This window comes from Aplidium turbinatum, chromosome 3 (assembly GCF_918807975.1).
Source record: "Aplidium turbinatum chromosome 3, kaAplTurb1.1, whole genome shotgun sequence".
In the NCBI taxonomy this organism is placed as follows: domain Eukaryota; kingdom Metazoa; phylum Chordata; class Ascidiacea; order Aplousobranchia; family Polyclinidae; genus Aplidium; species Aplidium turbinatum.
The window spans coordinates 27,392,366-27,536,544 of record NC_137474.1 but is presented as its reverse complement, the minus strand read 5'-3'; the positions used below and the strand labels follow the sequence as shown (position 1 = coordinate 27,536,544).

The following is a 144,179-nucleotide window of genomic DNA, read 5'->3' as shown; positions in this document are numbered from 1 at the left end:
ACAACCCCCCCCCCTTTGGCACGCGTATGACGTCACGATATTGAGAATAATGCTTTCAGTCTAAAAAAAAATTGCCTAATTTTAAACAAAATTGCATTAAAAGAGCGAGTTTTGCCAATACCAAACATCTCAGCCAGGAATTAGCAACAAGAAAACATAGAGACTAAGCTTTATTTCCGAAAAATGCCGAAGAAAACTTGATCTTATCCTTTTGCTATGCTACCGGACAGCACCATTTTACAGGAATATTCGTACCCACCTTTTTGTTGAAAATGCTCTCAGAATGCACCAAATTCAAAGTAAATTTTCCAAATTTTCTGGGGGAGGCCCCCCAGACCCCCCGCCGCTGGGTGGTCAAAACCCCCCCTTTCAAAATTCCTGGCTACGCTACTGAGACCAACCAAACTTTCAGCTAGTCCAGTATTACAAAAAGTATTTTATGTGTCTTGTTTAGTTATTGGCAGACTTCAAAATCAATCGTACCTCACTCTTAAACTTTATGCTAAAGAGAAGGTAACCTACAAAACATGAACGCTTTCACCTTACCCGGTATGCTAAAGAAAGGTTTCAGTCTATGCTTTTGCAAAATTTAGACAAGGCATTGCAATTAAGTTATGCAAATGTCTTATATAATTTGCCCATTTATGACAATCATTTTAAAATGAGCTGTCTACTTCGTGGTTTAACAGTAGCTTACAAAGTATGGTGATCCTACCAGTGTATAAAGTGGTTTCAGTTCAACAGTTGCCAATTCCAAAGTTCTACCACAAAATACGAAAAAAAAAAAACCAAAATAATTACAACACATTTATTTTAAACACACCTTTGTGGGAATTGGGCCCGTCTTGACTTCAAGTATTGAATTGCAACCAACCTGTTTTATTTCAAATACAGGTAATTTTACTAATGTCGTATTTTAACTTTTCTTTAAGGTAATGTGGTGTTTTAGGGATGTTTTGGTATAAGGGCCCAGCATCTCATTGGTACCGGGCCTAAATTATCTTCTTAATGGACAAGTAGGCTACACGCAGTAAACTTTAACAACTAAAAAACACATTGTTACTGAAACGCAAAAGTCTATTACCTGTGGGCCCCCTGAAATTCCATCACAAAATAACTACAACACATTTATTTTAAACACACCTTTGTGGGAATTGGGCCCTTCTTGATTTCAAGTATTCAATTGCAACCAACCTGTTTTGTTTCAAATACAAATGATTTTACTAAAGTTGTCGCAGCCTATTTTAACTTTGATTCAAAATAATACGGTGATTTTTGAGATATTTTGGTATAAGGGCCCAGGCCCGGCATCTCATTGGTACCGGACCTAAATTATCTTCTCAATGGAAGTACATGCAGTAAACTTTAGCAGCTAAAAAACATGCCACTGACGCGCAAAAGTCTATTACTTGTGGGCCCCTGAGATGGTGGGCCCGGTGGCCCTCCCTGCCCCCCCCCCTTGACACAGCACTGGGTGGCCGTGCTTAACTATATTTATTGATATATACCGCAATATTAGATCCTTTCATGCACGTCTTAAACCATTAAGGTTTTGCCACCTTTTCCTTTTGTTACTTTTGTTACTGTATTTCTTTTTCACAATATCATTTCTTTTGCATTCTGACAAAGAAAAATAAATTGAATTGAATTGAACTGAATACTCAACCTGATACTCAACAAACAAAAGGGCTCAAAATCCGCCACTCTGGTCAAACATACAATAGTAGCCTACGTCGCTTGAGTGAAGTTTCTTCGTTCGTAAAGTCAGTCGCTCAACCAATATGAGCTATCGGAGCGGGCCAATAGTGCTGTTCTAAAATTACTGCGACCATTGCAAATTTTAAACTGATTATCCTATTCTGGTTTTAAGCACATTGTTGTCCGCCCCGTAGCTCGCAGTAGTTACTGTACGTGCCCGGCTAAAATCATGTGGCGCAAGTTCGACTCTCGGAGTGTGCGCTTAATGAACAACGCATTTTCAGGACTGCTCTCCATTCAGCGGCACTTAGTGAATGGAATGATTGCCCCGCAACAACACTTCAACAATCGCAAAACTGCACTCTGACAATCTCGTTAATCGGCCCAATGTCAAGAGCCTTGTACAGACTTGTGATAAATATTGAGTGTATTCAACTTTGTGCAAATGTTTTCCTCCTATTATATTTGCGTTTCTGAAAAACCTCACGTGTTGTGAACAAAAATTATTGATAAATTGTTTTCCACTCCAATATACCTCAACCACAGCCTTTACCAGGATTCTGTTCAATAGCGATTGATCGCTTTCAATTTTCTCCGTTTAAGCAAAACGTTGCATTATGACATCAAATTATGTCATTTCATCAACAATAGCTTTTAAGAAATAGCGTTAGTTTCAAGCTGCGGTGAAATGACAACTGTAGGCTATTCAATATCTCCGCAGTTCACCTCTACGACGAAATCTTAACATGAGTTCATCTTTGATGTTCAACCAGAGCCACTATATGGTACGCTATATAGTGGCTCTGGTTCTACATTCTACAATCGCAAACATAGCCTATTGTTGGAATTTGCCAATTTTAAATTACGTAATCATTTGCTTTTCTATTATTTTGAAAGTACTTTATACCTCCGCTCCGCATAAACAAGTTTTATGCATTAAATTATTTTCATTTCCAAGTTCAAGATTTATCCATTCTTAAAAATGCTAGTTTAAAAATTGGTGTTCTGAATTCTGCAATTCTAACTCACGAATAAAATAATAAGTCCGCCTCGATAGCTCAGTTGGTTAGCGCGTGACTTCTGGAACGAAGACGCTTCAAGATCAAGCGGCGCTGGTTCGACTCTCGGGGTGTGCGCTTGAGCAACGCACGTTAAGGACTGCTCTCCATTGAGTGGCATTTAGGCCTAATGAATGGAATAGTTCCCCGGCAACAAGACCTCTACAATCGGAAACTTCCCTCTGTCAATGTCGGTGACCGGGCCTCCGTCAGTGATTCAAAGCCTCTACAAGTATGCGAAACTACCAGGATTAAGCTCTGTAAGAAGCTTTCCCAGTTCGAGGATAAAAGTTAAATCAATCACTACCTTGAGACTCACTGCGTTAGCTCTGTGTCATCGAAGTTTAGTTACGCCAGCCGCGTTTCTGCGGTTATCACAGGTTATAAACATATAAAGTAAGTAAAACATAAAACCCCTGCAGCCTCTACAACTAGGCTATGCGAAACTAGCACGAATAATTAATCAATCAAGACTTTGTCAGTCCGAAGATAAAGATTCGCAACCAACCAACAACGTTTTAACTTTTGATGCTCTGTTTAGAAAAAGATGGTATGCATTTGTAGAACGCTGCAAATGATCTTTTAAGCTACGTTTGCGCAATGTTATGTCTTCTGGTTACCGTACTATTTCAATTCTACATTCTATATGCACTAGTCCATAGCCGTAGGAGAGTAAAACATTTTGGGGGGGCGAACAAAATTTGCCCAAATTTTTCAAAGTTTGCCCAAATTTTATCTTTGCGTATGTGTTTCAAAAGCACAAAATTACTCACAATCTCTGAGGTAGTGCATTTAATAACTCTACAGGCATCAACTTGGCCGTGTACGAAAACACAGGCAACATAACATAGGCTACAACAGCAAAACAAGGCTAACTTAACTTTAACGTGCATTCATAGACCTGTCTGTGTCCCAATTAAATAAACGATCAAATTGAAGCACTCTTATGTGGCACACAAATATATATTAAGCCTACCGGGATTCTACAACAATTTAAACTGACTTACAGCAATAACCGGGTAACAATTGATGAATATCCTTGTCGTCAGATTATTTGAAAATCTCCAGCCTAACTTCACTAAAAGGCCAGACAAAAAGTAGCTCAATCTCTTCAATATAAAGATAGTCCAAAGACTCAGTATTTGTAAATTTGCATTGAAAAAAATCTAGAATGACAACCTATTTACTTATCAAACCAGTAACATTCCTTAATCCATGCTACTTCAAACACTATAGCTTAAAAAGAATTTGACAGTTTATGATGCTATGCACAATTGCACATCAAACTTGCACCTTTGAACAAAACTACTTTTAATAACACAAATATTGATATCATATTACAGTGAAATCATACTCAATGGTCTTACAGAACATCATTAGAATGATATTCTGATATTCTGACTTCATAATGAAGCAGCTACTCAAATTGCAAGCACTGAAGAAAAGCAACGTGTTTATATTTTTGGTTGTTGTTGCTCTAATACTGATCATAGATAGTAGGCTAAATAGCTGAGCGTATCAACCCCAGGACTAGCAAAGACAAACAGCAGTTTAAACAAAAAACTTCTTTACACAATAGAAAACAGGTAAACCGTAGCCAACAAATTACATGAAACTAAATGCTGGAAAATTTACAAATTATATTCATTTAATATACTTTTTCACTTTGTGCAGGCCTATGCGGTAGTTAGTTGCCGAGATCAAATGCCCACAAAAGTGGTGTATACTGTATATGTGGCCTCACAACTGTTGATTTTTAGAGTTTATAACAAATGCTTAACTTGTTTCGCCATATCTAAAAATAATGAGCTATCTTTGTAGTATTTAAGTTAAGTTTTGTGAGCATAGCATAACTCATGATAAGATTAATTTATCCAATAACTAGATAATTTTGCTCATACAACTACATTAGTACAAGAATCCAGTAGGGTTTCAAAATTCTACCAATAAAGAAATGTAAGCTAGTGTGTATACATACTTGTTACAGACGGTTGTTCGCCTGGTCAAACGTCATGTAGAAACCGTTCGGGTCTACTGAATATTACGTCATGGAAATTCCTAAAACATGAGCCAAAATTGCACCATCGTCCGTAAGACTCGTGTCAGACCGGTTTAAACCTGTTTCAGTTTGAGACCTGTTTGGACATGAAATATTGCGTCACGAACTGCTCTCGTGCCTTTGAGTTATCACAAATTTTTCTGATTCATTCTCGAAGTTGTTTGTTGGAAGTCGGTCGCACATTTAACTGGTTTATTTGGTGCTTGCTAGCTGGACAAATTCTCCGTCTTTTATCCAAGTAATCTGTATCGTAGTGACAGTTTTTAGAGGTGCAAGGCGTCGCATCTCGATTTCGATAGCCGCGGGCTAATTTTACTGGAATACACCTTTGAATAGACGTTTCGAAAGTGTGTTTATTTTTCGGTCATTACGTACAGACGAACGGATTCGGGAATCTTATGTTACAATTTTCCCACGAAGAGATTATGGTTTACCGCTGTGACCATAAAAAATAAAAGACGAGTTCTTGTCAGTTGGTAGGTCAAGAAGAAATTAAAGCATAAAAAATAAAAGACGAGTTCTTGTCAGTTGGTAGGTCAAGAAGAAATTAAAGCAAGAAAAATAAAAAACGAATTTGTTAGCTGGTAGGCCAAGAAGCACTTGAAGGCATAAAAATAAACGACGTGTTTGTTGTCAGCTAGTGCAGAAGAACTACTTAGAAGTACAAGAAATAATAAAAGAAGATTTGTTGGTTGGTAGTCTACACTCTTACAGAAGCAAAGAAAAGTAAAGACAATTCTTCTCAGTTTGGTACAGAAGAAAAATAACTTTGACATTCATTGGCAAGAAAGAAGATTAAAAGACAATCCATCTGTGCTTGTAGATTCAAGTGGAAGAATCCAAGCAAGTTTTGTGGACTTTAGGACTTCATACCCGTACAGCTACGGTATCGTGCATTTAAATTCTTTTTTGTATTTTTACTGTCTTGGCAGTTAAGTTTTTTATAACTACTGTAGCCTAATAATTTTGTGTGTTTGTGTAACTTAATTTTTTTAATTGTTAATTTAGCCCCAACATTTAATATGTCTACACTCGGTGGCGACAAGGACTCGACCGCCGTAGACTCGACTGAGTTTAAGCCTGATGATGTTCTTTGCGGTCGGGCAGGCCATTCTGGGGAGGGACCCAATAACGATGAGGCTAAGTCAGTTCGAGAGGCCCGGCATCTTAGACGGGATATTTTGACTCAAATTGGGGAACTTTCTGTAGCCCTAGGTTCATCATAATCATCATAATCCATCGTCGGTTTGTTCCCCACTAGTGGGGGTGGCCGATTGTTTCCTCGCAGCAATTGTTTTAATCCCTTTTCTCCATTTCACCCTGTCCCTTGCATCTTCCTCCTTCAGTCCGACTTTTTTAAATTCATCCTTCACTTGTTGTTTCCACGTTCTTCTTGGACGACCGCGTTTCCTCTTCCCATCCACCTTTAGATCTAGTGCCTTTCTAAGAAAACTTCCTTCCTCCCTCCTTATCACATGTCCATACCATCTTACTCCATTTGCCCTTGCCAGTTGGTCTATGGTCTCTCTCATCTCTAGCATATCCAACAATTCTTCAGTCCTTTTTTCCCTTCTCGTTTTCACCCCACACATTGCTCTCACCATTGACCTTTCCGTTCTTCTCAGGATTGCCAGTTCACTCTCTCTCAATATCCATGTCTCGCTACCATATAGCATTGCAGGCCGCACACAGCTCCGATATACTTTCCCTTTCATCCTTAGTGAGAATTTTCTGCCATACAACATTTCCCCACATTCCCTGAACTTTGCCCAGCCCAATCTTGCCCTTGTTGTCACCGCTGCTTCACATCCACCACTTCCATTTATCCGATCACCCAGATAACAGAAGTCTGTCACTGTTTCGATGCCATGGCAGAACTCATCATCATGGCCTTCCACTTCATTCCTTCCTTTACTGCATTTCCCACAAACAAAACACTTCGCCAATCTTGTTGCGGCTCTCTTGACATTAGCACATCTTGCATGTACCCACTTTCCACATTCCTTGCATTGCATTGAATTTCTCATCACTCTCTTGCCACATATTCCACAGGGATCTACTTTGCTCTCAACAACTGTTCCTTCTGCTCCACTCACCATCACTTTTGTTTTTTCAAGATTCACCTTCATACCCTTGGTTTCAAATGCTTCTTTCCATTTCTCAAACTTTCTCTCCAGTCCCTCCATACTATTACTTGTCAAGACCAGGTCGTCTGCATACAAAATTTCACTCAATAAGCCCTCCCTCACTCCTTCAGTTACAACGTCAACCACAATAGCAAATATCAGAGGTGACAAAACTGATCCTTGGTGTACACCAACCTTCACAAAAAACTCGTTTGAATAATTTGATCCAACTCTCACTTTTGTTCTTGCATCCTCATACATAGACATCACAGCTCTCACTAATACCTCCGGTATACCTCTTTTCCTCATTGCCCACTCCATCACTTTTCTTGGTACTCTGTCAAATGCCTTTTCTAAGTCGACGAAACACATATATAGTTTTCTCTGCTTCTCTCGGTATTCCTCCTGCATTCTTCTCAATATAAACAGAGCATCCACCCTAGGTTCTTTGAGTGATAAGCAGGAACTGTTAATTTTTCGATCTAAGTTATCTATTTTAGAAGAGGAATTGCTGCATTTCCATGCTCTTTTGACTAAAATCTTTAACTCTGCAATCTTGGCAGAACTTCATGATAGGGTAGATCCCGAATTTAACTCGTTAAAAAATAACTTTGAACAAAAAGAAAGTGAGTTCTCAGATATGTTGGATGCTGACATACATCCTGAGGATAGCGCCTCAAACGTAAGCACTAGGATGTCTGAGAGCTCGTCACGGATAGTTACACAAATTAACCTACAGTTAAAACGAGAGGAGCTCCAGATACAAGCTGAGGCCGAAGCGAGAGCTGAGGCCATACGAGCTGAGGCTGCTGCGAGAGCTGCAGAGGCCGCCGCGAGAGCAGCTGAGGCCGCCGCGAAAGCCGAAGCGAGAGCTGCTGAGTTCGCACTCAAAGACGCTCAGTTGAGGGCTGAACAACGAAAAGAGGTAGTTTTAGCTGAATATCGATCAGAGGCGGGCTCCCGGCGTAGCTCTAGGAAGAGCTCTTCTAGGCATTCCAGAAATGAACATCAATCGCAGTTTAATTTACATAACCTTTTCCAAACGCCCGTTCAACCTGTGAGTGGATCAGGGCAATCCACACGTTTTCCAGCTGTTTCAGGAGGTCTCGGGGCCGCGGCTAAGGGTCTTCCGAATGCTGTAGAGCCAAGGTCTGCGAATTACAACCGAACTCCTCCCCCAGAGCGTACAGGTCACGGGGCCGCCATTAGCAGTAATGCTTTGCCCCCTTCAAAGTTTTCTGCGCCGCTAGTTGTGGATCGCCCAGCTACACGTAATTTGGGTGGTTGTGAGAGGCGTATCGCGTCTCCTGATTTTAACGTGTGTGAGGATCGTGATCGGGCTGTGCATGTGACTGAGCCCACTCAGCCCCTTAAGGGATATAGCTTGTCTTCTCCCGCTAAATCGAGTTCTCAACAGCAGGATTGCTTTTTTGAATACCAAAATAGTAGGACGTTTTTCGATAAGGCGGCCTTGATTGGTTACGATGGTAATAATATGCCATTTATCTTCTTTAAAAATCGTGTTACGGCCTTAATGGCAGCTTCGCCCTTTAAGGGGACTCGTTTGACTTTGTTACAAGCAGCTTGTGTTAGGACAGCTGCGCAAACGATTGCTAATTTGGTTTCTGACACCCCTGGCTTGTCAGAGGAAGACAGGATAGAAATGTCGTTAGCTCGCTTGTCCCAGCGTTTTGGGGTTCGTGGAGGTCTTTTTGCAGAACCGGAAATTAGAAAGTATCGCTATGGTAGCAAATTGACTTTAACCTCTTCCAGTGATCTGAAAGAGTTTAAAGATGAATTGTCGCAGTGTTTGCTTTACGCGCAAGCTTATGGTCAGCGTGATAAATTAGAAGGACGTTTTGTTTTGAATTTGGCTAAGCGACTCCCGTTTGACGCTAAGCAGCGTTATCTTGACTTTTTAGGTGATCAGTATGGTGGCACTGATGAGCCTACCTTTCAGAGTTTGTTTGAATTTGTAGTACGGGAGGAAACGCGTAAGTCGACTGATTTTAGCATTATGCTAATGGGCGATTCTGGTGAGTCGCAGCAATTTAAAAAGTTTGGCAAAGGAAATTTGCCTTCATGTCCGGTTAGGCAGACGTCCGTAAAACCCCATGATGATGTGATGTCAGGGAGTTCGCAGTACTCGACTGTTGTTGGTGCACCGCGCGGTGGTGAAGCCAGACGTAAAAACCTACCGGCATGCATTTGTTGTTCGTCACGTGGTCAAGTTGAATATCATTTTTTGTCTAATTGTAAAGAATTTTTGCGCTTGACACCTAAAGATCGGAGAGATGTCATTGTGAAAGCTGGCAAATGCTTGAATTGTTTGCGCCAGCATATGGTTAGGGATTGCGTTCATGCAAATAACTGTCGTAAGTGTGGGCCTAACAACGATAGGAAACACTATTTTCTTCTGCATGATTTTTATGTGACGTCACGTGATTCTCTGGATTCGGTTGGGAAAGATGATGCTCGTGCCAGAGTTCCTGTGCGTAATGTTAAGATTGGAAATGTTAAAGCAGCTTTTAACCGCGTTACTGCTGCTCGTGTTTTGAATCCAATGACTGGCAAATCGAAGTTGGTGTATTGTCAGCATGATCCTGGTTCGCAGTTGACGTTTGTTTCGAGTGATTTGGTGTGTGAACTTGATCTTAAACCGTACGATAAAGCGTCGTTTAAAATGGATACCCTGGCTGGTCAGAAAGCTACTTGTGCTGACCTTGTCAAACTCAACATCCAGTCGTTAGAGACAGATGAACTGTTTTGTGATATAACCTCGGTGGTTAACCCAGCTTGGGCTGATGATGTTAAAACTTTACCGCATAAACAAGATTTAAATGGTTTCCGTCATTTTCATGACGTGAATATGTTTCATTTGAATGATTGTAGTACTGTAGATGTACTGATTGGCAACGACAACGCTTATTTGATGTGTGCAAAAAAAGAGCGTGTTGGTGAAAATCGTAGTGAACCACATGCTTTGCTCACTCCTCTCGGCTGGTTGGCTTGTGGTGGTAAGTCACCCTTAGATGAAAGCGTTGCTAAAGTGTGCAGAGTGCAGACGTCTTCAGAGTCGGATGTCATCTCTGGCTTTCAGCGTAAAATTGAGTCTCGTGATATGGAAATAGCAGACCTGAATAAAGTCATTCAGGATTTGACGTTGCAAAATGAAACCTGTGAATTGTCTCGCAATGATAAGTTGGCTAGAGAACTTGTTGAACCGAATATTGAGTTGAAAGATGGTCGATTTGAAATACCTGTTCCGTTGAAGGAAGATATTGATCTACCTAACAAATTTGTGTTGGCGTCAGATAGAGCTGCTGCTTTAAGAAAGAAAGCTTTAAAACAACCTGAACTTCGTGATTTCCTTACTGACACCATGAAAGATCTTAAATCAAATGGCTATATTGAGCGTACTGGTGAAGCAGGAAATGTCAAGGGATTTGAATGGTATTTACCATACTTTGTTACGTCACAATTAAAAAAGCGCATTGTTTACGATGGCAAGTCTGAATTTCGAGGAACTTGTGTTAATGATGTAATGTTTTCGGGTCCTGACTTGTTAAACCCTCTGGTAGATGTCTTGGCTAGATTTCGGCTTGGTAGATTTGGTCTCATGGCTGATGTGACTAGATGCTTCTTTCAAATAAAGTTACCCGAGTTGATAGAATCAGCTGAATTTCACAACGCCCTGAGACAGAGAGAGATAAACTGGGAATTTATACCTCCGTATGCTCCGGCGCAAGGTGGCGCCTGGGAGGCAATGGTTAAACAATTTAAAATCGCATTTTTTCACATTTTGGACTCTTCAATTCGTAAGCCCAAATTTATTGAACTGCTTACGTACACAGGCAGTGCCGTTCGGATCGTGAACGAACGCCCTTTGGTACCTTTGAGTGACGACCCTAGGGATTTTACTGTCATCACCCCTGCCTCACTTTTGACCCCATACTTAGACCCATACTGTGCTGTTGGGCAACCACATGATCGTGACCAACTAAGAAGGGATTATCGGTTCAATTTGTCACTTTCTCATCAGTTTTGGAGTAAATGGATCGATTTTTACTTGCCAGGTCTTCAGGGCCGGAAAAATGGCTAAAAATGGCCGAGAATTTGGAGCCTGGTCAACTTGTAGTGGTAGGTTCTCTCCAGGACATTGGTAAACGTGGGAAGTATCAACTTGGGAGGGTGCATGAGGTAGTTCCACAAATTAGGAAAGGGAAGCCTGTGGTTCGTAGAGCTAAAGTTGCCGTCTGCAACTATGATGAGAGTACGGGGAAAGTGAAAGTAGACTATGTGTTGAGGGATATTTCGTGCCTCGCCCCCGTAAAGAACACGTAAGTGTTAGGGTTTGAGCCTGGTTTCCCAGCCAGCAAGCCCATATGGGCCCCATATACTATTTTAATGGGCTTGTGGGCATGTGGGTTTTATGTGGTTTTTTTTGTTTTTGCCATATGCGCCCAATATGGGCTTTCTTGCAGAATGTGTTGCTAAATGACAAGGTGGAATATAAAACTTCCAATCTTCAAATGCGTGATCATATAAATGCATTTTAAGAAATTTAGCCACATAAAATTATTGATCATGGGCTAAGCATGAAATATTGATGGGCTTCCCACTTTGTTTATGGGCAGACCATGGGCTGCCCACTTTGTTTATGGGCAGACCATGGGCTGCCCACATTTTTTATGGGCAGAACATGGGCAGCCCACATTTTTTATGGGCAGATCATGGGCTACCCACATTTTTCATGGGCAGGCCATGGACTGCCCACATTTTTTATGGGCAGACCATGGGCTACCCACATTTTTCATGGGCAGGCCATGGGCTGCCCACATTTTTTATGCGCAGACCATGGACTGCCCACATTTTTTATGGGCAGACCATGGGCTACCCACACAGTGATTCAAAGGTTTGTGGGCAACCCATACTAATATGATATACACCTCGATCAGCATTTGTCTAGACTTTGAGATTTTTTAGTTGTCTCAAACGACTTTTGTTGATCTTTTAAACAAACACAAAATGAAATTGAACAAGCAAAATTACTGGAGGCACCTTGCTATGCATTGCGCAAAGCTCACTGCTTGCAGTTGGAGCACTTTGGCAAGGTAAGCAGTAGTACTATTTTTTGTGCTTACGTACCACAAATAGGAAAATGTCACATGGAGCTATATACCTACTCGTGCATTGTTGATCAAAATAAATCATCGTGTGCACTGTCTGCAGTTGACGCTCTTGGCTTACGCCGATTGAGCACTTTACTGGGGGCACCTTGCTATGCATTGCGCAAAGTTCACTGCTTGCAGTTTGGCGCTTTGGCATCTGTCTGCACTCTGCAGTTATATACCTGATATATACATATGGGCAGCCCATATTAGATTTGTGGGTTGAGTGTGAGCAACCCAGATGAAACCCATAAATGAATATGGGCAGCCTATATGGGGGCAATGTGATGCCCGCGGACACAATGTGTATGGGCCCCATATGGGCATCTCACATGGGGCCCGTACATCAGCCCATATGGGTCCCCATGTGGGGCCCATATAGGCTTGCTGGCTGGGTTTGTCTGCGGTGGCCGACACTTGTCTGAGCCCAGAACAGTCGGTTATTATCGCAACCATGGTATATAGCGTCATTTTTTGCGTGTACCTAATACCTATGGTACCAATTTCATGTATCGTCGTGTTTATTCTTATTGCTGTTCATTCTTTGCATGCCCTTTGTATTTGCGTATTAACTTAAACGTGAGTGATTCAAACAATTTGTGTATCATGTGTTTTTATTCATTGGCTCACAATTGTCGTCAATTCTTTTTTAGTTATGCCATGTCAGACTGTCATAACTAGGGGCCGCTATGTTACAGACGGTTGTTCGCCTGGTCAAACGTCATGTAGAAACCGTTCGGGTCTACTGAATATTACGTCATGGAAATTCCTAAAACATGAGCCAAAATTGCACCATCGTCCGTAAGACTCGTGTCAGACCGGTTTAAACCTGTTTCAGTTTGAGACCTGTTTGGACATGAAATATTGCGTCACGAACTGCTCTCGTGCCTTTGAGTTATCACAAATTTTTCTGATTCATTCTCGAAGTTGTTTGTTGGAAGTCGGTCGCACATTTAACTGGTTTATTTGGTGCTTGCTAGCTGGACAAATTCTCCGTCTTTTATCCAAGTAATCTGTATCGTAGTGACAGTTTTTAGAGGTGCAAGGCGTCGCATCTCGATTTCGATAGCCGCGGGCTAATTTTACTGGAATACACCTTTGAATAGACGTTTCGAAAGTGTGTTTATTTTTCGGTCATTACGTACAGACGAACGGATTCGGGAATCTTATGTTACAATTTTCTCACGAAGAGATTATGGTTTACCGCTGTGACCAATACTGTATAATATATATCCTAATGAATATCTGTAATAAGCTTACCTCGGCTCGCCAAATGCATTATTTTACATTTACTTTCTTTAGATAGTGAATCGAAAGTTACATTCTGCCCAAATTTCTATACCATATACAAAAGTTTTCAAAATTGTCGATGCTACATTTACATTCAAAGAAAAATGTTAATGTATTTCATACAAAATGCAACACTATAAAGTTACTAAACTGGTAAAATGTTGAAAACTCATGGTAAGAATTAACGAAGTGGCTATTTTTACACACTTGTTGCCATGCTTGCTTGTGAAAGGTGTTGCCAGAGTTAGGATTAACTTTTCTCAAATTAGGGCAGAATTCCTTATCTGGCAATGCTATTACGGCTATATTTACACTATTATAGTGTAAATATAACCACAGCCATGAATTAATTGATTCAATTAACTAGATATTTTTGCCCAAATGATTTTTACAAACAACTACATCACAGTAGTAGAATATTAAGGAAAAAACCCAAAAAACTCTCAAAAAGTTACCAGTACCCAGCAAGCCTTTAAATCTTATATATCTAATGCAGCCTATGTTTTAGTGAAAATCAGTGATAAACTTACATTTGTTTGCCGACTGTGCTCTTTTACAGTTACTTTTTGTAGTTTTAGAATCGAAACTTATCATTTAAATGCCGAGATTGCAATTGTTTCCAAAATCGATAATAATGCATTTTACATTCATTGAAAAATATCAATGCATCTCATAAATTATAATAATTATATAAAGTCTATAAACTGGTGAGACTTCGAAACATCATGGTAAGATTGATTTGCCCAAATAACTTGACATTTTTGCCCAAATTCGCGACATTTTTTTTTCAACGGGGGAGCGACCGCCCCCCCTGCCCCCCCATCTCCTACGGCTATGTGCACTACAACAATATTTTGTATGTTGTTTGATGTAGCCTGCATGGTGTTGGGTTAGTCTCATATTTGTGTGATGATTGTTAAAAAATTGAGATTTGACTTTGTGTCTGATGTAAATAAATAGGCTTACTTACTAACGTTCGCGTTTTTTCGCTTCTACCTTTTTCTGGTTATCTGCTGGCAAATGTTGTGTTTTGCTGTGATGGCTGTTTTTTGTTGAGAAACAAAAATAACACAGGTTAACAAAATTTGAAAAAAATGTTTAATCGAGAATGGGAGTAACTTTTCTTAGACCACAATTTGCTGCTGATTTCAAATCTGGCGCTAGTTTTGCTCTAGCACATCAGGTTTTAAAGTTATTGGTCTGAAAAATTTTGACCAGAAACGTCAATATTGCGTTCAAATACCGATTTTGTCGCTACAATTTTCAAATTTAGATTAGCTTCAGAGAGCAGAGTGTTTCAAATTTGTGCATTGCTTTCACAGATTCAACACTATTTAGTTGCATATGTATGCATAATAGACACTAGAGTGCAAAAAATGCCTCTTAAACCTTGTCTGAGGTACTAAATACTTGAGCTATCACAATACTGAAGTGTCAGGTTTTTAAGCACCCTGTATTATATTTCAAACAGTCATGGTTGACGCTGAATGTGCGCTTCAAACAAGCTACACAAGATCAGCTGCAACACCTTGCATACATCAAATAACCAACAAACAAAAACACAAGAAAAACGCTCAGCATGATACTAAAGATAGTGTTTAGAATGTTGCAATGACACTTAGACATTGCTGCATTAAAATCGCTGGGCATATGATTTTCGTTTAGGTGTACATGTTGGATCATCGCGATGCAGCATCCAGCAGTAATCACCCATCATCCTTTCGTTCCAGAACCCTTGATAGCGTGCTTCCATGCTTTGGATATCTTGGTGAAACCTTTCACCTTGTTCATCACTCACTGCACCGAGGTTGTCAGGGAAAAAGTCCAAGTGGGAATGAAGAAAATGAATCTTGAGGGACATGCGGCAGCCCATGTCATTGTAAGTTGAAAGCAACCTTTCAACATCTTCTCTGAAGAAAGCAGCCTTGAAATTTCCCAAAAAGTTAGAGCATAACCATTTAAAGGATTGCCATGCTCGACATTCTGATGTAGTGAGTGATTTTTCAAAGTCAGTATCTTTTAAAACTTCTCGAATCTGTGGACCAACAAATATTCCTTCTTTAAGCTTTGCATGACTTAGTTTTGGAAATTTCTTACAGAGGTACAGAAAACCGTTTGAGTTTGATTTTCCCATTGCTTTCACAAAATTCTTCATCAAGCCGAGTTTGATATGTAACGGCGGCAAAAGAATTTTGTCAGGATTAACTAGCGGGACATTTTGGACACTTTCTCTTCCAGGATTGTAGGAGCTTCTTGTTGGCCAATCCTTTTTCTGGTAATGCTCAGTAGTAGCGCGACTATCCCACAGACACAAGAAACAACAGTACTTTGTAAATCCCCCTTGCATCCCCATTAAGATTCCAATCATTTTCAGATCTCCACAAATACTCCACTCATAATCCCTGTAATTAATTGCATTCAGAAGAATTTCGATGTTTTCATAAGATTCCTTTAGGTGCACCGAGTGTGCTATGGGAATGGATGGCTTTTCATTTCCGTTATGTAAAAGAACAGCTTTCAGGCTTCTTTTCGAGGAATCGATGAAAAATCGCCACTCATGAGGATTGTGAACTTCTCCCAATTTGTGAAAAAGTTCTTCAATATCATGACAAAAGCACAGGGGGCCATCAACTTTAAACAAAGCAGCGAGGTCTTTGTTTCGTTTTCTGTAATGGCTCACTGCAACACCTTCCTCAACCAGATTTCGCTCTTTTAATCTTGACGCAAGGATTTCTGACTTTTGCTTTGAAAGGCCAAGGTCTCTAATCAAATCATTTAGGTGCTTCTGGGAAAATAACTGTGGCCTGCCTTCTTCTTCTTCATGATACTCAGAACTTGTTGATGAGAGTTCGCTTAATGAAGCGACGTCATCACCATCATTTTCAATGGAATCTAGGCCTCCCTGTGGAGGTAAAGGTGGCGACATGGTTTCATCATGAGGAACCGGCCGGCGAGCAGATTCCAAGTTTGGATAAGTTATTTTGTCCCTTTGCTTGAAAGAAAATCCTTTTACTTTTGTGATGCAAAAATAGCAATCTAGATAGTGGTCTTTTGGTTCTCGCCAAATCATTGGAACTGCAAATGGCATAGACAATGATCGTTTGTTCAACCAGTTATGCAAGCCATGGGCACAAGTAACGCATATTTTATGAGGAGCCCAGGTCTTGTCTAGATCACCAAGTGGACAGCCAAAATATGCCATGTATATTTTCTTGATATCTTGAGTTATATTTCTTTGCTGGTTTTTGCTAGTAAATCTACCACAAATATAGCAAAAAAGATCTGGATGATTTGTGCACTTTCGTCTTGACATAGCTATTTTGAAAACAGTGCACGGTATTCTAAAATGCTGCAAACAAATGTTATTTTAGTAGGCTAGCCTGGGCTACATTGAACTCAAACTTATAAATTGATGTAAGTTGTCGTAGTGTCAATGTTCGTGGACACTAGGGTTCAGTTTCTAGTGTAGATGATAAACGCAAGTTTTCTAACTTGTTGATCATCTTTCGTCTCAATCTCTCACGATCATTCGTTCGATCGTTAGCTTCTATTACTTGATCGATTCATGGCCGTACAATTGTACGGCTCCAGCTCATCAATTGTACGGCTTATCATTGTTTTATTATGACGTCACAGTTAATTTGCGAATAAAAAACTGCTTTACTTGCCTGTTAATGTGGCATGTCTTCAAAAGTTTAAAATTGGAATATCTAGAAAACTTGATGTGCTAGGAAAAAAATAAAGACATTTTTGAAATCAGCGCACAAAATGCTTCTAGAATCAATCAATCACGAGCTCGATTAAAATTTGCTGTTGACCAGTGTAATCGGAATCAAAAATCTTGCGATTTCTAAGCTCCAGTTAGAAGGCGTGAGAAAATTGGTAGATCCAGGAAGTGAAAGATGCTAAAATTTTCAAAATTTTCGATTTACACAAACACAACGCAACAGTGTTCTCGTTTTTAGGGAATTTGTCCCTTGATTGGAATTTTTTTCCGATTTAGGGAAATGAGCAATTTAAGGAAATTTTTTACCTCGGTTTTGCTGCACTGATAGAATGTAGTTTAGTTTGTGGTGAAATCTGCTCAAATGCGCTGAATTAAATTGTGAATCTTTTTAAACTGATCAATCCACCTCAACCTCCCATGTCACTTTTACACAACAATGTTATGTGGACTGTTATGCAATAAAGTCGGAACTACAGTGTAGTAACAGTCGAGATTGCAACTCGAGCATTCCTAGTTATCCTTAAGTAGTGAGTATTATATAATTATATGTGATGTGATTAAGCATTTAAATCAATATTGCTCAAACATTACACTAAGTTCTTTTCGTTTTTTCAGATTTAGAGAATTTTGAACGTAGATTTTAGGAATTTTACGTTTGTATTTGTGAGAACACTGTTGCACAAGCTTGTGATAAGAAAAGAAACTGTGGTGTATGAAAGCTTGTTTGATAAACTGCATTAAGAAAGCTTTGCCAGTTTAAATAGTTATGGTACCGGTAGCAAGTTACACAGACTATATTCCCTTCCATGTTTCAATATAAGACCTACTATTACAGTTTTGCCACCTTTTACTTTTGTTGGTTTTGTTGCCGTATTCTTTTTTATAATATCGTTTTAGAGTTTTAAAGCAGTTGTATTTTCAACTGTAAAGTTTTTACAAAAATCTTTGAACTCATTGTCAATCATTGTCATTGCCCAGGAGAAAAATGATGCAATATGGTGCAATAAATTTGCTTTATGATGTAGTAGATGAGTTTAACAAAAACGCTACTTTTATACATGGTGGTTCAGTTTATTTGCTTTGTTGGCAAAAATACAAAAATTATACGAAACACAAATAATTCGCACCACATGGATGGCATTGAACGACTAAAAGGTCATCAAAGTCAGACATTTAAACAAGCAACATCAAGAATTAGGTACAATAATTTAATACAGATAATGCATAATACTATAACACTACAGTGAAAACAAAACAAGGCCACAAATAACATAAAGACTATGATGGATGGATGGATGGATGGTCATTTATTTTGTTTGGATGCAAAACAAAAATATACTGTGTGCATTCAACGAGAGAGTGCAAAAGACCATAGCCCTATAAAGGCATGGGAGGTGGAAAATATCTGTAAAGAAATAAGCAAATGGCTTGTTTCAAAGGTAATTATTGTATATACAAATTTATTTTAAATCATTTATGGGTATTTAAGATTAAAAGCATTGTAACATGTATCTTTTATTTCTTTTAGTGTTTGATTCCATAGTATCACTCTAATGAAACATAAAATTTTCTTTTCAGATAGTCTATCTATCTATGATAAATCATTCTTTTTGTTTTGATGGGTGCAACAATGGAAAATTTGTTTGGTCTTAAACTTTTTTACCATGACTGTATGGGTTAGTGATAAAATTGACTAAATTTCAACCTTCTCAGAAAAATCTCTCATCAGCACATTACTTATAAATATCTAATGTAAACTTGACATATTGTAGCCAATTCTATCAGTTGCAATGTTTTTTCTGTTTTTTTCTTTGACTTCAGGAGGGTCCTGCCATGTCTAGCACTCATTATATCTAATCATCTTGACAACGTCTTGCCATAAATTTTATGCAACTTGAGACAAGAAACTAAGGTTGGAAAAATGGAATCCTTTGCTCACTTAAAACGAAATCATGCACAAGGCTACATTGCATATATATCTAATGTTTTTGTATTAGTTTCAAGGTTATGTGAATGTTGTATTGTTAGCATGCAATGTCTTGCTCTATCAATGTGATTTAACTACCACAATGCCTAGCGCTCATGGCCCAATCAATAATATGGATCTAAAATGATAGCACAAGTGTGACTGAGGATGCTTATCAATATAGGGCGGGTTGTTATTGATTTTTATATTTGCAGAAATTCTATAAAGTACAACTATCACTATATAAGGAGCAAGAGACGTTAAATCATATTGATAGATATATCTGATCAAGTTAACATACATTAACTGCAAGTAATTATTTCCATAATGCAATTATGATGAATAAACATCAAGATCGTGTTGTGGAGAAACTTGTACAACTTGTCACCCACCAGACTCACTACATTGATCAGCTGAAGAAAGAGAAAGATGGCTTATTGGTTAGTTTAATGTATTAATTAATACACGTAGGTTAACTACTTGTAATCTTTGTGACATTACAGTAGAATTCACCTAATAGTGACACTTGAAGAGATTTTCCAAAAAGTGTCACCGTGAAGAAATGTCACTAAGTGCCAAATTTACTATCTGATATTTTGCTGTAGAAAAACAGGACTTTGCAATACATACCACCATACCGAAATGCAGAGGTGGGCAGTAGATCGCTACTTTTTGGTAGAAGTAACGGTAGCATCACTACATTTTTCTTTGAATAGCAGTGCTACTTTATTTTTCAATATGACGGTAGCGGCCGTACTCCCGCTAGCTGATAATTTCCTATTTAAAGTGAAAAAATGACTTGTTTCTGGAGATTACCCCCAGTACCCCTGCAATTAATACTGTGACATCCACTGACAAGATGTACTTTTGCTCTTGCTGTTTTAATACAGTTATTCAAACGAAGTCAAACCAGTCCAGCAGACAACGATTTTCATATTGATTTCCCTGATGCAAACAAAATTTACCATCACATGAAGCCTCTTCAAATAAATACTTCTAACTAAAACTTTGTAAAGTCAAACACTTAGCATTATAAATTTTCCTGACGATGCCATAAACTTACAAACTGTGAAGAATCACTGCAAATCCGTCAGTTTTTTTGTTTTTGCATTTGATGGCATTTGATTCATTCATTGATTCAACATCTGCGGATGTAAAAATGATAGATTTGCTGTCTGAGTGGTTTTACTTATTGTTGCTTTACAATAGCTAAAGTTTTTTAGCGACAGAGCTCATTTTTAATTTTATATCAGGTTTAGGATGTTATCACATCATTACCTGACTTATTTTCACTGCGTTACACAAAAAAGAACACAATCAACGCCATTTTTAAAGTCTTTGTTTGACCCAACCTGGAATAAATCTCAGATCTACCTGAGCCAAAGGCAAAATCACTCGGCCACTCAGCTGGTTCAGTCCATCAGTGATGATGATTATGTGCCTGATCTGATACAGACGTTGGCGATCATGGTCTTCCAAATTTCTCTGTCATTTGACATCCGTATAAAATCAGTGATAAATAACGTAATTATGTGACGTGCAAATAATGAGATAGTTACCGTATACACGGAATCCTATTTTTGAATTCAGATCATTGAAATAGTTTAAGATTCGAATCAATTGAACCTACTTTTCTAAATTGCTCATTCCTAGTCAAACACCATTGTGAACTGTGGAGCCCTTTTTTCAGACACAAATTCTTGAGCTTTCCCAGTGGCAGTGTCGATTTAAAAACATTTCTTCATTAAATGCAACTCCCCATTCCTTCCAGTGCTGCGGTGGAGAGACATTTCTCTGTTTGAAAAAAAATGCTGAAACTCAAGCGGAAGGACTCAGCAACTCTTTTTTCTAAATGCTTATGTGCTTTTGAAAGATGCAATGAATTTCACCTAGAACGTGTTTTCTATAACGATGTTAAAATGGCAGTGTAAACGAATGATATCATTTGTTTTCAGGCCAGGTCATTTTAACGTCATAATATAGTACTTTTTGTGTCTGTTTAAGACAAAAATAGTGGAAGCACGCGCTACTTTAGCCTAAGTAGCAGTAGAACACGTTTCTTTAGCCAGCATAGTGAGTAACGCGCTTCTTTTAAAGTAGTGGATGCCCATTGCCCACTTCTGCCGAAATGTCATAATAATAGCCAAATTCTACTGTATTTTGCACTATTTCACATGGCCACCTGGAGATGCGGCCTGATTTGTCACATTTTGCAGATTTTGATTACAGCTACTGCCAGTGCTTGACTGACATTTTTTTAGATGCTTTTACTTTTTGCGGTTTCCTAATGACTTAAAACTCTTTTGTTGCCTTGGGGAAGCAGTAGCAAATGAGAAAAAGTAAGTTGAAAAACGCTAAATCAGACTGTTATTGAAAAATTAACAGTCTGACTAATATCTTCGAAATCAAATTTTCTTTGTTTTTCAACATCTTAGGATGTTAAAACCTATTGTGTCATGTGAGGAATAGAATAAAGAAAGCGTAAAAATTTAATTTAAAAAAAAATTTATTTAAACGTTTGCCCAAAGTTAGAAAAACCTAGAAAGTTCTGCAAAATGTGACAAATCAGGCCATATCTTTAGGTGGCCATGATTTCACTTGTTTTTTCATAGCAATAATTTTATAGTCTGAAAATTAGTGTACAAGGTATAACTCACTTTTTCATGACAAGCTGACAAAACCTTTCTTCTTTGTTGTGTGACCTCTGGGGCTGACGTTCTATCCTTTTACCAGCCCAGATAGATTTACGAGGTTCCCAGACTATACTGGAAAGCTACCGTACTAAAGAGCAGCTAGTTTTTGGTTTCAGCATCCTAGACATGCAACCCTTCCACTCAAAAACTTTGCTTGGTACGTCTATAACAGATCAGAATTTGCCGAATGTACAGCACCAATTATTTTATCTCTGCTCCACCAAACTGCGCTCAAACCGGGAGCGAGATTTTCCATGTGAGCTACAGTGCTGAATAAAAGACCACAGCCAATGGCATCATCCTCTCCATAGATAAATCAAGCGGAAGGTCTGTATTTCCTGGATGATAAAACTAAAGACTGACTGCTCTTTTGTGCCTTTAAAGGGTAGTGTGGAGAACATCACTAATCTGTCTGGAATGGAAGATTTTCTACCCTAGATGCCCAAATGAAGAATGTATTGATATATTTTTGAGAAAAGGTATCACTTTGAAATATGTGATGTTAAAGCTTTATGCTTTACATTAATTCATCTCTGCCATTTCTACCCAACATTTGGTTTGGTTTTGAATTTTTACATTCATTTTGAAAATCAAACAAGATTAGTTTCTTAAGCTTACATTAATGACGTGCTGCAATTTGCATCTTTAAAGTTTGTCATTTCGTTTCTCTTTATTTTGAATTTTTGTGGTCATTCTATCATGCGATTATCAACACAGAAACAATTCTTTGGTTTAAAACTAAACATTTTGCTTTTAGGGAGAACTCCACGTTTTTAAGCAGCGATTGGTGGAAGTAGTTGATGAGAACCAATCAATGCATGATGACATGCAGGCCAAGGTGGTGTCGCGAACGCTTGATTGCTCCCACGCCATGATGGAAGGAATCATAAAACCCATTCAAGATTCCTTGTCCCCACCAGATCTACCTCCCCCTCCTAACCTGTCACAGTCAAAGTACTTAATAATTTACCGATGTAAATTTACATTGCTTGCACTTGATGAGTCAACACTTATACTGTTGCAAATTGGATGTAGAGCTAATTGCTAAAAATTTAGAGGACTTCTTATCTGCGTGTATGATATGATGTGGAAATAAAATAATGATATATCCGCTTGTGTCAGATAGTTTTATTCTCTATGCCTCTATGTCTCTATGCTATTTTAATTGCCAGCACGTCAACTGGGGATACCGCATCACCAGTCCTTCTGGTGCATGTTCTGTTCATCACCAGTTCATGTTCATCACCAGTCCTTCTGGCGATGGGGCACTGGAACAAACCCAGACATGGCCTTTGCTAGCATTGGCAACGACAATCAGCTTCAGGACAGACGTGTGCTACAGAAGTTCTCTCAGTCCCAACACCGACCTTCTCTCATTACCGCAATACCGCTCAAGATACCAATTCCGAGTGAATCAGTCAAGCGGTGGAACTTCCGTAAAGCCGACTGGAATCGCTTTATAGCCTCCTTACCAACAAGTTCACAAATGAGCTAGACCAAGTCACACTACTAACTCAGGATATTGAGGAGAGTTTCTTGGCAAAAAAGAAAGCCGGGGCTGTTTTTATCAACCTAACAGCAGCCTATGACAATGTTTGGCACCGTGGTCTAGTCTACAAGCTACTCTGCCTACTCCCTGACAGGCACATGGTCAAAATGATCATGGAACTCATCCATAACAGGAGTTTTATCCTTACCACCGAAAGCGGAAGACCAAGTAGACTGCGGCAACTCAAAAACGGTGTTCCACAGGGATCAGTCTTGGCTCCCCTCGACATGCGGATCAGTCTTCGCTCCTCTTGCCAAGACATGACGACCATATCTGGATACCTTCATCAATGGAAACTGAAGCTCAGCGAAAGTAAAACTGTGACGGCAGCCTTCCATCTCAACAACAGGGAGGCAAAACGTGACCTGAAAGTGACCGTTAACGGCAAAATTCTGCCGCCCTGCCCAGAACCAACATACCTTGGGGTTACACTTGACAGGTCACTCACATACTGTCACCATTTACAGTCACTACGCAAAAACCTGCTGAGCTCCGCCGAAAGGGAGCCATCATACACCTGGCTCGCCGGTCGAGGGATCTTAACCACTTGCTTCATGCAAAACTCAACGTCCCACCTCAGGAATCGCCCCAGCAACTAAAGTCAAGACACCCCTTTGTGCCAGCTACTGTTGAATTACTACATCCATTCAGCGATCATGCCATCAGCGCAGCACACTTCATGGAAGATACTTGGAATGCAGCGTGGTGCGCCACCGACACCAAACTACATGGTTTTATACCTCACCCGGTGGCGCGCCCCCCCTGGTATGGGCCTGCCTCGGCCGACTTGGGTCAAGCTCAACAGAATCCGAACCAGAGTCGGTCGCTTCCATTCCAACATGCACAAGTGGGGTCTGGCTCTCTCATCGGCCTGCGAATGCGGCGCGGAGGAACAAACTGCTGACCATGTCGTTCTCGAATGTCCCATTTACAAGGCACCAAATGGAACGCATGGTATAGCAACGCTGGACGAAGCTGCACTCACCTGGCTCTCCTCCACCACCACCTGCCCTGAAATTTGATCTAGTCTCAAACGAAAAAAGAAGAAGATAGTTTTATATGTTACTGGTATAATAAAGTGAACCCTCTAGCAAAGCTCTGAATCAATGTTTGTTCCACTCGTAAGGAATATAAAGGTAAAGGTCCCATACTCAGGTACTGAGCTTTCGAGAATGAGAAGATAGGGTTCTCATTATACTAAGCCTTCGGCACCAAGGAGTGTAGGGTGGCCAGTTCCTTTCTCTCGGCCGCCTTTACTTCAGCAACTACGCCCACCCAATTTATTACACCCTGGGTAGAGGTGAGCGGTGTTTTTCAACAACCAGCTGAAGCCAGGAGTCGAACCAGGTTCGCATAATTGGAAAGCCAACGCCTCATCCGTTGCGCCATCCCACCGCTTTATAGTGTGCTTGTTTAGTTTGTTTCTTCGCTGAGTTAATAAAGCATTGTGATTAGTATTTCTATTTCAACAATTTAGTATTAGTCTTGATAGTAATTTGCACCCAGCAGCCACTAACCTGGATTGGCAACTGGACCAACAGTTTCAACACAGATCGGTCACAAGGTGGGTTGAAAGTAATTGCAAACATTTGTCTTCAGATCAAAGCAACCGACGGGGAATTCCAGCATGTGGAAGCAAGAGTTGGTATGAATCTATACAGATCTTGGTTGTGTAATGAACATGAATTGTTTGTTTAATTATTTTAGAGTTGAATGAACTTTTTATTACCGGTATTGAAATTTGATAATCCCAAGGAAATCACAGATACGAAAGTTGTGAAATTAAGTAATAAGCCGTCTAGAGCTTAAAGTTAGTCCTGTAACATAAACACATCAAGTCTAAATCGACAATGCTACTCAATTATGTTTCTTTAAGCTTATTTGTGTAACCCGGTGGGATGTAGAACACACAGACTACTAGTTCGATAAGTGATCCAGTGTTTAAGCTGAATAATTATTTCAGCTTGAGCTGAAATCTTTTTATGAAAGCAAACAAGCTGGATTGGAGACTCAGATCAATGTCACAAAGCAGAACCTTCAGAAAGCGTTGGATGAGAACGAAGAGCTCAGGTCAAAGTTGCGTCAACAGGTAAGATTCGAATGTGACATTGATCTTTATAACTGTGTGGTGATCGGTGGTTAACATTCTGTTAATTTTGAAGTCTTTGCAAATATCATTCCTTGACTTGCCCGATTGGAAGAGCTCCACAATAGCTGTTCTTTTATTCAAATTTTCATTCATGGCCTATAAAATTTAGGCCTAAAAAATATAAAATCGAGAAATATTTAATTTATTAACATTGTAACGCTAAATATTGATGTTAAATACAGTTGTTTGAAATTGTAACGTTAATTATTGATGACCCTGTATTTCATGGCATCTAGTGGATGGTATAATTTACACACATTTCAACAAACAAAAACATGAAAAACATCCTGTCAATCTTGTTGACCGTGCCTGCGACAATGGTTCAAAGCCTTTACTACACATGTGTCATACTTCCGACTCGCGATGCAACATTTCGTCCCACAGGATCGTATTAAATTAAATTCCTTTTAATCTGCGTTACCAAGCTGCTAAGGAAACTTCGGAGGAGGCTTTTTCTTGCTTTGCATGTTTGTTTAGTTCGGTTTTAGTTCGAATATATTTTCTTTCGTTATTCTAAAAAGGTTGTGGTGGAAATCATAACCAAGGAATACAACTGGTATTTCTTAGGTTAGTTTCTGATTTGATAAATAATGAAAGTTTTTTTAAAATAAATTTTGCAATACGTATTGAACCATTCCAGTCTCGCCGCGAGTAGTCCCAATTTTTATATTTTAGCCTGAAGTGCAATTAAATTTGACAACCCTGGTCTACCAGTATGCGAATTGCGAAGCTACCAAAATGAGCATCCAAAACAGCTTTCTCGATTTGAGTGAAAAGATTCTCACAATCGTTTATGACAACAATATTCGTCTCATCTCGGCAGATGATTCAGGCATCGAAGCCAACATCACGATCAATACGGAAATGAAGAGCTGTAGAATAGGGTGGATCAAAAAAAACGAATTTTTAGGTTCAGCTTAGTGCATCTGCCAAAAGATGCAGTTGGGGCTATCTTTTACATTGGTACATAAAAAAACATTTTTTGACCCCGTTTGACCCCTATCCAAGAGCTCTCTAGTGACCGCCGAGGCAAAATTCCTTAAATTGACTATAATTTTTTTTCTAGTGGGTGCAGGCTAGTGGTTTTGGTGTCTATCCCCACTAAATCAAGTCTTGGGAAGTCATTTCTGCAGTTTAAAATCATCTATGGGCTAGCAAAATGACATCAGAGCCTTTATTCAGCAAAAATGCTTGAAAAAGTTGGAAATTTATTGTTTTTTCAAAAAAAAGGGTAAAGAAAAACAAATTCATAATGCTTCTAAAGGTACTGCTGTTAATACACTGAAGCAAACATATAAAAGCAAACAATTACGGTATGAAGTTAATTGCAAAAATGTTGCCTTTAATTTGTGCATCCAATTATCCACAGCATTACAGTAATGGACAAAATGCATGACAACGGGTTCAGGCGAAATCAGTATGTTAGTGTTTTGTTGAGGAGCTTATATCAAATCCTGCAGACATATCTTTCTTAAAAGGAATGATGACAGACAGGACAGCCACAATAGCCGGATTTGACTCTATTTTATTCGCACGAGTCAGAAAGAAAGAAAGTAGGATTCTTAGTGCAGAAAAACGACAAAAACACTCTAAAAAGGAAACGCAAAAACTGCTTCTACTGTAGCTCTTAAGATAAGGAATTTCTCTGGTCAGGTTGTTTACATCACATCGGTGAAATCGTTGTGTCATGCATTTTTGAAGATTTGAAGCTAGAGGCTTCAAAATAACCAGAAATGAGCATCTTCGTGAGACTCCACAATAACTGGGATTCTATTCCACAGTGGCCAACTGCTAAGTACACTGGATATCAACAGCTTTCCAGTAACAACACACGATCTCATTCAGAACCTCAAAGATGACGTTGTTCAACTTGCACAAAGCAAATACAAGTTCATTTGAGGCGACTATAAATAACTTATGAACTTGTGCATTGCGTATATCAGTCCTGGTCTACAAAATGTGAAATTCTACCGTTTTGGGGCCACACACAAGGCCAGATGGATGGCCAAATTGATTCATTCCTATTAATTGGTGCTACTGGAAAATCAAATAGCAAAGTTACCTAAGGGAACTATCACATCAGTTTCACAAGTGGCTAAATTGAAAGATCTCATGAATTTTATTTCACTCGTCTACTGTATATATTGGTTTCGGTGTAGTGTTGCTGTAGATGCTCCTTGGAACCGTTTGACTATGTACAAGAACATTCTCAGATATGGAGCAGTGCATAAGTTGATATCAGATGCTGCTGAACGTAGCTTCCAACGTCAATTTTGGTACCTCTCTGCTGAGATGGTACCACTGGACTGGCACTGTTCAGCTCTGAAGTTTAAGAAGAGGAAAACATCAGATGGCTGATGAACTCATACATGTAAAACCTACAGATCCTGTTTTTACACCAGCAGATCGGTTTGGCACTGCCTAGCTACAGACCACGTTTTCCATCAGAAATCAATCTGGAATCAAAACTGACAGATTTTATCACAAAAGACTCTCGGTTCTTTTTCTCTGTTTTAGAGATAAATGATGATTTTTTTCCTTTATCAGTATAAAAATGGTCTCAAAAAATGGAATCAGAGTCGTACCAGAAAACTGTTTACAATGTGGCTGAACATGGAGTTAAACTGAGCACCAATTACCTAATACCTACATTGTGCCAGAAACGAGGAACACTATCAAAACACTTTACAAATAGTGGAAGCTAACAGAAAAGACGCACCTAATTTAAGAAAGAGAAGAAACTAATATCCTCTTGCACAGATTAGACTAGTCGATTACATTGCCTTCTGTGACAAAATGTGTTAGTAAAAGTTTACAGTTACTGTATACATACAGATTCAATACGAGGCTTTCATGTAGCAAACTTATTAGCCTATTGGTAACTTTCTATGTGTATTTGATCTATTTCCAGTGCGAAATTAGAATCTTAGACCACTTCCGCTCACTGGAGTTGTATTTTTAGCTATTCCAACGCGTAAAAAATGTGAATTCACAGACAACTCGTATAGACAAGCATATTCTTTTAATTCCCTGTACGATAGATAGTCGAACAGGCAAAAGTTTTATGCATATTATTTTGTTGAAACATACAAATTCTGTTGAGAAGCGTGAAAATACCGGTAATTCAATATTTACTTAATGGCAAACCTGAAAATTTGAATGGGATGGTGGCCCACATAAACGTGCCCCAATTCTACTGATTTTTGGACCAGCAAAGATTCTTGGCTAGTGGAACAATTTCACAAATCTACAAGTCAATAAGTGCAAAAAAAAGTAAAAAACAACCTTGGGGGTTGTGTGCACACTATTCAGGATGTGTTCAATGGGATGCTTATTCAGAAGCCAAATGCAAGTTTTGCCTCTATTAAACATCATACAAACTCAATTAAGTTAAGTGTGATCAGATATTTACAAACATTGAAATAAACAATATCTAAAGCTGTAATAAATGCAATAGTTAAGTTTACACTATCAAATAAATATAAATGCGGCATGCAGCTGCACTATCGTATGCTTCTGTAGTCTATTGGACCTCATATCACCTCACCACCTCATTGGACTAGAGGCCAGTTTGCACACAAATGGTCACACCCTAGTGTGTTTTACCTAGGTTACACTTTTTTTAGTATTTCATCCATAAAACTGCCCAAAATATCTAAAAATGCCATTTTTTTCCCATAAAATGCCTTTTTAGAGCAAAAATGTCATTATGCAATTTTGGCTGCCCGTGCATCATTTTAGACTGCAGAAGTGACTTCCTAAGACTTGATTTAGTGGGGTTAGACACCAAAATCATTAGCCTACACCCACTAGAAAAGGTATTATGGCTAATTTAAGGAATTTTGGCTCAGCGGCCACTAGAGCGCTCTTGGATAGGGGTCAAACGGGGTCAAAAAATGTTTTTTCAAGTACTAATGTAAAAGATAGCCCAAACTGCATCTTTTGGCAAATGCACTAAGCTGAACTCAAAAATTCGATTTTTTTGATCCACCCTACTGTAGAAGCTCCAACGAGTGAATGGTTTGAACTTGCAACGAAAATTTTTATAAGTTCTAACTATTGATTGATTCTTTGGAAGAACCTTATTAGCTGTTTAGCTTTGATAAAAGATTATGTTCTTTCTTTCCAACTAAACGTGTCTGGTTGCCTCTCTCATGGCCGGTTGTGGTAAGCGAGGTGATATTAATTATATCGTGACGATGTAAATTGTAAAAGCTTCCTCAAGGTTTTTTTTTCAGAACCCCCCTCCACTAGGAGGCTCCTTGAAGGGTGATCTTCCCCCATCCAACAACATTAGGGTCATTGAAAGACTGACCAGGTTCGGTTGATATTTTGTAAATATTGTTTGAATAAGAAAATGTACTTTTTTGTCGTAACCCGGTGGTTGAAGATTTAGATGTAAATGGACGGGAAGGCAAGGAAGCCAAGCTTCGTGTCCACCTTCAGGCATGCCTTTAAGTGTCCTGCCACAGACACAGCTGCATGTTCTTGAGCGGTGTCAAACCGGCGCCCTTTCGATTGCCGTTCCAGGGCTCTGACCACTTGGCTATGCAGTTGACAGAAAGTGTACTGATGAAGTCGCATATGAGTGGTGAAAGCTCAGAACAAAATTTAATTCCTTTAGCATGCTGCTTTTGGTTATTATTACGTCTGCTATTGTGCGAAAAAAAAGAGAATTTGCAACAAAAAACAAAATTCCTGCCAAAAATGCTGCTAGGAATACAGGTAATGTATAGTACTAGCCTTTTTTGTCTATTTTTGAATGTAAATCTTTATATTTCGCATTCCTACTTAGGATTGGAAAGGGCGTGTGTGGCGTGTGTTATGACCACACAAGCTGTGAGCGAAAGATATAACTTCTCCCTGCCAAGTTAATGTCACCAAGTGAGGGCTAAGGATAAGGAGGCGTTGAGCTAAATGTGAAGAGTGAGTTATCAAACCAAGTGAGAGTATCTCCAAGAATCATCAACGTGATTCCGGTCTTCGACCAAGAGATTTTCTTCGTGTTTTTGGTGTATTGTCCACAAGGTGGCAGAAGTGATGCCGAGAAAACTGCTTTCTATGATAAATTGAATGCTAAAGTATTGGCCAAACATAGGAAGTGCGTCATTATGGGTGACATTAATGGCCAATTGGCCATGTTGGAAGATTAACCAATGGATTGACTGGTGTTCATGGTGGTTATGGATGGGATGAAAGAAATCGTGATGGAGAAAGATTGCTTGACTTTGCTGACAGCATTGGTACGGCTGTAGGAAACACATTTTTTAAGAAGAATTGATCTCCTACAAGTCGAGCGCACACACCACAGTGGTTGACCATGTGCTTGTGGAAACAAAGGATCTGAGATGTGATAGTAATATCTGGTGAAGAAAGTTTCACACAGCACATACTGACTACTGTTGATTATGCATATGAATTGGAAGAAAGTCAAAATTGGATGGATAGAGAATCAAGTGAGTAGAAAGATTAAACTGTGAAGGCTAAAAGAAGAAACGAAAACAGAAAAGGTGGAAGAAGAATTAGCTAAAGCAACTTGTTGAGAATTGGAATGAATGGAGTCAAGCTATAATGGGTACTGCGCTGAAAATCTGTGGTATAACAAACAAACATCCAAAGAGAAAATCATACCGAAATACGACCTGCAAGTCAAAATTCCTGTTTAACCTGACAGCATTCTAGAGCCGAATTTTTGTTGCAATAGTTTTAAAAGATATATAAATAAGAAACGTATTTTTCTGTCTTGTTTCTAAGGTGTCATAAAACAATACACTACACAAGTCGTCAACCTTATATTTATTGTTTGTAATAACACAAGCAAAGAAATTGTATGGCAAGGTACACAGCAATTAATTTTTTTTGTTGTTGATCCAAGTGTTGAATTCAGGTGTAGAACTTAACCATTTCACTTATACTTGTTTATTCCTTTCTTGTTTTTGTTCTCCAACAATAACTTCAATCAAGTATTCATAATTTTTTAGTGATCTTTTGTAGTTCTTGAGCGTAAAAACAACTTCTAGTTCTTCGTTGTTGTGGTCTTTTAATTTGAAAAAGTAGGGTTTCCAATCAAAATTTAGAAACAGTAAACAATTTTCTGTGAAATTTGGTATGTAATCTTTTTCAAATAGTTGCTTCCTTTACCTGATGCGAACTTTGTCACCAACTTGAAGTTCGAGATCTTTCAGGGGTCGTTGCTTCTCATACAAAGTTTACTAAACTTCTTTCTGATTTCCCTTATTGACTGAGGCAGGAGTGTGTTTGATTGAGCGATGATAACTAGGATTGTAGCTCCACAATAAATCATTTAAGACCTCAACAAATTTGGTTAAAGTGTTTGTGTTTGCGGTGTAGCGGTCAGGTTTCATAGCGAGTAAATATTTTTCGTTGATTAGATCACCAATGATTTCATTTGTTTATGCTTCCCTTGCTTTACTTTTAGGAAAATAGCTTTAGTCAAGTATCCATTATTATCATTCTATTGTGTTATTAAAAAATTAATCAATGCTTTTTGTCATCAAACAATTATTTTTGCATCAAAACTTGCATTTTTTTTTCAAAACTAGAAATAAAACCAAACCATTTCAGATATTTAGTAACATTTTATTACAAACTAGTAAAAAATTGCTAAAACGAGTAATGAAAATTTTTTATTAGGAGGCAAAGTTTTCAGAATTTTTGTAATGTTTTCTTGAAGTTTTATAGCTGTACAATTTGAATTAAATATTAACTTTTCCTCTTTTTTATTATAACGATGATTTTTGTGCATTATGTACTCGTCCTGGGTATGACGTTAAACTGCATCCTCAATATCAGGAGGAGAGGTAGCACCTTACTCCAGGTCTGGGCCCGTTGGCACCGGAACACGTCCCGCTGGTAGTTCTGGACCTCACTTCTGACATTGATGCCCGTGCCAGGCAGGTTGGCGGCGTAGGCGGATGATAGCTACATGCTACAACGGCTACAATGGCAACATCTTTCAAGAAGGAAAACTTAAGTCAAACCCGGGTTGGCCGAACTCGTTAGTTGTCGTGCAGAGGCATCCGGTCATCAAGACCACTCCGGTCTTTAAATGGAGGTTGGGGGTAAGCAAGGGCATGCTCCCTGTAGAAAAACATGCACCAAAAAATCCTAATGATGAGTGTCAAAAATAGAATGGCCCCCAGTCCCCGGCAGCCCTTAAATGGGCAGGGGGTGCGAAGAATCTCCGGGTTGTCTGACGTTTCTGTTAAAAATTCAGGGATACGACTGGGAAGTCTAAATGTTGGAAGTTTGCGTTGTAGAGGTACTGAGGTGAGTGAAGAGCTGAGAATGAGGAAGGTAGATGTTTGCTGTTTACAGGAAGTCCGATGGAGGAACAAAGGAGCCAGGTTTTTGGGTGTCAAAGGACGGAGATACAAGCTGTGGTGGTCGGGCAATGATATTGGGACCGGAGGAGTTGGGATTTTGGTAAAGGAAGAGCTATATGAAAATGTTGTTGAGGTTCGTAGACAGAGTGACAGAGTAATGGCGATAGTGATGGTGGTCGAGAATGTAGTGATGAGAATAATTTGTGCTTATGCACCACAAAGTGGAAGATCCGATGCAGAAAAAGAAAGGTTTTATGATGAAATGGCCTATGAATGGAGCACAAGAAGTGATCAGGAAATTGTATTGGGTCTTGGGGACTTTAATGGCCACGTTGGCCAACAAATTGATGGGTTTGAAGGTGTTCATGGAGGGTTTGGCGTGGGAGAAAGAAATCGCGATGGAAGGCGACTACTTGAGTTTTGTGATGAAAAGGACCTGTGTGTTGCAAATACCTGGTTTAAGAAAGAGGAAGGAAGAAACGTGACTTTCAGTGCAGGTGGAAATGAAACCGAAATTGACTTTGGGTTGGTATGCAGGAAAAACAGAAAACTGATCAAAGATGTGAAAGCGATACCATGCGAACTTCAGCATAGGTTGGTGGTTATCGATTTGGACAAGAAAGGTCTGAAGAAAACTGTAAATAAAAAAAGGGTGATCAAAAGAAAAGTTTGGAAGTTAGAAGATGCCGACACAAGAGAAAGGTTTAAAAAGAGAGTTGAAAGTCTTGTTCACAACGATGTGAATGATGTATGGGGATCCTTCAAGAATGGAGTTTTGCAAGCTTGCGATGAAGTTTGTGGGAAAACAAAAGGCAGGATGGATCGAGGAGATACGTGGTGGTGGAATGAAGATGTGAGGGAAGTGATTGGGGAGAAAAAAGTCGCATACAAGGCTTGGTGCAGAAATAGATCAGAAGAAACTAAGCTCAAGTACAAGCAATTGAAAAATCGGGCAAAGAGAATAGTTGCAAAAGCTATGAAGAAAGAAGCTGAGCAGGAATTGACCAAATTAAAAAACAGTCCTAACGAAGTATATAAGTTTATGAAGGTTATGAAGCGGGATGGGAAAGATGTAGATGGTGGACGATGTATTAAAGGAAGGGATGGAAAACTTGGTTTCAGTGAGAAAGATCGTGGAAGAATTTGGAAAGAACATATGGAGATGATAATGAACGAGGAAAACGATTGGGATCAAAATGTGGAAGCCGACGTGGTAGCAGGTCCATTAAAGAGAGTTACTCGAGAGGAGGTAACGCAAGCAATGAAGAAAATGAAATCGGGGAAGGCTCCTGGACTATCTGAAGTCACTGTGGAAATGATACGCGCAAGTGGAGAGACAGGACTGAAAGCAATGCAGGAAATCAGTCAACGTGTGTTAGATGGAAAAGGAATGCCAAATGAATGGAAGATGAGTGTGGTGATACCCATCTTCAAGGGAAAGGGTGATGTAATGGATTGTGGGTCATATAGGGGAATAAAACTGTTGGAGCATGCAATGAAGGTAGTGGAAAGGGTGTTGGAGAATAGAATAAGATCTGTGGTGAAGCTGGACGAGATGCAGTGTGGATTTATGCCTGGGAAGGGAACGACAGATGCTATTTTTATTTTGAGAAGGTTGCAAGAGGAATATCGAGACAAGGGTAAAAACTTGTACATGTGTTTCGTGGACATGGAAAAGGCGTTTGATAGAGTTCCAAGAAGAGTGATGGAATGGGCAATGAGAAAAAAAGTAATGCCAGAAGCTCTCGTGCAAGCCGTAATGGGTCTTTACGACGGTGCAAGGACGAGAGTTCGCGTTGGATCTGCCCTCTCAGACGAGTTTTCGGTGAAGGTTGGTGTACACCAGGGTTCTGTCCTCTCTCCTCTAATCTTTGCCATTGTGATTGATGTGATTACCGAATGTGTAAGAGAAGATTCATTAATGGAGATACTGTACGCCGATGATTTGGTTTTGTTGAGTGACACAATGGAAGATCTGAGAGGGAAATTTGAGAAGTGGAAGGAGTCGTTTGAATGTAAAGGTATGCGTGTGAACATCAAAAAGACAAAGGTCGTAATAAGCGGAACGGAAGGGGAAATCACAATGAGCAAAATTGACCCATGTGGCGTCTGCGGAAGAAGAGTGATGGCAAATTCTGTTACATGTACGAAATGCAAGAAATGGGTGCATGGAAGATGTGCAAAGATGAAGAGAGTGACATGCAGATCTGGAGATGGTTTTGAATGTGAAAGATGCAAGAAGATTGAGGAAGGAATGATTGGTCCTGTTGAAAAGCTGAATGACGAAGTTGAATCAGTAAATGCCTTTTGCTATCTAGGAGATAGATTGAATGCCAGTGGTGGTTGTGAAGCGGCAGTGACTGCAAGAGGAAGGTTTGGTTGGGTGAAATTCAGAGAGTGTCGAGAGTTGTTATGTGGTAGAAGATTTCCGTTGAAAATGAGAGGAAGAATTTATATTAGTTGTGTGAGATCTGCAATGCTGTACGGAAGTGAGACATGGTGCTTACGGGAAAACGAATTGGCGATTTTAAGAAGAACTGAGAGAGCGATGGTGAGAGCAATGTGTGGTGTAAAGCTGATGGACAAAAGGAATACCGAAGAACTTATGAGCTTGCTTGGGTTGAATGAGAGTGTTGATAAGTTGGCAAAAGCGAATGGAGTGAGGTGGTATGGGCATGTTTTGAGAAGGGATGAAGATGATGTTTTGAGAAGAGCGCTGGAGTTGCGAGTGGAGGGTCATAGAAAACAAGGAAGACCAAAGAAAACATGGAAAAAGCAAGTTGAGGAAGAAAGCAGCAAGGTGGGCTTGACAAGAGAGGACGCGCTAGACAGATCGATGTGGAGGCAGGGTGTGAAGACGATTGCGGCACTTGGAGGTGAATCCGGCCACCCTCGGTAACGGGGACATCACCGGATTAAAACTGGACTACTACTACTACTACATGTAATTTAAAAGTAAATTGTAACTTTTAAGATAATTTCTTGCATTACTAGTTGCAAACCTGTAAACAGATTGTAAAACTATTTCACACATGGAAGTGGAAGAGCGATATGCGAAATTGAAGGATGCCTTAAAATCTAAAGGCTTAAAGATAAATGTGAGCAAAACAAAAGCCTTCCATACTGGTGAAAAGACCGTCAATCCAGCTAAGGTTGATCCTTGCTCAGTATGCGGGAAAGGAGTTGGCAGCAACTCCATAATATGCAATGAATGGGTTCACAAAAGATTCACAAGAATTAGCCTGGTAAGAATAAAAGACTGAATGCAAACGTTGTCAAGGGCAGGTAAACGAAAGACATGAAGAGACAGTTACTCTAGATGGGGATAAACTGGAAGTGGTTGAAACGTTCTGCTACCTAGAAGATGTCCTGAGTATGGATGGAAGAATTCAAGACTCTATAATATCAAGCATAAGAGCTGATTGGAAAAAAATTCAAGAAAGTATCGAGGTTTCTGTGTGGAAGAATGCTTTCCCAGAAAATGAAGGCATTGTTTATAAAGCATGCACGAGTACAATGTGCTACGGAGTTGAAGGATGAGCCACGATGATTGAAGATTCAAACAGGTTGGAAACAACAGTAATGAGAATGCTTCGAATAATGTGTACAAAAAGCCTTGAAGGATCGAATTAGAAATAAAAGTATTCAAGAGATGACAGAAGTAGAAAGCATCAGTGAGTTTCTTAGAAGCCACCATTTGCGATGGTATGGGCAAGTGGAACGTATGTCTGATGACAAGGCGCCAGTGGTGGCAAAGAAGATGTCTGTCGAGGGAAAGAAAGTGGGAAGACCAAAAAAAGATAGGTAGAGTTGGTGAGAGACGACATCAGGGCAAGAAACCTGGACAGAATCAACCCTAACAACAGGGAAGCATGGAATAAAGGGCTGCAAAATCTGTCTGACCCCTGCTAGCGGGGATAACCGCCAGGTCTCATCTACTGAAGAAGGGACAAACAGATGATGATGATTCCTGCTTAGTCTAAAAGAATTTTTATGGATATGCCTGTCAATACAAGCAAGACCGCCTATCAAGTTATAGCTTTTAGACTAGGATAATTTGTTGCGTGGATGACTTGAAAGTTGAAATGTTGGCTTGTAGGCTACATATATTATGCATAAATTAAGGAAAACCACCCGAAAAGCAATTGGTATAAGCTAGACAAGATAAGAAACTGCACATTAACTATAAGCTCATCCTTTTTGGCTGTTGAGTGTAGAACTCGTGGACTTCCGAACTGTTACGGCCTAAAATCAAGTTATTTAAATAAATTGTTAGCAATAAATTGACTTTGCATTTGTGTGCTTTATAGCTTCCTCATAAGTTTGGAAAGCCTACAGCCTACATTTGTATGTTCAATATTTTGAAAGTTTTGTCGAAAAATAACCCATTTTTTTGGTCAATAGCATCTCTATTGTGTGAGAGGAAATTTAGAAAGAAATTAGTTTCCGAAATGAAGGAATAGTTACATGATAATGAGGAAATATATAAAAGATAAAATTGTGGAAGCTCTGAGTGCCGGTAACTTAGAAAGGGCGGAAAGTTTCGGAAGTTTTGTCCTCAAACCATCGGTAGCCAAGTGGACGTCTTGAAGAGGCGATCGACTGATGGTGGGCGCTCGGGGGCGACACGTTCACATTTCAACCCATCGCAACGACATATCTTTAAATTAAGTCCCGCAAAGTTTGAATTTTGTCGTAACATTGTTCTTGTCACACTTATACAGCGAACGAGATGACCTCATGAAGTCAGTGACGTCATTGCGTGCGTTATTAAGCCAAGCGCAGCACGTAGAGACTGAGTTACGTCAAGAGGTTCAAAAGAGTCTGGCAGCCCTTGAAGACATCCAGCTTGACAAAACGAAAGTGCTGGTAGGTTACTGCTGTGCTTCCAATATAGTTAGAAAAACTTTTAATTCTTTAACTCTTGTTGCAAAATTGACTGACCAGGTTATTTAAAATGCATTACATAACGCAACAACAAATAATAATTAACTCTTCAATTGGTGATCATGTCATGAAAGATCTTGTCTTTTACCTTGATATTTGTTTTCAGCTAATAATAGTAAAAAATAATAATAATTGTAAAGTCACTTTATTGATTTGTTTTCAGGTTGAGAAAGAGCAGTTGAATGATTCTTTGCAAAAAATCCGGAAAAAACTTGAATTTGAAATTGACAACGGCCACAAAAGGGCCCTAGATGCTGTCACCCGTCAGAGGGCGCTATGTACTGAAGAAATTAGTGATCTACAACGAAAGGTGACCATTTATTGACGTCATTGTTAATTAGTTACTGACCTAATGCTTGAAAACGATTTTAAAGTCAGGGAAATCAAATTTAAGATGCCGATTTGCCGATGGTATCGAATGGTTTGCTGGTGGTTTGGGTTAGAGGGGACTGTTGTCACCTGTAGCTTTATAACCCACTTCAATGCAATCACTGAGTATAAACTTTGAAATGACAGTTTATTTCATTATTTTCTGTATAATCATTAGTCATAATCACCATCTCTTCCCAGGTTGGTGAACTGATGGCTTCTTGCTCTCACTACGAGGAGAGCCTATCAAATTGCGCCAAAGAGAAGTCCGCATTTCTCATCCAGTTGGAGGAGTGCAGAGCGCAGCTCCTCCAGAGTGAACGAGATAACGCGACAATTAGGATGGAAGTCCAACATGAAGTCAAGTCCGCCCTCAAAGGTTCCCTTGTCCTCATAATTTTGCATATCTGTTATCTATATTTTGGATTTGGTTTTAAATTATTTGAAAAGAATAAAATTTTAGGTGTCAATTAAGCAGTTATGTTTGTTACAATTGTTACCCTTGATCTTACTCCATTTGCACCTGCCTTTCCAGCACATAGCCACCATTGCAACTTGTCCATTGCAACCAAATGTTTAGAAGCGTTATAGTTTTGAACAAATTTTACGTGACCGACTAACATGTCAGCATAAAAGAGCCACGGAATCCACACTGGAAGTTTTGATACTGTTGAGTTCAATTACGGTACTTTGAAGCTTCCTCAACACGCAAGGTCATTTTCCATGTTCAAATGTCCGTGTATGAAATCTGTTTTGGTCTTTATTTTTGGTTTTTGTTAATTAAAATCTCTAAAAAAGGATTATTTTTAATGAAATTATCGGCGAAACATCCCAGACTACGGTATTTGTTAACGTCATTCGCTTCTAATGACGCTGCGTGACGCACTTTCTATTTGTTTACATTTCACCGCTTGCAGGCTACAATGGCGCTGAGCTGGAACTGCGCGACGCTAAAGCCAAACTCGAGTCGGAACTCTTGAAAGCCAAACAGGTGAGTTTGTTGTTTTTTGTCTATGTCAGTACTAAGTTGTGTTGCTCACTTTAAGGAAGCAATCCTCATGCGAGTTACTCTCATCGTATCCTCTTTCTCCCAGGAGCGCTCAAGGTATGAACAAGAATCCATAGAGCTTTATCACCGCTTGGAGGCGTCAGAGAACCATGGCTTAAAAACGCAAGAACTCAACGTCGTATTGACGTCACAATTGAATGACGCCCTGGGAAAGGTATGGCTTTGCAAACACAAAGGGTTATGACATCATAATCGTATTGTTCGGTAGTTGAGTGATGGATCCAATACGCATGTTGTCCTAAGCTTACCTTACACCGTTGCCGCCTCTGCATTGTGGCCATCTTTACTCAGATGGAACGGATCAAACAAGAATATTTTCAACTGAAGAAGTATACCAAGAAGGAGATGGAACGTGTCAAGATGACGTCCTCAGATAATGTGGAGCATCTTACCAAAGCAATGGAGCAGGGAGAGGTTGAATACGGTTGGTAAGGTTGGCTGTGGTAATCAATCATCCATGTATCGCGCCTACTTCTCAATTTGTATTGGCTTGTTCATCCATGACTATGTTTCATATTCTGTGGGCAATTTTACCACCTTTCACATCCGTCATCATTGCTTAACCTCCTTATTCCGACCGCCATGTGCTGGACGCAACAAGCAATCGTCACTTACCATAGTATTCCTGTTCGCAGAACAGAGACTTTCCGATGTGGAGGGAATCTGTGGGAAACAGCACGAGATTATTAAAAAGCTTAGGGATGAGTGCAGCGCCCTGGAAGACGCCCTTACCCATCTTGGGGGGAAGCACCGAGTGGAAGTGGGTGAACTAACCCAAAAAATGGAGCATATGAAAGTCCGCTTGACACGGTGAGTGTAGAGGGTTTGATTGGTAAAACAAGTACTAACACCGCTTGAAGACGCTGTTTACTTCGAAGACTCTATTTAAACAGCGCATTTTCAACGCAGTTTAGTCAGTCTATTATAGTTAGTGTATTATATGTCTTTCGACGTCGTTGAATCAATGTAAAAGACGATTGATTTGCTGTCTGGTTATAAGAGGGTTAACCTTGTCTATTGATTTCAACGCAGCCTCACGTCAAAAAACAAGGACCTGTCGAAGCAGTGCGTTCAGCATGGCGTCACGCATCGTCAGATGCAGAAGAGGTTGCTCGCGGTCAACAACAGAGCCAGCGCTTCCACTTCCCAAATTCTACAATTGCTGGACCGGCAAGAACAGGCTGCGAAAGAAAAGAAAGTTCTAAATGACGAAGTTGAATTCCTCCAAGCACAGGTGGGCGACTTTGGAGGATTGTGCAGTTGATCTTGTGCATCACGTTTGCATGGTTTCATTGAATCTTTGAAGTTGGCTCCAGGGTGACAGCGGGTGATTTTTTTTTGTCGTATTCAGGCTTGTGCCCGGTGGTTGAAGATTAAGCGAATTGGAAGGCAAGGAAGCCAATCTTCGTGTGCAACTTCAGGCATGCCTTTAAATGTCTTGCCAAATACACAACCAGTGTCCTTTGAGTGCCATGCCAGGGCTCTCACCACTCGGCTCCGCAGCCGACAGCGATCGATCATACAGCACCTGACACAATGGTGTATTGCAAAATTGGCTGATTATAACACACGCCCGCATGCGAAATTTTGTTTTAGGATGTTGGGCGCTCCACTGCGATGCGATCATTTTTCATTCCCATTTTAACTTTATGCGTATTTTCCTCTTTAACTTTCCATCTTCTGATTATGATGTCACTGTAACCGATTCGAAACCCACGTGGCTCTCTTGCCACACCAAACATTGGTTAGTAATCAATTAACTTACTATCATACAACGCCTGGTGGCAGTAGAGGTTAAGGAACTGGTTCTGCTTTGCGGAACTTGAAATATTTGTTTTTTTAGATATTAGACTAAAAAAGCAATTCCAAGAGAACGACTTGATGACGGTTTGTGGCCGTCAAAGCTGTGGATGCCTGTCCACAAGGCGCTCAATCTTTACCAATGCGAGAACATTACTCTTCTTCGACAGTGCAGCTTCTAATCTTGAAGAGTGCTTTAGTGCTTGGACTTCGCGAAAAAGTTGTTCCTTAACAACGGATTACTACATTTTAATTCGACCTTTTTGTTCGCAATGTAAGATGATGTGGCAATTATCGCCTGTTTGTTCATTTAGCGCGACAGGAAGGTAACAATATGTGACATGCTTAGCTTGCTTCAGTTATTGTGAGCAGATATGGGCAAGATCACCAGTTTTGGTGATCTTGAAGATCAAGATCACTTTTTTATTTGAAAAAAATGAAGTTTTTGATCTATGAGGTTGCATAACCAGCAAATGTTTCTCGCAAGCAACCCGGTTAAAGAAAGTTGGTAGGCTATAGCTAATTTTGCTTTAGTGCTCGAACGCTGGCGTAACAATTGTAGTAGCCTAAGTGATATGTTGCTATTATTAGGCTATCAATCGTTGTCGTAATTAGATTAGGATCGCAAAGTCACACCCAAGGCCGACGGCTATTTTTACCGCCTCGTTTGTGGCCAGGGCCTCCGAGAAAAATCAGGACTGGACGGGGAAACTATACGAAAAATTGGCCTCAACAAAACAATTTTCAGCAAAACTAACAGCAAAGAATTTGTGTCATGGGTTGCATCACATGTCTTAGCTGAACTTGGCATAAGATGGCGAAAGCGAATGAGGTGGTATGGACATGTTTTAAGAAGGGATAAAGATGATGTTTTGAGAAGAGCGCTGGAGTTACAAGTAGAGGGTCAATGGGTCATAGAAAACAAGGAAGACCCAAGAAAACGTGGAAAGGGCAAGTTGAGGAGGAAAGCAGCAAGGTGGGCTTGACAAGAGAGAGCGTGTTTGACAGATCGATGTGGAGGCAGGGTGTGAACTTGAAGGCGATTCCGGCACTTGGTGAATCCGGCCACCCTCGGTAACGGGGACATCACCGGATTAAAACTGGACTAGCCTACTACACTTGCAGCAAAATTTCCATTGTTGCTCATTATTTTGTCTAGAAAAAAATAGAATAGAGTCGTATAGTGTGCACATCTCATATGCAGTGCCTTTAGCACTTCAACCAGCGTTTAAAAATGTTGCCACCCCACATGCATGTAGGCAATGAACAAAACATAGCTCAACAAAGCATCCATTCCAGACCTTTTGCTATGCAAAGTTACGGATCACCGCATCAAATAATAAAGATTTTGAAACGTCTGATTTGATGCACAACATGCATTGCACAGGCTGTACCAAATTTTGGTGACTATCAGATTTCTTACGAACTTTGCCAAAAGTTGTGATTGTTTGTACATTACAACCGTATCAAAATGCGACAATTTTTTTTGTTATGGTCTTACGCTTCCTAAACCTCGTTTCCATGACGACGCGGCTAAAATCGAAAAAAAAAACGTCATAACTCCTCATTCCTCAACCACCTGAGCTAGATCACAATCTTTTTTTCAAAAGATGCAGAATATCCAAGTTCCTATATGTTGTCAAAACATTATAGGCTATATGTCTAACTTTTCAAGTAAAATCAAAAATTGCAAATTTTACCTATTTTTGCAACACCTGTAACAAAACAAAAACTATAGATCTGGTAGAGAGGTTCCTTTTTTTAAACCATAGCAGAAAATTCCTAACAACAGCAGCCTAATCTAAAATAGGCCTAGCCTATGCGGATAGGATGGCGCAGCAGGTAAGGCGCTCGCTTTCCAATCATGCAATCCTGGTTCGACTCCCGGCTTAAGCTGGTTGTTGAAAAACACCGCTCACCCCTACCCAGGGTGTAGGCTAATAAATTGGATGGGCGTAGTTGCTGAAGGAAAGGCGGCCGAGAGAAAGGAACTGGCCACCCCACTCTCGTTAGTGCCAAAGGCTTAGTAGGCTATAGGCCTAATGAGAACCTTATCTTAACCCCCGATGCTTGGATCAAGTATGGGACTCATTCAGGGCCGGATTAGGGGTTTATGGGGCCCTGGGCTTAGCTGAAGATGGGGGCCCTTATCAAGTGACATTTATCGATCAATGACTCTATAAAAGCATTTCTCATCAGCTGGGAGTTCCGCCTCCAAACCCCGAGTTGCTGTAGCGCACCCAGTATGGAGCTAAGGGGGCTCAAGCCCCCCCCCCCCCAAACCCGACACTAAAATCAAAGTTTTTGTATTCTCCTCATTTATACATTTTGCTTACAGGTGTTACGGCCAATCTCTGTACAAATCAAACGTCATATAAAAACCGTTCAAGTCTACTGAATATTACGTCATGGAAATTCCTAAAACATGAGCCAAAATTGCACCAGCGTTAATAAGACTTGTGTCAGACCTGTTTAAATCTGTTTGGACCTGTTTGGGCCTGTTTAAACATGAATGCATTGGTTCACTAGCTCGAACACCTGTTGAATGACTTCATAATTGTCTTTCATTTATTGCGTCACAGTTACTTTCTACGTGAATTTGAGATATTGATATCTATTCTGGTCATTCGTAAAATGATTGTTTGAAAGTTGGCCGCACATTTAACTGTTGGCTTAGTGCTTGCTAGCTGGACAAAAGTTCCGTCTTTTATCCAATTAATCTGTATTGTAGTGACAGTTTTTTTAGAGGTGTAGGCGTTACACCTATTTTCGATAGCCTCGGGCTAATTTTACTGGAATACACTGTTTGAATAGACGTTTCGAAAGTGTGTTTATTTTTGGGTCATTGCATGCAGACGAACGGATTTGGGAATCTTACGTTACAATTTTCCCACGAAGAGATTATGGTTTACCGCTGTGACCATAAAAAAATAAAAGACGATTTTGTTAGCTGGTAGGCCAAGAAGCACTTGAAGGCATAAAAAATAAAAGACGAAGTTAGTTAGTTGGTAGGCCAAGAAGCACTTAGAAGCAAAGAAATAATAAAAGAAGATCTTATTGGTTGGTAGTCTAAAGAAGCAAAGAAAATTAAAAACATTTCTTCTCGGTAGGCAACTGAAGAACTTTAAGCTAAAAAGTAAAGACATTTCTTCTCAGTTTGGTACAGAAGAAAAAATAACTTTGACATTCATTGGCAAGAAAGAAGATTAAAGGCAATCCATCTGTGCTTGAAGATTCAAGTGGAAGAATCCAAGCAAGTTTTGTGGACGTTTGGACTTCACATACTCGTACAGCTACGGTATCGTGCATTTAAATTCTTTTTGTATTTTTACGGTCTTTGCAGTTAAGTTTTTTATAACTACTGTAATTTTGTGTGTTTGTGTAACTTAATTTTTTAATTGTTAAATTTAGCCCTAACATTTAATATGTCTACACTCGGTGGTGACAAGGACTCGACCGCCGTAGACTCGACTGAGTTTAAGCCTGATGATGTTCTTTGCGGTCGGGCAGGACATTCTGGGGAGGGGCCCATTAACGATGAGGCTAAATCAGTTCGAGAAGCCCGGCATCTTAGACGGGATATTTTGACTCAAATTGGGAAACTTTCTGTAGCCCTAGGTTCTTTGAGTGATAAGCAGGAACTGTTAATTTTTAGATCTAAGTTATCTACTTTAGAAGAGGAATTACGGCATTTCCATGCTCTCTTGAGTAAAATTTTTAACTCTGCAATCTTAGCAGAACTTCATGATAGGGTAGATCCCGAATTTAACTCGTTAAAAAATAACTTCGAACAAAAAGAAAGTGAGTTCTCAGATAGGTTGGATGCTGACATACATCCTGAGGATAGCGCCTCAAATGTAAGCACTAGGATGTCTGAGAGCTCGTCACGGATAGTTGCACAAATTAACCTACAGCTAAGACGAGAGGAGCTCCAGATACAAGCCGAGGCCGAAGCAAGAGCTGCTGAGGCCGCCGTGAGAGCTGAGGCCGAAGCGAGAGCTGCTGAGGCCGCCGCGAGAACTGAAGCCATACGAGTTGAGGCCGCCGCGAGAGCTGAGGCCGTACGAGCTGAGGCTGCCGCGAGAGCTCAGGCCGAAGCCAGAGCTGCTGAGTTCGCACTCAAAGACGCTCAGTTGAGGGCTGAACAACGTAAAGAGGTAGTTTTAGCTGAATATCGTTCTGAGTTGGGCTCCCGGCGTAGCTCTAGGAAGGGCTCTTCTAGGCATTCCAGAAGTGAACATCAATCGCAGTTTAATTTACCTAACCTTTTCCAGACGTCTGTTCAATCTGTAAGTGGACCAGTACAATCCACATCTTTTCAAGATGTTTCAGGAGGTCTCGGGGCCGCGGCTAAGGGTCTTCCGAAGGCTGTAGAGCCAAGGTCTGTGAATTATAACCGATCTCCTCCCCCAGAGCGTACAGGTCACGGGGCCGCCATTAGCAGTAATGCTTGGCCCCCTTCAAAGTTTTCTGCGCCGCTAGTTACTGATCGCCCAGCTACACGTAATTTGGGTGGTTGTGAGAGGCGTATCGTGTCTCCTGATTTTAACGTGTTTGAGGATCGTGATCGGGCTGTGCATGTGACTCAGCCCACTCAGCCCCTTAAGGGATATAGCTTGTCTTCTCCCGCTAAATCGAGTTCTCAACAACAGGATTGCTTTTTTGAATACCAAAATAGTAGGACGTTCTTCGATAAGGCGGCCTTGATTGGTTACGATGGTAATAATATGCCATTTGTCTTCTTTAAAAATCGTGTTATGGCCTTGATGGCAGCTTCGCCCTTTAAGGGAACTCGTTTGACTTTGTTGCAAGCAGCTTGTGTTAGAACAGCTGCACAAACGATTGCTAATTTGGTTTCTGACACCCCTGGCTTGTCAGAGGAAGACAGGATAGAAATGTCGTTAGCTCGCTTGTCCCAGCGTTTTGGGGTTCGTGGAGGTCTTTTTGCAGAACCAGAAATTAGAAAGTATCGCTATGGTAGCAAATTGACTTCGACCTCTTCCAGTGATCTGAAAGAGTTTAAAGATGAATTATCGCAATGTTTGCTTTACGCGCAAGCTTATGGTCAGCGTGACAAATTGGAAGGACGTTTTGTTTTGGATTTGGCTAAGCGACTCCCGTTTGACGCTAAGCAGCGTTATCTTGACTTTTTAGGTGATCAGTATGGTGGCACTGATGAGCCTACTTTTCAGAGTTTGTTTGAATTTGTAGTACGGGAGGAAACGCGTAAGTCGACTGATTTTAGCATTATGCTAATGGGCGATTCTGGTGAGTCGCAGCAATTTAAAAAGTTTGGCAAAGGAAAATTGCCTTCATGTCCGGTTAGGCAGACGTCCGTAAAACCCCATGATGATGTGATGTCAGGGAGTTCGCAGTACTCGACTGTTGTTGGCGCACCGCGCGGTGGTGAAGCCAGACGTAAAAACCTACCGGCATGTTTTTGTTGTTCGTCACGTGGTCAAGTTGAATATCATTTTTTGTCTAATTGTAAAGAATTTTTGCGCTTGACACCTAAAGGTCGGAGAGATGTCATTGTGAAAGCTGGAAAATGCTTGAACTGTTTGCGCCAGCATATGGTTAAGGACTGTAATCATGCAAACAACTGTCGTCAGTGTGGGCCTAACAACGATAGGAAACACTATTTTCTTCTGCATGATTTTTATGTGACGTCACGTGATTCTCTGGATTCTGTCGGTAAAGATGATGCTGGTGCCAGAGTTCCTGTGCGTAATGTTAAGATTGGAAATGTTAAAGCAGCCTTTAACCGCGTTACTGCTGCTCGTGTTTTGAATCCAATGACTGGCAAATCGAAGTTGGTGTATTGTCAGCATGATCCTGGTTCGCAGTTGACCTTTGTTTCGAGTGACTTGGTGTGCGAACTTGGTCTTAAACCGTATGATAAAGCGTCGTTTAAAATAGATACTCTGGCTGGTCAGAAACCTACTTGTGCTGACCTTGTTAAACTCAACATCCAGTCGTTAGAGGCTGATGAACTGTTTTGTGATATAACCTCGGTGGTTAACCCAGCTTGGGCTGACGATGTTAAAACTTTACCTCATAAACAAGATTTAAGTGGTTTCCGTCATTTTCATGACGTGAATATGTTTCATTTGAATGATTGTAGTACTGTAGATGTACTGATTGGCAATGACAACGCTTATTTGATGTGGGCAAAAGAAGAACGTGTTGGTGAAAATCGCAGTGAACCGCATGCTTTACTCACTCCTCTCGGTTGGTTGGCTTGTGGTGGTAAGTCACCCTTAGTTGAAAGCGTTGCTAAAGTGTGCAGAGTGCAGACGTCTTCAGAGTCGGATGTCATCTCTGGCTTTCAGCGTAAAATTGAGTCTCGTGATATGGAAATAGCAGACCTGAATAAAGTCATTCAGGATTTGACTTTGCAAAATGAAACCTGTGAATTGTCTCGCAATGATATTTTGGCTAGAGAACTTGTCGAACCGAATATTGAGTTGAAAGATGGTCGATTTGAGATACCTGTTCCGTTGAAGGAAGTTATTGATTTACCTAACAATTTTGTGTTGGCGTCAGATAGAGCTGCTGATTTAAAGAAGAAGGCTTTAAAACAATCTGAATTCCGAGGAACTTGTGTAAATGATGTAATGTCTTCTTGTCCTGAATTGTCTGACTTGTTAAACCCTCTGGCAGATGTCTTGGCTAGATTTCGGCTTGAAAGATTTGGTTTCATGGCTGATGTGACCAAATACTTTTTTCACATTTTGGACTCTTCAATTCGTAAGCCCAATTTTATTGAACTGCTTACGTACACAGGCAGTGCCGTTCGGATCGTGAACGAACGCCCTTTGGTACCTTTGAGTGACGACCCTAGGGATTTTACTGTCATCACCCCTGCCTCACTTTTGACCCCATACTTAGACCCATACTGTGCTGTTGGGCAACCACATGATCGTGACCAATTAAGAAGGGATTATCGGTTCAATTTGTCACTTTCTCAGCAGTTTTGGAATAAATGGATCGATTTTTACTTGCCAGGTCTTCAGGGCCGGAAAAAATGGCTAAAAATGGCCGAGAATTTGGAGCCTGGTCAACTTGTAGTGGTAGGTTCTCTCCAAGACATTGGTAAACGTGGGAAGTATCAACTTGGGAGGGTGCATGAGGTAGTTCCACAAATTAGGAAAGGGAAGCCTGTGGTTCGTAGAGCCAAAGTTGCCGTCTGCAACTATGATGAGAGTACGGGGAAAGTGAAAGTAGACTACGTGTTGAGGGATATTTCGTGCCTCGCCCCCGTAAAGAACACCTAAGTGTTAGGGTTTGAGCCTGGTTTTGTCTGCGGTGGCCGATACTTGTCTGAGCCCGGAACAGTCGGTTATTATCGCAACTATTGTATATAGCGTCATTTAGCGTGTACCTATGGTACCAATTTCATGTATCGTCGTGTTTATTCTTATTGCTGTTCATTCTTTGCATGCCCTTTGTATTTGCGTATTAACTTAAACGTGAGTGATTCAAAAAATTTGTGTATCGTGTGTTTTATTCATTGGCTCACGATTGTCCTTCAATTCTTTTTTAGTTATGCCATGTTAGACTGTCATAACTAGGGGCCGCTATGTTACGGCCAATCTCTGTACAAATCAAACGTCATATAAAAACCGTTCAAGTCTACTGAATATTACGTCATGGAAATTCCTAAAACATGAGCCAAAATTGCACCAGCGTTAATAAGACTTGTGTCAGACCTGTTTAAATCTGTTTGGACCTGTTTGGGCCTGTTTAAACATGAATGCATTGGTTCACTAGCTCGAACACCTGTTGAATGACTTCATAATTGTCTTTCATTTATTGCGTCACAGTTACTTTCTACGTGAATTTGAGATATTGATATCTATTCTGGTCATTCGTAAAATGATTGTTTGAAAGTTGGCCGCACATTTAACTGTTGGCTTAGTGCTTGCTAGCTGGACAAAAGTTCCGTCTTTTATCCAATTAATCTGTATTGTAGTGACAGTTTTTTTAGAGGTGTAGGCGTTACACCTATTTTCGATAGCCTCGGGCTAATTTTACTGGAATACACTGTTTGAATAGACGTTTCGAAAGTGTGTTTATTTTTGGGTCATTGCATGCAGACGAACGGATTTGGGAATCTTACGTTACAATTTTCCCACGAAGAGATTATGGTTTACCGCTGTGACCAACAGGTTAGGTATGAATAAGACACAACAGGGCTAAGCATTATAACAATATATTTTACATATTAAACTTACAAATACTTTTAACAGTTGAACGTTTTCGGTTTGACTTAAGCCCTCATCAGGAATCTGAAAATATTTATAAAAATGCAATAAATTTTAACTTCTTGAAGGTAAAATTACATTAGGAAAAGGCAAGTACGGTACATAAATAACTACGAAAAAATTTGCTCCACAGGGAAGGTGGTAATACATCAACTAAATGTTGAAGAGAATGGACTCACTTCCTGCAAATAATTGTTTGTTTAAGTTTGAGTTATAGCGTTTGCTTAACAGTGCTTCCTAAATTTTGGTGTCAAATTGGGATTTGTCTTTGCGTAAAATTTTAAATGAGTCGGCAGAGAATTTTCGATCAGAGCAAAAGGAACACTCCATGATATCTTTAATGGCACTTTTCTTTAACTTTTTAAAGTTCAGATGCTCCTGTACTCTCGTGGTCAAATGTCTGGTGGACATACGTACCAATGTACCGTACGTTAATGCCGAATCACATGGACATGTAAAACTGTATAGGCTACGACGTTTGAGCAAAGAAACGAAGGCGTCTGGGACTGTAGTTGAAGATACGAACTAAATTAGAATGTTTTTGTTATGTATTTTAGTTTATTTGCATTGAAACGATGTACTTTGTTTTCGTTTCCCTCAGGTCTTCTCTTTTGCTTAATATTCATCCGCCTGCTTTTGTTAATTGGCACTTCTCGTTTTGGGCTTACTTTGCAGGTTTCACACTATATCTTGGTTGTGCAATTTTATAATAAAACAGAATTCCAGTATGACTCTGATTGAATGAGCTAAGAACACAACAGAGTCATTTGGCGACGAGGATGGGATGCTGAACGTCTGAACGAGAAACTTACAGTGGTACGCAGAAGTGTTCAGTTTTAGTCCCTACGAGTTTTACTTTCTACAAGTTTTAGTTTTTTTTAAATTATTTACAATATGTGGAAAAGGTGGTGGAATTAATGCAGTCGCAGCTAGAACATATGCGACAACAAATGCAGCAACAAGAAGAACAGGCACGACAACAAATGCAACAGCAAGAACGTCATCATGAAGAACAACTGAAGGAGTTAATTTCAGCGCTCAAAATTCCATGCGAATCAGAAAACCAAAATCGATTATCTCAAGCCATTCCTAAATTTTGTGAGTTTGATTCAACTTTAGAACTTTGGACTGATTATTGGTCACGTTTTTGCACATTTGTAAAAGCACAATCCGTTCCTGATGATAAGAAGGCTCAAGTTTTCCTCACTTACCAGTCAGCCAGCATCTACAAGATGATCCTCAATCTGGCCGCACAAGAGTCTACAGCAAAGCCAATCAATGAACTTACAATGGAGGAAATTTCGAATTACATGAAGGCACAGTTCGACCCTAAGCGCTTCGTTATTCGTGAACGATTTCGCTTCTGGAGCAACTTGAAGCGGAAACCAGGTGAGACTGTTCCAGAATTGGGTGCACGAATAAGGCAAGCCGCTGCCACGTGCGACTTTTCTTCTATTACTAATCCTTTAGATGAAGCTTTGCGTACTTGTTTTATGTGCTCGGTAGGAAACGAAGCAGTTCTTAAAGCTCTCTTTAAAATTAAACCTGACGATCTTACTTTTTCACGTGCTCTTGAAATAGCCATAGAAACTGAAGACGCTGCAAAAGTGGCTAAGGAGACGGTGTTTGGCACTGAACCGTCGGTGGTACATAAAGTTAAAGGAACCGATAGACGATATTCTTTCAAGAAAGCTACAGTGCTAATGCGAACAAGCAAAGTAAGTGCTATCGATGTGGTAACTCTAATCACCTTGCTAACAACTGCAGATTTAAAAATGCGGTCTGTCATTTCTGTAAACTTACAGGGCATGTACAATCCGCATGCCGTAAAAAAAGCCGCACAAGTTCATTCTTCTAAGGTCAACTGCATGCAGGAGGTCAATACTGTTCATAATTCGTCGAGTAAAGTTCCTAAACTCGAGGTTCAAATTTTTATTAAGTCTTTTCCCGTCTTAATGGAACTTGATACAGCTACAGGGGGAATTTCATCTCTTCTGAAGTTTGGTCGCAGCTAGGCAACCCTATCTTGCAGACTCCGCAGCTACGTTTTCAGTCGGCAAGTAAGCACTCGATGCCTATTATTGGATCTTTCACTGCCGAAGCGAGCTGCAACAAATCGGGAAAGACGACCACAGTTCAATTTATGGTATGTGAAATCCCTAACCTTAACTTATTAGGGCGTGATGCTATTCAAGCACTAGATATTTCGGTAGATAAGTTCTTTTCTTCATCTTTACATGCTATTCATCGTCACAACGACATAGATTTTAACTTGCAAAAATCATGTTCCGAGTTATGTGACCAATACGAAGACTTATTTAAACCTGAGTTAGGTTGTCTTTAGGATTACGAATTAGAGATTGAGTTTAACTCTGATTGTAAACCAGTGTTTTCAAAGCCCAGACCAGTGTCTTTCGCCATTCAAGAAGACTTAGCTCTTGCCTATGACGCCGGCATAGAAAAAGGTATCTGGATACCTGTACAATTTTGCGACTGGGAAACTCCTGTAGTACCAGTTCGCAAGGCTTCTACCGAAGGTAAGAAATCCAAATTAAGGGTTTGTAGTGACTATTCTTCGACGGTTAATCCACAACTTAAAACTCACAGGCACCCTTGCCTCTTCCAGAGGATTTAATGCGTAAACTAGGGGGTGGCCACGGATTCACTAAGATTGACCTGGCAGATGCTTATAACCAGATTAGGTTAGGTCCAAAAAGTCGAAAAATATTGGCATTAAGTACGCATAGAGGGGTTTTATTGCAAAATGTTATGCCGTTTGGCATCTCATCTGCCCCAGGCCATTTCCAAAAGATAATAGATGATTTAACTAGTGACCTTCCAGGTGTAGCAGTGTACCTGGATGACATTTTGATAAGTGGAGCTACAGCGGAAGAGCATTTCCAGAACCTTAAACGACTACTCGATCGTTTATCTTCGAAAGGTCTTAGATGTAGGAAGGAAAAATGTAGATTTGCCCAGGCAAATGTCGAGTACTTAGGTCATGTTCTTTCTAAACAGGGGATTTCAAAGGGTCCTAAAGTCGATGCTGTGCTGAACATGCCTGCTCCTTCCAATGCTGGTACCTTACGTTCTTTTCTGGGGTCGGTTCAATTTTATTCTAAGTTTATGCCCCCAGATTTTTCTACGGTAGCGCAACCGTTATATCATTTAACCAAGAGTGGTGTTCCTTGGAGATGGGAACACAAAGAAAAATGCGTTTTTGCAAAATTAAAAACGTTTCTTTCCGCAGACGATGTTCTTGTACACTTTAACCCGTTGCTTCCTTTAGGAATTGCATGCGACGCTTCAAGCGTGGGCATTGGCGCCACACTGTTTCACCGCTCCCCGGACGGAAGCGAGAGGCCAATAGCCAATGTGTCGAAAATCTTGACAAAGTCTCAAAGAAACTACAGCCAAATCCAAAAGGAGGCTTTATCCATCATCTTCGCTTTGAAGAAATTTTACCAATACCTCTACGGTAGGAATTTTATTTTGTTAACAGATCATAAGCCTTTACTTTCACTTTTTGGTCCAGATAAGCCTACCCCTTCGCTGGCGGCTAACCGGTTAGCACGCTGAGCGTTGTTTTTGAGTCAATTTAGTTATACTATAGAGTATCGCAAAACAACGCATCACCAAAATGCTGACGCCTTGAGCCGTCTTCCATCCAACGATGACACAATTTTTGATGGGGAGGAAAGTGCAGATGATGTTGATATTGTCTGCGCAATTGATACGTTGGATTCGCAGGTTAGTCATTCCGATTCTTCTACTTTGCGCAAGGAAACTTCCAAGGATCCAGTCTTGTCTAAAATCATTCGCTTTACACAAGAAGGATGGCCTGCGAAATCAAACTCTAACGATCCAATCGAACAGTTTAGAAGAGTTGCTGATTCTCTAACAACATGTTATGGTTGTTTATTATATGGTTCTAGAGTAGTTATTCCTTTTAAACTCCGCAATGATATTCTTTCTCTTTTACACGAAGGTCATTTCGGCATGCAGCGAATGAAACAGCTGGCCAGGACAGCAGTGTGCTGGCCCAATATCGATGCGGACATTGTCGACCTCTGCCGAACATGTACTACATGTGGTGAGCATCAAGCTGCACCAAGCAAGGCTCCTATCCACCCATGGATAGCTCCAGAGAAGCCTTGGAGTCGAATTCATGTCGATCACGGCATCCAGGCCGGATAGCGACTGTCAAAACAGCGACTGTCATAATGGCGACTTCATAATAGCGACGTAATGAAGTGAGCGACATTCCAAACAGCGATTGTATAAATGCCGACTGCATTAAAACAGCGACTGTTATGATAGCGACTTAACACTTTAAGTGCCATAAAAATGCCCCATCTGGCACCTATGTGGCATATTTTTGAATTTTATTTATTGTAGGCGCCAAATTTGAACACAACTAGTTTTCAATTTAGCTTATTCATCATCCATCCATCTTTCCATTCATCGAAGCTTTAAGACGGGAGGAAGCCCTTCAACGGGCAAACCGAACCCAGCTACTACAAGGCAGAGACCTGACTCAGCGAATGAAAAGATACGTGACAATGAACACACGAATCACTGTTGTACAGCAAAATCGAGGCCAGTATGATCTGCGGCAGTTCCTTCGAGCCCTTGCTCACAATTTAGAAATAAACGTGGCTTGATTTTTATTGCAAGACTTTTGGTTGTTTTAAAGTCCCTTTTGGTTTCAATCTTTTTCTAGACCCTGAATTTTATTGCAAGGCTTGACGACTTTCTGTTGTTTGGCTTGACTAGCCTATTTCTTTTTAAATCATGTGACTTCTATGGATAGTCCAAATAAAATGTTGTTTTAAAGTCCCTTTTGGTTTCAATCTTTCACTACGCAGTGTTTGCCTATTTGTGCGTGCATACGTGTGTAGAGAGGTGTGGGGGATGGAAGGTATGTGTGGAGGGGGTGAAAGAGTGCATGTGCGCGTAAGCCTTGGATTTAATAAAAGAAGTGAGGTCGCTGTTGTGGCAGTCGCTGTTTTTGATGAATCGCTGTCGTGTAGTCGCTCTATTGACAGTCGCTGTTTTAAATGAATCGCTGTCGTGTGGTCGCTCTATTGACAGTCGCTATTTGGAACCCGAGCCGTCGATCACGCTATTAACTTTTTAGGTTCTAATTGGCTTATTGTTACCGATGCTTATAGTAAGTTATCCTTCTATTCACCCAACTTCTTCCGTATCGACGTCTGCTACTATTGATCTTTTAGAGCAGGATTTTGCCCATTTTGGATACCCCCACTCCATTGTCTCAGACAATGCGACTACGTTATCTTCAGAAGACTTCAAGAATTATTGTAAAGCTAGGGGTATAGTCCACATCACTGGAGCACCATACCATCCAGCTACGAATGGTGCTGCCGAGCGTTTGGTGCGCACTTTCAAGCAGGCGTTGAGAAAATCGTCGTTACCGCCTAAAAGTGCCACCACTCAATTCTTGATGCAGTTTCGCCGTACGCCTAATGCCAGTGGTTACTCTCCTAGTGAGTTATTAAACCACCGACAACTACGTACTAAATTAGATATTTTACTTCCTTCCTCAGCTCAGATCACGAAACCATCGACGAGTCCTTCGCCTCGGAAACAAAACCGGAAAACAATTAACTTCGATGTTGGTGATCCTTGTTATGCTTTATACTTTGGTTCCAGGCAAAGCCGAAGCCCTCGGTGGGTTCCTGCCGTCGTGGTGAAGCGATACGGAAGTCGTAGTTTGCAGGTTCGAGTGGACCCTCGAGGTCCAATATGGAGACGCCATATCAACCAGCTACGTCCGCGTTACATCTCGCCGGAAAACGGGGACCCAGGGGAGACTACTTTCACGTCGTCATCGACAGCTGACGAGTTTCCGGTTCCATCGACGCCGATTGCGACCGAGGATTCATCGACGCCGACAGCGACCGAGGATTCATCGACGCCGATTGCGACCGAGGATTCATCGACGCCGATTGCGACCGAGGATTCATCGACGCCGATAGCGACCGAGGACTCATCGACGCCGATAGCGACCGACGATCCATCGTCATCGCATCAAGAACAAACATTAAGGCGATCAAAGAGAAAACGCCAACCACCTCTTCGTTATGGGTGGTCATAAATTTTATTGGGGAGGTGTTATGTATTTTAGTTTATTTGCATTGAAACGATGTACTTTGTTTTCGTTTCCCTCAGGTCTTCTCTTTTGCTTAATATTCATCCGCCTGCTTTTGTTAATTGGCACTTCTCGTTTTGGGCTTACTTTGCAGGTTTCACACTATATCTTGGTTATGCAATTTTATAATAAAACAGAATTCCAGTATGACTCTGATTGAATGAGCTAAGAACACAACAGTTTTGTAAGTAGAAAAAACGTCCACATCAAATTTATTGTTTACAAAATTAGTGTTTTGTTTCCAACTGTTTTCGTGCTATTTGTTGTTTTCGCACTTATTTATGTCAGCAAACGGAAAGCTAATTCTACTTTGTCATACGTGACCAAAAAGTCGAGATCTACAGAAGATTGCAAGAGTGGACGTAGGGATGAGGAAGCTGATAGTGCCAGTATCATGGAGTTCACCTTCTAATCTGATTGAAAGAACGAATCCCGATGTATCGGCAACCGGTGGATTGTGGGCTGTGAGCAGTGGCGTAGTCAAGAGGGTGGGGTTGGGGGTTTCAACACCCCCCTTTGGTACGCGTGTTACGTCACGATATTGAAAATAATGCTTTCATTCTTCTAAGGCAGACATGGGCAAACTACGGCCCGCGGGCCAAATCCGGCCCGCCGGCTCTTGTATTCTGGCCCGCCGGATGTTATCGACATGTTGCAAGTTTTATTATTGTGAAGTTTCAATAGGAGGATTAGATACCTCTTGTCTCTAAATAGCGATACAATGTAGAATGTAATCGGGAAAGAATGTAATCGGGAAAGCTGATGAATTTCCTGAGCTGGAGGACAGAGATTGGCTCTGTGATTTTGCTTTTTCTGTCGATATATTAACACATATGAATGAGCTGAATGCAAAGCTGCAAGGGAAAGAACTCTTCGCTCACGATATGTACACAAGCGTTACGGCTTTCAAATCAAAATTGGCTTTATTCTCAGCACAAATGTCCAACAATTCTTTTGTTCATTTCCCCACATTACTGACGATGAAAGAAGCCCCTAAACATGCAAATAAATACAGCAAATCACTAAATGATTTGCACCACGAATTTTGCCGTAGATTTCTTGATTTCGAAAAACTCCAAAAACCATTTCAGATTATTTCGGCTCCACTTTCACAAGTCGCTGCAACAGCACCACAAGAACTGCAGTTGGAATTGATCGATCTTCAGAGTGACTACGTTTTAAAGGAGAAATTCGAAGCCCTGAAGCTAAATGAGTTTTACGCATCGCTAAGCAACACCAGATTTCCAGAAATTCGAAAGGTGGCACAAAAAATGCTGGTATTGTTTGGTTCCACATATATTTGTGAACAGACGTTCAGCTTGATGAATTTTAACAAATCTAGCCACAGGTCTCAGCTGAGTGATGCGCACCTCAAATCTATCCTGACTATCGCCACAACCAAAATGATGCCAAATTTCGATGCTTTGGCAAAAAATAAAGCTTGACAATCCTGTCAGACGTCGTATTTAAATTCGATTTTGTTTTTTGGTTGTATTTTTCAGTTATTTGTTAATTTAATCTTCCGTTTTTTTTGTCCCTTTGTTATTCGTGTGACAAACTATATGTAAGTGGCGGCTCGATCACTTGGCCCGCCAGTCTAAGAACAAAATAATTTTGGCCCCTAATTCAAAAAGTGTGCCCACCCCTGTTCTAAGGTCAACTGCATGCAGGAGGTCAATACTGTTCATAATTCGTCGAGTAAAGTTCCTAAACTCGAGGTTCAAATTTTTATTAAGTCTTTTCCCGTCTTAATGGAACTTGATACAGCTACAGGGGGAATTTCATCTCTTCTGAAGTTTGGTCGCAGCTAGGCAACCCTATCTTGCAGAAAATAAAATCTTTATATCTGTATAACAAAGTTTGCCTAATTTTATGCGAAACTGCATTGAAAGAACGAGTTTTGCCAATACCAAACATTAAAATAGGCTACAGTAGAACTCGGTTAATCCGGATTCGGTTAATCCGGATCTTCGCCTAATCCGGATGAAACTGGAAGTACAAATGAGTCAGGTTTGATAGAACCGTCATCGGTTAATCCGGATCTTCGCCTAATCCGGATGGAATCGCCGGTCAAATCGAATCCGGATTAACCGAGTTCTACTGGCAGCCGCGGATTTATGGGGGGGGCCCGGGCCCCCCCCGAAATGTTGTGAGAAATTATTGTTGAAACTCTATGTATCCGCATCAAATCGTTTCATATGCGTCTTAACAGCTGATATTGCAATGCATGACGGACTTAACTTATCCGGGAGGGGGGGGGGGGGAGGGGAGGGGATAATTTTTTGTTATTATTATGGTTGAAATCATCCATCGATCAGACTCCGTTATTTTCTTTCATACAACTCCAAATGCATTTTAATAGCAACATTTGTTGGAGCTGACTCAGCTGAAACCAACGCTGAACCAAATGACGTCAGTTGAAACGATCTGAAACCTTGAATGGCTGTTTTATAGTTTTTAGCCTTCATTATAATTTCAATCAATTGCCGTATATGCCCATACAAACATCCAATTGGTCATGGACACTGCGTAGCCTACAGGGTTTTAAACCAGATTTCAAGTTTACTTTGCATGCTTAGCAATTTTTATTCAAGCAAAATGTATTTTTAAACATTCACAATTGATGAAAATTGCTGTTTCTTTTAATGTCTATTTTATGGCATATCGTATATGTGGTAGTATAGTGGCGTAGCCAAGGGGGTTGGGGGTTACACCCCCCTCCCTTTGGCATGCGTGTGACATCACGATATTGAGACTGATGCTTTCAGTCTCTATGTCTCTAAAACAAAGTTTGCCTAATTTTAAACGAAACTGCATTAAAAGAGCGAGTTTTGCCAATACTAAACATTCAAATATCTCAGCCAGGAATTAGCAACAAGAAAACATAGAGACTTAGCTTTAGCCTATTACCAAAAAATGCCGAAGAAAACATGATCTTATCCTTTTGCTATGCCACCAGACAGCACCATTTTACAGGAATATATATACCCACACTTTGGTTGAAAATGCTCTCAGAATGCACCAACTTCAAAGTAATTTTTCAAAATTTTCTGGAGGGTGCCCCCCAGACCCACCGCCGCTGGGTGTCGTCTTTGGCGAAGACGCCGTCGGGCTTCGCCCACCGGCCGTCAAAACCCCCCTTTCAAAGTTGCTGGCTACGATACTGCCGTAGTATCATTGTTCATATCTGTTTTATCTTTTTCTTTCTTTTTAATTGATTTTCAAATTTTCTGGCCCCCCCCGAAAAAAACTCCTAGATCCGCGCCTGTCTACTGGTATCTCATCCAGGAATTAGCAACAAGATAACATGGAGACTTAGCTTTATTTCGGAAAAATGTCGCAGAAAACATGATCTTATTCTTGTGCTATGCCACCAAACAGCACCACGTTACAGGAATATTCATACCCACATTTTTGTTGAAAATGCTCTCAGAATGCACCAAATTTAAAATAATTTTTCAAAAATTTCTGGGGGAGACCCCCAGACCCCCGCCGCTGGGTGTCGTCTTAGGCGAACACACCATCAGCCTTCGCCCGCCGGCTGTCAAACCCTCCCCCCCTTGCAAAATTCCTGGCTACGCCACTGGCTGTGAGTGCCTTTTATTGTCCCTGTCACTATTGTGGCAAATCACTCGGCCGACATTTCTGAATTAGCCCCCCTCTAACTTTTTTTCTGGGTGCGCTACTGCCGAGTTGTGTGTATTGTGTAGTTGGTACCACTGTGCTTTTGCTGCGATTGGGATCGAAAAAAGCGATTAATAGTTCAGGCCCTTAGGGGAATCTTTAGGCTAAACGTGTTACACGTTGTTTTTTTGCATATTTTTGTAGTTGATCAACCCAACTTTGATTTTAGTGGATGCCGCAACTTTTTGGGTCACGTGATCACCCTCAAATCGGGGATTTCCCCAGAAATCACGTTTCAGCTCTTTTTACGTCATTTTTGTGCAATTACATACTTGATTTTTGTATATTTTAACTTAAAAAGCACATATACAAATAAGTGAGACAAAATAAACACAAAATAATTTGATTGATGACGTCATTGTGACGTCATCACATATATTTTTTTGCTTTTTTAACCTATTTTGGTCGTTTGCTGTTGGTTTTAGTTGGAGTACCGGTTACTAAAACCATTTTACAATTCCTAAAAGTAGTTTCGTCATGATTGCATCTTTTATGACGTCATCATTACATTATTAAAACTAGACAACTTCAAATTCAGGAACCAAAGGTAAGTTTATTCCGAAAAAAGCGATCAAATACTCTCATTATAAGTTTTGCATATGCTTAAAATTTTACAATTGCAAGCAATAACAATAATTCCAGTAGCCTACAGTATGACGCAATAACGACGTCATCAAGGGAATAACCAGAAGAGCAGCTACCAGGGGTGAATTTCCCTTTTGGTCATGCCACTTTAAAATATAAAATAATATGTAGACCTAATTATGATCTACAAATCAAATTAATACACGACCCCAGATGATGCAATGTCAGAGTCTTAACACTGTTAATTCAAGATGAAAAAACTAGCGGTTTTCGATGTTAAATTCCTACCATACGTAATTTGATGTTAAAAAAATTCGTGTAGGCTACGACAAGTTTTTTCAAGTTACAAGATAGAGTTTAGAAGGTCAAAAGCATTTCTAGAATAATCAGTGTGGATTGGAGATGAAACGTCAATGTGGATTGAAAATGAAACATCAGAGAGGATTGGATATTTTGTGGTCGAATTGCATGTTTCATACTCGCATGAACAAAGACTTGTGCATTTTATGGATTTTTTTTACAGCAACATCGAGAGCCACAAGTAGACTGACAAAACGGAACAAGCTGATTTGCATCATTATGTTTCCAACCCCAAGCTAAAGGAGAAGGTAGTTGCTGAACATTTACGAGGCTTGATTTCCGTATTTCAGCTCCTGACGTTGGTGGCAGCTTTTCAATAGTGCAACCATTGGTAAACATCATACAACGGCATTCGTCTACATCCGTGATAGTAGGACCATTGCCATAAAGAGCTATGACATACTTTTGTATGTCATTTATAGAACTAGGTGAGCTTGAGAAATTCAGAGAGTTAAATAAGCCACGCATTGCGGTAAGATTAAGCATCCAACAATCCCAAGCCTTTTTTTCCAAAGACGAAACAGTATCACAGATTGTGGTAGCATAAAAACAAGGTAAAGAAGCGCAAATCATCGGAGATTGAGGTGAAGATGAAACAATATCATGGATTGGAATGAAGCGAGTTTTTTCTCCAACTCCAAATTCAACCCATAGTTTACAGATTTCTAACTTGTCAAAACACGAAATTGCAATAATTACCACATCAGTAGCCTATCTATTGTTTTGACTATGGCATCGGATTTTCCATGTTTCACATGGAGAAACATACCGGTGTCTGCCTCTTCGTGATCACATGGGGAAACCTCAGACATGTCCAATGTTTGATTGTTAAGAGCTGTAGCCTATCTAACGATGTTACAACAATCGTAAACAAGTTTGGATCGACTGAAGTTATCACAGCTTGTTGAACCAGTTGATATAACGCAGTTTTGTTGCTGTCATTTCCCAAAAACTCAGACCAGTTGAGAGGAAGACGAGTATTACTTGTGACAGCCACGTAACATCCAGACCCTGTTTCTTGCAGAAGATAAGCCTCAAATAGCTACTGCCATCACAGAACATGCCATCAGTGTGATGTCAGCCGATTATGAAGTAGTGAAAGAATCTGCCTCGAAAACCGATCACTACGTCCTTGATGGAGGGTTCTTGTTGCATCGAGTGCCATGGAAACTGGAGACAGTTATGGGTCTATTGCACAGTCGTGTGCAGATTTTACCACTCGTCATTATCGCTTAGCAACGGTGGTCTTTGATGGATATGGTGGTACGTCTATCAAAGACAATACCCATCAAAGACTCGGCACGAACGTCCACCCGGTTGTTCACTTTACTGTAGACACCCAGTTCATTGGAAAGAAGGAGCAGTTCTTGCCTCGAGCTTCCAACAAGGAAGGATTAATTTCTGCTCAACTGAGGAATAGAAGCTGCAATGTGATGAACGCTCCAGGTGATGCAGATGTTGACATCATCAAGACGGCAGATGGACAGCCCTCATCGACATAGTACGACTTTAATTGGTGAAGACACGGACCTTTTAATATTGATACTACGCTATGCTGACACTGACCCAGACATTAAAGACCTCTACTTCCGCTCCGAAAAGGCTTACGCAACCAAGATGCACGACATCAACAAACTTAAAGCAATCATGGGACCAGACATAATTATGCTTACAGCTCCTCTTCATTCACCGGTTGTGATTCAACGTCAAGGATATTTGGTATCGGGAAGAAGACGCTTTCAAGAAACTAGTGAAAAGTCAACCAATAATCAAAGAATGTGCAAATTGCTTTATTCTCCCAAATCAGACAGACCACATCATTAAGGATCTTGGAAACAAAGCTATGACCGTTATGTTTGGCAACGATGGCAGTAGTAACCTAGAAACACAGCGATACAATACATTGGTCAAGAAAATTAAAACAGCCAAATCCTTTGTTCACCCTGAACGTTTGCCACCTACATCATCCTTTACCAAATTCCACTGCCTCAGAGTTTACTACCAGATTATGGTCAGGATGGGTAGGCTACTGACGATGGACGATGGTATGGATGCTCTAGACTGGGGATGGAAAGTAGACAATAATCAGATGGTTCCAATCATGGCAGACATGAAAGCTGCCCCGGACAGCTTACTGAAAATGATCACTGCAATTGCGAATCGTGTTCATCTCACTGTAGTTGGCGGAGATATGTGCTACCATACCATGCTGGATGTGGACCATGCCAAACTGATTCATGTGTCCATACAGCAATCACATAATTACAGACGATGACATCGAGAGTGACAGCGATGAGCATTAGTAATACTTGATCCATTTGCTTTCTTTACGCTGATTATGTCAAGAGTCTACATAACCACATCGTATGAACTCTTTATGCCTGCTCAGTTAACCCAAATATATATAGAAATTTACCGGGTTTATTAAAAAACAATACATTGTTATTGTACATTTTTAATTGTTTTGGCAGCCATCTTGGATTGCTATATTGAATTTATAGGCTATCAGATAATTTAACAATTCTGAGAATGGTCTCATTGACTTCACAAGGTATAAAAACCTAGATATAGACACCAAAACTACACGTTTTGGTCATATGATAACCTAGTTATGGTCAATTTACTGTTATTTTAATGGTTTGGCGGCCATCTTGGTTTGCCATATTGAATTTATAGGCTGTCAGATAATTCAACAATTCTGAGAATAGTCTCATTGACTTCACAGGGTATAAAAACCTAGATATAGACACCAAAACTACATGTTTTGGTCCTGGTTTTGGTCATAGGATGACCGAGTTATGGTCAAATTACTGTTATTTTAATGGTTTGGCGGCCATCTTGGATGGCCATATTGAATTTATAGGCTATCAGATAATTCAACAATTCTGAGAGTAGTCTCATTGACTTCACAGGGTATAAAAACCTAGATATAGACACCAAAACTACATGTTTTGGTCATATGATGACCGAGTTATGGTCAATTTACTGTTTTGTTCAATGGTTTGGCGGCCATCTTGGAAGCTATCTTGAAAATAACCACTTTCCGGAAGTTAGATTCCTTAAGATTTTGAATATGTTAGTACTGACACTCAATACTAATCAAATCAGTTGAAAAACCATTGGTAACTTATTGTAACCAAAAAAGTAACACCAACAACAAACAAGCGACTACAATAAGAAAAAAACAAGCAAAAAATTAATACATGACGTCACATCAACAGTATCATAGCCGATGCGGCCTTTGATGAACTAGATGCTCAGTTCGTAAATTTTTCCAGTGTTCTCTTTGTCGCGCAGTGTCCCAAAGTGTTCTTGGTTGGCTGATTGATGTATTGAAATTGGATAAAATGTTGTTCTTTGTCTGCCACGAGCACGTTTCCCGAGAAGGCGGCCGCTTAGACAGAGATTTTCGAAATCTTCTTTTCTGATAATGTGACCGAGAAATTTGAGTTGCCTTTGAGTTATGTTGTTCAATAGTTCCTTATCTTGATGTACTTGGTTCAAAACTTTTGCATTTGTGATGTGATCAGTATATGAAATCCTGAGCATTCTTCTGTAAAACCACACTTCAGCTGCTTCAATGTTACGCCTAGTTTCTGTGTTGAAGGTCCATGTTTCACAACCATACTGGAGAACAGACCACACTAACACTTTGAGAAGTCGCACCTTCAGAAGAATAGAAAGCTTGCGATCCAATAAAATAGGTCGTAGTCTATTAAAAGCGTCTTTAGCTAGGCCTATTCTTCTTCGTATCTCTTTCTTACATCGTGCGTCCACTGTTAAGAGAGAACCAAGATAGTTGAAAGAAGACACTCGTTCAAATGTGTTGCCTCCCTGGTGAAGTACAAAGTGGGGTTCAGGACTTTGTTTGGAGATAGTCATGCATTTTGTTTTTTTGTCATTAATTTCAATTCCATATTTTGCACTGATGTCTGAAGTTTTGTTTATTAGTGTTTGTAAACCATCCGGGGATGTCGCTATGAGCACAGCGTCATCAGCATAGCGAATATTGTTTAATGAGATGCCGTTCACTAAAACTCCCTCATCAATACCTTCTATTTCTCTGAGAATCATTTCACTATACAAGTTAAACAGATCTGGTGACATCACACAGCCTTGTCTGACCCCACGTTGAATTTCAAAATATCTAGACAGACCTTCAGGTAGGCGAACTGCAGCTTGTTGTTGGTAATACACATTCTTAATTATGCGCAGGTCCTTGTGGTCAACGTTAGTGTTGTTCAGCATCTCAAAAAGCTGTTCGTGACGAACTTTATCGAAGGCTTTTTTAAAATCTACAAATGCTAGATATAGGTCTTGCTGGACTTCGATTGCTCTTTCACCAAGCATTCTCATCATGAAGATTGCGTTGGTTGTTCCTCTGTCTTTCATGAAGCCAAATTGATTGCCCCCAATTTCTGGAAGCAATTGCCTTCTTAAGCGTTGGAGGATGATCTTTAGCAGCAATTTCACAGTGTGTGAGATCAGACTAATAGTGCGATGTTTGTCGCAATCAAGTGTTCCTGGAACTTTAGGTAGTGCAATGAATACTGATTTCAACATGTCCTCAGGAATCACACCACTTTCATATATTCTGTCTAAGAGCTTCCATATGATGTCTATTCCTTCTTCGTCTAGGGCTTTAAGCATTTCCACACAGATTTCATCTGGCCCAGCTGCTTTTCCTGTCGTCACAATGACGTCATTAATAACATAATTTTGTGTGATTTTTATCTCGTGTATTTTGTAGTGGCAGTCAGTCCAAATGTAAAAAAATAACGTATCTAATTGCATAAAAATGCCGTGAAAAGAGCTCAAAATTGACTTGGGGGGAATCCCCGATTTGGGGGTGATCACGTGACCCAAAAAGTTGCGGCACCCACTAAAATTGAAGTTAGATTGATCAACTACAAAAAAATGCAAAAAAACAACGTGTAACACGTTTAGCCTAAAGATGCTCATTTTTGCCCCTAAGGGCCTGAACTATAAACAGGAAGATTATTTTTAGAACAACAAAATGACATAATTCGTTTAATGCTGACTTTATTAGAGGGGTGCAAACTCTCAAACTTACCCGAGCGACGCCACTATTCTCTAGGTAGGCTACGCTAGGTAGATCAACAAACGCATCCGTTTGTGAGATAGGCTATCACTGTTCAAAGTGAACTTGATCATTTCTCCACAATTTTTAGTGGCAACACTTTCAATACGAATTGCTTTCAGGCGATTATTGATATACTGTACGATAACATGCTCATTTTGTGCAATACTGTACTGTTCAAAAAAAAACAATTTTGCCCTAAGAAAATTGTGAGGAAAAACCTGGTTAATTTTCAACAGAATTTCTTTGGAAAAGACTCGTTTTCTGGTTGAAAAGAAAATTTAGCAATGATAATAAACTTTTAGTGCTTGGTGTGAATGGTGTCGAATAGGCTACTTTACCACAAAACTGTTGAGATACAGAGCGATCAAAGTAAGCTTAATCGCTTCACAAAAAAACTAAACGTTTGTTTTTGGCAGAAACTTTATGTATGAACTGTGAATTGTTTGTCAGCTTCACACGATGAAAACAGAGTCATATTCATAGGAGTAAGGCAAACCGGGGCGTGTTGTCACAGGTTTGGGGTTTTTCGATTTGTGCTTTTGCTAAGTTAGGGGAGACCGTGGAGGGTTATTACAAGGGAGGGTTGTTACAGTCCTTTTAACTTTTAAATTAGTTTAGGCTCCTACATCAACCGCTGGAATTAAGTTTTTTTTCTTTCAGGTTTTAAGTTTTCATGTGCAAACGAAGCTTCAGCCACTTTGTAGGCGGCAGTAGAATAATATTGATGAAAAACAGTTTTAGGGTATGAAAAGTAAATTTTTGCTTTGTCAATGAAAATGTTATTGCTACAAAACTATGAGTGATATTTAAATGGCTTCAAAGTTAAATCAGACTTGAAGTGCAATTTACCTTTGATTCATTATAAATATTTTAAAGCTGTATGTCACATGTTTGACATATGTTGATCTTATTCAGCCAGCTACTATTGGGGTGAGTTGTTACACAGTGTAATGCTGTTCATCCCAACTGGAAAAAAGTACTTAATTTGGTACTCAGATAACAAATTTTGTATTATTTAGCATAGTTGATTAGCCTACATTTTTAAGTTCTACTAATGTCTGTTGTTGCTGTATCTGTGCCTAAACATGCCAAAAACTAATAAAGGGTGCCATATCGAGGCCAAATACCATGAATGGTTGGATGGAGATCATGTGTTTGCAATCCTGGTGACAATGCATTGTCAATAATGATGTTATTTGCTTGTTCATGATTTTTTTCTATTGAAGTTGAATGTTCAATAAATTCAAAAATGCTGTGTCAACGTATTCCATCAGTTTTAGGTATTTCAGTAAGAAAAATCGGTTAATAGAACATCCTATTTGAAATTGTAACATTTCACCCCATTGTAACAAGTCACCCCGATACTGGGATGACTTGTTACAACTGACTCATTGATATATTAATGTAAATATTTTCCTGTAAACATAACTTTTTTTAATTTTGAAGTTGTATTTATAACAACTGGTCATGTGGCAAAATTACATAAAATTTTCAGCAACTTTGTGCAAATTAGGGATTGTAGATCATAGGGATGCGAAACTTCATCCGCTTTTGGCTTATCCGCAACACTAGAAGAGTTACGTTTTTTTGTAATTTACAAAATATTTTACTTTTTATGGGTTATATAAGAAGAGTGAAGTTGGTTTTAAAGTAATTTAAGGTTTTTAGTTGAAAGCAAGCCAGCAATAAAGCGTAAAAAAAATGTCAAATTGGCAATTGACCCTTCTAATGTTGAAGGAACAACGGAGTTGCGCGTCCCGCAATGTACCGTGCATTACGGGTGCAAATATTGAAAGAGAAATCTTAGATTTACGGAAAATTGTAACAACCCTCCCCGGTCTCCCTTATATACAATGCAAGTGATTTGGTTATATCATTCGTACGCTGTCCACTTACACTTCCTTTTGCCACTGGTTAAACTTTTTAACCGCAAAAGGATTTCAAAAAAATCAAATTTTTGTAAAAGAAAAAAATTGTGACAATCGTGATTTGGTTATATCATTCGTACGCTGTCCACTTACACTTCCTTTTGCCACTGGTTAAACTTTTTAACCGCAAAAGGATTTCAAAAAAATCAAATTTTTGTAAAAGAAAAAAATTGTGACAACACGCCCCAGCACGGGCGTCAAGCCAGCAGTAAAGCGTAAAAAAATGTCAAATTGGCAATTGACCCTTCTAATGTTGAAGGAACAACGAAGTTGCGCGTCCCGCAATGTACCGTGCATTACGGGTGCAAATATTGAAAGAGAAATCTTAGATTTACGGAAAATTGTAACAACCCTCCCCGGTCTCCCTTATATACAATGCAAGTGATTTGGTTATATCATTCGTACGCTGTCCACTTACACTTCCTTTTGCCACTGGTTAAACTTTTTAACCGCAAAAGGATTTCAAAAAAATCAAATTTTTGTAAAAGAAAAAATTGTGACAACACGCCCCAGCACGGGCGTGTTGTCACAATTTTGCATTGTATAAAGCAAAAGCACAAATCGAAAAACCCCAAACCTGTGACAACATGCCCCGGTTTTCCTTACTGAACAAATTTTATTACGTGGAATTACACATTTATAAAAAAGTTGAAATTAATTCAACAAGTGCTTTGGGTCTTGTTTCCTTGCCTTCAAATATCGACCAAGGGTTCGGTAGTTTATGCCAAAGTTTGCTTCTGCTTCTCTTAAGCTGTTACAGCTGTGACAACTCGCCCCGACGTACGCAGGCTGACAAAAGTTTCAATGGCGGCTAGAAAAGGCACGCTATTAACTTCTAAAGTCTCAGTTAAACTCCTAATAAGCTATAAAACTGATTTCATATTTGCGGTCAGACTGCTCTTACGAAAGCGTCACACAATTTTGAAAAGTTAGTGAAATTTACATCGATGACCAAATTTTTGATAATAATTTAATTTAAACTAAACCTGCTGTCTTTTCTTAACTTTCCCAACCTCAAAACGAAGATGACTCTTAACGAAGCACGTGCTACAAATATAGACTCGAAGCAGTCAGTGCAAGTACAAAAAAAAAATGCTGTGACAAAACGCCCTTTGTGACAACACCCTCCGGTTTGCCTTATAGGCCTAGGCCATAAATCAAAAATGAAACTGCAATCTGGTAGGCGGTACCGGTAGCCATTTTGTTTTCTGCCCTAGAAAATTGTTGATATCAACTCAAAATGGACGCTTTCTTGCTTTTCTCCTGGCAAAATTGCTGATCAATTCTTCAAAATTCAATGTATCCAAAATATCGTGTTCAATGCTTAGAAGCGAAAGATTCGAAACTCGCTCTTGCCGCGAAGAATTTCGAACTTCGTTTTTGATTCTCTTTCATTTTGAAAAAGATCTTTCTCCACTGCAGTTGGAGACCATCATACACAAATACATTCGCAGAGCAACGAAGACATTGGGAAAGGTTTCAACCCGCCGGTTTTCCCTTAGAACAGTGGTTCCCAACCTTTTTGTAGCCACGGACCCCTTTAGACAAATTATTAATTCTGTGGACCCCTACCTACATTTTTTAATTCTGATTGGTTGGCGGTTGCATTGTAGTCAGGGGCGCCGGAAGCGGGGGGGCAGGGGGGGCGAATGCCCCCCCTGCCCTCAAATTTTCTGCAGATGGAGGGGCAGGGGGGCAATGGTGCCCTTTTAAAGTCATGTAAGCTACTACACATTTTTGCAATATAACAATTTCTGCTATTCGCTTTTAGCCTAATTATAATTTTCATTTTTGCCTCAAAATGATATTTACGGCACAAAATTTTGCAACACAGTACAGGCCTTGAAACTCGTTTTTTTTTCGGTAGCCATCGTGGCCTACCGGGAGCTCCCTCTCGGCGGCCAAATCTGCGTGCTTGGAGGCCAAAATACAAAATAACGATAGCACAAGTAAATAGAATTAAACTTGCAACAATGCTAAAATGATCACTAAGCGTTGTTGAAGTCTGGGCCTGGGTGACGTCCTACAATAGAATCGTTGCACCACGCAATAACTGCTTTATTGGGATTGTAATCCAGTACTATTCAAACGACACTCGCACGAGTGTCTCCAATGTGGCTGATTTTATAGAAGTTCGCCACTCCTATAGAATTCTTTTTAGCAACGAAAAACAACGTTCGACATGTGTTGACGATAACGGCAAGGTAATAAAATAAGTATTTCAATGATTAAAACAATACTTGTAGGCTTTACCTGCCCTTTGTCAGAACTGACGATGAGTTTTAGCTATTTCAATGATGTACATTACTAAAAGACATTAGGCTACTAAAAGAAGCATAATTTTTGCAAAATATGATCAAAAAATGTTTTCCTCATTGATGTCAACTAACTTAGTTCTCCTTTTTAACAACGGTTCAATGTCCGACAACATCGAATCGACATAAAAACTACAATATTGCCAGCCGATGTAAATTAGCACTTCGGATTAAGACTTTGTTAAAATAAACGTCGAGAATTACAAACAAGACTTACAGCGCTGGCGATCGCAGATGGATATATTCCATCAATAACAAATATTCCCGTAGACCTGCACAATGCAACAGTGGCGATTATGACGCGCTGACCTAATTTTGCGTCACTCTTTGATACTACATATTTTCGACAGTTAATCCACGATCATTCTATTGCGAAATTAAATAATTGGCTAGAAGAGACCGGCGGCCAAACTTGGCCGATTGAGGAGGTAGCACCGGCGGTTCATTCAAGCACTACTTAGCGGCCATAGCCGCAGGCTGCTTTAAGGCTTGACAGTAAGTTACATCATTATAACATAACATAACCCTTCTTTGTATACTGGACTATCATTATCGCTATATTTTATCTTAAAACTTGAAAAAAAAATTGGTCTTTTAGAAAACAAAAGTGCCCTTTTTTCCCCCCCAGTCAAAAATCGTTCCGGCGCCCCTGATTGTAGTTATTCGCAGTGGCAGAATTTCGACTTGTTAAAGTGGCTACCTATTTGCAAACGTTTACGACAGAGTTTCTCAACCTTTTACACGCCAGGGAGCACCTGCAGACCTTTGAATACGAGTCAGCGCACTAGGCGAGCGCGAAATGTTTTTATAACATTTTTTTGTTAAATGTTGTGGTGTTTCTTAGCTATGTCCGTTTATGGTTGAAAAAGTACTGTAACCTCTGCACCCGAACTGTTTTATATAAGTATTCACCAGATTTATATAAATTCATATTTTGCAGTTGCCCAAATCAAGATGATGCATTTATGGATATTATGAAAATAATGAAAGACTTTGAAAATAATTAAAGACAGTTGCCGAGGCAACTGCATCATGCCAATTTGGGCAGTTTTATAAATAGACTATGATCAGATAATTTCATACTTTTTTGTTGCCAAAATCTAACCGATACAGTTATGTAGGCCTAAATGGGAAAAATTAATGAATTTGTTCATTTTGAGGAAACTGCCTCATGCTAATTTGGGCAGTTGCATAAACAGACTAATCAGTTTCATCAGATAATTTCATGTTTTTCAGCTGCCCAAATCAACACGATGCATTTGTGAAAATTAAAAATATTAGCTATAGGCTAGGCTATAGCAAATTTTGCGTTTTGATTTGGGCAGTTTCACAAAAGTTTTAGAGACATATTTCGGTGGCTGCCCAAATTGGCATGATGCAGTTGGTTAAATGCATTTCGTACTACAGTTTGATCACCATGCAATACTATGCATCAATAGCCTACGGGTGTGCCAAATGAAAATTTTGTGGTACATTTCTTATGCAAATAAGAGGCTGTAGCCTACTTAGTTTGATAAGAAAAACTATAAATTAATATCTTTTACCTAATTCATGCAATTTTGTAGCTTTTCATATAGAAATTTTTGCCCTAATAATTGTAAGATTTTGCCCGAATTCGCGACGTTTTGAAACAGCAGGGGGGCGGCTGCCTCCCCTGGCTCGTACGACTATGCCTACCGGTACAATTTAAATGAATGCCTAATAAATATTTTACAATCTTGAAGGCTAAAAGAGTCGTAAACAAAAATGTAATCAACAGAAGAACCACAGATACAATCTAGACTTCTAGAGTCTCATGTTGCCCTAATGCACTGTCCAGTGGCGGCTCGTGTAATGGTGCTGTGGCGCTGCAGCTCCACCAATTTTTTGGGCTCATTCTGCCCGTAAAACACGTCGTGATTTTTCATTATTTTTATTGAATTTGTTTAGGTTTGCACTTTGCAGACCTTTCCCTTTGTTGACTGGAAACGTGAGAGGAAAAGAAAAAAAGTTTCTCTCAATGAGGGAAACTACCTCGTTGTCACATGACTTCCACTCAAGCTTGACCGCTATGATTTCACTCTGTCAGGCGCTGCGATTTTCTGTGCACCGAAGCGCAAGCGTCATAAAAGCAAACAAACCAAGTCGAAGTCACGTGACAATGACGTAGTTTATTAGTCTGGCGGTTTAGTTTAATTAATTGTGTTTGGCGATTCCCCAACCTATATTAACTTACTTGCAAAACAATACATTGCAAAAGGGAACGTTCAAATATTACGTAACGCCTTTTTTCCGAATTTTTGACCCCCTCCCCCCCATGTAACGCCAACGTAACACTTTTTTCAATCCCCCCCTCCCCCATGTAACGCTTTTTCACTACGAATTCAGTACAAAAAACTACCATTCCGTACTCGAAAGCGTTACGTAACGTTTTGCTTGAACCCCCTCCCCCCCGATGTGACGCTAACGTAACGCTTTGCATAAACCCCCCTCCCCTTCGAAGGCGTTACGTAATATTTGAACGTTCCCAAAGTGTTTAGCAACGCTTTCTGTCACAATAATGGCTGTAGCCAATCCACCAATTCAATTTATTTTTGCTTGTCTTAATACAAAAGAAACGATATAGCGGAAATAAAACACAGCACCGAAACCAACAAAAGGAAAAAGTTCAAACCGCAAAAGTTTTATCTTAACTTTTCATTACAATTTAGAACTGAAGATGCGCACAGAATGCACCAAATTAAGTGTCATTTTTCAAATTTTTCTGGGGGAGGCCCCCCAGACCCCCCGTCGTTTTACTCGCCTTCGGCCGGGCTGCGCTCGTCCGCAGCACCACCACTTTCACACCTCACGAGCCGCCACTGGCACTGTTCCACTTTGCCCCATAGTATAACCTTTAGAAAATAACATCTCTGCTGAAACCTGTAAAGTTTTAGGTAAAAGTTGCTTTTGTTACCAACAAATACTGTCTGAATGTCTAAGATAAAAACAAAGCTACCAACAAATTCGCTTAGCGTTGTGCTCTGCCAGTCGCCATTTTCCCACAGCAAATACAGTTTATAGTTGCCTAACTAGTGCTTCCGGTTAGAGGGAGCCAAAGAGTAGGCTACAAAACGTAAGAAACCGCGATGTCCCGCTTTGCCCCGTCTTCCCCTATCACTGTTAGTTCGCAGCTCAATTCATTGGAGTTAATGTGCTTGTTTGATTACACTAATGTTTTAGTAATTGCGAGTACCGTAAAAAGGTTGTTCATTCCTCGAAGTGGCTTTTCGTCTGACTCTCATCAGGAGCTATGGTCAGATGATGTCGTCGTTTTATGTATTGTCGCTCTACAACTTATCAGGTTTACGATGTCATCACATTATTTTCCGACTGATTCTCATTGCGTTATGCAAGAACACAGTCACTACCGGTACTTTTTTAAACTCTTCGGTTTGACCGAACATGGAAATGAATCGAATTAAATTGTAGGCTATTTTTGTCATTAACGCGTCAGGAACGATAAAGATACTAGCCTACTAGGTTACCGTAGTCCGTAGCTACTTTCGTTGACATACCAGCACGTCAATGAACAGAAAAATCAGAAATATAACAAGATCACCAGCAGTGGCGTAGCCAGTAATTTTGAAGGGGGGGGGGGGGTTTGACGGCGTGTTTCGCTTATGGCGACACCCAGCAGCGGGGGATCGGGGGGCCTCCCCCAGAAAATTTTGAAAAATTACTTTGAATTTGGTGCATTCTGAGAGTATTTTCAACAAAAATGTGGTTATGAATATTTCTGTAAAATGGTGCTGTCCGGTGGCATAGCAAAAGGATAAGATCATGTTTTCTTCGGCATTTTTCGGAAATAAAGCTACAATTCTCTAGGCCTATGTCATAAAAGACTCAGAAAAATAAACATTGCAGAAAACCGGCTCAGGGTGACCATGCGGATTCAGAAAAAATACATAACAATAGAGAAATTATAATTAAATGTAATAAAACACAGACATACTACTTCTGTAACTGTTCAAATATAGTTAGGCTAGGTAATTTGATGACAAAAATAACTAATGTATTCTAAGTTTGCATACAGACGGTGACGTAGGATTCAAAGAACCCAATTAGCCTAACAGTACGTATTTACATTGATTCAATGTCTGAATATTGAATAATATTCAATCATCGGATTTGCAGAAGGCGTCGTTGGATTTTCAAAAAATCGCCGAATAGTAGCAGAACCTTTTATAAAAGAAACCAAACAAAGCTAAGCAAAACCTTAACATTACTTTTAACAGGTATAACATGTTTTTGTTAAATGTTGTGGTGTTGCCTAGCTATGTCCGTTTATGGTTGAAAAAGTACTGTGACCTCTTCACCCGAATTGTTTTATAAAAGTAGGCTATTCACCAGATTTATATAAATTTATATTTTGTAGTTGCCAAAATAGAGATGTAAAAAAACGTTTTTTTTGTTTTAAAAAAAAAACGAGCTCGTTTTTTTTGTTTTTTATCGTTTTTTTTTTTAATTCGTTTTTTTTTTTACATATTTTAACATTAAATGTCACAATATGCAGCAATCAAGGTAAACTCATTGCAATAGCGTCTCTTCCAACAAACAAACAGTCTCATAACTCGTATAACTTATTTCAAATCAGACAATATGTCTGGTATATTTTTCCATTGCAATTTTGTAGATCTCAACACACGAGCCATAAAGGTTTTTCATCGTCTCAAATAGTAGTAACAGTGTCCTATAGGTTGGCACATCTCAAGTATTGTCTGTAATTTGGTCCAGCCAGTTGTTAAATGCAGTACCATACTCGTGTACAGTTTCGAAGCCAGCTGGGATTTTGGTTAATGGGCATGTCAGGACCAGGTGGTCAGTGTCCTGTTTCTCTGCTTCACCAAGCCACTTTGACCAGCACTCCACACCTTTTCCAGTACAACGTCAAGAGGTTGTTCCAGTTGATGTGCATTTGGTGCAAGCTTGATGAAAATCAGACAAGCGGTTCTCGGGTAATAAGTGAAATAAACTTAGCCACTAGGTGGCTTCATAGATAAGGAGCAATAGAAAAACGGCAATATCTCAAGAACCGCTCAACATATTTGGATAATTTTTAGCTCTACTTCGGGGTGGGCTATCTGTTTATGAACATTAAAACAAGTTTTGGCTACTACTTTTTGAGATAAAAAGAAATTAACCTCTTGTAAGAGGCTGTACTTAGTTTGATAGGTAAAAGATATTAATTTATAGTTTTTCTTAATTCATGCAATTTTGTAGCTTTTTATTATAGCAATTTTTGCCCTAACAATTTCAAGATTTTGCCCGAATTCGCGACGTTTTGAAACAACAGGGGGGGGGGGGCGGCTGCCAATTTTCTTGGCGCCTAAGGGTGTTTAAATAGCACATGACATCTCTTCCTTTTCCCACCCAGCCTGAGATGTCGTGATACTTGTAGGTACTTCAGTAACAATTACATGTGATTGATCTTTGAGATAAATTGCTGGGGACCGAAAACAAAAAAGTGTTCTGACCGTCTGCGAATAGCCTATTGTGAAGCAAGTCATTTCTTACAGCGTCTCGCCACGAAAATTGTTGTTATATCATCGAAAGCTTTGCCGCACGTAAACAAACTTAATGATCTTGTGATGATGACAAACTTAATGATCTTTTGCATAGCTTACTTCACAATGTATTGTAGCCTACCGTAGGCTACATTGTTTGATATAGCCTGCATGGTGTTGTATTAGTCTGATATTTTGTGTGATGATGGTTAAAAATTTGAATTCTATGGACTTTGTGTCTGCATTTATTATTATTTATTTGCATCACAGGACAAAACCTTTCATAAAACAACTTTCCTTGGATTCATCAATAAACTGATCAACACTTACGAGTGATATACTATACACTAGTATGTATTACTGATGCCATAGCATCAGAAATGCAGAATCCTCTGTTGCATGAATTAATGGTATGCTGATGAGCCCAGTCTTCAAGATCATGCGGTGCTGCTGGTTCGGCTCTCGGAGTGTGCGCTTGAGCAACACATTTCACAGACGACAATTCAAGAGAAAGCTTGACTCTGCCTAACTCGGTGATCGTACCTGCGTTCGTGGTTGCACCTCAGCAAAGTAATCTCTCTCAAAGCTTTCTTCGTCCAAAGATAAAGATTCTTGCAATCGGTAGGAGAAACACGCGTCTTAAGACTCTACACCCGTCAATTCTGTCACTGGGCCGCTGGTAAACATTTTGTTGATTGGCCAGTTGGGAGCTCACTTAACCTGTCTGTTTTAAGAAAACGCAAGAGCTGCAGTCGTTCCAATCGTCTGCTAAGCCTGCACTCTTACCCCACCAATCAGGCGTACTTCCATATTGTATTTGACTAACAGAAAGACAAAAAGCATAGTTGGCGTTACTGAGAGCAGATGCTAATTCTACGTTCACCAACGCAATAACAACCAAAATAATCTGATAAGAGCCCAGACCATGTGCAGAAGAAAACTCTTCGTCACCTGTGGTCGCTCATACATGACAAGGTTTTAGTCTGTAGTATTTGTCACGTGACGCAATCGAAAAAGCGCACGAAGATGCCCGCTCCAACACGGCCGCATGGGGGGAAGGGCAAAAGCGTCCCCTGCAACACGTGACGCTGAGCCAATGGCAAGTTCCCACGGAAAATAGTTAGCGTCGGCTGTCAACCAACGTGAAGATATGGGGCCGCTCGGTCGGTTCAGGGTTGTTGTTGCAGCACCCACCGACCGATCGGTTCATCGGCGCGGCCATCAATCGATGACGATTGGTCCGACGCGTTCCGTCCTACCGGGTAGGTTGACCAGTGCGGCCAACTTATCGAGGTTGAGGGCGATGGCTGCTTTGGTGGGCTGACGGGCAGCACTGCGTTGTTGCGATATTTTGAGTTGCTTCCGTATATCCCTGCAACGTATCAACACGGTCAACTTCGCCACCAACACAGTACGCTTTGCCAACAACACATACAAATTCACTATCTACTTAGAGGTTTGATAGGTGAACTGAGAAAGCCTCGTAATATAATATTGTTTCCGCAAGGCGCCGTAAAATTGCATCCGCACTTACTGTAGTTCATCTTGTTAGCAAATTCCAGCAAACCAGTCCAGCTAGTATAAGTGAAATTCCATTACAAGTTTGAACTTTGCAATAATATTAATAAGCAAACCAAGAAACAAAGACGAAGCCAAGCTCATCCTGGAATCGAAAGTCCTTGTACACTTTACTAACCTTATTTCAGGGGTGCACACGAACAAGATATCATCTGAGGAATCGTTCGGATTGGAGGAGCGCTTCTTTTGCGGACCGTTGCTCATTCGCTGCAACCAACAATCACATCACAATGGACACTTTGTGGAAAACAAGACAAGACGGATGGAGCAACTGGTTGAATTAAGTTGAGACAAATGGGGGAGGTCAGGTGAGTCTTGTTGGTTGAGCAAGTTGCCGAAAAGATCAAACATATCACTTGAAGGCAGCAAACTAACATGATTTTGAAAATGCACTAAAGCCCGTTTGGTCACACACGACGCTGCATCTGCATGGCACGCAAGGCGCATAACCTGTGCGGGGAGTGAACGAAAGATACTTTCTCAGGATCAATACAAATAGTTACAAAGGGAATTGCAAGTTGCGTACTTACCGCGTATGATCCGTTGGTTCCAGCCAACTGACCTGCAAAACAAAGTCCAACATGGCATTTCGGATTGTCTAAAGATTGCTTTCATGAAAACTTAAATGAAATACTTCGAAAATCTTTGTAGTTGCGCATAAGTATACAAGACATTCGTAGTGCAAAATCAAGCAGGGTTACCCAACGTAACAAGATGCTCACCGTCGATGCCGTTCTGATGAGGTCGTTTGCCAAGTATAGTCGGTGATTGGTGGCTTGATAGTGAGCTGCGGACCCGTCCATCGGTCGCCTTGCCAAGTAGGGTCTCTGTGAGTGACAAGCACCAGTTAGATCGTGCATCACGTGATGCTGCCATCTCTTACATGATTTCAATGTACATTGGCCCCTCAAGAAATCTGTTCTTTGCTGTTTTAAGTGGAATGATTGCATGTAAGCGGACATATTTCGCGGGTAATGCGTTGCAAAATATTTTATGGCCATAGAGTGTATGAAAGTTATTCAAAAAACAACCATATGGCCAATTATAGCTCGTAAAAGTTTGAGCACAAAACTTGTCAATATGACGTTATCGATACATTAAACCGAGATCGAACAACATCAAACATCATGACGTTTCCTGCTGCACAATCATATTGCATTCTCACGTCGTCATCATAGACTTACTTTTGACCGCTGTTGATTGGTTGATCTTCGGAGGCAGAGCGGCGATTTTGACAAGCACGTCAGACAAAGGGGGCCATTTTTTGGGTACCACTTTAGGGGGCACGACAGGGGACGATGACAGGCGGACCTGGCCTGCAACAGGGTGAGGCTGGTTAAAAGAGGCTGACAGAAAAAAATACGGAGCTCGAGTACACAGAACAACATGACATCACAATGAGCGCTTCAAAATCGGTGTGGGACTCACATTCCGCTTTGATGGCAGCGATGCTGATTGGTTCAAACGGTCGTCTGCTGTAGTGACGGACGGCTAGAATGTCGCGACATAGTCGCCGCGCTAGACGCGTCAGTCGGGTCGCGTTCAAGTAGAAGGCTTGTTTGGTCTTGTGGGAGGCTCTCTGGGTGCGTGGACCCACCATGGTAGGGGCACTCAAGGAGGAAGGCGGCCTGTACCGGAGCTCCTACAAAATTAATATATCATCGTAAACGAATCATACAAAAATCTCAGGTCGAGTGTGAAACGTGAATCTAAAAACAATTTGTAATGAACATCAAGTCCGAATGAACATTATTTCACCCTAAAAATAAAGGCTTTAACCAACTAAAGATAACATGCAAAATATAAACAAGCACAAAATAGAGTCTGCCCAACACAACTGCACAATCACCTAAGGTAAGATAACTGAATAACTAAAACAGTCCTCAAACATTTAGCAGCACGTTTAGCAGAAAAAACAGCTTTATAACAAAGAAGGAGCAATGATTAAACACCACGCCAACTGATTTACTTAAATCAGTGTGCGTCATCAACCTAAAGCAACACAAGCGATTTAGCAACATAAAATTTCACGACACAACAACTTTTATCATGGAAATATCATCATCAATCTATGTTTTCAACCAAGCCGGGAACGAGATCGGCATCCCACAGATGATGCACAATACTGTATATCGAATATCGATCCAACTAAACCCGGTGTCTGCTAGTGCTTGTATAAGGGCGCCAGATAGCGGTACGGGCACTAACGAGGATGCTCCTTCGTCATGGTGGAATGAATTCGACTACATGCAAACACGCGTCAAATCCAATGAGGAAGCCACGAAGTGGCCAATGGCCATGCGTGCCTTATCGGTTCCTTTGATTTTGTTGATGCGTTCCAGTCTGCTGGATGGTGGCATTTTGAGACCTCCATATTTCTTCCAGTAGACCCAGCACGATGCACATAGACGGCAGTTCATGTTAGGAGGACCCCATGTGAACCATTGAAACGAGCTGACACCTGTAACGGAAGATAATGATTAATTATCACCACATGCCCCAGTAGATTAGTGAAGAACAGAGACTAAGTGACGATGGTTTCACCCTCAAGTTATTTTTTCCAACAAACAACAACTTTGTCAATCTCGGTAACCAGTCACCAGTTCAACACCTTTGCAAGTGAAACTTGCAAGGAATAACCTCCCATAAGCTTTGTCAGCCGAGTATAAATTTTCACAATGAAACAATTAGTACGGCTGATTACCGGCATGTGAAACTGTTAGGAATAAGCTTCCAGAGAGATTTTCTCCATCCGAGGAAGATGATTAATGCTACCAAGCATTCCGTTTGAACAAAGAAACAAGGTCGCCATCGTTTACACAAGAAACAACAGTTCGATTGTAAATGTCCACTTGGATAGAATTATGCTGGGTAACATTATGATCACAAGCAAACGAGTTTCAATTTTAAAATCTATCGCTACTATAAATTGCAGCAATTTTGTTTGGTAGCAAGATAGTCATTTACAAACTTCATAGCACATGGTGGTGATGGCACGACAAGCATTCAGCAAAACGTCCGACGCGTTTGATCTAATTACGTAAGTGAAAACATAAAGCGGCCACTCACAAAAGCATCCTTCGCACGCCTTGCCACTGTTCTCCCCGTTCAAAGACTTGATCTGATTCGGGTTCGGCTTATTGCTGAAATACACCGAGGTTAGCATTCATATGGAGTATGGGTGACTTGGTGAGGCTTGGTCGGGTTGCTGCATTGCACAATGCACATACAACGTGCTCGTGCATTGTCAACAAACTGCGGTACGAAGTTATCGCAGCTACAAAGCTAAAGTGACGTACTTTGTCACGCATATATAAAATACCATCACCAGCGTCATTTTTAATAATGCACACACCGCTATCGTGTCGGCCCAAGCGCGTTCTTTAACGGCGTTTCAGTTCAATCTGGTTTACAAATGTAACTCATAAAAGCGGTAAGGGTTCATAAGTTAAGCAATCCAAGACGTGTTACTTACTAGTTAGGGATGTAGACTTGTTTCAACTTGTTCTCCGCTTCCACGGCCTTTAGTCGCTTCTGCTGGATGTAGCGATCCGAAGTCTTCCACATGTAGTAGTACTCTACTATGCTCGCCAGTGTCTTCCACGGGAGCTGAAACAACAAGACACGTGGTCAACATCTATCGTGATTACTTTGCATCATAACGCTCCGCTTGAAAAGACGTTAGCTTGTACGAATGCACGTAACTGATAACAGACCAACACTTAAAAGGTTTTCGGTTTAGCACGTAGCAACATCCAGTAACCTTGCAGGTTAGGGTGATGATGTTAAGATTTCTACACCAGAGCACTAGTAGGAAAAAAGTAACCAAATGCAAGGCATACAATAACAAACTGTGTGATCACTAATCATACTTTTGGTGGACGATAAACCCTAAGAATCACTAAATGAGAAGGGACTATTTCAATTTGTTCAAGGAAAGGTGTTGGCCAAAAATGACAAAGGCATCGTTCAGCCTATTTTTCAAACAAACATTCAAATGATTTCTTTGGATTCAAAGATCAGACTCCATCCACGAGATGACATTCCTGCATCACACTCACGAAGTCCTGTCGGATGTCCGTGAAGTCCTTCCCGTATTTCTCCAGCGCCTCCTCAAAGAGATTGGCTTCCGATGGAGACCAGTCCTCCATCTCATCCTTGCAGAGCACCGGACCGGAATGTGGTACCAGGGCCGACGCAGCATCGGCGATATTGTAGTGATTCCAATGCAAACAGTCCATGGCGTGGAACTGGAAGAGAGGAATGTGTTTCATAACTTGGCTGATCGACAGATTACAAACGATTGAGATTAAAAATTTATAAAAACAAAAACTGCTAAACGACATCAGTGCTTCAAAGCGTTTTCAGGGTGGCGATTAGCAATGATGTTGTTCAATAAGATTGTTTAAAAAGGCGAGAAAACATACTTGATCAACATCTCCTTCCTATTGGCGAAGCCGTAAAGCGATTGAGCGATGGTGGCAGTTGAGACTTGAGAAACATATCAGTTAAGTTTAATGAGAACCTTATCTTCTCATTCCCCAAAGCTCAATGAGTGAGTACTGAGTATCAGGGTTGATCTCTAAGTGGTCAAAACTGGTTTTGACCACTAAGCGGTTTAAACCTGGTTTTAACCGGTTAAAACTAGGTTTAAACCGGTCAAAACTGGTCAAAACCTAGAAAAATATTTTTATGTAGTGAATGGTCGGCTACCTGGGCTATTTAGGAAATACAAAGCAGTTGTGAGTTGTGACCATTTTGATATGCTTTCCTCGAAGGACTCGGTAGCACAACTAGTTATGTGCTACTGAGTTCTTCGAGGAAAAAATGAAATTGACTGGTGAATGAAGCATTTGAATATACTGGAGAGACTTGTTAATTCCAATTGTTCAATTGAGGTGTTCTACATAAAGTAGATAGGCATAAAGCATCACAACTTGTTCCCTTTCCGATAATCCTTTCTTGGCTTGACGTGTACTTTGCTTCAAAGAACGAATCATAAACTATCCTGTCTTTAATTTTTAAGGCATCTTAGAATATGCATTCGCATTGTTTTATTTTAACTGGATAAAATTTGATGGCAAAAGTTTTTCATAAAAAAAAATTTGTTAGAATAAATTCTTGTTCTTCAGTTGGCTGTGCAAATTGTTCATCGTTCTACCAAGCATTTTTTGGTTAATCAGAATCTTATTTTTAGAGTTTGAATTTACTCAATATTTAAAATAACCAACTGATGAAATATTAAAAATAAACAGAGAAATTGAATATTTTTTGTTACAAATCCAACATTTAGGTTATTGTTGATCAAAACAAAATATAGTTGAACATCATTACTAAACAATAAACATGGAGGATAATATTTTTAATTCAATTGAAAAGCAACTTGATTCATACACTAAAGGGGTTTTGACCAGTTTGACCAGCAATAGGTGGTCAAATCTGCCAGGTTTAAACCAGGTTTTAACCGGGCGGTTTAAACCGATCAACCCTGCTGAGTATGGGACTATAACCAATAAAAACAAATGTAGTCAGTCGTTAACAAATCCTCACCAATGTGACGTCTCTGGATGCTGACGCGGCACTGACGTGAAGGGCGGGCTGCCGGATTCCGTTGCCGCAGTCCAGCGCCCTGGCAAATGTGCCCACAGACCTGCAACCACAAGATTCACAACGTCAAACTGACGTTGTATTGGAACGAAATCAAAACGCATCGATACCAGCAACGAAAAAGATGAAGCCAGCATTACCATAGTGCAGTGGTTCCCAACCGGGGTGCCGCGGCACCCTGGGGTGCCAATTGGAATGCTCAAGGGTGCCGCGAGATATTGCAATACTGCGGACCATTCTTTATTTTAACTTTAACCCGTTAAGTGCGAAATTTATTCATTTCTAACCAAGTTTCCTTTCGTATTAAGTTTCGCGTCTAGCATCTATTCCCGGCTCCTTTCTGGAGAGTCGCTTAGTGGGGAAGTAGCTAGCGGTAAGTAGATAATAATCCGAGGTATGCATTTGTTTTCTCGTCCAGGAAAAACAGCGTGAAAGAGATTTTGACTCGTTGCTGTTCTTTCCATAAAAACGTTTAAAACGCATCATTATTGCCAGGTTTCATGATTTTATTTTGCGTTTCACGGCGCACAATTGGGTCGGCTGTGTCTGTGGCAGGACACTTAAAGACATGCCTGAAGGTGGACACGAAGATTGGCTTCCTTGCCTTCCCGTCCACTTAATCTAAATCTTCAACCACCGGGTGTAAGCCTGGATACGACAAACAAAAATTGGGTCTCCAAATTAGCGTATTTAGTAGATATGTTTGACCATTTAAAATTTAAATAACGTGAATGGCAAAAATGAAACTCTCTTAACTTCAACCGATAAAATGAAAGCACTGAGAGAATAACTGCAAATGTGGTCCTTAAAAGTGGAGAATGGAAACTTTGACATGCTTTTATATTTCTCTGAAATGAAGATCAAAGAAATTGTCTCAATTAATAACTCAGCACTTAAAATCATTGGAATAAAAAATTCAGAAGTATTTTTCCAGCTTGTCCACGAAAAATTACGCATGGGTAAGAAATCCATTTTTACTGGTCTCTCATATTGTTTTGAATCTTAAAGAAGGAGAAGAATTAATTGACATTCATAACGATGGAAATTTTAAGCTTATGCACAAGCAGATGCCTCTAGATGAGTTCTGGATAAACATTCAAAATGAATATTCTTGCGTTAGAAAGAAAGCTTTTGCTGCAGCTTTCCACGTCATACCTATGTGAGAGTGGACATATTACCGTATTCGTATTACCGAACATAAAAACTAAACAACGAGAACGACTGCTTATAGTCGAGGATGAAATGCGGGTGGCTTTATCCAATAGTGCTCTCAGATATTAAGGGACTTTGTGCAAGAAGTCAAGCCCAAAAAGACTTTTGAATAAATACATTTATTTACGCGCGCTATACTGTACGACTCATTCTGTGTTATTTTTAATACAAAAACCTCATAAAATTGATCCAGTTTTGCCAGGGTGCCGTAACCTTCGCGATGTCCAAGGTGACGAAGGTGCCGCAAACTATTTATCTCTTCGATAGGGTGCCGCAAGGTCAAAAAGGTTGGAAACCACTGCCATAGTGCAAAGGGGTTTCTTGCATTGAAACTGGTAGTCTATGTATTTAGCTCTCAAGGTAATCGGTCTCAGAATAAAAAAAATCCAGAATAAAAAAATCCATATACAGTAGAACATATCCGGAATGGAAAATATCTATACGGAAAAAATTAACCAGTCCTGATAGTTGGCCGACAGCATTTGAAGCTAAGCCTAATCAGTAATTTTCAGTGGACTGGAGTGCAATTGCTGGACAATGTTGTCTACATGTGTAATGAAATAACAGCATTACGAAATCAATTTTTGTTTTTACCGTGTTTGCCTGTTCAAAATATCGTGGGAAGTTTTATTTCATGATTATAGTTTAACTTTGGTCAAGAAAAACATCAGCAGGCCCAAGCCTTCACGGAATGGCCCGTTTCGGTGAGTCCGATTCGGTGAGTCCGATTCGGTTAGTCCGATTCGGTGAGTCCGATCCCTTAACGGGGGATTTTTTCAATTTTTTTTTTAATTATTGGGTACCGTAGCCTAATTATCATTGCCGTTTTAGGGTTAGGGGTTAGGAGTTAAGGTTAGGGGTTAGAAGTTAGGAACTCACCGAATCAAACTCACCGAATCGGACTCACCGAATCGGACTCACCGAATAGTAGCAGACCCAAGCCTTCAGGAGGTAAAACGGAGGGTAAAACGTCTCATAAAATTTAACAAAAATTGATTTCGTGATGCTGTTGATATTTTAAGAAACAATTACACAATGTCCAGTACAATTGCACTCTAGCCCATTGCAAATTACTGATTACAGTATTTTCCGCTTATTAAGTCCACGGTTAGCCAGCCCACACGCTTATTTAGCCCAAAATCGCTCCGTCCCGAGGTGGGCTTAAGAGGGGACTACTTTTTCCTTTAAATGCTATAGTATAGGCCAACTACCAGTGTGGATAAGTTTTTCTGTATGGATATTTTCCATTTAGGATATTTTCTGTATGGATTTTTACCTACATTCAGCCCTCATACACTGCACCAGTGCGACATGTCCATCAGACAGTTTTCAATAAAAGATTCGTACAAGCCATTAGACGACGGCAGAGGTTGGCAATCTAAAGTTTTTCACTTCTCAGCTGCGATTCTATCAAGCTGCAAATCTTGTGTAGGAAATAGGAAGCTTCTTTCGCCAAGCATAGGAAATCAATCCAACAAACATTTTGAAAAAGTTACTAATGCCTAACAAGGAGGCAAGTCTGCAAAGAGATCATGGAAGTGAGCCAGAAAAATTTACAGACCTCAGAAAATATTACATTTACACCAAACTTAAATTTCTGTATTTTTTGCAACCACCATCGCTGTGATATAAAAAAAAAATGTAACAGCAACAGAAAACAGAATGACAATAAGGCGGTGGAAAAACACTTATTTGTTGTATTCTTTTGCAAGTAGTTCTGACGCAACAAACTCACTCTAACGGTCGATGTGTTCTGTCTTTTACTACCCTTCAGCAATGGCGGTGACTCGGACTAGTTGTTGGGACAGGTGTCGAGCAGCCATTGTATTGATTGGTCATGATATTAACCAACAAATGCTTGGTCATTGCTCCATGTATGTAAAGTTACCAGATCCATAAACCCATCGTGCAATGAAGGACAATGATATCAATGACCGAAGAATCCAAAAACATATGAAGTGGTGTACCAAAACCATCTTCATCTTTAATTAAACATATCACACTGCGGAACATATCAACATATCAACCCCATTATCCGAAAATCAGCATCAATCCTTAAACACATTCACATGATGTGTTTAAGGATTGATGAACGTCATTTCATGATGCTGTACCCCGGAAAGTACGTCATCTTTCATGTGAACAAGTTCGCTTTTCATTAAGCATAAAATTAATAACAGATGGTGACTGCAAACAATCCGCCGACTGCATTAGATATGATAATTAAATATCAAAGCGCAATTCAGCAATATCAATCAATCACATATCAAACTAGATTAGGGTTCATGTGCAAAATAATTGCAGGGTATCAGTCACAATGCCACAAACGAATTCCCCGCCTGTGTCTAAGCTCCTTTCACAAGCGGCACACACACTCAGTTCTGTAAAGCCACAAACAACAACGCGTGCAATGCACACACACACTGGCATGAGGTCATCATGGCGGAGGAATACAAAGAACAGCCGTAACGGCGCAGTTAACAGAATTTGATACGATTTTTGTCCCTTCATAGCAAACTCGTTAAAACTCAAAAGTTGTAAGTTGATCATGTCTCCGAAAAGGTGGTCAAAGCAAAAGTGCTGTGTTAACCTAAAAGAAACACGGATGGGTCATTAATGTGAACTTGAAACAAAACAGGATGGTGGTGGTGCCTTCAAAACGCGACATCAACCTACATTACAATAATTGGTGCAGGTCAGAAGCACAAACTGGCGTATGAATGAACAATTGAACATGGCAACCATTTTTAGCCGTATAAAAACGATCAAGCTAGCAGCTACCCTCCTATTCATCTTGTGTACAACAGGAGTACGAAACATATCTCTGATGGAGCAAACAACGGAATTGGCACCGCAAAATGTCCTTGCCATTCGTTAGTTAATGGTTATAAAAACTAGCAGGCTACCAGTCACAATCACCCAGTTGCCAATTACGAGGTTTTCCCGCGGAATTGGGCTAGTTTTTATTTGGAGTCGTGGGGAAATTTTAGCCGTCATCGAAAAACTTTGGTAGTCGCAGTTTTTTTCGTTTGGTTTCGTTCCATTTTCACCAAAATAATTTCGGTTTTGACTATATTTTGCGCAAATTTGTCATATTTTGGGCAACTTTTGGACTCGTTTCATCACTTATGACGACTGGGCACTGGGCAGTACTTTTGAGTAACAATTGGGCTGAAAACTTTAAAAACATTTGGCAACCAACTGATACTGCTGCATCAAACTTGAGCACTTAAACGAGAACTGAAGATGGTCGTTGGTCGCACACCACGGACCCAACATCACCTTAGGAACTAATTTGCTTCAAATAGTAACATTTAAAATAACATTAACTATTAAAATAACGTAACATTAAAATAAAGTACTTTTAATAGGTTAGGAATGTTAATAAACCAGCTAAAATTTCTGGAAACCACCATGATTGCTGGTTGATAATTTTTTAAAGTGGCGGCGACCACGTTTAAAACTGAAACGGCTTCGTACCAGAACAGAACAAAATCTACAGCGCTACCCAAACAAACAAGATGCAGTTAAAGCTGTCCTACATAGTGAGAAAAATCTTTGACCAGCAAATTCAGATGACCTTAATTTTCCAAGACAAGTTTGTTGTCACCCATAAGTTGTTTCTGACATTACGCAAGTCGAGAAATAAAAAAAAAACTCAATCATTGAATACAGTGATCAACAAGCCTTTCATCTACAGTCTACACATACAAAACTCATGAAACACAACCACGAGACATGTAAAACTAAAAGCAATGTTCAAAAACGATTATCACCTCTACAACATTTTCAAAGGACGCTTTCATACAAAGGAGACCATTAATAAGTCCACTGGTATAACAACTAGGGGTGGTTGCAAACGGTGGAGTGAGGCTGGTTGCATTAAGCAGTAATAACTTTGACTTGGAACAACATTATTTAACATTGAGCAACCTTATAAAGACATCATTCATCCTTGTACAAGTACAAATGTTGCGGCTTTTTTTTTATTTTTTCGCGCAACAAACTTTGTTTGAAATGCTAATAGCCACACGAGCCATACCTTGAAATAGTTAGGAACTGTTCGATTTGCTGTTGCGACAGCGGATTGTCAGGCTCCCAACATAAAACCTCCAATTTCTGGGAGTCTCGAGGGTCAACTTCTCCTGGGGGGGAATAGAAACAACGATTAATAAATAACCTCATAAATTCTTCGTTTATCAACCAGGGCGTTCGAAGATCAAGGGTCCCATTCAGAAAATGCAATTTTTTCAAATTGATTCCCTGGAGACGATGCATCAGTGAAAAAAGTTTACTGGTGAATTTGGAGTTCGTATGGAGCGAAATTAGGTTGGCTGCGTGAACAAAACCGGGTTGGGAGCTTCTGGCTACAGTTCAATAGGTAATCGGTTCGACGTCAAGCTAAAGCACGTCGACGGATTGAAGTCAACCTTAGTGAATTGGTGATGTGTCAGAAGGTGTAAGAATTCCTTTCAGACAAATGAATCTAATTTGGAAATAAATTTATATCACCACCGGAGATTGAAGCAAAATAAATTTGCGTGAGAGGGGGGCTAGCGTCATTTGTCGCTCGATGTAGGGTTTTCTTGCATTTTCAAGTATCGAACACTTAAGACATCTTTTAACATTCATACATTTGAAGAAGGGGTGTTCTTCCCGGCCATCAGCACAAGGCTGATCACTCGCTAGTACAGCGAGCAGCAGTAACGCTTCGCTAACCATAACAGTGTAGCTTCCACGCTAGCCATTAAGACCTCCAATAAACGATAAGTTTCTGGGCAGCCGATTGTAGCATCGAATAGACAGCGATAGACACGTGTTTCGCCCATGAGGCTGGGCTCATCAGTATCGCACCGTAGTGTTGAACTGTTTTATTCGCATCAGTAGCTCACAGTACAAAAGATTGACACGGCGAGAGAGTACAAACAAACACCGCCGCTTTACCAGTCAGTTTAACTCTTATCTTTGTGGAAAGAAAAGAGCCAACAAAGCCAGCAGGTGCCAGGGGTAAGACATGTGAAGAAGGGGTGTTCATACATTTCGTAACAAGTAAAAGTAACATTAAACTAATCATCTAACAATAAGCACCATTTTGGTATCATTTGAAAAGCACTACGTCCATGACAACTAACCTTCCTTGAGCAGTGGGGGAACCTCCGCCTGGTGCCGCGAACCGACCCTTATTTCGCCTTTATCGGCCAACAAAGTTTTCTGCGCGGGGTCGTATACCAACGAATAGAAGAATGTGTCCTAATCAAACATCGACATTAACACCCGAGAGTTTCGTCAATGAGCAACGAACAAAAATCGTCCTGTTTAGTTACCTGTTACCAGTTTATTTCCTGTTAAAATTATAAAGTTACCTTCTCCCAAAGCTCGAGTTAACTTGCCATCTCTCCCCTTTCCCTAACACCTACCCAGTGCCCAAACAGAACCATAATGTGCAATTGTGCATGACGTCCAATTATCCAGCGTACAGTATGCACATTGCACAACCTCAGTTATATCTGGTGAATTGTCACACCACGTGCTGAAATAACTATGGACCGTATATTCTTACCGTATGCAGCGAAATAATCGTACTACTTCCATAAGTTTAAACCTCAAAACCATGTGGTCACTGGTCAGGCTATCACTCACAAAAGTATCTCAGTAAAATTTCATGTTGCGGTTTTCGTCCAGTAGTACTGGTCAGTATAACTAAATCGAAATGAAAAAATGATAATATATATTGGTATCAGTACAAGTACAACTTGACCGAAACGAAAGAAAACAGTTTTTCAGTTAGTATTTTCCACTTTTGATTATATATGTATATTGTACACACTACTTCTTTATATGCAAATCACATGTAATTATCGCACAATTAGGCTACTCACGGTAGATGAGAATAAAACATTTGAGTTATTAAAATGTTAGAAGAAAACCACTTATTTTTGTGGGCCAATAAACACTGTTTAGTACAGGGGTGCCCAAAGTGCGGCCGCGCAAACAATATCTGCGGCCAGCGTCTTGGGCTCATAATCTGTTTAAGTTACATCATATGATGAAGAAAACTTAGTTGTTGTGGACAGATTTCCTGAATTTTTGTAGTTGAAGCGAAATAAACTTGTAGACCAATACACTATAATGGTCTTTTTAGCCTGCAAGAATAACAAGTCAAAATAACGCAGGAAAGCCAACGTGATTGAATTTTGGTTTGTAATCATTCTGTTACGTGATGATCAATTGATCATGTATTATATCCTTGATTATTAATGGTTAAGACAGTTGGAATTGCACGTTGTACATACGGTTAGCCCCGCTTAATCGGATCACATCGGGACCAAGCCAAACCGGTCCGATAGAGCAGTTGCTAACGTTTTCGTATCATTCTTCCAGCAGCTTGAGCTCTCGTCCCGTGTTTCTCTGTGTTGCTTAATCCGCACAAGATAAAGCAAAATAAACACCAAACTAAATCTAACAACAATTTCCAGTCAGGAAAATTTTAGCAGTCGCGGGTTGTGTGATGGTTGATTTCCTTTGGTTTTGTTTTAAACCAAATTTTACAAAATAAATATCATTTCTAGCTAAAAAATTGTTTTTGACTTTATTTTATACAAACTTTCAAAGTTTAGACTACTTTTGGGCTCGTTTTAGCTTATAAATGGATTTTTGTCCTTGTTTCAACTGGAAAATGAAATGGGCTACTGTTTAGTTGCTATTGCGCTGGAAATATAAAAAGTATCTGGCAACTTTGCCATTAATAGTTTTGTGAAAACATAACACAATGCCCAACATCAACTCTTAATGTGTAATCTCGCTGAACACGTGTACAAAAACAAAACAATTAACCATAAACTTATTTTTAGAGGGAGGGTGATCTGATCAAAGCAGGGAAAAATGTACAAAAAAATCGATTTAGATTCTGGGCTAGCAAAAAACGGCCCCATTAAAAATGGGTCGATTAAGCGGGGTTGACTGCATAAGCAAAACGTTTCGTGATTGGTTACCTACAATATACAATCTTAAAGCATAGACCAAATTTCAAGGACAAAAATGAGTGAAAAATTTGATGTGGCCCGCCAAGACTTGCAAAATGCAAATAGAGAAATGCGGCCCGTGGCGATAAAACTTTGGGCACCTCTGATAGTGTATCAATTAAAGATTGAGATTTTAGAGATCGGAAATAGTGCAGAGACTGGACCGAGCATCGATTCATCATCATTGACCGCAATAAATAATCGTGCTGGTGGTGAAAGCCATGAGATGCAGTGGTGGAATAGATTTAACTGACGCCATTTTTTTGTGGAAAAGTTTGACTTGAAAGAACGAAAACTGACGATAGCCTAGTTTGAACCGGAATGGCCCGATTCGGTGAGTCCGATTCGGTGAGAGCCTTTTTCGGTGAGAGCCTTTTTCGGTGAGAGCCCTATTCGGTGAGTTTTTTTTTTTTTAATTATTGCGCGTCGTAGCCTAATTATCATTGCCGTTATAGGGTTAGGGGATAGGGGTTAGGGGATAGGGGTTAGGAGATAGAGGTTAGGGGGTTGGGGGTTTTTGGGGTTGGGGTGGGTTTTTGGGGTTTGGGGTTGGCGGTTGGGGGTTTTTGGGGTTAGGGTTTTGGGGGACTTGGGGGTTTGGGGGTTTTGGGGTTGGGGGTTTTTGGGGTTGGGGGTTAGGGGTTTGCGGTTGGGGGTTTTTGGGGTTAGGGTTTTTTGGGGTTTTGGGGGACTTGGGGGTTTTGGGGTTGGGGGTTTTTGGGGTTGGGGGTTTTGGGGGGGGTTTGGGGTTTTGGGGTTGGGGGGTTTTGGGGGACTTGGGGGTTTTGGGTTAGGGGTTTTAATTAGGCTACGGTACCCGATAATTTTCAAACAAAAATTCAAAAAAAAAACACAAAAACTCCCAACCCCAAAAACCCCCTAACCCCTATCCCCCAACCCCTAACCCTATAACGGCAATGATAATTAGGCTACGGCGCGCAATAATTAAAAAAAAAAACTCACCGAATAGGGCTCTCACCGAAAAAGGCTCTCACCGAATCGGACTCACCGAATAGTAGCAGACCCAGTTTGAACAGGTGCAATGCAAGCAATGTTGATGACATTTTCTGTAACACTAAGGCTATGCTTTGATTACACAGTACACAAGCTTTAATTGTTTTGCGCAATCGTCTCTAGCTTCAACAATAACAAACCGTTCAAAACCTCAACACAAACGATGAAACGGATGTAACTTCACAATTTGGGGTAATGTCATTTTAAAACCGAAATTCAGCACAATCCTATATGCAGATGCTACAATTTCTCTTATCTTAACCAACAAACAAGCATAAAAAATACGGCTTTAAACACAAAAATACTGCAGTAATAAGATTTTGACACACCAACATAAAATTATACTTGCAGACCATAAACATTGGAAAGCTCCAACACTTTCTCCATTAGATAACTACAACGACAGAAACCTGCAAATGCTTAGGGCGTTTTCTTTTGTGAGATGACAACGATTTGCACCCACGCTGTCCTGTGTGTAAGATACATCCACGCCATATATATGAAGTACAAAACAACAGTTTTTGAATGATCTTTAAACTATTGTTTGATAACTGAAGAAGACGGGAACCAGCAAAGATGTCACATTTCTGAGCCATGCATAACATAAACTGTTTTATTTTCAGATGTCTCATAGTAATGTGTTGATTTGAAGGTACACGATTTTGTCCAAAGCATTGAAATCTAATCAACTAACGTACGGTACTTTTGCTCCGAACAATCACTTTCAGTATTGACTATAAGCAGATACATTTGAAATGGTTGAGCAATGAGCATCTCAATTAAAAAATTTAAGACCTATAATGATATTTGAGCAAATGTTTCAAGACAAGTATGAAGTCACAGCCATCTACATAAATTCCTTACATGCAGTGTTGCCAAAGGTCAAACATTCTTTAAGCGCGGCATTCCATACACAGATAGAAAATTTGTAACAACATGACATTGATACAGAAGTAGCTAAATCCTTATGGGGTAGACTGAATTGTGAATGAGCGTTTATAAAAGTTAACACAAATTGGGCCAGCGATGAGGCATCGACTGCATCGTCAACGACTGCACGTTCGTCCACTAAACGGAGCAGGTCTGCTTGTCTTACAGAAGCAGATCAATGGTGGGCTTGTCTTTTTTAGCCCCACAAACTGTCGACCTATATTGCATTTGCAACGGGTGGAAGTCAAATGAAGAAGTGACATAACAATGAGACAATACAAGTTCATGAAGATACAGAAACGATCAGCAAGTAGCCAACAAAACACACAGATGTCATAAACATTAATCCGACCTTGCAAATGCACCGAGAATTAAGTTACTTTTGTGTGTTTTAGGGGAGCAATCCCTCCCCTGGGACCACCACCGCCAAGAACTTGACATTGATTAATCAATTTCTTTGATGAATATCTCACAGATATGATATAGTTTCATTAACGAATTAATATACTATACACCCATTTTTGGAAGTAATTTTTCAATTTACATATTAACAGTTGATTGTGGAGAGGAGAAAGAAAGATGAAAAGAAGATGGTGACACTGTGTTAAAGAGTAGGGTGGAGTGAAAAAAAAAAAATTTTTTTCAAATCAAAAAATCAGATTAACCAAAAGTGGCGTGTGGACCTAAAACCAACTTCTGAGAAGGTTTTGGGTTTGTGCCAACTACACCCAGGTGGCCCATAATTTTTAAAGGTCATCCGAGGGTAAAATTTCATGAAAATCCCATAACTTAGAAACCGGTTAAGCTAGAATGTTGGTTTTTGGCTTAAAATTTCCAGAAGGTCCATGTTTCTATATGTTCGAATGCAACTTTTGTCTCTATTTTAACCGCATAAGCTGATAATAATAAAAAATGACATTTTAATTTGAAAGCTATATAACGTGAAGAAGTGAAAATGCTATATTTGAACTATTTGCACCAATAGTTATGTGTTAAGGCATAATAGGTACAAACTGACTAAGTACTGCTTAAAATACTTTCTAAGTAGTTGGTACAAAGGATATGCAATTGCAAGCAACAATTATGGATATGTGACAAAAAAACTCAATCCCAAAAATAAGTAGCAAAGACTCATATGCAATAATGTTACTATGCTATTTGACATTCAGTTTCAAAATTTACATCTTTGGTTTCTATGAAATTTATAAGAAACTACTTACAATCAGGGTCGCATTATAAAAAATATCATGTGGTGAAAAAATATTGAAAACCTTCAACCTGAAAACATCAGGACTATCGAAGTCAGAAAAAATATATTTCGACTCTGATCCATTGCAAATTTGGGCAAGGCTGACTGGGCTTTGGTAAAGACTCTTGCCAACCTTAATCCACCACTGTTTGCAATGAGTGTTACAGAAACCATGACATCAATTCATTTAGAATTACATGTATCCAATAGCAATACACAGCCAGGGGCTACGAGAGGGGGGGAAGTCAGGCAACTTTCCCCCTAGCATAACATTGTAAAGGAAAAACGAGTAGTTTTTCGTTTTTTCTACGTTTGAGGGGGGCCCATTTTTGCCACTAAAATGATAGTGTACCAACTTTAAAAAAATAAATTTTTGAATGAAATAGGCAGTTCCAAGCATTTTTCGATCATAGTATATGTAACTTCAAATGTATCTCAGCAAGAACGAATTATTCTCGTATTAAGGTAAGCGATGTTAAACTGCTTCAAGACGTAAAATTTGATGCTGTTAAGCCTACTGATTTCTGCATCATCAATTTTCTATTGTTTTAACTTGAAAACTGGTGCTGCTGCGTTTGGCTAAGCAAGTGGCCTACTATTTTTGCTTGACCAACATAACCTTGACTTCAAAAACTGCGTTGGCCAGGCGTAAGTCCGCCCTGTTAGCTCAGTGGTTACAGGCCTGGCTCAAGATGACGCAGCACTGCTTTGACTCTCGGGGTCATATCATTTTTGGAGTAATTGATCTACTGTAGCTTGTGTCACTTTCAAGTGTAACCAGGCCACATAGGAAATTCAAAATAAAGCTGCCTCAATCAAAAAGCCAACTTGAGCAGTTTCAAATCCATGCTTCTCTGCATTTTGTGGATTACAATTCTACATTACAAGCTTCAGTAGATCAATTACTCCAAAAATGATATGACCCCCAGAGTCAAACCAGCGCTGCGTGATCTTGAGCCGTGCGCGTAACCACTGAGCTAACAGGGTGGGCTTACGCCTGGCCAACGCAGTTTTTGAAGTCAAGGTTCCGTTGGTCAAGCAAAAATAGTAGGCTACACGCTTAGCCAAATGCAGCAGCACCAGTTTTCAAGTTAAAACAATAAAAAATTGATAATGCAGAAATCAGTAGGCTTAACATTATCAAATTTTACGTCTTGAAGCAGTTTAACATTGCCTACCTTAATACGAGAATGATTCGTTCTTGATGCGATACATTTGAAGTTACATAATACTATGATCGAAAAATACTTGGAACTGCCTTTTTCATTCAAAAATTTGTTTATTTTAAGTTGGTACACTATCATTTTAGTGGCAAAAATGGGCCCCCCTCAAACGTGGAAAAAACAAAAAATTACTTGTTTTTCCTTTACAATGTTATGCTAGGTGGGAAAGTTGCCTGACTTCCCCCCCTCTCGTAGCCCCTGGCTGTGTATTGCTATTGGATACGTGTAATTATATATGAGTTGATGTCATGGTTTCTGTAACACTCATTGCAAACAGTGGTGGATTAAGGTTGGCAAGAGTCTTTACCAAAGCCCAGTCAGCCTTGCCCAAATTTGCAATGGATCAGAGTCGAAATATATTTTTTCTGACTTTGATAGTCCTGATGTTTTCAGGTTGAAGGTTTTCAATATTTTTTCACCACATGATAATTTTTATAATGCGACCCTGATTGTAAGTAGTTTCTTATAAATTTCATGGAAAGTAAAGATGTAAATTTTGAAACTGAATGTCAAATAGCATAGTAACATTATTGCATAAGAGTCTTTGCTACTTATTTTTGGGATTGAGTTTTTTGCACATATCCATGATTGTTGCTTGCATATCCTTTGTACTAACTACTTAGAAAGTATTTTAAGCAGTACTTAGTCAGTTTGTACCTATTATGCCTTAACACATAACTATTGGTGCAAATAGTTCAAATATAGCATTTTCACTTCTTCATGTTATATAGCTTTCAAACTAAAACGTCGTTTTTTATTATTATCAGCTTATGTTGTTAAAATAGAGACAAAAGTTGCATTAGAACATATATAAACATGGACCTTCTGGAAATTTTAAGCCAAAAACCAACTTTCTAGCTTAACCGGTTTCCAAGTTATGGGATTTTTATGAAATTCGACCCTCGGATGACCTTTAAAAATTATGGGCCACCTAGGTGTAGGTGGCACAAACCCAAAACCTTCTCAGAAGTTGGTTTTAGGTCCATACGCCACTTTTGGTTAATCCGATTTTTTGATTTGAAAAAAAAAAATTTTTCACTCCACCCTTTAAAGAGTATATAGAAAATCATTATCGGTCGTCGTCGTCGGATTAAAGCCAGAACAAAACTTCAATAAGAATGGATATAAGGTGTAGGATAAGTGCTTACAACCCCTACCAAGACAAACCATCATTCTTTGCAGGTGTACACAGTAAGACTTACCCCCTTGTTCAAATAAGACTTGAAGTCTTCGGTTTCATTCAGCAATGTGACGCTACATTTCCCTCTGCCAATGATAACATTACTTTATGTGCATGGCAAAAATATGACAAAGCTTGGATATACACATAATGTGAGTGTACTATATACCACGTACCGTACATTTTGCAAAAGTAATAAACAGAATAATTATAATTCAGAAGTTACCGTAACTAAAGTTCATCATTTAAAGTTTAAATGCGATCAGACCAAAAACTTTTTTTTTCTGGCTGGGTACCGAAAAGATTAGCTGTGTAGTGTGTACAGTATCTGCTTTCTAAATCAATGTAGATATCACGTTTGGCTTCATTATATTCAGATTTGTGTAACTAACGCACATATTTGTTGTATGTTTTTCTTGTTTAACTAGATAGCCTACTTATGTGAACGACTGTTGCCAAAATCGTAAATCAATTTTGTTCCAATCAAAATGTTCAAAGTACTGTGAAGTGTGAATAAGAGATATCTTTTGGCAAGAAAACTTTAAAATATTCCGAACAAAAGACTTATCTTTCCACACCAGCAACCAAAAGTGTGTAAAACAGGAGTAGAAAGCATCATCACTGCATACTTCAAGGCATTTTGCATTAACTTGTAATTGTATGTGTGAGTGTGTGCAACGTGCACGTGTGTAAAGTCTTCAGAAATCGTTTTCATCATTTCTCAGTTTTTCACAACTTGAAAAAGCTGTTTATTCATAATCATCAGATGACCCAAGCAAGACTTGCATGAATGCAATAGATTTATCAGCGGTGTATTTACAATTTAAAATTAATCAAGAAAACTATTGTTAGCAAAAATCCATGCCCAAAGCTCACCTTATATGTGTGGCGGGTAGTGTGTCAAGTTGGCGCGATAAATAAAGTTCTTTATGGTTAAGTTGATGTCTCTCAACAGGTGAAAGATCAGTAGATTCATCATCCATGTCTTCCTCCATGTCCTCTGCCAAAAAATAAATTAGCAAGGCATTAAGAAAAGTAGTAAGGATCACTCACGGCACAGCACTTCAGCAATGGAAAGGACTCCAGCCACGTTTTTTTAACTTCAGCTCCAGTGCAGCTTACTTAAGCAATTCAATATTGAACTTCATCAAATGTTATCTCATGTCTATGATGTGGCTTTAATCAAAGTGATTAGTGTCTTAGTAACCTGTGATCAAATGATTAAACATCGCTGAATGTAAAACCAAATCCAAACTTTTCCACTAAGCAAACCTTTTCAAAGGACACTAATAGATGCAATAAAGCATCTTCTCTCACTTCTTGGTAAGAATAATGTATCAACAACTCCTTGGTGTAACGCTGAATTTAATACCAAATCCAAACTTTTCCACTAAGCAAACCTTTTCAAAGGACACTAAGAGATGCAATAAAGCATCTCCTCTCACTTCTTGAGTAAGAATAATGTATCAACAACTCCTTGGTGTAACATTGATTAGGCTATTTAATTAACGTAACTGTAAATGTAGATGTAACTCGGCTGGAGATGCAACTGCAAAGTGAAATCTTTCACAAATAGTGTGGGCACATTTGTCATGAAAAAAGGTTTCGTGTATTTTTTTTTGTTAAAAGCAAAAACTTTCTTGATTTTGTCAGATGATACTATAAAGATGAAAAAAAATTACGGTGGCATTTTTTCTGTGCACTCTAATGACCTGAAATCCCCTATCAAAATGGCCAAAATCAAATTTTTGACGTACTTTATGACGAAAATACTTTGTAACAAAGTTACTTTGTGACGCACATACAGCAAGCTTATTGAATCATTTTAATCAGCTGTTTTTTATAATTTGTGACGTCATAGATGAATGACAGTAGGCTACCAGAGAGAACCCAAGCTTGTATAACGGTTTTTACAAGTTTACTCAGGCTGCTGGATAAAAATAACAAAGTGATACTGGAGTGAAGGGCAAAACAGCCTGTTAAAGAGTTTTAATAAATTGAAGAACTCATAGTTGTTGCTTTTTTATGTAGAAATTGTTTCTGGCAATGATCTGTGAAGCAAGCAGTCTGCGAGTAGCCAGAGTGTCTAATGATCACATGTGATACACAAAGATATCTTTTGGGAGCAGCTTATCAGCAAGACATCAACAAAGACTCAGAAAGCATTACAAAAACCATTACAAAAACAATCGAGATGTTTGAAGCCAGGGACATCTTCCTAAAGATTAAACAATCGCAAAGCACTGCAAACAAGATTCAGCGCTTCATAGGAAACTACATGAAACAGTTCGAGACTATCCTCCAATTTGTTCGAGCCACCAGACGAGACATATCGCTGCACAAGTGCACATGCTGAGTTTGGAATCACTCATAAAGTACTTCTTTGCCCAAGCTCATTTAAATTATGCACGCCTTTTACCACTTTACATTTCTACAATGCAGCAAGCAGAAAAGGAGCACCAAGCGATCTTGGGCAGAATTCATGAAAGGGAATTTCTGCGTAACCAAAGGTGTTGCTGGATTCACATCAATAGGTGCCAGGGTTGAGTCCTTAAGTCCTAATTCGAAGTTTGTGTTAAGTACCTTGTAGTACTTTGGTTCATTTTTTCAATTTTCTGATAAATTTTGGGTCCACGTCTTTTAGGCGCAGACAGTTAGGTGCCGGTCAAATAGGCGCGCACACTGTGGCGTCAGGATATTTAGGTGCGGAGCCCGTTCATTTAGGTGCTATTCCTAGTATAGTCTGCAGATTGTATCAGCTCAGCTTTGGGAAAACCTAGTCGGGTTTTGGTGGAAAACTAAGTTATTGTTCACTCAAGCCTATCACCCGCTTGAATATAGGCTACGGTATATTTTTACTGATGTTTAGTGTAGTTATTACTAAAAGTGAACTCAGTCATGTTCGGAAACTTGAATAATTTATTGATAAAGCTTTCGCCGACACAAACCTGGACTAACAACAAATAAATGCCGAACACGCCCATTAAAAAAACAATATATTTTTCTGTTCAATATAACGATTTGCGTGAAAAGCATTGCCAGTTTAAGCAGCTTCACTCACCGAAGCCATGACATATTTTTCTGTTGAATGCAACATTTTGTGTGAAAAGCATTGCCGGGTAAAGCAGCTTCACTCACTGAAGCCATGACTAACAACAAATAAATGCAAGCGCATTAACAAAACAATATATTTTTCTGTCCAGTGTAACATTTTGTGTGAAAAGCATTGCCCTGCCTGCAAAGCTGATACAATCTGCAGACTTTACTAGGAATAGCACCTAAATGAACGGGCGCCATAGTGCTCCGCACTTAAATATCCAGACGCCACAGTGTGCGCGCCTCTTTGACCGGCGCCTAACTGTCTGCGCCTAAAAGACTTGCTCCCTAAAAATTGGACAAATAGCTCTGGGTTTTTTATGTTTTTTTTGGGGTTTTTTTAAGTGTTGTTTTTAAAAAAAAACCACCCGTTTTTTTTGGGTCGGGTAAAAAACCCACCCGTTTTTTTTGGGTTGGGTAAAATACCGACAACCCTGATAGGTGCAGACCACGGGATTGAACAAGAAAATCGTGAACTCATCAAGGTTATTGGAGGCATAGTTGGAATTACACAGAATCAAAAGTCACTGGACAAATACTTTCTCATGGCACCCAAACTCTCAAATTTGCAGCATGACTTTGAGAAAAAGTACTACTCTGGTAGCAAGGCAAAAAGAACGCAGCACCATGAGCTTACAGGAGGAAAATTCTCCCGAATAACGCAAAATGCTATCAAACTCAGCGTAGTATTTCATGAGCATGGAAACCCATTTGAATCCTCTGACGAAGACGAAATTTACAATTTGCTCACCAAAGCAGTTATGAATGAAACTGCTACCAACATCCTTCGGCGTGATGAGATTGGGCAACAGGTTTTCGAAGGTTTCGTCACTGAACGTCTTGTAGAAGGAAAACTTTCCGTGTGGGACAAAATGACCAGGAAGAAACTGTCTACATTCAAAAGTGCCAATGCAATTGCAAAAATCAGCATGGGAGACAAGGTAATCAAAATTAAAGAGCGAGGACTGTTGCAGCGGTTCATTGTAATATCAAGAAGTCGACCGGAGCTGGACCTCAAGGAATGCATCGGAACGTATGAGTTGGGTGTGGTGCCTCGATCACTGTTTGCTTCAGCTGGATCCCTCCTGCTGGCATATGATAAGGCATCAATACTCCGTCATCTTGAGAAGCTGGATACCGGTAGTAACAGACAATGGGTACAAGCTGACAGGAATGAGGTAACTGTTACTCAGCTGTCCGATAACTAGAGCTCGACCAATATCACTTTTTCAGGCCGATACCGACGAAACAGGACATTAAGGCGTGAACAAAACGGCGCAGAGGCAAAACGGCGCCAAAGTCAATGTATAGAACGATAATACTCTGCAACCATAACGAAAGTTTATGTGTGAATAAGGATTTTTGGAGCTGGTATACAAGTCCCCCCCCCACCACCCTTGGCAACTCATGACAAAGAGGAATTGACCAAAACATGTGAAAAAAATAAGGAAAAGGTTCTGAGCTTGTTACATTGACTTTGGCGCCGTTTTGTCTGCGCCGTTTTGCCTCTGCGCCATTTTGTATCTGCGCCGTTTTGCCTCTGCGCCATTTTGTTCGCGCCTTAATGTTGTGGACCGCGATACCGATATTTATGAAATTTTTAGGCTGATACCGATATATAGGCTATCGGCCGATAAATATCAGCTACGAAAAATTTGTTACCAACAAAGTTATTAAGCAACAAACCAGTCCAAGAAAGTTTATGCATTAGTTGCTGTAATGGAAAAATCATTCTTAACACTAACACCAATCAAAAAAGAAACAACCCAGGCCTCGAAATTCGTTTTTGCTGATGGCGGACAAACGTGTCCGGTCTGAATTCTTCGCCATGGCTACGGTTTGGAAGGCTTTATAAATTTCAGCAAAGGCTTTCATCAGACCAACGAGGTGCGCTTGGAGAGTCAAAGCGCCGTGTAGCTGCAATACGCCGCATAACTGATTAACTTCCACCGAACGAGACCGTGTGGATTTTTGCGTCACAATGCTCTGGGTACGAGTCGGAAAACTTCTACACTACCGCTACTATTTTCTGCTGTGCAAAGTTTCACTGGGCATTTTTCTTTAGGTAAATTTTTGCGTGTTATGTGAGCGAAAGTAAATTTTCCATTTGCCTTTTCTTTTTTACTGTAATACCAAAACTTAACAAATTTTGCTTCATCTTGCTGTAAAAGCCTACTCGTATAATCTAATTTTGTAATCAACCTTGCCTTATCAATATTACTCGGAGATCAAAGCCAGACATTGTGACGTAAGACTTGAACTAAGTTGCGCGTGCTCCCATCGATTCTTAGCGAAGAATTCACCTTTGTTACGTTGATTCAATGTCATCAATTGTTGAAGCAACGTAAAACTCGAAAGTTTTCCTGTATTAACATTTTTTAGATGCGCGCAAAATTATATTCTCGCAACAATTGTTTGTGCTATGCAAGCACGTTTGAGCAACTTGTGTTTCTTCTAAAGGCATGTATGGCTGGTTTTTAGCGGAATGGCCCGATTCGGTGAGTCCGATTCGGTGAGTCCGATCCCTTAACGGGGGATTTTTTCAATTTTTTTTTTTAATTATCGGGTACCGTGGCCTAATTATCATTGCCGTTTTAGGGTTAGGGGTTAGGAGTTAGGGTTAGGGGTTAGGAGTTAGGGTTAGGGGTTAGAGGTTAGGAACTCACCGAATCAGACTCACCGAATCGGACTCACCGAATCGGACTCACCGAATAGTAGCAGACCCGGTTTTTAGTGTGCTTTTGCTGGCCGATGTTTATCGGCATAAAATAGCCGATACAATATATCAGCTACACCTGATATCGGCCGATACATATCGGCTGACCGATATATTGGTCGAGCTCTACCGATAACCATCCATTCCAAGTACCCTTAAAGATGACAGACACAGCAGTTGAATATACCACTGTGGACCCACCAGATGAACTGAACTCACCGAGTGATCATCATTGATGGGATGGCTATATGGTAAACGCAGTTACCAAAACGAAACAAATGAAAACATGCCAAGACTTTGCCGAAGCCTTTCTTCAGATAATTTATAACATGGGTACACAGTATGACGAGATCAGGTTGGTGTTTGACCGGTTCATCGAAACATCACTCAAGCAATAGATGCGGACAAAGAGGACTAAGGGAAAGTCAACATATCACCATGTGAAAGACAACACTTTAATCCAGAATATTTCCCTGAAGGACTTTCTCTCAGATATCCGCACCAACGAAGAACTGACCGAGTATTTAGCTGAAAAGGTTGTAGGCTACATCAGAGCAAGAGCTCCAACAACACACTGAAAAAACTACTGGTGACATCGGAAACACAAACCAAGGGCAATGTTAATATTCCAGACTCGCTCCTGACTTTCAGCCAAGAAGAGGCAGACACTTTGATTGTTCTGCATGCTCTAACTCAGGGGTTCTTAACCTTTTTTCTCTTATTACCCATTTCTGTCCAGATCAGAGTCCCATTACCCAAAATCTACTTTTACCTATTTTACCATACTAAAAATCTGAAACAGCGTTATTCAACAAAAACAACATTTAATGTAAAGAACAGCATCAATAGTTTCAGTGAGACATTTGCGCTTTTTTTGTGTACAATCGATGCAATATTGGGTGCGATTTTGGATACTGCACAAAGCAAATCTGACTTCAGATCTAACAGCTTGTTTCGAAATTTTGACTTCAAAGCAACAACCCTTGAAAATGCTAATTCACAGAGATAAGTGGAAGGGAACATAGTCAACAATGTTAGTGGTTTTGCACAACTTATGGATATGCTTTCCTCATCATTCCCCACAATTTTCCCAAGCTTTCATCTTCAAAAGAATATAGCTCGCAGGCCTCGAAATTCGTTTTTGTTGACGGCGGACAAACGTGTCCGGTCTGAGCAGCTATCTCGGCGGACAAATTAAGTCTTACGGCGGACACACCAGTTTTAACGTCGATCGTCATACTTAATCACTTTATCTTGATAAGTCTTCGCCATTTGAGAACCATAGTTACGGTTTAGGCTTTTTAAAATTTCAGCGAAGTCACTCTAAAAGGCTTTCATCATACCAACGAGGTGCGCTTGAAGAGTCAAAGCGCCGTGTAGCTGCTAAATATGATGATGATGATTGTTAAAATTTTGAATTTTATGGACTTTGTGTCTGATGCAAATAAATAATAAAACAATAATACGTCACATAACCGATTAACTTCCACCTCCGAGGTCGTATGGCTTCTTGCGTCACAATGCTCTAGGCACGAGTCGGCAAACTTCTACACTAACGCTATTTTCTACTGTGCGAAGCTTCACTAGGCTTTTTTCTTTAGGTTTATTTTTGCGTGTCATGTGAGCGAAAGTGACGAAAAGAGTAAACAAAACATTAGAAACAGCGCAATTACATTTTGATCTCTCCGTGATGCGGTCGCCTCTCCAAAATAGTATCAGTATTCCACGAGATCACGACAGGCTCGGGGCTATAATCAGCGCAGTCAGGGCCGTCCAGGCATATGCGCATGAGAGCTTCCAGGCCTTAAAACTCGTGTTTTTTTCCGGCAGCCATCGTGGCCTACCGAGAGCTCCTTCTCGGCGGCCAAATCTGCGTGCTTGGAGGCCAAAATACAATAACGATAGCACAAGTAAATAGCATTAAACTTGCAACAATGTTAAAATGATCACTTAGCGTTGTTGATGCCTGGCGACGTCCTGCAATAGAGTCGTTGTACCACGCATTAAATGCTTTATCGGGGTTGTAATCCGGTATTGCGGGACCATCTAACGACCCTAATTGGTTTTAACTGCTCGCAGCTCAGTAAATTGTTTCAACTGCATACCGCCTTTCATAAAACCTGACCATTTATTCCGTTATGATGTCACCATTGAGGGTGTGAAGTCACTAACCCACGTCCCACAGCCTTCTCAACTATGATGAAGACACGTGTTTTATCCACGGATGTCAACTAACATAGTTCTCCTTTTTAACAACGATTCAATATCCGACAACATTGAATCGATATAAAAACGACAATATTGCCAGCCGATGCAAATTAGCACTTCGGATTAACACTTCGTTAAAATAAACATCGGGAATTGCAAACAAGACTTACAGCGCTGGTGATCGCAGCTGGATATATTCAATACAACAGTAGTGACTATACAGCGCTGACCTAATTCTGCGTCACTCTTTGATACTACATATTTTCGACATTTAATCCACGATCATTCTATTGCGAAATTAAATAATTGACTAGAAGAAACCGGCGGCCAAAGTTGGCCGACGGAGGAGGTAGCACCGGCGGTCATTCAAGCACTACTTAGCGGCCATGGCCGCCGGCTGCTTTAAGGCTTGGCTTCAATAGTATCGATCTTCAAAAACGTGCGCCAATCTCCACGCGATCATTGCTTGTCGTTAAGATACGTAATACCGAAATCTACTCTGTGTCTTCTCTCCAGACTGGCTAATTGAGGGAAAAGCGTAAATGCGGGCTCTTGTTTAACGATAAAATGTGCGATTTCAAACAACCTCTTAATTTTGATTATTTTCGTTGTCACTCATATTGTCGAGGGCCTTGGTGATCGGAAATTGATGGCTTGGAGTATTGTCGGCCAGATATGTTGAAGCTGCAGCCATATGAGGTAACGATGTGTTGTGATCTTTGACAGAGCTAATCCTTACATTCGTTGTTCCTTTAATATATGCGTCTATCACCACTAAATTTCCTAGTAGTAGGTTGATTGCCCTTATTCTCACTTTCAGAATTTTTTCTGGGTCTTTTCTTTCTTACTGTAATACCAAAACTTAAGTTTTGCTGCATCTTGCTGTAGTAACCTACTCGTATTATCTAACTTTGTGACCAACATTGCCTTATCAATATTACTCGGAGATCAAAGCCAAACATTGTGACATAAGACTTGAACTAAGTTGGGCGTGATTAGTGTGGAAGTAGCGGTCGGTACTCCCATCGATTCTTAGCGAAGAATTCACCCTTGTTACGCTGATTCAATGTCATCAATCGTAGAAGCAACGTAAAAATCGAAAGTTTTCCTGCTTGAATGGAAGCTAAGGGATACAGATACAGTATTAACTTTTTCTAGATGCGCGCTGAGAATGCGATAATTTCGCATTCCCAGCGCAAATTATATTCTTGCAACAGTTGCTCGTGCTATAAATGACGATTTACATCGCTAGTTCCTGCGTTATTTCTCGGCGGACAAATATGACCGATCTAGAGGGTACTTCCCGCGGACATCACATGCTGTGACGGCGGACATGTCCGCCGTGTCCGCCGTGAATTTCGAGGCCTGGCTCGCTCGTCTCAACACTACTGTAACTCTAAATGTACACTATATACACTATATAAACTACTTCAAACAACTTCTAACAGCAACGCATCAAGTTTGCTCATAAAACAACTGTAAATGAACTGATTATACAAGAAACATCTTACTATTATGTCACAAAAATGAAATACATAAAACCGGCAACAAAAATGGTGCAAAAAATAAATCACTATGATGAAACAATTCTAAAAATGATAAAATATCACTGTACTTGTTTGGTTGTTTTGAACGGACTCAAAACATCAAAAAAAGTGTAAGTAATAAAGCAACTTTACCACTTACAACTGTGACATTGTTTGTTACATCTATAGGCTAATTCTAAATATTCTGGTTCAGCTGATTACCCACCTGCTATCCTGAAATTACCCACATGTGGGTAATTACCCATAGGTTAAGAACCACTGCTCTAACTGTTCCAATGAAACAGAACTGGTTGTCAGTTCCCTAGACACAGACATCTTGTTGTTGCTCATCTACATGTATCCACACTTACCCGGGTTTACGACTTTCCTTACAGGAAAGGGCAGATTGAAGAGGGACATTTGTGTGCGAAACATATACAACAACTTGGGACTAAAGCGTGCTTCTGCACTTCTAGGTTTTCATGCTCTGACTGGTTCCGATATGACTGGAAGATTTGCTGGCAGAACCAAAGACTTATGCTTCAAGGCCTTTATGTCTTGTGATGATGAGATCTTGGATGCACTAGCAATGCTCGGGAATGACACTGATCTTCCTGCTGATGTACGGTACGCTCGCAGTTGGAACGCTTTGTCTGTATTTATTCTGTATTGTCCGTTGGTTTCTCTTCTCCAATCGTGCAGCCGAAGGAGAAAACCTCCCACCAACTTCTGGTTCACTAGATTTGCACATTCGCCGGGCACATTAAGTATGCATGATTTGGAGAAAAGCTAGCAAAGGCTAGCAAAGCTAGCCCTGCCTTCCAGCACCAACTGCATTTGGTTGGACGTTTGATGCAGGTTCAAGTCACGTCACGCCAGATCGTTGTTTCCATCCGTTTAAATCCAAAGCAGTATTGCAACTCATAAAGTGCGGGTGTAAACATGGATGCGAAGGAAGGTGCAGCTGCCACAAGAACAATATTCCATGTACAGAAGTCTGTGGCTGTGGTCTCAGCTGTAAAAACAAAACTTTCCAACCAGTGATAAATGAAGACTGAAAATTTGAAGATGAATTGCTTTCTTTGACATTCAATAAATATTATAAATTCCGTAGATGTCGGTTGTTAACGATAACTGCCATTTAATCAGAAGGCCTAAGACTTCTTCTTACGTCTTTCGCGTGTAATACGACTTAAAGGATCGAACATTAATTCAAGTTTCATTGTATTTAGATCACTTCATTGGCTTTCTAGTTGCGTGGCCTATTCTTTGTGAAAATGCATGCATTTAAGTTAATACAGTCCTTGTTGTAAAACTACAAAATTACGTAGGTAGCTTAGCATACGTTTCGGGTGCGCGGGGGTATTTTGAATAACATTTTTAAATTTGGCACATGTATGTGTAACCTAAATTCGATGATTCCATTAGATTTCCTGTCTCAGAAAACATATATTTAGATATTTTATTTGTAATTGTAGCCTATATACTTGCGAAAATATTGCATAATTATTGTTGTGCCCCATTTTGGACGCCATCTTGGATTTCGTGCCCCAAAAATGTTCAGAAAAAATGCCACCCTAACTTTTTTTAAGCTTATCGTGTTTTCTTTCAAAAACAAGTGAGTTTTTGCTTTTAACAAAAAAACACGAAATTACAAATATGCCTACACTAAAAAACGTTTTATGTAAGTATGCCAAAATCTTGTGCTTGATGTTCATCAAGTGATCATAGTACCAGGAGCCAATAAGATAAACAAAGTATTAAAATTAAGAGGACGCTCCTAATGGAATGTCAATTTCAGCACCACCCTTAATAAATTGGTCAAAAATGTGCTGAACTTGTAGAAAACCCTACATGAGTTCATATATTAATTATATATCTTTGGAAAAAGTGTGAAAATTGCCATCAAAATATGAAACTCAAATAGATGAAAAACGTTTTTGTAAAAAAAAATATCAAAGAAATGCAAAAGTTTTTTCCATTTTTTTTTAATTTTTACTACCAGTAAAAAATTTAAATAAGTCTCAAGGGAGAACTTATATATTTAAGGTGGCCAAAAAAAATCAAAATTTTTTATTTTTGTTTGCACACCCTCTCATTTGAGGAGGATTCATGAAAAAATGACATTGTGAAAATTTGAAGTCAATCTGACTGGAGGAAGTGCTCTCCCACCGACCTCTAAATTTGCTTTCTTTGACATAATTCGTCAAAATTCCTTGAACATGTGAGGTAATTTTTTTTTGACTTATCTGCATTGCAGTTGCAGCATTTTTGTGAACCATTATTTTACTCTGAATTTATGATACGATAAGTGTTTCCACATGCAAAAAAACATAAATAATACACAAAATAGACCACATTAACAAGCGTTTGATATGAAATTAAATGCACTAAACTTTAGCAAAAACCGCATAAAAGTATGTTCACCAGTCACGATCACAACGCTTCAGGTGACAACACATTGCCCAGAAAATGCAAAAGAAACGTTTGTAAAGAGTCAAGCTGTTGACTTTATTTAGTGGTGCTGTTGGCTTTTACTTGCACTTGTTGGAAGCAGCTTTCTGTGGTGCTCGACCACCTGATAGAGGAGCTGGCGCTGTTGTTCATTTTCCATAAGGACTTCGTTGAAGTCAGTTGCTAGTTTGACTGCCCGCTCTGCACAATCATTGGCGACTTTGAGATCACGATGCACAACTTTGCATGCTTCTTTGTAATCTTCACGATCAGTCGATCACGCCATGTGTCCATAGAAGCAGTGACTTAAAAAGGTTAAGTGAACGCTGTGTTACAAATTGTGCCAAAGAGAGACATTGAAACTTGACAATTTTGTTTGGGGCAACACGACGAACATCTTCAGGAAACAGTACATGACAACTGGGCGAGATAAAGTGGGCGATACCCACTTGGGCGAGACCAGGTGGGCGACGAGACAAGTGGGCGACGGACCAGGTGGGCGACGAATCAAGTGAGCGACGAGTCAAGTGGGCGACGAGCCAAGTGGGCGACGGACCAAGTGGGCAACGAGCCAAGTGGGCGACGCTCAAAGTGGGCAACGAGCCAAGTGGGCGACGGCCAAAGTGGGCGACGGCCAAAGTGGGCGACGGAAGCGAAAGTTTAGCCGTTCGGAAAAAATATGACTTTTAATTTTTACTTTAAAATACAATGATTGAATTTGTGGAAGGAAGGCAATGAGAGTTCTCACGCTGAGTTTCACGAAGCATTGGAAGCAACATTTTCATTATTTTTTGTAGCCTAGTAATACTAATAGCGCTTGCTGTTTGATGTTAATTTGCATTGTGACATCATCTTGACACATTATTTTGCAATTTGCGGCGTCAGGGTTTATCGTGAAGCTTAAGAGAAACCCCTCAGAAAAGAAACAAACGAAAGGTCAAAAAGTGGTAGTAAGAGTAGCCTAATTGTAATCAAAGAGTTAGAAAGGAAAACGCCGCAGAGAGTTGTTGCAGCAAAATTTGATGTGGCACAGGCGCAAATTTCACTGATATGGAAGGCACGGGAAAAGCTCTTGAACAACCATCGTAACAACAACATCGACAAAACTCACCTTAAGCAAGTAGAAGTTGTGTTTTATTTCCAGCAAACACAACTTCTTCTGTCCATCTTTCAGACCATCATCAAGAATTTCAAACATCATTATCGATGGAGTATGTTGCAAAAACTTCCGGTCACCATCGATGCTAATAAAAACGCTGCAACCACCAACATAGCACGCGCAATCTGTTTGTTTTTTTTTGCTGAGACGTTTTGGTCATTTGTCCGAAATGACTTGTAAAAATTCGGTCATTTTTTATTTATTTCAGTCATTTTTTCTAATGAAAATATTTCCTTTCAAGTAGCTGATACAAACCAAAATTTGCACTTTCTGAGTCGCTACAACATTAAGTTTCGCTGAGAAACGTTGTCGTGTTTTACCTGAGAAAAGTGGAAACAGACAAACGTTTCTTCAACGTTCATCAGCGAAACTCAACCTTGCAACACTTGTCCGAATTGACTATATATTTGTTTGCACATTTTGACCGTATTGGCTATATTTTTTTCGGACATTTTTTTAAAAAATCGGTCAATGACCGAAAAAAAAACAGCACACAATTAGTGTTCTTGACGCTATAAATCGTATGTGCGCGGAAAATTCAATGTCTCATAGAGACTTGCTATTAACTTGCATTTACAATGTTGTATGTGAAAATACCAATAAAACTTTAATCCGAATGCTCTAGTCTAGACGCTGCGTAGCCGCATCAGCAGTTTACAGAACACATTGTATAAATGGAAAGTGGTGGAACACACAACATAAATGGAAGTGGTGGATGTGAAGCAGCGGTGACAACAAGGGCAAGATTGGGCTGGGCAAAGTTCAGGGAATGTGGGGAAATGTTGCATGGCAAAAATTTTCACTAAGGATGAAAGGAAAAGTATATCGGAGCTGTGTGCGGCCTGCAATGCTATATGGTAGCGAGACATGGGTATTGAGAGAGAGTGAACTGGCAATCCTGAGAAGAACGGAAAGGTCAATGGTGAGAGCAATGTGTGGGGTGAAAACGAGAAGGGAAAAAAGGACTGAAGAATTGTTGGATATGCTAGAGATGAGAGAGACCATAGACCAACTGGCAAGGGCGAATGGAGTAAGATGGTATGGACATGTGATAAGGAGGGAGGAAGGAAGTTTTCTTAGAAAGGCACTAGATCTAAAGGTAGATGGGAAGAGGAAACGCGGTCATCCAAGAAGAACGTGGAAACAACAAGTGAAGGATGAGTTTAAAAAAGTCGGACTGAAGGAGGAAGATGCAAGGGACAGGGTGAAATGGAGAAAAGGGATTAAGACAATTGCTGCGCGGAAACAATCGGCCACCCCCACTAGTGGGGAACAAACCGACGATGGATTATGATGATGATGATTGTGACTGACAGTCATTACTAGGGCCATTTTGTTTATGACCTAAAAATTGAAAAATATGACTTTAGTTTTAGATATTCTGTCAAAAATTTTATTTTAATGGATTATTTTTAGAGCATCAAATTTATGCTAATCTCCGTAGTTAATGATTCGTATGTAAGTTTTTACATGTATTTTAAACAATAACACACTCAAACAACTAACAAAAACTTCTGTTTCGCTTGAAAATCACTACAAACATTCAAATGTCTAATGCATGTACCTACCAAACCAGCTACTTAGTAGTTAAGATCTCACCACTGGCTGACGTAGTGACCTACCGCAAGTGTTTATTATATTCAGAGACTGGATTGTGTGTTGCAAAATAATGTGTCAAGATGATGTCACAATGCAAATTAACATCAAACAGCAAGCGCTATTACTAGACTATGCTAGACTACAAAAAATAATGAAAATGTTGCTTCCAATGCTTCGTGAAACTCAGCGTGAGAACTCTCATTGCCTCCCTTCCACAAATCAACCATTGTATTTTAAAGTAAAAATTAAAAGTCATATTTTATACTGACAAGCATTGATAACGGTTAGAGGACGTTCATAACTGACTTCAACCACTCTTTGGCCATTCGTTTGTCTCTTTTCTGAGAGATTTCTCTTAAGCTTCACGATTAACCCGGACGCCGCAAATTGCAAAATAATGTGTCAAGATGATGTCACAATGCAAATTAACATCAAACAGCAAGCGCTATTACTAGACTACAAAAAATAATGAAAATGTTGCTTCCAATGCTTCGTAAAACTTAGCGTGAGAACTCTCATTGCTTCCCTTCCACAAATCAACTATTGTATTTTAAAGTAAAAATTAAAAGTCATATTTTATACTGACAAGCTTTGATAACGGTTAGGGAACGTTCATAACTGACTTCAACCACTCTTTGGCCATTCGTTTGTCTCTTTCCTGAGAGGTTTCTCTTAAGCTTCACGATAAACCCTGACGCCGCAAATTGCAAAATAATGTGACAAGATGATGTCACAATGCAAAGCGCTATTACACAAAAAATAATGACAATGTTGCTTCCAATGCTTCGTGAAACTCAGCGTGAGAACTCTCATTGCTTCCCTTCTAAAATCAACCATTGTATTTTAACGTAAAAATTAAAAGTCATATTTTTTCCGAACGGCTAAACTTTCGCTTCCGTCGCCCACTTGGCTCGTCGCCCACTTGGCTCGTCGCCCACCTGGTCTCGTCGCCCACCTGGTCTCGCCCAAGTGGGTATCGCCCACTTTGTCTCGCCCAGTTGTCGTGTACCGTTCAGGAAATGGGTCTTAAGAGCATTAACGATTGCCTTCTTTTCATCATCTGTGATATTATCACTCAATAAAGGCAGTGCAGCAAGATTCTCACTGATGTACCAGAAGTGCAACCCCAACTTTTTGTCTACCACTTGAGAAATTGCATTGTCAACCTATTTATATTCCTCTGTGAGCTGTAGCATTGCTAGGTCATTTGTAGGGGCAGATATTGATGAAGGTGCTGCAAACCAAAAAGTGGCATAATATTAGAAAAGCTTCGTCGATCTAGTAGTTAATATCACTTCATATGCAATTGTACTGCAAGCAAGTGGCAGTGTAACCTTATTCATCTTCATCTCGTAGTAGAAACGGTGAAGAACCACACCCCATATAGGCAGCTGACATGGCCCCTCAAGAGAGTCAACAAATGGACACCCACTCTCTATTGTTGACTCTCTTGAGGACTTGAGGAGCCATGTCAGTTACCTGTACGGGGTGTGGTTCTTTGCCGTTTCTACTACGAGATGAAGATGAATAAGGTTACACTGCCACTTGCTTGCAGTACAGTTCTTGTGGGTGAAAGCTCATATCGCTACCACTGCCACTGCAAAGACTCACGTTGTTGCCAACTTGAAACGCATCCATCAAGAGCATATTCGAGTATCAAAGGTAGGCAAAATTTAGCTTCCCAGTTGACCTCAGAAGCTGACTTCACCCAGAGCTTAAGTGCATTATTTGATATTGCACATGCTGACTGGGAACGCCGCACAACAATACCAGAAGACTGTCAGTTTTTGATAGACCAACGTGGTGCACGACAGATGGTGATGACAACAGAGGACCCAATGCATCGGCAAGCTGCTAAGTATTAAAAGTGCATAGATGATGAACAGAGACGCAACAGAAATCGCATTGATCCAGTACCATAAGTGCTGCTGCTCTCTCATCTGAAAATTCCTCAGCAGATGAAGATTCTTCCAGTGACCCACTGTTTGCACCACAAATCCAAATAACACCAAAACGAAAGAAAACCCAGCAGGAGCAGCCATTACCAAAACGCTGCATTATCGATAATCCACTAAGGTATAATGCAGCACTGGACAGAACTCTAACAGCAAGTCGTCAAGCAATGATGATATCACTCCTGCTCTTGCTGCAGCTGGAATTGACATAAATGAATTGACAATGTCACGTTCCTCAGTCATGAATGCTCGAAACACCTCACGTGAAGGGTCTGCTACTATTCGGCTGGTGCGATTGGGCTGATCCGATTCGGCTAGTCCGATTCGGCTATTACCCTTTTCGGCTACAGCCCGATTCGGCTAGTCCGATTTGGCTGATCCGATTCGGCTAGTTCCCTATTGGGCTACAGTCTTTAGCGGTTAGTTCCCTATTCGGCAATTTTTTTGAAAATCCAACGATAATCCTTCTGCAATCCAACAAAGAAAAACAAATTGAAATGAAATCTAGCGAAAAATGTTTGAACTATTAAATTTAACTGTTTGCTCACATAAAATGGACAACGACGTCTTCTGTTTATTTAGAGAATGTTGTAATATCGCTTCTTTTATAGTTGAAATCATCGAAGCTTTAGATGAGTGGGGTTTAGACCTAACCATTGAGATCTTAAAACTAAAAAACGAATTAAATTTATTTTTGAACTATCAATGTTTGCTCAGATAAAATTGACGTGTATCATGCATCGCCTTCTGCATGCAAACTTAGAATATATTAGAATCCTCAACAATTACAAAATTCTAAATCCAACGACGCCTTCTGTTTATTTGCAGTAGAGAATTTTGTATTTTATTCCACAATAGTTGATCTCGAAGCTTTAGATGAGTGGAGTCAAGACCTAACCACTGAGATCATAAATCATATTTATGACACCGGTTACATCCCTAGTGATATGGTACGTTCCATATTCATAACTTTACCAAAAAAAAAACGGAGCAACAGAATGGTCACTCCACAGAACAATTAGCCTTGTGAATTACGTAACAAACAGCTTACTCCGAATCATGTTGATGAGATTGAGACCAAAACTACAATCGGAAATTTCAACAGCACAGTTTTTATTTTCAGACAAAGGGACCACAAAAGGAATTTTTACATTAAAAATGATAACAGAGAAATGTATGTCCGGTTCTTCTGTTTATTTAGAGGATTTTGTATGTTAATTCGACAATATGGTATCTTTTGCATTCTTGCATTTTATCCAGTGTTTACCTTTGAGTGCTTTCCCAGACGGCAAAATCCGTCATTTTTACATTCATTCAACGTCTGCAGACGTTGAATCAATGTAAAAATGACGAGTTTTGATGTCTGGGTTCGTTCAAAATATGTGTTTTACATGAAAATAACAGTTTTCATGATTACCAATAGGGGTTAATGAGATGAAGTCTCAGCCAAAACGTGTCAACGAAAAAAAGACAGTTGCCAAATAGCGTTTGCCATAAAAGATGAAGTTAAAACCTAAGTGGCAGTTTAGAGTATACCTGAGTTTCGGCGTTACATGACCTGAAATTCCTTTGGTTAGTTCCTTCGTTAAACTCTCAGTTGATGTTACTTGATCATGGCAGAGGAATCGATTAGTACGAAGCGCAAAGGTGGGGTTTTTCTACATGATGGCTACATGTTTCAACTAGCTCAATATAGTCCAGACGGGCTTAAGAAATACTGGCGTTGTTCCCGACGTGATGACAAATGCAAGGCTCGCATCCACACTTGTGTGGCAACAAATCAGATAATAATGTGTGTTATGATGACTATATTTCGATCATTTGAGAAAATGTGCCAAGAAATGTCAAATACTTGAATTGTAATAATCGCAACCATTGTTCACCTGCATTGACGTTGGACCTGGGAATGCACCACGGACTGGCCTACCCTAATAATTACAACTGCTTTGATAGTGACGTTGTGCTATTACTTATTACTAGGGCCATTTGTTTTTACATAAAAAATTGAAAAATATGACTTTATTTTTTGAAATATATGATAATATATGACTTTGTTTTATAGCATCAAATTTATGCTAATCTCTAATTAATAACTCGTATGTAAGTTTTTACATGTATGTTGAACAATAACACACTCGAACAACTAACAAAACACTTCTGTTTCGCTTGAAAATCATTACAAAAATGCAAATGTCTAATGCATCCACTGGCGCCGACTTACGGGGTGGCCAGCCACGCCACCCCATAACCTCTATGGCATGATGGCAGCCACCCCGTTTAGGTTACATTACTTACTGCAAATAAATGTAATTTGAACGAACGTTTAAATCTTTTTTTGATCATTGGTTTTCGCTTCAAGTCAATGTAAAGCAAGAGGTGAACCAATACAGTATTGCGAAGAAAATGATTGTTTTTGTCACAAGCATGATACTCGCGTAACATCAAGCAAGCTACGTGAAGATTACGCAACACGTGGCAGCCGTGGCTACGAGTTTTTTCCTTGTTGCGATCGTATTATTTGTTACTTTTCATAAGTCATTGTTACAATTGTTAGGTTTACAATGGGATTTATTAATCAATAAAATACGATCTTTCCATTGCCTCCCTCAAAAATCTTTTTTGAAAAATTTTAAACTGCTCATAATATCGCTATAAATTATGCCAGCTATAAAATACTTGGAAATAAAATTATCTCGATGATTTATAGCTCCACCTCCTAAATGAATATCTATTTTCAAATTTTATTAAAAAAAATGCAATTTTTGAAACTTTTTGAGTTTTTATTTAAAAAGTGCACCTAGTAAAGTAGCAGTTTTAACGTTCTGCAAATTTACACGTTTACATGATTCTATTCGAGGAAAGCTACACCCCCTGCCAATTTCCAATAATAAAGCAGTCTTTTTCAATTACTCAAGATTTTGCATTTTGAATTGTTTTCCGATTTCAATTGGAGTGTACTGTCATCTACGTCTTGCTTTAATTTCTACTTTGTTATCTACTTCATGCAGTAATAATGTAATATTGCGTGTCAATGCGTGACAAATTGTGAGGCGGGAATTTATTGGTCTTACATAGGAGTTGCTTGTTACATCATAGAAAAAATTACGAAAAGTTGTCCTGTAAAAGTTTGAGGAGGGAATTTATTGGTCTGACATAAGTTAGGAGTTGCTTGTTACATCATAGAAAAAATTACAAAAAGTCGTCCAGTAAAAGTTTTCCCCGACATTCCAGTTTTATTCAGCTTAAAGATGCCACCGAAAAAGCGTTCAACTGTCGCAACTGTTTGATCTATTTGCAAGCAATGAAACAAGATCATTAATGCTTCCAAACGTGGTCTGCATTGTGAAAATATACTTATCGTTGCCTTCCACCACCTGCGAGGCGGAGCGATCGTTTAGTAGTGCACTCAGGCGCATAAAAACCTACTTGTGATCTACCATGACGCAACAGCGATAGAACCACATCCTAATTTTAAATGTTTATCAAGCTGAAGCTTAACGGTTACAACTTGACCAGTTGATTAACAGTTGGATTGACAGAGCTGCCGTTCGCAAAAATACTTTTGCCAAATGTTAAATGTCGGAGCGACAACGTAACAATAAAATTCACGACATACTTCCTGTGGTTTGTTGTAAAGTTGTTTTGTAAATAATCGAGCTACAAATCAGGTGTGAAAAGACAATTGCATCTACGAAACACGCTTAGTAAAAAACAAAAACATGCAGTTTGAAAGTTTTTAGGTTGCCATATTGTGCTATCCGCCACCCCGTGCAAAATTAAAAGTCGGTGCCTATGCCGGTGTCATAAATATGATTTATGATCTCAGTGGTTAGGTCTAAACCCCACTCATCTAAAGCTTCGAGATCAAAATACAAAATTCTCTACTGTAAATAAACAGAAGGCGTCGTTGGATTTAGAATTTTGTAATAGTTGAGGATTCTAATATATTCTAAGTTTGCATGCAGACGGCGACGCATGATACATGTCAATTTCATCTGAGCAAACATTAATAGTTCAAAAATAAATTTAATTCGCTTTTTAGTTTTAAGATCTCAATGGTTAGGTCAAAACCCCACTCATCTAAAGCTTCGATAATTTCAACTATAAAAGAAATTTAATAATTCAAACATTTTTCGCTAAATTTGTCGGAATGCAAAAGAAACGATGTTGGATTTTGTTGGATTACAGAAGGATTATCGTTGGATTTTCAAAAAATTGCCGAATAGGGAACTAACCGCTAAAGACTGTAGCCCAATAGGGAACTAGCCGAATCGGATCAGCCAAATCGGACTAGCCGAATCGGGTTGTAGCCGAAAAGGGTAATAGCCGAATCGGACTAGCCGAATCGGATCAGCCCAATCGGACTAGCCGAAACGGGCCATTCCGCACGTGAAAGCCTTGCAGCTGCAGTGCGGCAAAAATTTAAACCAACAGTTTCACTTGTTGCTCATTTTCATGGTAAACTTTTGACTAATGCCACTGGCACAAAGTGCGACTCTTTGGCCATTGTAGTTTTGGAACGGGATTCTGCCTGTTGGAACGGGATCACTAATGGGCCAGTGGAATTCATACACAGGTGGGAAGGTGCAGCAAAGCATGTAGCTGCAATTTGTTTTGACACAATATCAAGCAATACGGGAATCCACAATGGAGCTATCACTGTCGTGCAGCAGGCATTAATCGAAGGCTGCTATTTCTTGCATGCTGAAATCATATGTTGGAAATATGTGCTTCTGCAGAGTTTGATAACTTTTTTCCTTGAAGATGGCCAGAAATATACCTGTTCAGTCGTTTCAAGGCTTAATGGGACTTCATAGATATGTCAAAGTTCGACTGCATTAATAGCGATGGCAATGGTGCAGGATGTTGAGCAAACCGGAGAAAGCTTGGCTTCAGTTTCGTCGTACAATTGTTATTGATGATATTCACCAACACTTGGTGAATTTGCAACCTCATGAAAACTATGATATAGAGAGTTTGCACAACTTGTTCTTTAACTGTTAGGAGCAAAAGTGGGTTTTGAAAATAAATTTTATTCTCCTGGTATCTATCACCGGGCGAGGTGGATGGCAAAAGGCATATATACTGCCTTAAAATCTTAGGATTTCACCATCAATTCAACATGAGCAAACGAGAGATTGAATCACTGTGGAGAATTTGCATGTTTATAACTAACATTTACGCCACTTCTTGGTTTGCAGCACCTTCATCAATATCTGCCCCTACAAATGACCTAGCAATGCTACAGCTCACAGAGGAATATGCATAGGTTGACAATGCAATTTCTCAAGTGGCAGACAAAAAGTTGAGGTTGCACTTCTGGTACATCAGTGAGGATCTTGCTGCACTGCCTTTATTGAGTGATAATATCACAGATGATGAAAAGAAGGCAATCGTTAATGCTCTTAAGAGCCATTTCCTGAAGATGTTTGTCGTGTTGCCCCGAACGAAATTGTCAAGTTTCAATGTCTCTCTTTGGCACAATTTGTAACACAGCGTTCACTTAACCTTTTCGAGTCACTGCTTCTATCGACACATGGCGTGATCGTGATTGGTGAACGAACTTTTATGCGGATTTTGCTAAATTTTAGTGCAGTTAATTTCATACCAAACGCTTGTTAATGTGATCTATTTTGTGTATTATTTATGTTTTTTGCATGTGGAAACACTTATCGTATCATAAATTCAGAGTAAAATAATGGTTCACAAAAATGCTGCAACTGCAATGCAGATAAGTCAAAAAAAAATTACCTCACATGTTCAAGGAATTTTGAGGAATTATGCAAAAGAAAGCAAACTTAGAGGTCGGTGGGAGAGCACTTCCTCCAGTCGGATTGACTTCAAATTTTCACAGTGTCATTTTTTCATGAATCCTCCTCAAATGAGAGGGTGTGCAAACAAAAATAAAAAATTTTGATTTTTTTTTGGCCACCCTAATATATATACTGTATAATTATTATTCCTAACTTTTTGCTAGCATTGTCGCTATCCCTTACCCTGAGAGGTTTTATTCCACAGGTGTATGGTGTAAATTTAAAAAATAAATAAAATTTGAATTTATGCACTAGAAAAACTTGGTAGCCTACATATATTTGCAAATAGCAAAAATCTTCTCATAGATCACTTCTCAAGTACCGGCATAGTATTGATTTGATAGGCTAGTATTGATTATGCCTACAAAATTTCATGCCATTCTGAAAAGAAATAAATGAGTACGGTAGTTGTAAATTGAGTAGTTGAAAACATCAAAAAATGACTTTCCAAAGAAAAGAGCATTTGAAACACTTTTGAACATAGACAGACAGCCTCTTTTGAATACGGAAAGCAGTTTAACATGCACATATCCAATCCATGGACTTCTGTCCAATCCCACCACGAACCAATCAGATGCTACATTATCTGTCCAATTGTGGCCATTCCAGCATTCAGCCAGAGAATTAATTATTAATTTGAACTTTGTTTGGTAATTACAGAAGAAAAAAGAGCTTTAGTATAGGTGGGAATCAAACCCACGTCAATGTAATGACTACCACCGCCCTAACCCAATGCGCCAAGTCAACCGATGGCAAAGCGATGATTTAATTTAGCTAGAATTTGCGTTTTTCCTTTATTCTTCATAAACGCAACCTTGATAACGTCATGAACAGCGTAGCTTCTGATTGGTTCGTGGTTTATTAGAAACTGCTTGTTAAAGTGCCTACCTTTGAATATTGCCTATTTGTTTTCTGAAGTTGACATTTGGTTCCTTGCAATACAACTAGCAGACGAAAGCTTGTTTTATTAAGATTATTTGTAATGGAAGTTGCACCATAATGTTGTGAAACCAACATTGTAACAAAATTAAGTTATACAAGACAAGCAAGGCACAGCAGGGTTGAACATTATAATAATATATTTTAGGCCTACATATTTACAAATACGGTACAGTAGTTTTGACAGTCAAGCATTTTCGGCTTAACCTAAGCCATCATCAGGAATCTGAAAATATTTGTTAAATGCAATAAATTTCAACTTATTTTATTGCATCATCATCATCATAATAATCCATCGTCGGTTTGTTCCCCACTAGTGGGGGTGGCCGATTGTTTCTGCGCACTGCGCAGCAATTGTTTTAATCCCCTTTCTCCATTTCACCCTGTCCCTTGCATCTTCCTCCTTCAGTCCGACTTTTTTTAAATTCATCCTTCACTTGTTGTTTCCACGTTCTTCTTGGACGACCGCGTTTCCTCTTTCCATCCACCTTTAGATTTAGTGCCTTTCTAAGAAAACTTCCTTCCTCCCTCCTTATCACATGTCCATACCATCTTACTTCATTTGCCCTTGCCAGTTGGTCTATAGTCTCTCTCATCTCTAGCATATCCAACAATTCTTCAGTCCTTTTTTCCCTTCTCGTTTTCACCCCACACATTGCTCTCACCATTGACCTTTCCGTTCTTCTCAGGATTGCCAGTTCACTCTCTCTCAACACCCATGTCTCGCTACCATATAGCATTGCAGTTGCACATTGCATATTTATTGATTTGTTATAAATATTTTCAGAATCCTGTTGAGGGTTTAGGTTTAGCCAAAAACGTTCGACTGTTAAAACAACTGTATTTGTAAAATATAAGTTATGATGCTCTGGCTGTCTGTGGTACATAAAAGCAAACTCTCTCCCGAAATTAAGTAAAGTTATCTTCCTCAAACAATCCCCAAGATTGAATAAGTACATAAGAGTATAACAGCAAGTGTTAAAAAGTTTGCACTTACTTACGGCTGAAAATGTCTTTCATTTTCTTTGGCAATACGGTAGTATTAAGATTAAAGTTTCACTACATGCAGCAGGTTTCCCACCCGACAATAACCAACTGCTGTACTCAATAATCAAAGCATCCTCAACATCAAAGACTAATTAGTTTGCAATAAGTCAATCAATATCACATACTTGCATGCTTATCCGCAAGAAGGAGAAGGCTATTAGATATGTCACGTCTTCTGTAGAAACATATAACCTTTGCTTCCACATTTCCATTTGACGTCTGCCCAATAAACATAAACTTAACTAATATTATATTCGAATACAAAAACATCAAGTTCAAATATCCTATGATACACTCAAGGAGGAAGTGTAGTTACACAAAACATATTTCAAGAGGGGTCAAAAAAAAGAATGTGGTGTCACTGGCACCATATAGCATTTAAACAGCCTTTCAATCGTGACTTGATTGAATTGATCAGGCTGAAATAATGCTAGATTGCGAGTAGATCTTTTGGCAGGTCAGTGAATAAGATTATCTTTAACTACATGTACTGCTCAATTCATGAATATATAGCAGGCCTCGAAATTCCGGCGGTCATGGCGGACATGACCTCCGGAATGACCTCGAATGTCTGCCGAAGCCGACTCATTGGTCGGTCATAAATGACAGCCGCAAAATTCTTGACAAAAATAGAGCTAATGCAGCAAAAACATATTTTAAATTTGAATTGTTACAATTGTTTGTTTAACGCGAACAAATACGGAGCAGAAACAATAATAGTACAGGCAATTGCTTTAAAGATCACATTAGAGTGGCGTGGTTAACGAGCTGATGGCAAAAGTAGCCAATTTTACATCATTTCAACGCCTTGCAATGTTGCCTTGAAATAAAGTTGTCTGAACTTTTCGGCAGGATATGTATTCTAATTTTAACAATGAGGATTATTGCGTTACATTGATCGTTTGTTAAAGAGAAACGTCACAGAGAAGCAAGTCTCAGCTGGGTTCCGCACGTGCTCAGGCGAATGTGGCGACCTTATTCACGCTGATACTGATAGAAATAGAATTTCTGCACAGAAGGGAGGGTGTTAGACTAAAACACTATTGTGTTAGTTAGTTAACACTAACACTATTGAGGGCTAACACTATTGAAGTATTGAGTCACTAAAGCGCATTCGTCTGGACGGTCATGAGCCGGAGATTTATGACCCCGCGCCGGCAGTAATCGCTTGGCACAACGATTCTATAACGCGAAAACCACAGAATAAGTGATCGCAGTTGCTTTTGTAATAAGGAAATTTGGATTGTTGTTTTCAATTGTGTTTATTGCGTCATTACACGACTGCCATTAACGCACTGATTTATTTGCAAGCGATCTGCTCCAGTATACTTCAGGGTCGGTTAATTAAGCCATCAACCATTGCAGAGTTATTCTGTTGTAGAAAATCTTTTACAAACACGACTACACAATACTGTAGTGTGATTTTGTGCAAAATCTACATGCAAAAAATATGTCCGGTTGAGATATTAAATGTCCGCTGAAAGGGCCAGTCCGGTAGGACATGCTTGACCGCCGGAAAAAAGTACAAATTTCGAGGCCTGTATGTATAGTCTAAACATAAATTCATCCATGAAGAAAAATATTTTCACATAGCTCAGGTGTGAACTAACCTTATTTAATTCTTCTATTCGTCGAACAAGGTAAGGATTGCTGGATGAATTTTCAAAATAAACATAATCTGGAAATAAAAAGTTATACAAGTTGAAAAACAACATAATATATTGTAATTGACAACATATTGTAATTGAGATATAATACGATTCACAACAAAAATATAACAAAAAGCACTGTCTGTACTTTAAATTTAAAAAAGTGGCTTTGCACATATTATACTTCACAAATGCATCCAAATAAAAATAATTCAAAGTACATCTTTTTATATATATATAGATTTTTGTTACACAGCTGGAGAAAAAACAAAGTGTTTGACGCAAAAAGTGCCCACCCTGCCCTGCACTTCATTTAGTTGCATTGCATTTCTGCTGATTAAAATTAGCTTTATTTTCAAGTATGAGTGATAAACGTGCAGATATTATTGAGCTTCATCGAGCAGGCAAGACTAATTCAGATATAACAAAGCTTTTTGAACCACCAAAATCAACAGTTTATTACACTGTTAGCAGGCTTAAAGAACTGAACAGTGCCGAAGATCGCCCTCGAAGTGGGAGACTACAAACTTCTTGTACCCATAGGCGATGACTCCAGGGGGCGGCGCCCCCCATGAATTTAGCTCGGGGTGGCTGCCCCCCCCGCAAATTATTTAAAAAAATCCTAAATCAAATGTTTCTAAGTTCAGATTTGCGTTAGTTTGGCCTTCATTGCAGATCGATCTCAATTAAAAGATCTACTTGTTGCAACAAGAGCGCTGCTCCTAAGGTAACAAAAGAAACAGAAGTACGGTAGCTGATAAACGCCAGCATGGTGCCGTTGAAGCGGGTCTGCTACTATTTGGTGAGTCCGATTCGGTGAGAGCCTTTTTCGGAGAGTTCCCTATTCGGTGATTTTTTGAAATTATTTTTGAAAATTATCCGGTACCGTAGCCTAATTATGATTGCCGCTTTTACATCGTTTTAACGTTGCTAAACGTTGAAATAAGACCCTAACCCCAACCCCTAAAACGGCAATGATAATTAGGCTACGGTACCCGATAACTAAAAAAAAATTACCAAATAGGGCTCTCACCGAAAAAGGCTCTCACCGAATAGGGAACTCACCGAATCGGACTCACCAAAACGGGCCATTCCGCGTTGAAGCATAGTAACAATGATCGAAAAACGTTTTTCTTGATTTCTTTCGCTTTGTTTTTTCTTGGGAGTGTCAATAACGAGGTGCTGTTTGCTCAGTTTAGTATCTACGCGTATAAAGACCTAAAGTTTAAAGTGACCAGCATATAATTTGAAGTAGCCTACAGGCCTCGAAATTCCTTTTTGTTGACGGCGGACAAACGTGTCCGGTCTGAGCAGCTATCTCGGCGGACACACCAGTTTTAGCCATCGATCGTCATGCTTAATCACTTTATCTTGATAATAATTCTTCGCCATTTCAGAACTATAACTATGGTTTTAGAAGGCTTTTTAAAAAATCAGTAAAGTCACTCTGAAAGGCTTTCATCAGACCAACGACTTGCGCTTGAAGAGTCAAAGCGCCATGTAGCTGGTCAATACGTCACATATATAACTGATTAACTTCCACCGAACGAGCTCGTGTGGCTTCTTTCGTCACAGTGCTCTGGGCAGGAGTCGGAAAATTTCTACACCAATGCTACTATTTTCTGCTGTGCAAAGTTTCACAGGTTTTTTTGTTTATTTTTGCGTGTCATGTGGGCGAAAGTGAATTTTCCTTGGGTCTTTTCTTTCTTACTTTAATACAGTGTTTCTCATCCTTTTTTAGCCCAACGCCCCCTTCATGAACCTGCAAAATTTTACCGCCCCCCAGCAATAACGATTAATTACCAAAAGCGAATATAACACAATAAATACTATTAATACAGACGAAATCGGTTAATAGTATACTGCTTAAACGTATCAACCGTTTATATGAATCAAAACCTGAAATCCCAAACCAAATCCAATCCAATCTTAAGTAAAATCATCGGTTAAACGAATACCGCTTAAAAGAATAAGTCGGATAAAAGCATCAGGATTTGCTTCTAGTTTGCATACTTCATTCATTTAATCGTATAATTGTGCCTGTTAGCGAAAAGAGAATGTCTCTTTTTTGCTTCACATATTTGTCTGCAATGTTCAAAGGCGAAATGAAGCAGAGGTGAGACATACGCATGCGATCAAAACAAAGACAAGTGTCTGTAATCCCAGGCCATAATCTTATGTGCTAGACATCGCACTACAAAGAACCAATTTTCGCACAGCTGGGCTTCATTAAAACAGAAGAGCAGACAAAAGGAATAATCACACTTCCCAATGAAGAAGTTTAAATGCTTTTGATGTCATCCGTCATCGACTGGCCTTCCAAGGAATGGACACGGACAAATTATTTCGGCTTGAGAGGGAAGTGTTGGAAAGCATGTCCAAAAGTTTAAACCAGAAAACTTTGGAGAATTTTTTTTTAAATTGCTGAAAAAAAGTAGCCTACTGTTGTGAAATGCAGTGCGTAATTTCATTTGTGCACTTTCGTTCAGTTGAAGAACATTGCAAATTAATTATATCACCAGACAGCGCAAAAGACTTGAAAAAAAAACTTTGCGATTTCAAAACAAACAATGAGTGTGAGCCGTGTTTTTCTACCATACCACTATTTTCGTAGGCCACATTCCATTCGTAGGCCACATTCCATACTCAAAACTACACAGTACACAGCTGGTGCGGAGCTGAAAATAACACGCTTGAATCAAAAACGTCAACGTCAAAGTTCACGTTGTGACGTCACAAAGATCGGTTAGATTAAAAGAAGTCCGATCGCCACAGTTTGCAGAAAAATGCTTTGATTGTAAATGCTCTCCCAGTCAGCAAAGCTGGTCTTTTTTACATTGTTTCAACGTCTGCAGATGATAAATCAATGCAAAAAGGACCAGTTTTGCTGGCTGGAAAATACAGCAGTGTTATACAACACAGAACTAGAACACAGAACTAACACAGAACAGTTGTAGGAAGTATCAATTGTAATGTGCGTTGCAGCCTAGTCAGCGCAGACATCTCAACAATTACGCTCATTCACAATAAACCTTTTTTTTTAGTAAATTGGTTAAACGAATCAATCGGATAATCGTATAAAACGTCTGGCAACTAGGCGATTCGATTAACCGGTTTCGTCTGTACTACAAAAAGTGCTCAATGCCAAGCAAAAAGCCAAGCAGAGCGAATTACATCAAATATAGGCTATTACCAGTCTCTAAAACCCTTACGGCCTGTTTTACCTTAAAAGGTGGATCATCAGAAGGTTTTTATTCAAATAGAATTCTATTTCTATTAGAATATAAGGACCTTCTGATGATCCCCCTGTTATGGTGAAACAGGCTGTAAGGGTTTTAGAGACTAGTAACTATATTTCATAAAAAGCAAATATATATTTGCGAGCATGAAAACAGTATAGGCCTACTGGTAGTCAATGTGAACGTTGGGCTTGGTGAGAAAGTGCCCGTTTCTTCACATCCGGTGTAAAGCCAGTGAGAAACAATCGAAGATCACCTCTTGTGGATATGTCAAGTGGGTTTCGCTGTTTGGTATGTAGCAGAACAACACAGCTGAATTCCTTTTCCACCAGGTATAGCCTAAGGTGGGAAATGCTACCACGAAGATACGAGCTCTTTGACGAAATCGTTACGCTGGGCGGTAGATAGATTAAACCAGAATGCACCTAATAATTAAAACGCCCCCCTTAAGCCGAGGTAATCATACCGCTCCCTTGAAACATCAAAACGCCCCCTGGGGGGCGGTACCGCTCCCGTTGAGAACCACTGCTTTAATACCAAAACTTAACAAATTTTGTTGCATCTTGCTGTAAATAATAGCCTACTCGTATAATCTAATTTAGTAACCAACCTTGCCGTATCAATATTACTCGGAGATCAAAGCCAGACATTGTGAGGTAAAACTTGAACTAAATTGCGCGTGATTAGTGTAGAATAGGGTGGTCTTTAAAATTTTTTTTTTCATTTTCCCTAACCTGACCCTGCCAAAATGTTCCTTTTGGTTAAAAAACACCATGTGTAAAATTTTATTGAAATTCAATGTTTAGAGGTGGCTCAATGGATCTGAAATTTCTTGCAAATAAGCAGTCTCAGGATATATGTAATGATTACATATGGTACTGCCTTTTTCTTCCACGTTTGTTATTGATGGCTTATGAAAAATGTAATACATGTGTATCTAATTGAGAATCATGAGGAAAGATATTAAAGGTTCCAAACTCCCCTCCAACATACAGGTTTTATGCTTCTTTCTGTATAACCATAACAAGTTGAATGAAACTGTTCGTGCTTCTGCTACTAAGACTGTTGAAAATGTAGAAAGGTTTTGGAATCGGGCAAGGATGCCCATTCGCTACAAGCAGGATCGTATTAAAAAAGTAACTGGACTTTTTAAGAAGTGGAAAGCTATCATAAAGAATGCAGGAAGACTGACATCAACTTAACAAGATAAGGAAGCAGCTTTCAAAAGTACATTTGGAGATTTATTTGATGTTCCCCATGCCAATGCGCTGGAGATGATTTCAATTGAGAAAGACCGAAAATGTCTGATCGCCCAATGCGAACCTAGACGCCGTGGAGTATTAACATCAATGTATGTTACCTGGAAGAAGAAAGAAAAAGGAATAGAGAACAGTGACATGAAAACCAGAGGAAGAAAGCTGCAGTGGATATGCACTTTCAACATTCTCTAGCAGTACTACAAAGCAGCACAAGTAGCAGTAGTACCGAAGAGGAAGACGATCCAATTGCAGGCCCCGGTACCAGCTGCATGATACAAACACCCTTAAAACGTGTGTCTAAACAAGTGGTTACACAAAACCTTGTGGTAACTTTGGACCGAAGTAATATGTCAAACAGAGCAGCTGTGATGATAATTGGTGAAACTGTCCCAAGTCTTGGACAAGAAATCCAACCAGTAGCCCTAAACTGATCCAGCATCAGGCGGCAACGACAGCAGCATCGTAAATCCATCTCAGAAAAAAAAATATTAGTTTGACCCACAGTTCCCACTCATTGTGCGTTGGGCTGGCAAGCTTAATCCAGATCTCACTGGAACTGAAGCCGTGGACAGACTGCCTGTGCTAGTGACAAGTAATGCCCAATTACCATCTGGGACAAGAAGAGCACAAGCTGAGGCCACCTTTTCTATGCTGAAAGACTGGAGTTTAAGAGGAAACGATCCAGGGGATGTGCTTCGACACAACCAGCTCTAATACTGGTCGGCACAAAGGAGCCTACATTCTTTTAGAGCAGACGCTTGGCCATGAATTTCTGCATATTGGGTGTCGCCACCCACCATGTCTTGCAACTGATCGCTGCTTCAGCCTTTTCTGAAGCCATGGGGACTTCATCAGCTCCTCATGTTCTCTTGTTCAAGCGCTTCAAAATGGCAGTTTATTGACAGACTACATTTGAAGACTCGTCCACTGATGATTATACAGCCAATGCTGTGGTTAACAGCAGCAATGAAATGGTGAAAGTCTTGGAAACGGCTATGAAAGTCACTCAGCCAAGAGATGACTACATAGAACTGTTTTTCTTTGAGCTGCCACTCCTCAAAGCATCCACTTTTGCAGCTTCCGGAGCCATGCACCAATGGATGGAAAAAGTGATCTACACTTTCAAAGTCTGGATGTTTCGTTCACAGTTTAAATTGACAGGACGCCAGCATCGAGAATTGCGGGAACTCGACATATTCTTTTTACACATCTACATTGAAGCATGGGCAACAGGGAGCGTTGCTGTGAAGGCCCCAAGAAATGAACTAAAGCTGCTGAAGCAACTGCAGAAGTATCAAACGATTAATGCTGACATATCCAACGCTACAGTGAAGAAGATGGCAGGCCAACTGTGGTTCCTTTTTGAGCGGTTGGTTGGCTTGGCGTTGTTTGATGACGTTATGGACAATGGCACCAAGGACAAGATGGTTGGGGCTAAGAAAGAGAAAGAAGGGGAAGAAGAGCCATTCAAGCATGCAACCATCGACTTAAAACTCATCCAAGAGAAGACTGTAATCAACTTTATGATGTAAAGTAATTAAATTAAAGTAAAATTTGTGGCTATATTTAAAAGGGTCGGGGCGGTTGAATCACCCTAGTGGGCAGTGTTTTTTAAGGTGTTTTGGGGGACCGAAACGGTCCCCCAAATTTCTCCAGCAGTTTCCCAAAATTTGGACTTGCAACTACAGTAGAAAAGTAATGGTTGTTTCTCGCTATGTCTTGTCGATAATACGAATATAGCCTACGATCAATAGTTCATTCCTGGAAAAAAGAATAAATGGAGGTACAGCTAACAGCTGAATCAAAGAGTTATTCACAAAAGAAGTGCACCTTCGATACTCGTCAATGTTTATTTCTGATTTATGGCGCATAATGATCAGTTTTTACGCGTGGAAACATAACAAGCAGAAGCCAACAAGCACACCTTGTTTGATTGTGCAGCAAACTTGTTTGGCGGCCATGTTGGGCAGGCTGTTTAGTCGCTGTCACAATCATTTAAGCTGTGCCTTGTCGAATAATTCATTTTATGTTGCGTTGATTGTATGTAGTTATGGCTATTTTTTGGTATTTAAATGAAACACCTGCGGTCTCTTAAAACTACTTAGCGGTCACCCAAACCAAACTTTAAAAAAAAACCTGCCTGTGGGTATGAAAATGCAGTCCAATTGTTACTCAGAACTTCAGAACTCAACAAATTGCATGCTCATTGCTCAATGCTCAGGACAAACCCTTTTAAGCAAGCTAGAATGCTTGATTGCTTGTCGGAGGGAGATTTAAAATGCTTTTTTGTATATGTATCCATAGGCGTCGATTTTTTCTTAGAAGAGAGGAATTCTGGGTGGGCGAGAGTTTTCAAACAGATTTAATTGAATGTGTATGTTCGCAATGGTTAGTTTTTCTCACAAAGACTGCGTTTAGTGTCGCTGCAGCAATTAAGCTTTAATAGGTTTGATGTTTGCTTTTAAACTAAACAAACTTCTCTTATGTTTTCCTTTGCGACCTAAAAAGCGCGTCTCGTGACCTGTTATTTTTAAAGTGGTGCCTTCGGATTTGCCGCATTTTGATTTGCAAAAAGCAGTGTTGTACGCGTCAATGAAATAAATTGACGGCGTCAGCCCGAATTGCCTAAAAACTTTACAACGTAAAGTGCTGCGTCAGCTCTCAAAGAAATTGACGGCGTCAGCACTAAATTCTAGCGCTATTTTAGCCAGGGTCTCACAAAACGGAAGCATTTCAACTAAGTTTAGGCTAACAATAGCTATAAATAAAGAGCAGGTATTATGTTTTGGTACTGTATTGTAATTAGCTGCTTAGCTTATTAGTTATTTCTTTGTAGAAACACAAGCATTTCAAAACGTTTGTCTGACAATCTGTTACGTTTGGGACGCATAACGTCCTTTCCAAGTGAAAACATGCGTTCCACAGCAGCGCTGGATGGTGTTGTATTTCAAAAACAAGTCTTGAAAACGTTTACTCGGAGGGGTAGCCTATCACTGTTCCAAGCGTGCTGTGATGGCTTAGCATATATATAAATTTTTTAACGAGGTCCACTGCACCAACATCGCTCTGTTCAGGGGCATAGAACAAATAAAGTATCTTCAACCTCCGCAATGACATTCATTGATTTTTCGCTTTCTATCACTGATCCCTCATTCTCGATAGCCTACTGCTCACGATATGAGCGTTTAACATTTGGCGAACTTCTTCCGCTTGTATTCCAGGTAACCATTCCAACCAACGCGAAAGCAGGTAATTCGGATGAGTCGCGCTGGCCAGAATACATTGTGAAACACTCATTGTGAAACGAGATTTTCCGATAGCCACTTTAACAAGTCGAAATTCTGCCACTGCGAATGACTACCATGCAACCGCCAACCAATCAGAACATGTTATAAGAGGCTACCGTCCAATTGTGACCCTTCTAGCACTCATCCAGAGAGTTAATGCTTGTTTTGAACTTTATTCGGTAATTACAGAAGAAAAAGAGCAATAGCAGTGGTGGGAATCGAACCCGCGTCAATGAAATGACTACTTTCTAGCCCTAACCCCTAAGCCAACCAGCTGACAAAAAATCCATCACTTAATTTGCTTTCTATCATCTTCTTTTCGCCATTTTTTACGTCACTTAAACCGTAGCTTATGATTGGTTGGCGGTTTCATTCCAGTCAAGTTTAGTGGCAGAATTTCGACTTGTTAAAGTGGCTACCAGATTTTCCATGAAAACAAAAAATAACGCATAGCGCGTGACGCTTAAAATCGGCAAAATATTTGACGCGCTATCACTTCCGTCAACTAAAAAATAAACTAACGGCGCTAGCTTCAGCGTCAACAAAAAGTTGACGCCGTCAACGCACAACACTGGTAAAAAGCAAAGATTTGTAAAAAGCGATTGTTTCAGTACGTCTTTAGTTTGTATCGGTTATTTTATTGTCATGTTCATTATGATGTCATATTCATATTCCCTTACGCTGACCCAGAACTGAAGTTTGACTGTGACGTAACGAAAGTGAGACCATGCGGAGAAAAGATCAAACGTAGCTTTCTTTCACCAGGAATTGGGCATATTTTGCCCACCCTCGTTTCACGGCAGGGTGGGCGTCGCCCACCCGGCCCACCCTATTTCGACGCCTATGTATGTATCTGTTTCAAGGGTCTATCACTTTACTGCCCAGGATGTGTGTTTGTTGGTGAAAGTCAAGGTTCATCTACCCAGTACCCACTACCCAGATATTTAAGAAGTGGTCAGCTATATAACAGCATCTATAATAATTTTTTGGTACCAGTAGTCGGTAAAATTCCTACCCTAAATATCCCCCCAGAAAAAACATACACAGGTAAACATTGTCCAGAAAAAATAGGAAATTGAACTGAAATTGTTAGTACAGGGGAACCAACAATTTCAGTATTTTACTCGGAGGGGGAACAATATTTGTCAGAAAAATTTATCCAAGGTGATATTTATAGGAAGTGGCTACGTTTACGGCGCCGTAAATACAGCCGTTCCATGCCTTTTTTTTAATCTTTACGTCGCTTTTACTGCGCATGCGCGCTGGTGCATGTTTTTTCTTTTTTCACCTTCTCTTTGAAAGAAAAAGTGAATATATAACTTCTAAATTCAACCGCCTTTGCCAAGTGAGTCAGTGGCGCGTGCGATTTTTGTCTGATTCTCACTCCCAAGGATGTGAGTTCGATACCACCAGGAGGTGACTCTTTTTTTAAACTAAATTCTAACCCAAAGTGACTCAATCGTTAGGCTACGCATTTTTGTGGCCGTTCAGTTTAGTTTGTTTTTAGTTCTGACCATCACAACGAAAAAACAGTATATGACAAACACAGCAGAGGTCTAGAAAAAGGTAGAAGCGACAAAGAACGGACGTTATAGGCTAGCGTGCATGATACCGAAACAGGATAATCAGTTTAAATATGGCACGGCCGTAACACCTTAATAAAAATTTTATAAATTTAGAACGAAGAGGAAAAAAAGCTAGTGATTTTTTCTAATTTCATAAAATTTTTGGGTGTTACGACCGTGCCATATTTTAAACTGATTGTCCTGCTTTGCTATCATGCACGCTATAACCAGTGGCGTAGCCAGAAAAAAAATTTGAGGGGGCCAAATATTTAATGAATTGAAGAGAACGACAACGAATTACTGCGGGACCATCTAACGACACTCGCACGAGAGTCTCCAATGTGGCTGATTTTAAAGAAGTTCGCCACTCCCTAGAATTCTTTTTAGCAACGAAAAACAACGCTCGACATGATTGTGTTGACGATGACGTCGAGGTAATAAAATAAGTATTTCAATGATGTGAAGGACATTACTAAAAGAAGCATAATTTTTGCAAAATATGATCAAAAAATGTTTTCCCCTTGGATGTCAACTAACCTAGTTCTCCTTTTTAACAACGATTCAATGTCCGACAACATCGAATCGACATAAAAACGACAATATTGCCAGCCGATGTAAATTAGCACTTCGGATTAAGACTTTGTTAAAATAAACATATTACAAACAAGACTTATACAGCGCTGGTGATCGCAGATGGATATATTTCATCAATAACAAATCATATGTCCCCGCACAATGCAACAGTGGCGATTATGACTCGCTGACCTAATTTTGCGTCACTCTTTGATACCGGTACTACATATTTTCTACAGTTAATCCATGTTGTTAAAGAAGCTTGGCCAGCAGTAGCGTTGTTCGACTAATTTTGTTGCTGCGATATTCTAAGATTGAAACGATTGCGGTAGGCTACTCAAAACTTACTCTGAGCCACTATGTCTATTTAGAACAAAAAGCAAAGGTTTGCGTTGGTAGCCTACTAATGTATGTAATAAATTTGAAGTGTTCTTTTCATTGACAAAACACAATGACATGAAAAGTTTTTGGATTAGGCTACCGTAACCTACTTTGCTTTTGTTTTCAAGTAAATTATTAGAAATGTAAAGGCTCTGTAAATTTATGTCGGAACAAAATCATGTTTAATTCATAGAAACTTCGCATAGGCTATGCTTTAAAGCAGTGGTTCCCAACCTGGGGTTCGCGGACCCCTTGGGGGTCCGTGAGAAAGCATTTGGGGGTCCGTGATTACCTTGATGAATTTTGGAGAAAAAAAATATATATACTTTGTTTTAAGTTATATGCACGGATAGAGCACCAGCTATGCTTAGGAACAAACCCGGATTTGCTGCTTTAGTAAAAAACGAAGCTCCTCTCATGGTTGTTGCCCATTGCTTCTTGCACGAAAGGGGCCATGCCCCCCTCCCCCCAATTTTTCAAAGTTTGGATTCCGAAGTTGAACCCTTTGTTGAAAATATAATATATATAATGTTTGTATCAAAAGAGAGTGCTCAACTAGCTCCTAACATAATTTGTATAAATTTATATTGTTTTCTAAGACATCTGATTATTAACAACTCCCAGGACTTGTTTTAGACACACAGAAAGACACCAATAAATTTTGCAAATCGTAAATCGCGCAAAGTTTACCCGATTTACGCTTCTTTTAACTAATTTGTGGAAGCAATTTCAGAATCGCTTACTCTGTTGGGTTTTTGTGCAGTTTTTGTGTAGCTGAGTTTTTTGTGTTCTCTAATTTTAGCCGCAGTTTTTGCCCGTTCGTGTGTAACAGCTACCTTTAATAAGTTAATAGCTGTTTATCTGCTAATAAATTTCATACAAATATTACCCTGAAAGTGTTTCCAGAAAGCGCTATAATCCATTATTTGAGTGTAATTTTGCAAAAATTTTCCGGGAGAGCATGCCCCCGGACCCCCCTAGAGCGTGCCTTCGGCACGCTCTAAACCCCCAACAGCTTTATTGCTTCCCTTGCTTAAGCCACCAGGATACGCCATTGAACAGGTGGCGATGTCTTAAATCAAATACTTTGTCGTTCTCTTCAATTCATTAAATATTTGGCCCCCCCAAATTTTTTTCTGGCTATAGCCTACCGTACGCCACTGGTTATAGCATGCATGATAGCAAAGCAGGATAATCAGTTTAAAATATGGCACGGTCGTAACACCTAAAATTTTTATGAATTTAGAAAAAGTCGCTAGCCTTTTTTTCCTCTTCGTTTTAAATTTATAAAAATTTTATTAAGGCGTTACGGGCTTACGGCCGTGCCATATTTTAAACTGATTGTCCTGTTTCGGTATCATGCACGCTAGCCTATAACATCCGCTTTTTGTCGCTTCTACCTTTTTCTAGACCTCTGCTGTGTTAATCATATACTGTTTTTTCGTTGTGATGGTCAGACTTAGAATTTAGTTTAAAAAAAGAATCACCTCCTGGTGGTATCGAACTCATATCCTTGGGAGTAAGAGTCAGACAAAAATCGCACGCGCCACTGACTCACTTGGCAAAGGCGGTTGAATTTAGAAGTTATATATTCACTTTTTCTTTCAAAGAGAAGGTGAAAAAAGAAAAAATATGCACCAGCGCGCATGCGCAGTAAAAGCGACGTAAAGATTAAAAAAAAGGCATGGAACGGCTGTATTTACGGCGCCGTAAACGTAGCCACTTCCATATTTATAAAGGAGGATTTTTTCAGAGCAAAATTTCTTTCATCATCATCACTAAGTTCCTTCCTCTCGTCAAGGGTTGGAGGCAATGAGACGCCAAGTTTCTCTGTTGTGAGGTTTTTTAATTCTTAGACGGATAGAAATTGCAAGAACTACATTTGGAAAAATGAAAAATATTTTAACCAATCAACGTTTAAATTTATCAACTCGTCTCAGGATCTTAAAATGCTATATCTGGTCGACCCTATTATACAGTTCTGAAACTTGGACAATATCACAAAAAATGGAGAAACGGATCGATGCCTTCGAGCTCTGGACATACAGGCAAATGTTAAAAATTTCATGGAAGCAAAAAATCACTAACGATGAAGTACTCTCCAAATTCAATTCAAGCAAAATGCTCTTACAAACAGTCAAAGGAAGAAAATTGAAGTATTTCGGACACACAATAAGGCAAAATTCATTACAAAGATCATTAATAGAAGGGAAGATAAACGGTAAAAGAAGTAAAGGCAGACCAAGAATGATTTGGACAACAAACATCACAAAATGGACAAAATTAAGTTATGAATGTGCAGTACGCACAGCTCATGGTCGAGAACAATGGCGCATTGTATCCAACCCTCCAGACGAGGAAGGAACAAAATGATGAATGATGAGGTTTTTTACTGCAGTTTTGTAATTAAGTCCTGACCAGTCTTCAATATCATTAGTCCAAATTCTTGGTGGTCTGCCCCTATTTCGTTTGTCGTTCATTTTTCCTTCTAGTAGTTGTCTTTGAATAGAATTATTGCAAATCATGCGGCCAAAATATTTCAATTTTCTTGATTTCGAGGGCTGAAATTTCCTTAGATGGATTATTTTCCTGGAGATAGTTTTCAGGAGGATTTTTTCTTCAAGATATTTTGGACCTGGTATACAAATCTCCACTTTGGTCAAAAATACCCCGACGTTATAGATTGGAATCGAGCAAAAATATAGAGTGAAACTACTTTACTGCGTTACTGTTATGCTTCACCCCATATGTCTTGGTCAATTGCAATCTTTGATGTATATTCATTTCATAGCATTTATGACCAGGGCGGAGAGCCGGAGACTTGTACACAAGTTCCGATATTTTTCAGGTGGGTTTCTTTCGGGGGGGATATTTACATACATTCCAGTGACTTGGGATACATAAGAATGAAACGCTTTGTTCAATGCTTACATTCTCACATACACCTTAACCCAGCATGATTAAAAGGAAAATGATTACACCTCACCATACACCTTAACATAGCAAATAGGAAAAATGAATAGAATGTTGTATGTTGGCTTTTCACATAAAAAACTGGATAAAATTATAAGTTACCATGTGTTGCATAACAACAAAATGTTACTGTTAGGATATTTTATAGAATGATTTAGTAACAACAACTGCTGACTGTTTTAAGTGCATCAAATGACAACCATTAGAATCTTGAACACCTTTAGAAAAGGAAACAAATTTAAATGCAATTTTCATTATAATGTATTTTTTATTCACATTGGAATAGAATACCATAGCCTACTGTATAGACAAGATCATACAAAGGAGTGAAAAGGTAGTGAAATGACAAACTTAGAGTTAGATCAGCAAAGGTACCTATGCTTGTGTTCACCGCATTTAGTATTCACAATACTTCAGAACTTCCTTATCCAAACTACCGAAAAATAGACCCTTCAAAAAGGTTCTGTTGCGATGGATGCTTTGCTTCCTGTTTTTGTAGTGGTATTTGTGTGAAGTAAAATTGTATGGTGCATCAAAGAAGGCTAGTGCAAGTTGAATCTTCAGACAGAGGCATGCCTTACATGGTAGACATAACAAAGATTGAAAATAATGTAACTAACATTCATGCTAAATTTGTTGTGAAATTACGGGTTTGTGAACACGTGCAAAACACATGTTCATATGATGTGAATAATCGAAACATAAAAAATCAAAACAAATTATTTCGAATGACGTTCAAAATTGGTTCACAAAAAAACAACGTCATGTAAATCTTCCGCGAAACAACGAGGGCCGCCACTCCCTCCCAAGTAACTAGATCCGCTAAGACTTTCGATATGTAAGTATTCAATCATCAATCAGACACATACGTCCTTAATCTATAACATGTAAATATGCCGACAATAAAAAATACACTCAATAACCATTAAACAAGTTTAATACTTCGGCAATTCGAAATTGCAACAATAAAAACGCACGAAATGTCTAAGTATTCCTCCGCGATACCGCCAGACTCGCTGTCTCACTCAGCTGGCCTATGTTCGAAACGCACACTTGCCTTCACCAGCGTAACTGCTTTTATGTATTATGCAGTACACTACAAACGCAACAACTGCACTTTGCAGCAAAATAAATCTTATCTGCCGAACAGAAATTTAATTCAACCATTTTCAAACACTACCACCTAACCAGGAAGTTCGTAAAACAGAAACGTACTCTGCAAGCCATATTGGGTAAGTTCAAAAACTCGCTGCTTCGTTTTAGTTAAATGTGTTACTGCTATCAAAATTTACTTACCTCCTATTCGATACATGTTACTTGACGCCATCTTTCTCTTAAAATTACTAATCCGCCCCTACAAAATATCAACAAAACAGAAATTAGGCTGCACCTTACTCTGTATTTTTTTGCAAATCCTACACAAAGGGAGGTCCGCGCCCCCCGCTTCTAAATTCTGTCTGGCACACGTTACGCTCAATTCTTGTAGAAAAAAAGCTGATGACGTCATAGGAACGTACATTATCATTTCACGGTGGGACAAACAATTTTTTCAGGCCAAACAGCAAGAACATTTCTCAGCTACCAAAAACCGAAAGTACTGTATTGATTCGATGCAAAGCAACGTTGAAACAACGTAAAAAGATGAAAAAAGTAAAGCACCAAATCTTTGTTTTTACTTTAATTTGTTACACACTGAACTTCTAATGGCATTTGGACAACTTCTTGAACTAGCGAACTTAGGCTATAGTGTTCACAAACTATGGAACATTTTCGTAAAACTGATGTAGGCTTAATGTTGAAGTCATCATAATTAAACCTTTTATCTGTGGCTGCATTTTCTCTTACCTGGCGCTTTGCAACAACAAGTATTTTTTGGCACCTGTGTGAGGTTCAACTTAACTGATGCCTTTGAGCAATTTCATTTTATTGAATACAATCACACACTAAGTCTGCAACGTATACTATTTTTAGCAACAGACAAAATAAAAGCTTTCTCTCTCTCTCTCTGTTCCACTTCAATTTCAGCTCGTGGTTAAAATCGCCCCTATTGCACTAGCATTAGCAAGTGTTGATTGAAATTGTAGACCTACTTTTGTAGGCTACTATTTTCACATAAAAAGATTTCTTTATTCTATCTCTTTTCCAGGTTTGGTGGCTGTGCAAAGTAAAGATACTGTTTTAGTGATATCCAAACACTGTTTTTGCATATTTTTAACCTTTTAGTTTTGCCATCTTTTCCTTTTGTTGGTGCCAAATTCGTATGTGTACCGGTGCTTTGCCGTTCTCTACATGGTCGCACCAGCAATGAAAAATTAAATTGCATGAAAATGTAAACAGCACCCAAATTGCCCGCCCCGTTTGCTCAGTGGTTCTGCCCCCGGCTCAAGATCACACGGCGCTGGTTCGACTCTCGGGGTGTGCGCTTGAGCAACGCATTACAGGACTGCTTTCTATTTAGCGGCACCTAGTGAATGGAATAATTCCGCGCTAACAACACTTCAACAATCGGAAAAACTTCACTCTGCCAATCTCGGTAACCAGCCCTGCGTCAACAGGGGCTCAGAGAGGGGGGAAGTCGGGCAACCTTCTCCCCTAGCATAGCACTGTAAAGGAAAAAAGAGTAGTTTTTCGTTTATTTACGTTTGAGGGGGGCCTATTTTGCCACTAAAATAATAGTGTAGGGGAAGGTGGTGTTAGTTGAGTCACCATTGTTTTCTGACTAACCAAGCATGACTTCGTGAAGATTAATTGCTTGTAATAATAAGCATTATGGTTATGGGTAATTGCGTCCATCTTGTTTTAGCAGCCGTGTAAGTTATACAGGTTATACAGTCAGCAAAATACCATTTTTTGGACTAAAAAGTAAATATTTTCAGCTCAAAGTTGATTGGGATGCTGAAGCTATGCTAGGCGTAAGCGAAGGTAGCGTCAAAGTTTCATATAGTTTATAGCTATCTTATGCACAGTCAGTAGGCTAGCGTATTTAGGGGGGAGGATAAGGGGCGATGCCCCCCCCTTAATGATCAGGTAAAAAAAATAAAAATATATAAGTTACAAATTTTGCAAAAAAAAGTTGTAGCAGAAGATATAATTGCTTGGATGATTCATCCTAGCGCGAGGGGGGGGGGTATAAGCTACTTTTTGCGATACAATTTGCCAATATTATTTTGAGTTTCCAAATCAACTTCTAGTTTAATCTTGATTACAGTAGGCCTAAGTTAAAAATATTTAATTAAGCAAGCAATCACTAGTATACACTGCATACAGTGGCGGCTCGTCTAATGGTGCTGCAGCACCACAAATAAGCTCCTGCAAGGACCTAAGTTACACATAGGCTAGGCTACGTTGAATTCTGCAATGGTGAATGTTAGAAGCTACGTAACTGTGTTGCAAGACCTAAGGGGCGATAATAGGCTTTTTCACCAACTTTTTGGCAAGGCTTGCTCAGTTTTTGGCGAAGAAATCCGAATGCCCCGGAGAGCACCTAGACAACAACATCAACCTAACATTCCAGCTGAAACTGGGGAGATCTATTTTAAACAAACAGTTTTTCTTCCTTTTCTTGACAATTGCATGGCACTAATTCACGAGAGATTCAATGAGCACTGCTCGCTAGCTTTTAAAGTCAGCACATTTCTGCCGTCATTGATTCATGAAGATGTGGACTGCCGATCGACGAGATTTTCGACTTCTACCATGAAATGCTGGATGTTGAACCAAGCAATTGCTTTGCAGCTACCATTGAGTTGCGAAGATGGAGAGCAAATTGGCTTGCAGTTTCTGTGGATAAATGACCTGCGACTCTTCTGGATGCGTGTCAAGCTGCTGAACAACTCGACACTAATCCGATTACCCATAAATTATTTCGAATCTTTGCTACGCTTCCAATTACAACTGCCTCCAATGAGCCATGTTTCAGTTCACTAAAGTAGCCTACCTGAAAAATTATTACCGCACGACCATGGCCGAGCCACGTTTGGATGGTCTACTAGCTCAGATGTATTTAAACAAGGATATTGTACTCGAGTATGATGCAGTTATTGATATATTTTCCAAGCGCAGCCATCGCATGGAACTGTAAATTGTCGTTGCAAATCGCCGAGAATTTTCAAAAGGTATTCGAGGTCGGAAGGACTAACTTATTGTTTATGTTCTGAAGTGATGATATCTTTTGTTGGTTCATCGATTGGAACAGTAACTTACTTCTACGGATTCGCTCTTGATTCTGGACTCCCCTACCTGACAGTATTCTAACGGTTTTATCTAACCTCCTCCCCCCGTTCTGACGCATCATATGACGTTTTGGTATATACCCCACCCCTATTAAAAGGGTCAAAAAATCTAATTTTAGGCTAACCCAAATAGAAAAAATTTGAACCGATTAACAGCCATCCATTTTCACCAAATTTGAGCTTTCTGTGTAGGCTACTACCATTGAGACTACCCCGTGTGTACTACTCCGAGACCCCCATTGGCATCCAGCCGCCAAGTCAGCCGCTATGCGGCTGACTGACACAATGTCTTGGCCCCCCCTAACAAACTTTCTAAATACGCCACTGTGCACAGTGCATTTGTATAAGACTGATAAAGCTTTAGGTATAGATAATAATTTCAATAAATGTCACGAGGAAGGATTGGGATTGTTTGAGTCAATAGCTGCAGGGCTAGTTGAGTCGGTGACTCAACTAACCCTACCTCAAGTTGCAGGCTGCTGAAATCTTACTTCTGAATTTGAATTGCTAAACGCGCATTATTAATTCGGTTACTTGGACAAAATGAGCTATTAGGCTATTTGATTAATTATATCTATCACTTTTCTGTGTAGTTTTAAAATATTTTCAAATTAAGTTTAAAAGGTCATGAAAAAAAAACTTAGAAAAACTGGTCGTGGACGATGGCCTATAGAGACTTTTGAAGCTGGTTTGAAGTTGGTGCAAGATGGTATGTCGTTAAGAAAGGCAGCAGAAAGAGTTGGTGTGGACAAAAAAACTTTTCGTAGATATATGAAAAAGGTAAATGAAACTAGAGGTGATGCTTCTAAAGTAAAGATGGGGTACTCAAACCCAGGGATTCATAGTCAAACCACAAACAAGTACTAACTAATGTCATGGAAAGAGATTTAGCAGCTCATATTGTCGATTTGTGTAATGTTTATTGTGGCTACCGTACCAACTTAAAAAATTAACAAATTTTTGAATGAAATAGGCAGTTCCAAGCATTTTTCGATCATGGTAGATGCCACTTCAGATGTTTCTCATCAAGAACAAATCATTCTCGTATTAAGATAGGCGATGTTAAATTGCTTCAAAGTGTAAAATTTGATGCTGTTAAGGTTACTTATTTCTGCCTCATTAAAAGTTTTTTTTTTTGTGCTTAAACTTGAAAACTGGTGCTGCTGTGTTTGTCTAAGTGCGTAACCTAGCCTACTATTTTTGCTTGACCAACTGAACCTTGACTTCAAAAACTACGTTGGCCAGGCATATTGATCCAATATGTCCAGATGTGATATCACTTTGCAGTAATTGATCCTCTCTAGGCTATGCTTGTGTCATTTTCAATTGTAACCCGGCCAGATATGAAATTCTAAAGAAAGCTGTCTCATCCAAGCAGCCTACTGTACTTGAACAGTTTTCAAATCTACGCTTCTTTGCATTTTGTGGATTACAGTTCTAAACAATAGGCTATTCACTCGACTAACCTATTCATACAGCGATAGAACTGTTCAATGGATAACAAGATACTGTATTGAATGGATGGATGTCCGCCTCCATAACTTAGTTGATTAGCGCGTGTGACTTCGTGAGCGAAGAAGCTTCAAGATCAAGCGGCGCGAGTCCGACTCTCTGAGTGTGCGCTTGAACAACGCATTTTGAGGACTGCTCTCAATTCAGCGGCACCTAATAGATGGAATAATTCCCCGGCAACAGCACTTCAATCTGTAGCGCACCCAGCATGGGGCTAAGGGAGATCAAGCCCCCCCCCCAAACTTGCCACCAAAAATGAAGATTTTGTATGTTCCCCATTTATAAACAATATGAGATATTCTACTGGTGCAAATTAAGCTAAACTATCACAAGATAGAACATCAGTAGAACATCTCATATTATTTGATTTAATGCCTGGTGAACAGCCTCATTCAATTTCCCCATTTATACCTTTTACTTACAGGTTAGATAAGAATACGACACAACAATAAATTTAAACTTCTTGAAGGTAAAATTACATTAGGAAAAGGCAACTACATAAGTAGCTACAAAAAACTTTGCACCACAGGGAACGTGATAGGCTACATCAAGTAAATGTTGGGGAGAATGGATGCGCCTCCAGAAAATAATTGTTTGTTTAAATTTGGGTTGTAGCGTCTGATTAACAGCGCTTTCTGAATTTTGGTGTCAAATTGGGATTTGCCTTTGTGTAAAATTTTAAATGAGTCAGCAGAGAATTTTCGATCAGTGAAAAAAGAACACTCCGTGATATGGTCTTTGATGGCACTTTTCTTTAACTCCCTAAAGTTCAGATACTACTCTTGTGGTCAAATGTCTGGTAAACATACCGATGTACCGTACATCAATGCCGAATCACACGGACAAGTAAAACTGTATACTGTATAGGCCTACGACATTTGAGCAGAGAAACAAAGGCGTCTGGGACTTCAGTTGAAAATATGAACTACTTTGAATGTTTTTTAAGTAGGAAAAACGTCAACATCAAATTTACTGTTTACAAAATTAGTGTTTTGTTTCAAACTGTTTTCGTGCTAGTTGTTGTTTTCGCACTCATTTGTGTCGGCAAATGGAAAGCTACTGTAGTTCTATTTTGTCATACATGACGAAAAAGTCGAGATCTAGCCTATAGATAGAAGATTGCGAGAGTGGACGTAGGGATGAAGATGCTGCTAGTAGCATGGGGTTCACCAGGCCAACTTCTAATCTGATTGAGAGAACGAATCTTGATGTAGCGGCAACCAGTGCCTCTGAGAGAAATTTTCATTAGTGGTACGAAGAGTCATTCCGGGCCCCCCTCTCACTCCGGGCCCCCTTTGTCTTGGGCAAAACGCGTGATACTTGCTTAGGCATATTGCACACCATACAACATTTTACTGCAGATTTGGACATCTGTGCGCAATAATAGTATCAGTCTGCAATAAAACTATTATTTAGTGTTTTGTGTTATGCATATCATGTGATCTGTCCCTCTCCAATTTGTGTATCCTGCATTGACTTCGTGTGTCAGTTGTTGATGGTGCTGTTGAGAGGTGTCGCTTGTAGGCTACATCTTTAATATAAAATTTTCAAATTCGTTTATTTATTTCTCTTAGATGTAGCCTATAATTATTCCTGATGAGGACACTATGCGGTGTTCAAAACGTTGGATTTAGTAGTTTTTTTCTTTTTTTGTGTGTTTAATAAAAAATGTTAAATCCATTAACGTTACTGAGTGTTGTAGGCTATGTATCTGGAACAACAAGTCAAGCTCTCTACCAAGGCTCAAACATAACATCTTGTTAAAACATAGGCTAATCAAATTAATTATTTGACCAATAACCTTTCTTCATTAACTTTTGCATTCACCAAATGCCTAGCAGAAGTGAACGAAGTCCCTTTTTTACTCCGGCTGCGCTCCTGCTCCGAAAGTATTCACTCCGACTTCTGCTCCGAAATTCATTTTGAAGTGAAATCGTAGCGATCCATTATTTCGTCATATAAGTTTCTTTTACTATTGTGAACTAGTTTAACCTAAATTTATTTCCTAAACATTCTGTAATTTTCCATGTAAATGTAAACTGCCCCCGAAGTAAATAGAAAAAAGGGAACAGAAAATAAAAGGGTTTGTTCGCCCTTTGACGAAAGCTCATATCAAACCAGCTCAATCAGACCAGCTCAAGCTGAGCTCAGTTAGACCAGTTCAGCTCTCAGAAAACATTAAATTGATTGTTTAGTTAAAAATGTAATAATTCGTAATAATGTTTCCCTGTTCTACAATTTCACTATTCTGTAGGCTAATGTTTAAATTCAATTTCTGTTATAGACCTACAATATTATATGAACACCTTCTGATAACTTAAAATTATAATTCGAATAACAATTGTGTGGAACTTAGTTCATGGAGTCAGATAGTTAAATTAGACAAATTAGTTAGAATATCCTTGAGACAAACAGAATTTCATTAGACAGCCAGTTACCTTATAAATTAACATTTTAAACCATCGCTTAACATTCTTACGCGTAAAATAAATGTTACCACAAAATAAGCGTGAAACCACCTTTTTCAAACAGTTTTTTTTTTTTTTTTGAAAACCGGGTTTTTCTCAAACCTGCTTTTGCTACACTATGCCTCCCCCCCATGGACAGGAGAATAACCAACTTTAATGATTTAATTTAGGGTGCTTTTAACAAAAGCATTCACGTAAAGCATTCAATCACCACTTTGGGCCCCTAATTTGCGCGCAATGCATTCAATTACCATTGCGAGTCCTTTTTCTACATTACGGGCCCTCCCCAGGACTAAAGAATAACAACTTTTATGCTTGAATTTAGTCGTTTAGAATGGTTTTAACCAAACATTTTTGTGCGTAAACTACAAAATCACAATTTCGGGCCCCCAGCAATCACAGTCCTGGGCCCTCAAGGGTACGCCGTACCCTCCGTACCCCCCTCTCATAGGCCTTGTCGGCAACCGGTGGGTTGTGGACCGTGAGTGCCTTTAAATATTAATCAAAGGATGGGCATATTGGCTTATTGTCACTGTCACTATTGTCGCAAATCA

At 39.6% G+C, this 144,179-nt stretch overlaps 2 protein-coding genes across 3 annotated transcripts; one reads left to right on the top strand and one right to left on the bottom strand.

Annotated features, from left to right (window-relative positions):
- Window positions 1–18,494: 18,494 nt before the first annotated feature.
- On the top strand, window positions 18,495–43,804 carry LOC145766314 (serologically defined colon cancer antigen 8 homolog). Of its 2 annotated transcripts, none has more exons than XM_082577995.1 (15): window positions 18,495–18,568; window positions 19,450–19,535; window positions 22,546–22,742; window positions 24,937–24,982; window positions 25,301–25,426; window positions 29,725–29,804; window positions 37,557–37,701; window positions 37,943–38,089; window positions 38,350–38,527; window positions 39,066–39,139; window positions 39,243–39,371; window positions 39,509–39,641; window positions 39,853–40,027; window positions 40,250–40,451; window positions 43,356–43,804. In XM_082577995.1, the coding sequence occupies exons 1-15, from the start codon at window positions 18,553–18,555 to the stop codon at window positions 43,413–43,415; spliced, it is 1,794 nt and encodes a 597-aa protein (XP_082434121.1). In that variant the 5' UTR covers window positions 18,495–18,552; the 3' UTR covers window positions 43,416–43,804. The 2 variants fall into 2 exon arrangements, with proteins under 2 accessions (XP_082434121.1, XP_082434122.1); XM_082577996.1 differs by lacking the exon at window positions 43,356–43,804 and adding an exon at window positions 41,061–41,308 and having other exon boundaries at window positions 18,526–18,568; window positions 18,951–19,535.
- A 31,955-nt stretch (window positions 43,805–75,759) lies between these two features.
- LOC145766374 (metastasis-associated protein MTA3-like) lies at window positions 75,760–136,812 on the bottom strand. The gene is made up of 18 exons (XM_082578074.1): window positions 136,710–136,812; window positions 122,098–122,165; window positions 120,613–120,706; window positions 96,852–96,975; window positions 95,998–96,061; window positions 88,490–88,607; window positions 87,400–87,502; window positions 82,089–82,188; window positions 80,600–80,788; window positions 80,014–80,147; window positions 79,608–79,681; window positions 78,845–78,999; window positions 77,967–78,180; window positions 77,723–77,854; window positions 77,261–77,365; window positions 77,069–77,100; window positions 76,657–76,745; window positions 75,760–76,332 (listed from the first exon to the last, which is right to left on the bottom strand). The coding sequence occupies exons 1-18, from the start codon at window positions 136,738–136,740 to the stop codon at window positions 76,182–76,184; spliced, it is 1,977 nt and encodes a 658-aa protein (XP_082434200.1). The 5' UTR covers window positions 136,741–136,812; the 3' UTR covers window positions 75,760–76,181.
- Window positions 136,813–144,179: the final 7,367 nt, after the last annotated feature.

Coding starts and splice junctions, on each gene's coding strand:
- LOC145766314 (XM_082577995.1), top strand. Junction 29,805..37,556: donor GTCATTGAAAGACTGACCAG/GTTCGGTTGATA, acceptor ACACTTATACAG/CGAACGAGATGACCTCATGA. Junction 38,528..39,065: donor AGTCAAGTCCGCCCTCAAAG/GTTCCCTTGTCC, acceptor CACCGCTTGCAG/GCTACAATGGCGCTGAGCTG.
- LOC145766374 (XM_082578074.1), bottom strand. CDS start 136,740: ATGGCGTCAAGTAACATGTATCGAATAGGAG. Junction 122,166..136,709: donor TAACATGTATCGAATAGGAG/GTAAGTAAATTT, acceptor TTTTATTTCCAG/ATTATGTTTATTTTGAAAAT. Junction 80,789..82,088: donor CATCCAGAGACGTCACATTG/GTGAGGATTTGT, acceptor CCTCTCTTCCAG/TTCCACGCCATGGACTGTTT.